The sequence below is a fragment of the Cupressus sempervirens genome, chromosome 3 (genome assembly GCF_028749045.1).
Source record: "Cupressus sempervirens isolate cs-2001-9-10 chromosome 3, ASM2874904v1, whole genome shotgun sequence".
NCBI classification, from domain to species: domain Eukaryota; kingdom Viridiplantae; phylum Streptophyta; class Pinopsida; order Cupressales; family Cupressaceae; genus Cupressus; species Cupressus sempervirens.
The window spans coordinates 466,269,760-466,413,938 of record NC_143120.1 but is presented as its reverse complement, the minus strand read 5'-3'; the positions used below and the strand labels follow the sequence as shown (position 1 = coordinate 466,413,938).

The following is a 144,179-nucleotide window of genomic DNA, read 5'->3' as shown; positions in this document are numbered from 1 at the left end:
AGCAACGACTACACCATGAACAAAAAACATGTATAGGAAACAATTTTTTTTTTGGGTGATGCAAGATTGCTCATTGACCCAAGATGCTCCTACATAAAGGAGACAAAGAATCAAGCCCCCAAGGGATTTGAAAACTTTTCAAACTTCCAAATTATAGTGAGAGAGAGATCACAAACCAAAAAGAAAAGGGTGATTATCTCGCCCAGTAGATCACTGAAAGAGTTGTTGCAAAAGATGGCATTGAAATAGTCTAATAGGGTGGTAACCCGCTAGTCATACCATTGAAAGACCCACCCATAGATCAATGTTCTTTGTTTAAACATGGTAAGGTTTGGCAAGATTGCATTACCCATGTATAGGAATTTAGCAAATTGATGTGTGTAGCCCATAGATAAGATTTAGCATATGTGCATGTGAAGGAAAGAGAGACCCAATGTCAAGGATGTTCACTTGTTGGATTAAATGTGTGCATATAGAATCCATTCTTTAGGATTGTGCATAATAAATAAAAGGATTCATGAAATATGTGTATTGAAAGAGAAGGATGAAGTAGTAATGCATAGATTTGATGCTAATTTAGGAAGCATACTAAGTAATTAAGGCTAAAGTACCCCAAGTTAGACTCAAAATTTGTATTCACTACCCCATAATTGGAATACAAGAAAGAGTAGAGCGTATGCCCCCATGTTAAATTAATGTCTAACAATTTAAAAAGAGCAATGGATTTAATAGAGTATATGTAGAATCATCGATGGATGTATCCATTATGAGATGCCCTTAGCAGTGCAAAAATCAAGGAAAATGAAAACATAACATGCAAGAGCACAAAAGGGATCTACTAACATTGGGGTCAGTATGATCATATGATAATATGTAAGTATTATATTAAGTATGAAATGTCATCATTTCTCAAAGGAAGTATAACTATAACACAATGGAAGATATACATGTAAGAGTTACAGAGAAGAGTCTTTTTGGTCCACCGTCACAGATACCAAAAAGAATTGGTGGTACCATGTCGCAAATCCAAGTAGACAACATAAGGACACAAATATGAATAATAACACATGTACAACACAACATAGATTGATAGAAAGAAGAAGTAAGATATAAATAGAAGAATTTTATGACATAATGATTTCTTTATCACCTTGAGCCAACTGAGAAACAAGGGTCATTCAAATAAATTTGAACATACATTTAGCAAAAAACACACAAAAAGATACTATGCTAGAGCATTCACTTCAAGCATGTTGCCCTCCTCCCCTATCTTGGTCAATAGTAATAAGAGGTGGATAATTTGCAAGAGGAGATATGTCCAACACAATAGGAACAATAGCTAAATCCAAATAAGGACTCTTAGGAGAGTCACTATGTTCAAGTGTAGATGTAAGTTGCATAGAAAACATGATAGGTAAATTAACATCAATATCAATAATATCATGGTCATCATCTAAAGTATCCTCCTTATCTAAATAAATAGAAATAGAATCCAAAATAGAAATATGCACATCATTAACCTCTTCAATGGACATGGGCTGATAAAAATCATTCATATGAGCTTTAGCACGAGCTTGGCGTTTATTTAGATGTTCACCAACATGTCAGTTACACTTAGTTTTAGTAGAAATTTGTTGAGAAGATGAAGTAGGATCAAAAACCATAGGTTTTTTGCCTTTTAATGACACAAGCAGAAGAACAAATGAAGGCTGAGATGTAGAAGGAGGAATCATACTAGGAGGATCCATACTAGAAGAAGGGTCGATACTAGCAGAAGGAACCATACTAGAAGGATCAAGAGATGCAAGAGGTGGTTGATTATTAGAAATAAAATAATCAAAAGATATAGGCATAGAAGTTTTAGGAAAAAGACCACAAGGCATACTTAACTTGTCAATCTTTCAACATTTATATTCGTGATATGAACAGAACATAGAGTATGGACAAGTAGGGGGAGTAATAGGAAGAGAAGGCCAAATGAAGTCAATAGTAGAACAATGACAAGGTCTAGAAGGATGATAAAGACTATGATTGATCTTCTTAATCTCACCATCATAAGGAAATTTAATGAATTAATGAATAGGAGAAGCAATATCTTGCATGGGAATCAACCAAGGTAAACCAAGCTTCACATGGAACTGATCAGAACTAGGAATGACCAAAAAGGTAATATTCACAACTTTATCATAGAGTTCAACAAGAAAAGAAATGGAATCTTGTGGAGGATACAAGAAACTGTTATAAGTTTGAATCCAAGTATCACATGAGTTATAAAAGTCACATTGTTTCCTTTTATTATAAAGATATTCCCAAGAAATGACATTGACCATAGAAGTAGGATCAACAAGACACCCATAAGAAGGATATTTAGGAATCTAAGTAGCAATATAGAGAGGATCATCTGGAGCCTTGAACTTATCAACATCAATGAATGGGATAGTAAGGGCTCTAGTACACTTACATTTTGGTTTAGGTTGATCATTCAATTTAGAGGGAATGTCTTCCTTATGTGGAGGTGGAGATTGAACTAGATGTTCAAAACATTAACAATATCATGATTTTATTGTTGTAAGCTATTATAAGAAACATTCACTTCAAGAGGAATAGAAGAAGGATGTTGAACAATAGTTTTTGTAGTGTGCTAAGGTAAAATATTAGTGTACATTTGAAGATTTTTATTAGGAGGTACCACATATTTATTCCCACTATCTTGACCCTTGATAGATAAAGTATTAGCATCAATTGAATCCTACATATTATGTTTCAAAAAATAACATGCTTCAACATCATATGCAAGCTGGCGATGAAATTGACAAAAATCTTAAGGATTAAAGTGTGGACTTGATGTAGTAGAAGGAAAAACTAGTTTATCAAGAGGAAACATAATCATAGTAGCACTTGTAGAACAAGAATTAGTATGCAAAGAACATTAACAAATAAAGTAAACATTCACAAACCAAAAACTAAATTCACATATATGCTTAGACAAAGAAAGAAAACAAGAAGTGCAAACCTCACAAGAAAAAGCACTCCATGCTTTCTTGATTCTGTAGATGTGTCCTTTTGCTGTGGATGTATGCTCAAGATGCTCAAAAGCTACTTCAATGGAGATGGGTAATGGCAAATTGGTAGCTTTGTGAGCTCTCAATTTGGCATTATAAGGGTATGGTTGATGGCTTTGGTTCTCAAAATAGCATGGTAACTTTAGCTCAAAGATTGTTGATGAAATGGCTTGGGATGGGATTCAATTTATAGGCTAAGGGGTAGAGGGATGGAGGGCTTAGATGCAAGGATGGATGAAGGCTTAAGGAGGGCTAAGATGCACTCAAAGGGGAGCACATGGATTGTGCTTGTTTAGCACCAATGGGAAGGTGACACTTGTCACAAGGAGGATGAGTGTGAGAGGGTAGGGTAAAGGGTTGGTTAAAGACATGATGAGTGGGGTTGAATATGTAAGAGGGATGTAAGAGGAATGAGTGTGGAAGAGGGAAGAGTGTGGAAGATGGGTGTAAGAGTCATGAGTGGGCTTGTAAGAGTCTTTTATGTTTTGTAAGAGCACTCATGACTTAGTGGTTGGGCTTTTTGAGGGGAGACTTTGGTTTGGATTAGGAAAGTCTTAAACTTGTTTAAGGAATGTGACAACATTAGGAGGTGGATTAGGCTTGGGTTTAGGATTAGATTAGGGATGTTAGAGATGTGCAAGTGGATGGCATTAATGAGGGTGGGTGAGTTAGTGGCTAAGCTTGGTTAGTATGGGTGGATGGGGTGGATTAGGCTAAATGGAGGATTAGAGATAGGTTAGGGGTTTTTGAATTTGAGGATTTCATTTATCAAATAGATTTATTTAATAAATGGGGATTTTTGGAATTAGATAGGAGAAAAGGATTTAATTGATAAATAATAGATTATTTGATTTATCAATTAGGACTATAGATGATTAATTAAATTAATCAACTAGGGATGGCAAAGGATTAATTAAATAAGAATTTAATTAATGATGCCTTCAGAGATGGCTAAATTAGATTACCAAAGTAGTGTAATCAAATTTAGGTGTCTACAGCACTAAATAACCTATTCGTAATAGAATGTAGAGACTCAGAGAGAGGAGTAAACTTATGGTTCATACAAAAAAGAGAGGAAAAAGTAGTGGCACTCTGAGAGGCAACAACTACTTGATCATCTACTTTATTTGTGGTTTTTTTAATCTTGACATAATTCATAGGTCTATGGAATATGTTAGGATTAGGTGTGGCATAACTCTTATCAACATGTACATGAGAGATTAGAGTGGTGCTCTCAAAATGACTTGTTGTAATATTCAAATAGGAATAATGCTTCTGAGAGGGGGGGGGTGAATCAGAAGTATTGTATTTTTACCATTAAAACTTTTAACTGAAAGTAGATTGTATGCATATAAACATATCAAACAATTATGAGAAACACATAAGCATCACCACATAACACTTGAGATTTTGGTAACCCAGAAACCCTCCAAGAATAAGAAGGTAAAACTAGGGTGGGGATGATACCCAAAAAAATTATTGCAGCAATAAGGTTTTAACCACTTTTGATGGTCTGCCCTGTTAAAGGCCTGCCCTTTTAAAGGCTTTACACTGTATCAATAGTGACTTGGTTAAAGGATTTACAAACACTTTACATGAAGTGTCACCCTGTTAAAGGATTTAATCACCTAGTTAAAGGATTTAATCACCTAGTTAAAGGATCTACAAAATAGCTGTTAAGCTAACCTATCACCATAGGATTTTCATTCTAATTGCTAGAGAATATTAGATATAATAAACCTAATAGATTACAATTCTTCGATTGCTGAATATAGGCACTTGATTATGCTCTCTCTGATCTTGATCCTCTGTGATTTGATACTCTTTTCTCTGAAATAGTTTTTCCTTTTAACACCCTTGTATATCCACTCACTCCTCCTTCTTTTTTTAATGAAATTTCATCTTCCTTATAAAGACATTCGAGGATTTAGGGTTAGGTATGGATCTACAATCCATATTCAATCTCTATTTTCCGCTCATTGTTTGCACTGATTCTATTGGTTGCATGCCTTCTCCATTTTTCTTATTGGCTACATGTAGATTGCATAGGAAATACAAAATATTCGATCTTATCATTTAATCCTTCGAGATTCATCACATGTCGGCCATGAAAATAGTTTACATATGAATCAATGAAGTTACAAACTCATATGTACATTCTGTGTTACTCGGCACTTGTTGATTTCAGATGCTCAGCATCATTTGTGACTCGGCACTTGAATATCACTCGGCACCTGTATCTTCTCAGCACCTAAAGTCATTTGGTACCTGAAGACTATTCGGCACATGAAGATCACTCAACACCTGAAGTCTTTCTTGACTCGGCTCATGTTGTGGCTCGGCATACATGGTGTACTCGGCTCCAATATAGAAAGTGGTTAAGTGTATTGGCACTCAAGTGTCAAAAACCATTATGAGGTTAACAATCTCCCCCTTTGACATGAGTGACAAAAACACTTAACTGACCTTATGAGTACATTCGCTAATCTTGGTATATGTAGAGTTTAAAGAAAACTTGATCAAAATTTATGACTTACAATATATACCTCAAAATTATTGTAACTCCCCCTGAGTTGGTTGTGCCTTATGCATCTTATAGTATCTCCCCCTTAGTTAATAAGATATTCAAAATTATTGTAACTCCCCCTTTTATTCTTATCTCCCCCTTTTTTGACACTTATGTCAAAGGGTTTTAAGGATTGAGACCATATTTCACAAAAAATGTGTTGTTTACCTCCATAATCATCCTGAGAGCTGCATCCCAATTGTTCAAAGCAATTTCTAGTGACTTGTGCTAGATGGCAGTCTCTGCAGCAAGATGAATAAGTCCATCTGATGCAAAAAGAGTAGGATCTTTCTTGAGAACAGTTTCTGCATAGACTTGTTCCTTATGGAGTAATTCCAAATGTGGGGTAATGGAGGACTGTAGCTATATCAGTTTTGCCTTGATATTGGCCTCATCTCCTGCTAATACAACTATTTCTTTCTAAGTGTGAAGCGATTGAGTAAAATGCTTCTCACTTTGAGCTGGATCATTTGGTAGCTGTATGCTTGAAATGTTTAAATTTATCTCCAAGCTCAGTATCTTTTGGCTTGTCTCTTGTGTGAAGTATGAAAAGTCACACAACTTTTTATACAATGAGAATATATTCTCAAATACCTTTTTCACTTTGTCTATTAATTTTGCCAATTCAACCTGGGAAAGTGCAATTTGACTTGATATTTGCTCATTTACTTTTCCCTAAAATTTTCTTTCAAACCATTCCACAAGTTTTGCATTTGTTTCTTGGTCTTCATTTGTCACCTGGTCAACAATATCTTATAATTGCTCCGTGATATGCTTTGACTCATCTAGTGATTGCAAATTGAAGGCATCCATAAAGATGTCCTTAATCTCATGTAGTGTTTGCTTTTGTTTATACTCCTTCCTAAGTATCTCTTGTCTCTTTCTCCTATTCAGCGCTTCCTGCACCTCATTGATTTGATCAATGGTTATTGTTTTTGAGTCATAGCCTGGTATGACTATCTCCTTATCTAATTCAAGGTCTCCATAGTGAAGTATCTGTGCAACTTTTGTAGTACTAGATCTTGGTACAGATATTTGCAATGGCTTTTGTGAAGGAGTTCCCGAGGTAGGTAAATTTATCAGTGTTTGTATTGCCTCCTACTCTTTAGGGGTTTCCTCTGTTTTCTCCTCCTGTTGTCTACTTCCTTGATCAATTATAGTAATCTTAGGAAGTGCACCTTGTATTTGTGTTGTAGGATCAGATGTAATAGTCTGTCCTATTTGTTCTATTCCTTTTTCTATAGCTACACTCGGCTTCTATATTGAGGTGTCAATTATGCGTGTTGAAATAACTATGGGCATTTGAGGTTGACCATTAGTAGCTGTAGAGATGATGGAAGGTGGTTCTTGTGGATTCACCTTATCTCTAACTGTGCTTTCTACTAGTTTTTGCAGTTCATCCATACTGACCAATACTGGATCTGCACATAATATTGCTTGATGTTTAGATTGGTCAAGGATTCTTTTGAGATCTTCTGCAGTTAATGGATTGATGTTCTGACCAGAAGTGTCAGGAACATCAATAATAGTTACAGTTTTTGCAGGTGTGATGGGTACATGAGGAGGGCTAGAGGGTGGCAATTATGTGTCTTTCACACTCTAGTCTTGTTGTTGCTCTTGCTCAGTTGTTGTCGTTACATCTTGTTTTTGTGTCTCTATCTCCTCTCCATATTTCTTTTCTTCTTCCTTATTCTTTTCTTCTTCTTTCTTTTCTTCTTCTTTCTTTTCTTCGTCTCTCTTTTCTTCTTCTCTCTTTTCTTCTTCTCTCTTCTCTATTGTTGTCTTCTCTTCTCTCCTTTATCTTCTCTCTTCTGGTGGAGTAGCTGCTTCTTCCTTGTATTCTTCTTCAAGAAAATCTTCAATCTTTTTATACAAGTTTTTCCATGATTTCATTGTTCTCTGAACAATTTCTTCCATCTTGTTTTGGAGAATAAAGAATGCCCTGTACTTAGGTGTAAACCTAGTATTATGACTTTAAACTATTTTCTTTATTTGTTCCTTAGTCAAATCAGGCAATACGCTTGCTAGGGTTGATTCTCTCATCTCCTTCTCCATTTTCAAACAAAAATGCCATCTGTCTTCTACAATTTTAGACAGTTCTTTTGGCAATTGTTCATCTAGTTCAAGTGGAGTGTACTTGAATTGTGTCATCATTCCATAATTTATTTTCTCTATCCTATTCTGTTCTTCTTTAGTAAACTTATTGAAATTAACTTTATTTATATTACTTAAATCACCATTTCCAATCTTTTTACATATTACATCAACTGAAGAATGGCTTACCGTTTCAGATTGATCTTCTTCATCAATATCAGGTTGAGCCACATATCTTCTTCTTTTCCTTGGCTCTTCCTGTGTTTCCTTGATTGGTTTCTTCTTTGTGGCTTCCTCTTTATCCTTTTGAGTGGAGGCCCTTGTTGTAGCTCGGGTTGTTGGCTTTTGAGGTGATGGTATGGCAGATTTTTTTGGTTTTTGCTGAGCTGGAGGCTGTTATGTTGCCTTTCTTTTCTTTGACTCAGCTTCAGTTGGTGCTTCCTTGGCTTCTTTGTCTTCTACACCTGCCTCCTTTCTTCACCCAGGCCTTGAGTTAATTCCATTGGGCCTTGTTCTTGTTCATCTTCATCATCATCATTGTCATCTTCTTCTTCTTCTGCTTTAGCCTCAATTTCTTCACCAAATTTTTTCTTAATCTTCTTTAACAATTTGTCTTTCTTCTTTAATGTGGAAGCAGTCTTTAATTCCATATTTATTTTTGATCTTACCACATGATAAGTGCCAAAATGTGGAGCACTTTTATCTGTCTCTTCTGCCAATAATGTAGTTATTGCTATAGATGCCTCATCAACATTGATTTCATATCCAAATGGCCTTAGCCATCTCACTCTTGGAATTGCAGCTAGAATATATGTGAAGTCAATATCAACCAAGAAGCATATATCATTAACATGTTTTTCTACTAAAGAAACTGTTATTCTCACCCTTTGCTTCATGGATTTCTTGAAATCTTCAAAATAACTTGTCATCAAGGTATCAAAATTTTCTCCCATCTATTCTATATATTTATTGATTTGGGCAATGATAGTTCTATCATTCCTCCATGTAACTTTGCCGAAAGGGGGAAACTCATTTTGAACATAAAAGAATATACAAATTAGAATTGCTCCAAATTTTCATTGAGCACCTTTTGTCCTTCTTATGGCAGCTAGGTTTTCAGTAATCTGTTGTAGTTGCAGTTCTGCAAGATCATAAGTATGATCCTTTTTCACCAATTTGTAACCTACATCTACTGCAATACATGGCACACTGTTGATTCTACTGGATTGATAGAACTTATGGGCAATGACTCTAATAGCAAACTCAATTAGAGGATCTTGAATCGTGTGAATTTTCATTACTCTCTTATTCCATTGAGCACCAGTGTTCTTTTCAATAACCTCCTTCAATTCACTTCTCAAGGTTTTGAACCGATCTAGGGTAGGGTACCTAGTTACCCTATGTATGATTTCTTTGGTTAATTTGATGGGAATATCTTCCAACCACAAACTTCCACCATGAATTCTACTTAACACAAGTTTAACCCATTATGTTTTGAATACGGTGGGAAAGCTCAAAACTTGGGTCAAACCCTTTCTTTAAACAATTTTGAACTCATCTTTTAAGACTCCATCTATGCACAATTTCCCATAGGCTTGCCTTATCTCCGTATCTCCTAGGGCTCCTATCTTATAATTGTAGCATCTTCTCACGTCTTGAACCATTACAACTTTTGGGGGTATTTGGGAGAGAGCTCCGACTGGGTCATTTTTGTATGCAACTTCAAGAATGGGATGAAAATCAGGTTGCTTGACCTCATTTGACACTAACTGAACTTCAAATGACTCTTTGTCTTAATTTTCTTGGAACTTGATGCCATTTATGCAAACTAGGGTTTCCTTTTTATGAAATATGAAACTACGTAACTCGACAAAAATGAGAAATACCTCAAGATTGATGGAAACGCATTGAGAGAAGTTGTAATCTGCTTGAAATGCTAGATTCTCTGCTATGAAGTTGCTCTGCTCTCTTTCTCTTCTTTACTTCTTGATCGCGATGAGGAAAATTGATTGGAATCGCGATAATATACCCTATTTCTATCGCATTAAATGCTCAACTGCCAACTCGACTTCTAAAAAATTTTAACCTAACTTAGCTTGCACTATATTTTTACTTTACTTGGCTTCCATTGGAGTTAACCAACTCGGCATCAGTTATCAACTCGGTTGCTTGATAAGAACTCGACATGTGTTGGAGTTTAACTCGACATTCAAAGATAGCTCGGCAACACCATTTAGATTTTGTCTTGACATCTTGTCTTATGTAGATTTTATACTTTGCATTGCTTCTTTGTCTTGGGACTGGTGTTGTGATATAGATTTGTATATCAGTCCCATATACTTCTCATGCTTAGTTTGATGAAGTGTGATCACTTGACCCATTAGGTGAAGTGATCCCTCCACTTGATGTGTTGCATTCATCTTTCTTTTTCCAAATCTTATTCACTTGCCCCCTTATCGTTTCGACATCAATATTTTCTTTGCCCTTATTTTTTTCAATCTTGGGTGCCTTTGACCTTGTAGGATAGTTTCTACTGATATGACCAGTTTTCAGATAATTGAAACATGTGGTTTGATTCAACCATCTTTTATAGTTTCCTTTGAAATGTGTTCTTAGGCAGTTCTGTGGTATATGTCCATATTCCTGACAGTAATGATAGCTATACCTGGTGTTGTAATCCCAATAATAGTGACTTACACTTCCTTTTGATTTTACTAGTTGATTTAATGTCCACATAGGCTTTGATCTACATTCAAATGCTCTATGTCCATACTTCTTGCAATTATCACAGTGTCCATCAAATTTTTGTGTCCTTGTAATTCTGGATTTGCAATCTTGTGTCATATGTCCTTGCATGTTGCATTTGTGACAGTAGCTCTTGCTCTTGGGTGTATTTGGCTGATTGAATCTCCTACTCCTGCAAACATTAGCAGTATGCCCCTTCTTATTACAATAATGACAAGTGGGTTTTGAATTCTTACCTGTGTCATCTTTTTGCTCAACACTCTTTGATGATTCTCCAACCTCAGTGCTGTTGTATCCAAGTCCTGATGTATCATGGGTAGATTTTAGGGATTTCAGCAACTGTTCAAAATACTTGATGGCTTCACATGACTTGTTGAGATTCTCTGCTACCTCTCTTTCTTTGTTCAATTCATTCTGGAGTTGTTCATTTTGCATCTTCAAAGTAGAGGATTCTACATCTTTCATATTGAGCTCATGATGAAGATTCATTATTTGGGCAAGTGTATCCATCTGCATGTTTGAGATCCTTGTTAATTTAGTACATTTTTCTTCAAGTTTGTTTGCAAGATTTCTTTTGTCATTTTCCATCATGACTCTATCCTCAACTGCTCTTTTCTTTTGTTCAGTGATTTCACATAACATTATGGCCTGTGTTTCATGTTCTATCTCGAGAGATCTTATCTCCTCTGCTTGAACTTTGTTTTTCTCCATCAGTTCTGCTATTGTTGCATCAAACTCTTTAATGTCTCCATTGGCACACAGTTTTGTGGTATCAATCTCCTTGTAGTTTATATCATTTTTAGCTATGGCTATATCCTTCCTTCTCTTCAAGGATTTTCTCAATTCTTCCCTTGCTTCTTCTACTTTGTGTAGAGCCAATTACACATCAATCACTTGATTGTCAATAATCTTCCCAAGTTTGAAGACTTCCATCTTTAGATCTTTTTCTTCAAGTTGTTAGACTTCTTTTTGTGAGAAACAATTGCTCTGATACCAATTGTTGGAATATTCAAATAGGAATAATGCTTCTGAGAGAGGGGGGGGGGGGGGGGGGTTGAATCAAAAGTATTGTATTTTTACCATTAAAACTTTTAACTGAAAGTAGATTGTATGCATATAAAAATATCAAACAATTATGAGAAACACATAAGCATCACCACATAACACTTGAGATTTTGGTAACCCAAAAACCCTCCAGGAATAAGAAGGTAAAACTGGAGTGGGGATGATACCCACAAAATTTACTGCAACAATAAAGTTTTAACCACTTCTGATGGTCTGCCCTTTTAAAGGCTTTACACTATATCAATAGTGACCTAGTTAAAGGATTTACAAACACTTTACATTAAGTGTCACCCTGTTAAAGGATTTAATCACCTAGCTAAAGGATCTACAAAATAGTTGTTAAGCTAACCTATCACCATAGGATTTTCATTCTAATTGCTAGAGAATATTAGATATAATAAACCTGATAGATTACAATTCTTTGATTGCTGAATACAGGCACTTGATTCTGCTCTCTCTGATCTTGATCCTCTGTGATCCTCTTTTCTCTGAAATAGTTTTTCCTTTTACACCCTTGTATATCCACTCACTCCTTTTTTTTTTAATGAAATTTCATCTTCCTTATAAAGACATTCGAGGATTTAGGGTTAGGTATGGATCTACGATCCATATTCAATCTCTATTTCTCACTCATTGTTTGCACTGATTCCATTGGTTGCATGCCTTCTCCATTTTTCTTATTGGTTGCATGTAGATTGCATAGGAAATACAAAATATTTGATCTTACCATTTAATCCTTCGAGATTTGTCACATGTCGGCCATGAAAATGGTTTACATATGAATCAATGAAGTTACGAACTCATATGTACATTCTATGTTACCTGGCACTTGCTAATTTCAGATGCTCGGCATCATTTGTGACTCAGCACCTATATCTGCTCGGCACCTAAAGTCATTCGACACCTAAACTTCACTTGGTACTTGAAGACTATTCGGCACATGAAGATCACTCGGCACCTGAAGTCTTTCTTGACTCAGCTCATGTTGTGGCTCAGCATACATGGTGTACTCGGCTCCAATATAGAAAGTGGTTAAGTGTATTGGCACTCAAGTGTCAAAAACCATTATGAGGTTAACATGACTCACTTGTAATTGATAACAATGAAGTGCTTCGCAAAGTTATGAAAAAAAGATAAACTTAGTAAGAAAAATCTTATCTCTAATGTATTTTTGTAAATTTGCAATAAACATATGTTGTATATCAATTCAGGCACATGATAATAAATTTGAGCATACAAATGCTTAAATTTATCAATAAAATTAGTCACTTTCTCCTTACAACCTTGTTTACAAAGCATCAAATCAGTCAAAGAAATAGAAGGACCAATATTATTGTGAAATTTTTGTATGAAGGCATTATCAAGTTTGTGAAGTTAATCAGTAAAATAAGGTGACAAATAGCAATACCATTTCAAATCTATGTCACATAAAGTGTGAGCAAACAACTTAGCTAAAATCCCATGGTCATGAGCATAATCACTACATAGAACTTGGAAAGTCTTAAGATGTGTCACATGATCAACTTTACCATTGTAAGTGGTAAGGTGAGGCATATTGATAGCTTGTAAAGAAGCAACTATATAGATAATTTCAAAAGACAAAAAAACTAACCATATCACATGTAGGAACATTGAACTTAGAAATACTAACAGTGGGGAAACAACAATGGACAACTTCAGAATGCATGCCCATCTAAGGAATTTTATAGCGTGGGTGGACCAACACTAGTCTAAGTAGGGGAAATAATGGTACTCCCATCTATTTGATATTTTTTTCTAGGTCTAGGCATCACCATATTGTTTTAATTAGTCTTTCATGTTTTAAAGACTTATGTCATAATATTTTTCTCAAGTGGCATGCAACCACTAGGACTCTATTTTAATCTTCTTTCTTGAGGGGATCATATTTAGGATCAAAACTATGGACAACAATTTATAATGCCATGCAATATATGTACACACTAGTTATTATATGGATTTTTTTTGGTTAATAGGTAATTGTTTGATGAATGCATATGTTGCATAACTTGTACGTGTATATTGCTTCAAGTTTTTCTTTTAGCACTGATGATGCAGGGAAATGGTTGAAGGAACATATTCAAGGGGAGTACCTAAAGTAGTTACCAAGGGACTATGTCTTGCAACTAAAGGCACTTGCATAAGAATCAACTTGAAGAAAATTATGATAACTGAAATAATAAGTCATAAGGAGTTTTCTTAAGGTTGATAAGATCTAAGATGGAGTGTTACCTAGATTTTAGGGCTTATGATAATTAAAACAGTTTTTTTTATTTTAATGAATGCACCCTTGCCTCTTGTGATGTCTTGTAGAGAAGTTAGTTTTGTAGTTGAGCTTTCCTTTAAATAATACTCTCCTCTCCTATATGAGAAGGATAGAGAATCATATATTAAAACAAATTGCTAGTTTTTACTAGTAAACAATCTTTATGCAACTTGCACCATGTAATGTTTATCTTGAGACCAATAAAATAAATGTTTTGAGCATATCAGTCGATAATTTAAGTTTTCTAGATGCTCACCCAAGGTGGGACACTTGGCGAGAAGTCCTTGCTAACTTAGTTCCTTTCCTAGACAGTAGAGTATATTTTATTTTAGTAGGCATTTGTGCTTCAACACTAGTAGTTGCATGTTCCTGCAGCCAAAGAGGATTGAGTAATTATGGTTTGATTTTAGAAAGAAGGCCATTTATACAATTGTTAGTTACAAACATTTATGTTTTCATTAAGATTCATCCTCTTTGATTTATTCATTTCAGTGTTTAATTTCTACAACCATAGCATAGGTTTTGCTTTCAAGAAATTTCTTCTAGCACGATTGATATTATTTCTTGGTGCATAAATAGTGCTAACCCATTTCAAGTAAACATCCTCAATTTGATGATTTAATGATCTTGATAAAGGAAATATGACCATTTAGTATAGATAAACCATCCTTGAATCAAGTATTATGCCTAGTTATTAATCCAATTATGAGGGCAAACAATTTTTACTATTACAAAAGTACATATTATTAGCAACAAGGCATCACACACAATTGAGGGGGGAGATTAACTAATTGTGTCCCAAAAAAAACACACTAACCATTTCATAATTGCTAGAGCTTACTTTAGAAAGATAAATAATAAGGCACAAAAGATAACAATGCCACAATACATAACACTATAATTTTTTGTGTAATAACTCCAACTTGGTTAAGATAAAAATCATGGTGGGGATCAAAATCAATAGAAGATCTGCTAGCACAATTACCTTGTTAAAGGTACAAAGAGAATGCACATTCATTCATGCACACTTCCTATAGCTTACTGCTCAAAGATACAAAAAAGGGAAACAACCTTGAGATTCCAACAAATGCAACAATCCTAATATGAACTACAATATACTATGGATGATAATCCACTTAATTATGAACTATTTGTTAACATCTTAGCTATGCTAATACAAAGCTAATGAAGTGTAACAACTCTTTATCTCAATAACAAATTCCACTCATACCTCTTCACTTAATCTTTGATACAACATGCTTATTCTCATACATATGCTCTTCCATCCATACTTGTACACTTGCATTGTGTACTCCTCACATAAATGATTTCATATTTATATACAATACATCACCTTGTAGACATAAACAAGGCCAACCTCAAACATAACCTTAATTACACAAATTACATTATAATTAATAGTGTGGTCCAAGACAAGTCAACTAAGTTATAGTTATGACCCAAATAATTGATCTCTAACATGCTACACTATCAATCCTGCTACAATCCATTGCAACACACTATCTCACGAAGTCAACCAAGAAGATATCAAAATGCATTGAATCTGATCACATAACCTAATGTAATCTAATGACAAGAATAAGACATGATCTAAAAACATCAACAAGCAGCAACATGAAATATTACATTATAAATGTTAACACCACTTTTATCATTACATATCACTTTTTTAATAGCATCAAAAGAAACAATAGTTTCAGTATTGTGATTTTATTATAAAATTCAATCATTTATTTTATCAATCTTAATAGCAAGCTTATCAACTTGTTCGGGAGGAACTCTTAAAGCCTTATCCTCATCATGAGATAAGTGGGAAGAGTCATGCTCCATAGAAGGATTATGATCATGAAAAATAATAGGGTCACTAAGGTTTCAAAGAAGAGGAGAAGCGAAATCCAGATAAAATAGAGCCACGAGTCTACAACTTCTCCTATTAGGAATGCTATAAGCAGGACTAAAAGTAGAAAAGCTCATATACCAAACAAGGCAAGAAGATACTAAGATATCTAAACTTATGATATGAAATCCAAACCAATAGAATATAGAGCATGCAAAGATAGATAAAAGATAATGTTGAATGAAAGATATAACACCAAATCAAAAGTGGAAATGTCGTAAGTCAAGTTCACTAATAAATATAGTGTAAGAAATGTGAATCAAGGATATAAAACCTAAGTTCATCACATAACCTCATTAAATGTGCAAGTGTGTGATATAGAAGGGGGGAAGATAAGGAAGATAAATATTTTAATCCCAATTCTAGAGGACTAGGTCCAAAGAGCTTAATGCTAACCAAGCGAACAAGGAGCACTAATGCAAACTAGATTTGGGAAAAATAGAGAAAGATGTCTAATTACTTAAAGACCCTCAATGTGTATGTGTAATCTAGATGTAAGATATAGAGATATGATAAAATGGAAAAGGATGAGAAGGTCCTCACCTTTGAATTTTTTTTTGTGCTTGTTGTTTTGATCAAAATGGGAGGAAGTCTTCATAGTTGGGCCTGAAACTACGAAATATGCGACACCCATAAATCTTTCAATGATCTCTCGGGGGAGAACTAGTGCATCAAGGGTGTAGTATGACCCTAATTCACTATTTTTAACATTGATTCTAATTTTGTAGTTTTAAAGAAAGCCAAAAAGGGTACTTTGATCTACAACTTGTTTGTCGATTTGATATCTGCAACCTACAATAAAAAGGGGTTTTTGTTGTTGATGGAGGTTTGCCTCGGTCAAACCCCAGTTTAGGATTTAACCTTGAATTGAAATAATTAAAATAACATGAATGTAAAGTAACTATACAAATTCACCTTACAAAGCTAGATCTCTTGAATCGAATGCAATTTGCTTACTTCACCAACGCGTTTGGGACCAAGAAGATGAATTTGAATTGTTGTAGAAGATGTGGCAAAGGATCTTGAATATATTAAAGGGTATATTGAAGATAAACTCCTTTAATTGCTTGAGTACTTTAATCCTTGATCTTTAATAGAGTGGTTGAATGAATACTTAAAGACTTGAAACTTGAATGCTTGAAAGCTATAGCTTGTGGATGCAATTACTTGTTAAGATCATGGATGCTTAGATATGATGATATGTGAAATGGAGAAAATGGAATGATTTATATAGAGATCAGAATTAAATTAACTCCCACAGGTTGACTATCCTAGAAGTTAACACCGAATCATCCCAAAATACGGGACCCAAAGAGAGGGGCCAAAATAGGGCTTTGTTAGGGGTACTTTGTGCCCCTGATTGGACCATTAGGGGTGTAGTGGTCCCCTAAAGCATTAGGGCCACATTGCACCCCTGATTTCTAGGTGCACAAACCCCAGGGATAATTTGGGGACCAAAAACAGGTTTTAGAATCCATAAATCATGTCGAGGTTTTGAGGAAACCCTATTTTGGTGCAAGGAGTAGATTACAAGTGGAAAGGTGTATAAAAAGGAAGGACCTAGGGGAAATAGATCCTACCTCAAGCTTAACACCATGAAAATAAGACCTTTAAAGAGGATCAATTAGGTTTTACCCTAATTCCACCTAGGAGAAAGGACAAAAAAGGCAATAAGAAATGAGTGTGTGTGTGTGTGTGTGTGTGTGTGTGTGTGTGTGTGTGTGTGTGTGAGAGAGAGAGAGAGAGAGAGAGAGAGAGAGAGAGAGAGAGAGAGAGAGAGAGGATCTTGATTTAAATAGATGCTCGACCTTCATTAAATGGGAGTGCTTCCAATTTAAGACAATACAACTAGTAACCTACAATTACTCTTATTTTTGTGTTCATATTCTTGGGTACATGATTAAGCATATACATTTACAAGGAATTTGATTGTAAGAAAACAAATAGACAAGGAGAATAAAAACCTCACCAAATATGTCATATAATGTCAGTCAAGGTATATGTGGACATCCAATCATGATGGAGGAACTTATGATGGACACCTAGTTTACATGGAATTTTAGGATCATTGGATGAATCACCACAATTAGAAAACAAAGAAAACATCATGCCCCCAGTCCTTGTGCTCTAGTCTTTTAGACATCCTCAAGTTTCTCAAGGTATATGATATGAAAAAATAAGCAATTATACAAATTAGATTTGAATTTAGTTATATTTCTATACTCCAAAGACATTGTAGAGATAGTGTAAAAGATATAATAAATTAAAACTTCAAGTTGCATTAAATGTTTGCATTGTGATTTCAACATGTCTAGGCTTGTTTATCTGATTGTGAGTGTGTGTATGTAAGTAGTGTTGAGAAATACATCTATATTGAAATCATGTAAAGCAATCAAACCAACATTATACTATTAGATTCTAACTCATTCAAGTGCCTATTGAATACCATGCACTTATCAACACTTACATCATCATACTTTCTTCAAATCCTCTTCATCAATCAAATGATATGACAATCTACTAAATTAACATAATGTCTAGTAGGGTAAAAGCACATATCTGTGTCACAATTTATGATACAAAACCCTATTTTGGTCAAATCTCATTTCTCTATCAAAACTCAATTTTTTTCAAAAACTAAAAAAACCCTTTTATAGATCTCAGATTCAATATCATCATTATATAAATTTTTGAGTGTTTTGATTAGTTATAATATGTTATAATCTCAAAATATCATAAGTCAATATTTCAACATTTCAGAAGATGCTCCCTCAAAAAAGGAAAAAAAAATAGTAAATCATAACAAAAAAATAAAATAATTATATTTATCTCTAGAGGAGAGAATCCTCTTCACGAATATGTAATTTTTTCTCAAGAAGGTATAGATTTGATAGGGAAGTTTTGACAGGAGGAAAAAATTGTTGGATTCTGATAAGGTCGAACTTGAGTACTTATAACAAAGAAAATATACATCAAAAATAATTATTTCTTTTTTTGTTCACTAGCTATACATGTCATTTATAAGATATTTTCAAATCAGAACAAAAAAAGATGATTTGCATATACTTATTTGACGGGAACTACACCCTATATTTTTTACAGTTAAAAAAGGGACTTCAAAATAAAATAAAATGAATAAATTGTTACTCAAAAAAATTATAAAAATTATAGGCATAAAATTCATCCAATTCTACACATTTCATCAATTTACATCATCTTCATATTTTAAACACAGATACCATTTTTTTTGTCATTAATGTTGAACTGTCACATTCTGATATCACATTTCTTTATAAAAGGTGACACAGGTTTGTGCTTTTACCCTCTAACCAATTAAGGCTTGACATCAATGACAACATAACAATTGATATGACTCTTTCACATGCATTATCAGCTGGGGCTAATAGGAGGGAGCACTCGATGAAACTTCTCTAGAGGGTGTGTATAGGAGGGAGTTAAGGAAAGAAAAAGATCTCTTGCACTAGCAAAAAATGAAGGAAAAAGAAGCAGTTGTACAAGAGGATCAATCATTAGATGATTTAGTCACTATTATGGATAGTCTAGCCATCCCAAGGAACCATAAGAGGAAACAATGACACAAGAACCAAATGTACTAGAGGTTTCTATATCACCTCCAAGGGCACACATATTCACACCTCCCTCCTTCTTTCTTAACCTATCATTCTATTTCTTTCGATTACTATAAATATGTTCAATATGAAAAATATGTGGGAAATTTAGAAAAATAATGTGTGGAAATAAATTGAGTACCATAGGTAGGAAATTGTGAGTTTTAAGAAAAAGATGGAAGCATTAACAAAAATAATACTAAAACTGAAGAAATGTAGACCACCTCCTTGGGTGTATACATTATGTTTGAAAGAACAATTTTTACTATTTAAGATAATGAGAATAATGAAGGATTTAAACCCTAGTCTTGAGACACATAGGAAATTTTATGAACTTTTTCAAGCATCTCCAGATTATATGTTAAACCTGTTATGCGAATTCTATTTACATAGTTGTGTAGTTAGCGCAGATACTAATTCAAATCCCTTGTTGTTGATAGGTGATGTTCATTTGAGAGCACTAATGTCTTAGGCACGTAATGAGATTAGCTTTGGAGACTATATTAATACGTTCTCTGAGTTGGAGAGGAATGTTTCTCTTCCTCTAAGACTAGAAACTAGCAAACCATCAGCTATGTACTTCAATTGGTTGCACCTCACCTATGGGTTCAATAACTCGGAGCAAATTTTTTTTTTTAATTAAGAGAAAAAGTCTTCAGGGAGATGGAGTAACTACCTTTTCATGAAGGATAACATGCTTTTGTAGTAGTAGCTCTACGATGGGAAAGACTTCCTACCTCATTAAAGAAAGAAAAGCCTTACAATTTAATTAGTCTCATTAAACTCATACAAAGAGTTCCTCAGTACATATAATTGGGAAGAGACTTTGGGAAGGACCAACAATATTCACATGCCTGGTGTCAGTGACGCCATCTGTTGCAACGTGCTTATTTTTGTTCCAATACCTAGACTTGTCATTGGAATGTGTTTGATTTTGGTTGGCTTCTTTGTAAATCTTGACCACACCATCTTTAATGATTCCTTGCTCAAGGATCATTCCTTTCTCTTTGATAACTTTGTAGGTCTGCAAACAGTTCATGGTCATGTGGTGAGCCAAGCTGGGATGGGCATTATCAATAAACATTTTCACCAAATGGCGCTCTGGCAAGGTGCAAGATATGTGGGTGGTAAGGGTTTGCCATCTTTGCAGATATTCAGGAAGGCTTTCTCCACCTTTTTGCTTAGTATGGACAAGATCAACTACTGATAGCTCTGTTTCAACAAGATGGGCATATTGGGCTACAAATGCCTCAGACAATTCAACAAAGTTTTTAAATGTGCCATATGATATTCTATAAAACCATTCAAGAGCTGGTTCGGCCAAGCTTTTGGAAAAGAGACGCAAGAGGAAGACATCATCGTATGCCACTTCTTGGTAGTGCATGTAAAATTCTTTGATATTTGTGACAGGGTCTCCTTTTCCTCTGAATTTGTCAAACTTGGGTGTCTCAAAGTGTTTGGGAAATGGTGTCATGGTAATGGCTCTGTCAAATGGGTAAGGACACACGTTCTCAAATTTGAAGGTTTTTGGATCATTTCCCTCTTGAATGTTCTTCAAAGCTATCTTCATGGCTTCCCATTCTAAATTAATGGGTGATGGCTGGGGTGCCCCCAATGTAGGAGTGCCCTGAGGTAGGTATGTGCTAGATGGGGCAATGGAATATGGATGGCTTTAAGGTATCGGCTGGTAGGGATTGTACATGGTTTGGGCAACTGAATGGTGGATGATGGGTGGTTGAGGTGGAGATGGCACATATTGCTGCATGTGTTGTGAGGCTTGCTGCTGATATTGGATTTGAGGTTAGGATTGAGGAACATAAGCTGGCTATGGGATAAATGGATTGCTTTGTGGAGGTAAGGTATAAGATGGTTGTGAAGCTTGGGGAAAGGATTGGGGAGCTTGTGGAACTTGACTTTGGATTTAAGGAGTTTGACCAATATATGTGGGTCGTGCCCCCATTTGGGAAGGTATCTACATGGCAAAAGAGGCCAAGTAATTTGTGGTTGGTGGTGGTGGATTTCCTCCTAGAAGTGGCATAGAAAAATAGTTGGTAATAGGAGGTAATGGATTAGTTGGTGGTGGAGGTGGTGGGAATTGAAAGCTTGGAAATGGAACTGATGGGGTTTGATAGCTTGGTGGCTGGATTTGAAAGCTTGGTAGAGTGGTGGCAGGAGCTTGGGTCACTCGGGAGCTTGGCAGAACATTGGTAGTAGCTTGTGGGGTTTGATAGCTTTGTGGAGTGAGGGTAGTAGCTTGTGGATTTGTGGCTGATGGCACTGAGCACCAAGGACCTAGTGGCAATGATGGAATTGTGTTATGAGCTGAGGTAAACAAGCTAGGGGTGATGAAAGGTTGATTACTTGACCCCATGGGTGGCATCCCTGTTGTATATTGTTGAGGTTGGCCAAAGATGCTAGCACTGATTTGGGAGATGGGTGGATTTGGAAGGCTGGGTTGGGGAGCAGTAGCAAAAATAGTGAAGGGAGTTAATGGTGAGGTGTTTTGGGTGAAGGGGGTTTGGGATGGAGTGGTATGGACCAATGGTGGAGTGGTGGTGGCTGGATTAGCTTGCGGAATGGAGATTTCAACTTGGGTGGAGGATGGTATGTTAAGGTCAGTTGGATCATATGGATTGGCTTGAGGCTCTTCTTTTGGCACATATTGAGGATAATTCGAATCATAAGAGCCTATGGGTGGTGGGAGTTGCTCAAACAAGGGGTGAGATGGATCTGATAAGGGGGGAGGTCTTCCAAAGTCAAAGGCTCCGATGTTGTCCCTTCGAAAGTTAGCCATGATTGTTTCTTTGTTCTTGTCTATAATGGCGTTCACCAATACTGCATTTCCTGGTTGGTTCATGAAAGCTTCAATGTCAGTAGGTGATGGTATAGCTTTCTCTGGGTTGAAGGATGGTTGGGTACTCAAGGGGAGCAATGTTGTTTGATCCAAATGATAGGGCTCCATTATTTCCTTCTTCTTTTTGGCTAAACGAGTGACGGGTGGCATGAAAATGCAGAATGTTCCTAGGGATGAGATGCAACAATGCTGATGGATGCAAAGGGGGAAGGCTTTTCTATGCAAATGATTTCCTAGGTTAAGGCAAAGCTGTATGACAAAACCTAAGGAGGATTGGGTTGGGGATTCTAACTTCAAAGATATGTTGCCAAAGCATGAAAGGTTTGCTTTCCTATGTGCAAGCTTGGTGGTGATTGTGTCAACTTAAGGATAGACTAATGATCCTTTAGGAAGGACATGAGATTGACCACTTGTGGATCCCAACCTTTAGCTCAAGGTGATGAGGGATAACAAGTGACAAAAGCTAAATTACCCTAGATAAAGCTCTGTCAAGGGGATAACCTTGGTGAGGTTGGTGGATTTGGAAGATGTTAGGAATGGCAAACTTTTGGCAAAGTGACAACAATTTTGAAGGCTTGGATGTGAAGTTTAGGCTTTTGGGATGTTAGCTAGGTTTGAGGGGATTGGTTTGGTTCTAAGGCAAAGATCTAAATGAGATGGATGAGCTAAAATGCTTAAGGGGATGACTAAAGATGGCTGGCTTTCCTACAAAGATGACTCTAAAGTGAAGCTTATGCAAGAAGATGTGGAGAAACAAGGGGGTCTAATCATAGAAATCATGCCTAGTTGGTAATGCATAAGCAGGGTTAACTCCTGGATGTTGGTTAAGTTGGATAGTGCGATCTAACCAGGCACCTTAAAGGGATTCGTCGGCAACTTTGTCCTCTGCTTTGTGGAGTTTGGCAATTCGAGGGCTTGGTGTTATTTCTTTTCTCTTGGCTAAAAGTTCTTGGTATGCCTGAGATGGCTTGAGTTTGACTTTGTGAAACTTCTGTTTGGGTTTGGGTTGTTCTGACATAAATTCTTGAATCTACTTGGCTTTGAGAGATCTCGATTGTTTTGCTTCAACTTGTTCAACTTCTGGAATAGGCAGTGACTACACTAAGTGTGCCCTAAGCTAGGATTGACCAAGTTTGGCAAACATTCATTCAATAAGTAAAAGATCAAGTAATAGATAGAAACAACCAGATAGAAGTTTTGATTCCCAGAATGTGATACTTGCGCTAAGGAGTGTGTGTGTTTTACAAATGTTTTGATCAGTCACTTCAAACACATTAACACCCTAGATGGTTGTCTGCAAGGCTGACAGTTGGTTTAGCTAGGGAGTCCTCGATATACCCAAGGTACGTGAGGCCCAAATCCGTAGATGAAACCAAAAAGATGTCACACAACCGAGAGGAGCAGTAACCCACTTCTCCTCTTTCACTTCTCAAGGGTATAAAGTTCCTTGAGGCTTAGCCCGAGTGACAAAATCTTGATTCCAAGAGAGGTGTCTTTAGATTCACCTCCCGATCTTTATACTCCGTCGGAACGCTGGAGTTGAGGTCGTCCAAGGGGTGATGAAATCCCCAAGCAGGCCTCCTAAAACTTAAACAAGATTTTGGATCCTAATCTTATGCACCCAAGATGGCCTCGAAAGACGATAAGGGGAGAGAAGACTTGGATGATCTTGGGCTAAAAAATATGTTTGTTCTTTTACCAACTGACTCTTATGTGTGCTGATCTAGACTTTGCAAGCACTCATATTTAAGAGACAATGTTCAATTCCAACTTGAAGCGTTTAACAAAAGTAAAATTGATCGAAGAATGAATACATCAAGAAGATTTAGGGTCAACAAAAGTAAACTCGTGCACCCGGAGGCCCTCCACGTCAAGTGTCGATTAATTTCCTTTAAGGCATTCAAGAGTTGGTGTGATTTTGTTTTAAGCCCAAAAAGAAAGATGTGTAAAACTCGATTTCAAGTGCGCGCCCAGAGGCCCTCCACGTCAAGAGTTGTCCAATTTTAATGCCCAAATGAAGTGTTAGCGAGACTAACTTTTATTCAAGAGATTTTCTAACTTAGAAAAACCACTAAAAACCCAAGTGAGTGGAGTTTGATTTTTGTGGAGCACTTAACACGCTCTTAGGTGGACCCATCCCCATAGATGGCGCTGAGATTGCAACCAATGGTTAAAATGATGGGTGATTAAAGATGGTGAGTCCAACTACAAACTCACTCAAAACATTTTTATTAGTTTTTTTTATAACTTAGAAAATTTCTAAAATGTGGAGTTAGGTTCTTTTTATGCCCAAAAAGTGAAGTGTGAGATATTGGAATGGTTAATTGATCTTTTGCATTCAAGATTGTGTTTGTTTGTTTTAAGCATGCATTCCAAAAAAAACTTTGATTTTAATCCATGACATTCAAGATTGTGTTTGAGCAACATTCATTCAAAGAAAAATGTGTTTAAGCATGCAAGTTCATTTTTCAAGCGCATTAAATCATGTAAGGAGAACCTGCAAGAAACATGGTTAGTGGTTTCATAGATGCTCCAACCTGCAAAGCTACAAAAGCCAATTTGATTAGTCACCCAAAAATCTCAAAATTTGAAGCTTAAATATGGAAAAAATAAAATCAAATTTTTTTGTTTTTTTCCTAGGCGTAAAAATGCTTAGAAAAATCTCTACTCTATGGAACCACCAAAAGTTAAAATTTGATTTATACTCTTTTTTATAAAAAAAAGTGCAGGAACAAAGATGCTAAAATAGAAATGCAACAATAACAGGCGAAGACGACAACTCATCAAGCAGAGATGCCAAACTATGGAGACGCCAATCTACGAAGACAACAGAGAAAGAGGTAGAGACGACAGTTCAGTTTGGCAGCGCAGACAACTGAAAAATAGGCAGAGATGCTGAACTGCGGAGATGACAGTTTAGGTTGGCGGCACAGACAAACGAAAAATAGGCAGAGACGTTGAACTATGGAGATGACAATTTAGGTTGGCGGCGCAAACAAACAAAAAGCAAGCGGAGACGCCAAAATTTAGAGACAACAGTTTGGGTTGTGGAGACGATAGTTTGGTGGCAGTGCAGCCAATAGTAGACCAGGCAGAGACGCCAAACTTCAGAGACGATAGTTGAGATTACGAAGATGACAGTTCACCAGGCACAGACGATAGTTCACCAGGCGCAGACGCCAATTTGCGAAAATGCTGAACTGCAAAGACGACACTGCGTGAACAGAACTGAAATGTGCAGGTTTTTCTATTTTTAAAAAAATTATTTTCAGGTTTTAGAGGGCATGTCTTCTTCCCAAGTGCGCCCTTCAACTTGCAAAAATAAGGAAAACACCCTACAACTCACTCAAACAACAAAAAACGTTAGATGGTTAGTTTACAACAACAAAACATGGATTGAAATGACCCATAACGGGGGTCCCATCGGGCGTGCCAAAATATATATGAGAAATATGTTAGCAAGAAACACTAATCTATTAAAAGACCAAAGCATTAACTAGCATAAAAATCATAACGTATGAGATAGACAAAGTGAAAACCCTCAAATGAGAATATGAGCCATGGAATGGCTCTCCCAGTGAAGATGGTCACTTGATTTAGGGATGAGTCTATTATGTGGATGTGGGATGTATGCTCAAGATACTCAAACTATGCTTCAATGGAGATGAAAAATGGCAAATTGGTAGCTTTGTGAGCTCTCAATTTGGCATTATAAGGTATGGTTAAAGGCTTTGTTTCTCAAACTAGCATTATAACTTTAGCTTAAAGGTTGTGATGAAATGGCTTGGGAGGGGATCCAATTTATAGGCTAAGGGCTTGAGGGTTTGAGAGCTAAGATGCAAGGATGGGGAAAAACTCATGGAGGGCTTAGATTGCATGAGAGGAGAGCACATGGATTGTGCTTCCTTACAGCCAATCAGGGAGTAACACATGTCACAGGGTGAGTGGATGGAGGAAAGGGCAAGGATGAGTCAACAAAGGAGGCTTAAGGCCTTAAAGACCCTCATAAATGGCTTGTAAGAGCATTGAAGGCTTAGTGGTTGGGATATTTTGGAGGGAGTTGAGATTGTTGACTTTGCTTGATTTAGGAAAGTCTTAAGCTTGCTTAGGGAATGTGACAAGGTTAGGGGGGAGATTAGAGGTGATTTAGGATTAGACTAAGCTTGTTAGAGATATGCAAGTGGATGGCATTTAATGAGGGTGGGTGAGTTAGTGGCTAAGCTTGGTTAGTATGGGTGGATGGGGTGGATTAGGCTAAAAAGGGAGTTTAGGGATAGGCTTAGGGTTAGGATAAATAAAGTTTATTTATCTCATAGGTTTGGTTTGAGGAGATATTTATTAAAACATTTTTAATAAATATGAGAATTAATATTTAACCTTAGTTAAATATTTTGAGTTGGGATTAGGGGTAGAAAATGATGGGATTAGCCTTTAATCGAATTTAAAGAAGGATTAGGAGATTTTGGAAGAGGTTAGTGATCTTAAGGAAATTGGCCAAATTTTGGGCAAAAAATAAATAAAGTATTTATTTTGAAATTTTTGGTCAATTTATTAATTAAATAATTAATAAATAAGGAAATAATGTTTAAATAAGATTTAAACATTTTTGGGAGGGATTCTTTAATTAAATATTTTTAATTAAGACAAGGGGATTTAATGGCATAAAAATAAATAAATTAATTAAATAATTAATTAATTAATAAATGATGATGTCATCAGAGACTTTTTCAGAAAATAAGAATACTTTATTTTCTAAGGGATTTTAGGTGTCTAGACTTGCCTCTTGTGATGTAATAATGTATTTGCTTATTCTTGTAGAGAAGTTATTTTGGTAGTTGAGCTTTCCTTTCAATAATACTCTCCTCTCCTACGTGAGAAGGATAGAGAATTAGATATTAAAATAGATTGTTAGTTTTTAGTAGTAAACAATCTTTATGTAACTTGCACCATGTACTATTTATCTCGAGATCAATAAAATAATTTTTTTGAGCATTTAAGTTTTATGGATGCTCACCTAAGGGGGGGCACTTGGTGAATAGTCCTTGCTAGCTTACTTCCTTTCCTAGACTATAGAGTAGATTTTATTTTAGCAGTCATTAGTGCTTCAACACTAGTAGTTGCATGTTCCTGCAACCAAATAGGATTGAGTAATCTTGGTCTGATTCTAGCAAGAATGTCATTTACACCATTGTTAGTTACAAACATTTAACATTTATGTTTGCATTAAGATTCAACGTTTGTTCTGAGTTATTCATGTCACCATTTAATTCCTACAACCATATAATAAATTTTGCTTTCGAGAAGTTTCTTGTAGCATAGTTGATACTAGTTCTTGGTGTATATATAGTGCTAACCCATTTCAAGTAAACATCATCAATTTGATGATTTAATGATCTCTATAAAGGAAATATGGATATTTAGTATAGATAAGCCATCCCCAAATTAAGCATTATGGCTAGTTATTAATCCTATTGCGAGGGCAAACAATTTTCACTATTACAAAAAGTACATATTATCCGAAATAAGGTATCATAGACAATTGAAAAGGGGGTGAGGTAAACTAATTGTGTCCCAAAAATTAATACTTTAATTACTTCCTAACTGCTAGAACTTAGTTTAGAAAGATAAATAATAAAACACAAAAGACAACAATGCAACAATACATAACACTAGAATTTTTTGTGTGAGAACTTGGTTAAGAAAAAAACCACGATGTGGATCAAAATCACAAGAAAATCTACTAGCACACGTACCTTGTTAAAGGTTCAAAGGGAATGCACATTCATTCATGCACACTTCCTAGAGCTCACTACTCAAAGATACAAAAAGGGACACAACCCCAAGATTACAACAAATGCAACAATCCTAATATGGACTACAATCTACTATGGACGATAATCCACTTAATTATGAACTATCTGATAACATCTTAGATATGCCAATACAACTCTAATGAAGTGTAACAACTCTTTATCTCAACAACAAATTCCAATCTTACCTCTTCACTTAATCTCTGATACAACATGCTTGTTGTCATACATATTCTCTTCCATCCATACTTGCACACTTGCATTGTATGCTCCTCACATAAATGATTTCATATTTATATACATCATATCACCTTGTAGACATAAACAAGGCCAACCTCAAACATAAACTTAATTACACTAATTACATTATAATTAATAGTGTGGTCCAAGACATGTCGACTAAGACATTGTTAGGAACCAAATAATTGATCTCTAACATGCCACAATCTATCAATCCAACTACAATCCATTGCAATACACTCTCTCACCAAGTCGGCCAAGAACATATCAACATGCTTCAAGAAATCCACTGAATCTGATGTCATAACCCAATATAATCTAATGACAAGAATAAGACATGATCTAGAAACATCAACAAACAACATGAAATATTACATTAGCAATATAAACAACATTGTCACAAAATCCATAAGTATCTTTGAACTGCTCGTCATTAACATCAACAACAATTTCTATTGTTAAAGAAAAATGACTTTCCACTCTCCAAAGCACAAACTATTTGAGATGAGGACAACTCACCACTAGGTTAGCAACTAAAAATATTGCATAAGCGATCCATACCAATCCAATACTGTCACCTCCAAAATAACCAAAAAAAAATCTTTGATCATCTATCTATAACTCACTCAATTCATCACTCAAATGCCTGTAAGTTCGTGCAGATCAACCAAAAACATCCCTTCAACCATTTGTAATCGTATAGTGAACATATTGATTAAATCTCTTCATCAAACACATTAAGAACACAATAAAAAAAAGAAATATGTTGAGATTAATGACAATATGTCAATGTTAGCACATATAATGCAACAATCCCAACAATATCTTGCAACAATCCCAACACGATTTCTCTCTTCCCACTTCTCTTTTGAGCTTTTTTGATGATAGGTCTCGCGTTGGAACTAATGAGACTTAGTTCTAAGTTGAGCAATATGAATTTTGGCTCTTTATGAATTATTGACCCCTATATATACTTTTTGAAGTTTATTATACATGAGATTGGACTCATTAATATAATATTTTTATCTTTCTTCCTCGCCCAATACCCCAATTACTCTTGTACCTATTCAAATGAATGTTTTGTCTACTTATCCATTTGATATTTTGATGTATCTAATATAATGCTACCATGTTGTTGCTAAAATCAATTTTCTCCTTAAATTTGAAAAGTAGAGTGTTCCTATGCTAAAAAATTTAAAAAGCAAGTGAAAAAAAAAATCTGAAATCTCTTCTTATTTTGTTGGAGCAACTATTTTTTAACAAATGAAAATAAGTTGTGAGGAAAGAGAGGAGGCTTTCAATAAGCAACAACTACTTATTATAATTATAAAAAACCACACAGATTATCATCTCCTTTTTATTTGCTTAGGATTTAATTTTCAAAATGATTTAAAAAACAATTAAAAATTTAATTCAAAAATAATATTAATACTTTAAACAACAAACATTACAATCTCTGACTCCACAAATTGTACTACAACAATATAAGTGCTAAACGGGGAAAAAAGTCCTTCCATTTCAGTTATCATATGAAACTGTTCTTTTTAATGCATTTAAAAAATATTCAAAGATTACAAAACCCTTTCAAAAGCAGATTCTGTTGCTGCTGCTTAATTCTATTGGCCCGGAGGAAATGTGTGCAGTAGCTCGAAGTTTAATTCGTCTTTTTTTAACATTCTTTGTAATTTTAGATTCTTCCCAATCCATGTCATAATTTGTTTCGGCTTTTTCATAATTAGGCGTGGATGCCTGTAGAACTCACAATTAAGCTATGAAACTATAAATATATTTTCAAGCATATTACACATTAGAATTACACCCGGACTCTTCTTCTGCATAGCTGTGTGCACTTGAGCTCAGCAGCCACAGCTAAAACCATAAATAATTGCTTACATGATGCAGCCTCTAGATGCATATTGAATGTTTGATAGACGCTGCTATAGCATGTCCGGTTTCAGACCAAAATTTTAAGAGAAATAAAAAGACAGCCTGAAAATTCTAACCCTCGATGAAAGGTTTTTACAATCTAGCATTGATGGAATGATGAGATAATCCACAACATCCCGGACAGCAGAATTTCTTTCCAATTGGCAGTACATATTTATGAGGAATCATCTCAGTTCTGTCAATGGGGGGAAGGAGAAAGGCATTGGTGTTGGGCGGTACTAATGATGTCGTGAATTCAGTATTGGCTTTCAATAAGCCTACCTCGACAGAAGTTTCATCTTCATTGCGTCTTTCTGCGGGACTTCTGCATCTACACGTTGAGGAAGGTTCAAGCTTGCAGGATTTACTGGTTGAACGGGGAGGAAAGGAAACATCCTTTGATGATGCAGCCATTGTAGGAGTCGCTGCAGCAACATTAAGGGAGCTATCTCTCACTTCGGGTTCATGGGTATGTATCTATCTTTTACTTTTCATGACATCTTTTTGTTTGCTTTATACTATTTTCTGTCTTTTTATGTTTAGATAATATATAGGGTTCTATTAACAAGGATTCAATATACTAATATCATACAATACAATAATTGAGAATTTGCACGAACAACCACTATAGAAGGCATGGAAAAAAGAATACTAGATATAGATATCATTGACAAAATAGTAGAAACAACTACGTGGAGAAGCCACTACTAGATCATCCCAACCAATCTAATACAGCTGCATAAAAACCACATACCCAAGTCCATAACAAAACATTGAAAGATGAATTAGGGCATTTGTGAAATTCCCAACGAGCCTTACTAGTCAAGGGAGGAGATCTATATATATGCTTGATTGTATAGTCCATTTGTAAAGACAACCACCAACTCCGTTGAGGGAAAAATAAGCCCAATTGCATTGTCTAGCCCATTTAAATTTGAGCTATTTTATTATTTCAACCTGTCAAACTATAGAGTCGCATTATATACCTACTATAAGCCCCATTACCCTTTTATGTTGAGAGATTACCATTTGTTTCATGAACATAGAAAGGTCTTGAAAATAAAATTCCAATTTTGACATATCCACCATTAATACGTGCGCTATCTCATCCATTGCCATAATATCTGTTTGAACCACCCACAGGTGCCTTGCCCTTAACCTTTGTAGTTGGAGAACTCACCTGTGTTCTCATCATCTTAATTGCAGAAAGTTATCATGCAAAGGAAGGCAAAGTATCTGATCTAGCGAACTTTCATTTTCTACCATATCATTCATCACCACCTTAATTTTTAAGATATTATTGGCCCCTTGAACAAGCCTTACCATTGACATTTAACCTTCGAGGGCCAAGGATAGCTTTGCCTTTGATGACCTTTAACTTTGCAACATTATTACAACTGAAAATTTTCTTAAGTTTGTGATATATAACTTACACATATCTGAGTAGGTCACAATAGGAGCCACCATGTGTCAATTATTCTGTACCACAACAAAAAAAAAAACTATTTTTCAGAGAAGACAAACTTCAAGACCGGCAAATAGATGACACCACAATAATAAGCTATACAAAATGTAGCTTGCCCATCATTATTCTACATGCTTCATTTTATCTCCCTATATATTGATTGCTTGCTTTGAACAATAACATTTACAACTTGTACATATGAAGAACATACCCACTTGGAGCAATATTGCTAGATTGTTTCATACTTAACCAGATCCAGGAACTTCAATGGGCAATTGGAAATGACCAACATAAGAATACAATATGCTACGGGGGCAATCATAATCAAGAAGACTCGAGAGGTTTGGTTAATCTTCTTCCTCACAACTCCATATATGAAATTTCCTCTTGTTTCACACCTTCATTTAAAAAAATTTTCACTACTCAGTTTTCCAATAAACAACTTGTTCCAACATAGTCTTGGGCTGCCAATCAGGACAGAATCCTTTTCTTCACTGCATTGATCACTATTTGAGAATTCCATTCTTTAATTAGCTTTTTTTCTTGACACTTACCATATTCTGCCACATATGCAGTTTGAAAACCTGCTAGGAGAACTTTAACCGTAGCTTCATTATTGGTTTTGTTTTTACCCCTAAATATTTTGAGCCGACTTGTGCAGTTTTCCTAATCCATCTCCTATCACAAAGTCCGCACCAGGTTCTCCTGGGTTCCCTTTTGATGGGCTGTCAAAGTTAATTTTAACTTCATCCTTAGGCACCGTACACTTTACCTGTCAACCATTAATGTTCTTCACTATTAACCCTTTAACCCTTGAATAGGATAATAGTATTTGATTCATTGCTCTTATTTATAACATATAGCATGCTGAGCTGTATATCGACTTGGAAAAGCTTAGTATTTATTTTGTTTAATGCCCTATAATATTTGCTAAACCCCCTGAGACTGTTAGTAGGGTTGGAAGGTCCCATAGGTGGAAATATCACTTCATTAGGAACCTTACTGAATGCTTATATTCAAACAGCATACGGCTACTAATCTGTGACTCATGGATCTTAAATTTTGGTGACAGTTTATATCACACACGAAGCAGATTTGTGAGTTTCCAAGATGAGAGCGGTGTATTATCCTGTTTGGATGGGTTCCTGAGCCCTTAACATGGCCTTATAAGCACTTTGTAGAGTTGCTATCCTAACTTTTAGACAAATATTGTATTTTATTTGGAATTACAATGCACATTTTGTCCCATTAAAAGCAACATTAAAGTAATCGGAGTCTGCACTTCTTGTAGCAAACAGGATCTAAAATGGTAATTAATCTAATCATCGGGAACATCCTTCATAAGGAAATAGGGGTTAATACATCTTTATTAGGGATACTCTTCATAAGGAAAAATGCTTTTTAATTTACCCGTAAGTACTGCTGTTCCTGTGTCAGTCTGTCTAATTCAGACCATGTCTGCGAATTGCAGCTTAAACAGGCATTTAGTTGGCCTTAGTTAGAGAGAGTATAGTGAATGAGCTTGTTAATTTCTTTTAATATTTGTAAATGGTTTGAATTTCAAAGTATTCAAATCTTTCCAATTATTTCTTGTTTGTCCTACCCTTAGAGTAAGAGTCCTTTTTTTAACTCTCTTACATGCCAAGTTTGGGTTCCATCCAAGTTCGCACTTTAATGTGTGGAAAGTCAAGGTAGCTTTGCAGATCATGAAGTCCTTCATGACACTAGATAAATTACTTTCAAGACAGCAGAACCATTTATATTAGCAGTTTGGCTCCTCTAACATAAAGCAGGTCTAAAGAGTCTTTGATATCTACTTTGTGAGGTTATTTTTGTTCTTTTCCCAGCCAGAATATGTTAGGGGACTTCTGATTGTACTGCTTGAGCCATCCATTTCCTTGCCAGTGTTTCTCTTTAGGTTCTAATGTTACTAATAGATTCTAGCAAGAATCCCCTTTTCTTTGGGCAGAACATGATATCTGAAGCTGTAAAATTTCAAGGAAAATCAAAGGGATTTTTTTCAAGGAGGGTCAATGAAAAACCAAAAGCTAATCATCACTAGCTTCCACATGCTGTTAATGTTTATTTCAACTTGATAATTTTTTTTCCTGCAAAAGTCATCACAAAACATGCCTGGAGGGCTGCACTAAAGACATAGATTTTCTTTGAACTCACCAGGTTTGAGGGTAATGTACTCTGACAAAGCTGTCAAGTACATGCACATGGCTTCATGATTTTTTTGTATTCATGTCATTGGGGCAGGGGATTATGCAGGTGGAATTGAACCCTAGTGGAAAATTGACACCTATTTGATCTTGTTGGCATTATAGCGTCTGGAGTTATTTTTTCCTAGGTGTCTCGTCATTTCATTTTGTAAATCTGAAAGGTCATTCTTTGTTGTAACTGCCCGAACCTTCATTATCAAGATGATGAAAGGTCAAGACAAGCACATCTGTCTTGATGGTATTCACTTTGAGAGCTGATTATTGTTTCAGTTCACTGTTCAGTCTAGCATTTGGCATTACTGTAAATCAAATTTTCTGATCTGTCATTAATATAAGTGATATCTTTGTAGCTGGGTTTTTCTCCCCCAACGGGAGTTTTCCCAGGATAATTTGTTGAGTCCATTGTTGTGTTTTATTTGCTTCTCATCTTCAATTTCTGGTATAAAATTAAAACATTAACATGGTATCAGAGTCAGGTTAGCCTGAAGGGTTACCATTGAAGAAAGCATTTTATCAGTATTGAATTCAGGAACAAATTTTGCAGGAAATAAAGGTATTTGCATCTTTTTTCTTTTTGGCAATGAGATTGTTTATTCTGAAAAAATTTAATCTTGAAGGAAATATATGCATTTGTTTCTGATTAAGGGACAACAGGTTTTGAAGGGACCCTGAAACCCAACACAAAGCAGGTTAACAAAGGGACCTGCATCCCACACCGAAAGATACACAATGAGCTCCACATAGAGAAATGAAACAAAGGCAAAATAGGACAAAGATGAAGAAGGGGGAGCCAAGCAACTCACAACCCCCACAGACACAACCTGGCTGTCAAGAAAAGAAAAGCAATGATACACCAGACCGCCCTTGGAAGAAAAACTAGCAACAAAATTAAGATTTTCCCTTAGATCCATGCGAGTGGGATCTAAGAGTCATGTCAAAGGAAGGGGGGGGCTTCTTTGGATGTTTACCTTTTATAGTGTTCCATCCATCTTCCACCTTGGCCACTGCAGCATGCCAAGCCACCGAATCCGTGGACCTATTAGACTGAGCAAGGATAGGCTTACCCAAGGAAGCAGAACCAGCACCAGATGGGACAACAAGTTTCTAAGGAAGGGTAGAGCCAACACCAACCGATGACACCACAATTTCCACTGTAGCAAGGGCAAAGGGCACTGTAGGAGCACTAACCATTATAAGGGTAATAGGCTCGACAACACTCCCAGATGGCTCAACATTTCCCATTGTAGCTGGAGCAGCAAGCATCTTTGGAGTAGGAGGAGATGAAGAGACGACAACAATAGTAGAATCAAGTGAGTCGCTTAAAGTAGGAGCAACAATCACACCAACAATTGTCGGAGCAACAACAACAACCAAATAGGTATCATTCTTAGTAGAGTCAAAAGGAGCCACACCATCATGGGCCGATAGTTGAGCATTCCCATCCGATTGAGGAGGGTCTTTAAGGACTGTGTAATGAGTATTTGAAACACCCTTCCACCATGAGGAAGACTTTTTTGGTTTACCTTTTGCTATCCCATAGTTAGCTGCAACATGTCCAGTCTTGAAACACCTTTTGTATCTAAAAGGGAAGCCCTCATAATCGAGAGGCTGAATCCAAGAGCCCTTAGGAGACCTCAACATAAGCTCTGCAGGTAAGCCTTTAGAAGCATCAATATCAACAAGAATGCGAGCAAAGGTAGAGTGAAGAATACTAGAGGAGTCCTCATCAACCATCAAAAAGTCATCAAGGGCATCGCCAACTTCTTCCAGGACTGAATCCACCCAGAGATGAAGTGGGAGATAGGGGAGCCGAACCCATATGGGCACCTTGCAAAAGGTTTCCAAAGAAGGGTTGAAATCAACATGCCAAGGCTTCATCATCAAAGTGAATCGATTCTCCCAAGCAAATAAATGCTTGCAAAAATCTATCTATCTGAAGCCTTCTCCAACTTGGCAGTGGAAAAACCTTTAGCCAGAGGGAAAATGTGTACCAAATCTGAAATAAGAGGCTTCCTGTGAGTTGAAATCTACTAGTGAAGTTGACGAAGTGAGGGCCAAAAACCCCTCAATCTACAAATGATAGCCTGTGGTGACAAGTCAGAAGCCATAGTGTTGATTTCCTCCACCATATCCTCTTCTAGATCAACAACAATAGAGCAACAAACAGGGAAAGGATCAGAAACAGATCTGCCATTACAAGTTGTAGCCATCTTTGCATAAGAAGTGTCATTTGATGGGCCACAGGCAATAGCACCGCCCTTAGCAATAGGAGCCACAACTGAAGCAACAGCATCCTGAGTCTTCAAAAGCTCCTTCACCGGAGCCCTAGGCACAAAAGCCACACCAGGAAGACAGGGGCTTCTGAACAGTTTTGGGTAAACCATCCCCAACCACAGCCATAGGGTAAGCAGGAATGAAGCCCTTAACCAGACTCGTTGAAGTTGAAACCGCAGCTGCAAAAACAACAATGGCTGAACGCCCGGACCTAGTAGAACTAGAAGTGGTGGGCAGTGTAGCCGTAGGAGGAATGGAGGTTTGATCTCCCAAACCACCAATGCCATCAATGCAGGGGCTCAAGGAAGACAACGTGTAGGGAGGAGCGTTGAGCGCTAAGTGAGAAGATATTTCAATGTTATTTTGAGGGTGTTTGCTTACATTCTCAGGAAATAAAGAATATTATTTTGGTAAGGATTGTGGGTCCTGATTTCTGTAATCAGATATATATTTATTGGCATGAAGGAATAGGGATTATATTTATGGGTTTCATTGTATTTGTGAAGGGTTTAAATCTTATTCCTACTATATTGACATGCCTATGAATTAATTGAGAAGATTAACATTCTCGTGAATGATAAACTGAGGTGATATTTCATATTTTAAAGTGGTTCTCTAAAGTTGTGTGCGGTAAATAGTATTAAATCCATGACAACTGAGAATAAAGGAACAAAAATGGGGATAGTCGTTTAAGACTTATATTTCAATGGTACTGTAGATTGGTGTAGTACCGTGAATCTTCTGACATTTGGGAGTACTCTGCGATAAATTAAGAAAAAGGAGGAGAATATGTTCATGCGGCAAAGTTATCTGGAAATGGCTATTTGACTGTTGCATGTTATTGGTGAGTCTACTTCTGTTGAAGCATCAATTTGGGCATAGATTAACATTAACAGATTGTGGCATTTCTGGAACAATAGTTGGGTCAAGTTGCTCATGATGTGAAAAGTTTTCTGGTTTGCTGCCAAAGACAATAAAATAGAGGATGCATAGATGCTGAAAAGTATGGTTGTTTGTAAAGCTATAATATTAAACTCTAAGTTGTCATTAAGAGGGTTGGAGATGGAAGCCAATAACACGAATTGGAGCCATCTCTATGGCAAAATCAAGCACATATGGAGTTCGAACATTGCAAGGTACTGGTTGCAACAAGATAGAGTTGGCACTGGTGGGAAGATCAGACACCTTTGTAGATATGGAGACCATGCACAAGGGTGTCTTTAGTTGTGTAAGTGATGTACAATCTTTTGGTTTTCTTGTGCTGGAAAGTGTAATTGGGAGATTGCCTAATAGTGTGGAAACTGGATTGCTAGTTGAATGGGGGAATCAAAAGAAATCTTGTCTCAATTTCAGCATTGGAAGGTTCCAAAATTTCTGTATTGAGACAAGGATCAAGAGGGAGTTCGATGAAGTAGTGGTGTCAGCTAAGTGAATTGCAGTGTTGCAAGTCTAGGTGCTATATGTTAAAGTTGTGCCCAAAAATAAATGATAAACAACAATAAAGAATAAAAATAAGAAAAAAAGATGCAAAACATTTATCCTAAGAAAAACCTTCCACTTGAAGGAGAAAAGCTACACCACGAAATTATCACTTTTATTGATAATGAAAAATTCAAGTACAATTTGCTTTTCGCTTGATACAGTAACAATACATATACAGAATTGAGAGACTTCATTATACAACTAAAGATCTCTACAATTTCCATATATAAAACTCTTCATATTTCCATACACATGCCTATTTGCATGACACCTATCTCTACATATAATATTATCTCAAATATTATCATAAATGTCTTCTTCAACTGAAGATGAACATAACGGTCATATTTCTATTACATAAAATCAGAGAGTAAGATCTCTATCGCAGCTACAGTCTTCAACACTCCCTCTTAGCAAGAGAGAGATATTTAGTATGGCAGGCACACATAGTTACAACCGAAGTTGTCAATGATAAATTCGCATCACAAAAAACATGTTATCTCACTATAACATAATTCACCATAGTTACTTCATAAGCACATATAATTAAAGTCATGGAGTCACACACATGACTTCCACCATGCCTACTTGCAAAGGGTGGAGCAAGGGCTTTCACCTCAAACTTCTCTTGGAGAAGAACGTATTTCCACCATACCTACTCGGAGAGGGTGGTCCATCATACCTACTTGCAAAGGGTGGAACAAAGGCTTTCACCTCAGACTTCTCCTTGAGAAGAATGCATTTCCATCACACCTCATTGTAGAGGGTGGATCCACCATACCTACTCGCAAAGAGTGGAATGAGGGATTTCACCTCGAACTTCTCTCATAAAGAAGAACTCATTAACAAGGGATTGCACCTTGGACTTCTCTCTCAAAGAAGAACTCATTCACATATGTATAGGATGACTAAGTTTCTCTCTCAACAATGACTTCCTTTTAGCAGGAGGGCTTTGATCACCACAATAGGATAGTTGATTCTAAGGGAGCAGTTACATTGCCACATCAGCTTGTAAAGAGTTAGGCATCTCCCTTTGTCATGTAACCTCCCATTGAAGCTGAATATAATTCCTCTGAGTTTTTTGTATCATCAGTTCAATCCCATGATTATATGCAACATCCTCATGTTTACGAATCTGTCATCATTTCATTGGTGTGTCCTCGTGTATTAGTACAGTGGCTCCAAAAGTTACATTCTTGAGATTCTTGCAAGGCCTAATATCACCGTAATAAACAAGCTCCCACCTTGGTAGTGTTGGCACTAATTCATTATTCCTTCTTCCTATAGCTTGCAAGACAAAACCAAATGTTTATCTACAATGAACAACAGGTACATTGTATAAAACCTCTATCCCAATTGTAGACAAAATTTTCTTTAGCCTATTTAGTCCTGTGACATCCAATACAGTTCCATCTTGAAGTCCAAGTCTTGTGCACTCTGCAGTCGACTTTCAATAGAATGTGGAGCTTTCTTGTTTTCTATTTTAAACTAACTAGTTTGCTAACAACTAAATCCTCTTGCTTAGATCCTAAAATTTAACCACATCACCCACCTCATCATCATATATTTGTTCATATATATCAATTGATTCCTTCATTGTTTGTCTATAGTCTAGGAAATGCATGTTTATGTCCTCCAACCTAGAGTATGCATTCAAAATTCTCCTCAATGGCTTTGGTCCAATCACTAGTAAGGATTCATGAGGTCTGTTCTGCAATAAATTTTCATGCATAGATAATATCCTCGCAATTCTAGTGTGATGATCAACATGAATATGTGATATCTAGATACACTTTAAAGATTTGATCACATCATTAACACCATTAAGACAAAATCTCCTTTTTAGTTGAGCCAAAGTTCCCTCCCCACAACCTAAAACTATACCATCCTTACTAAAAGGGTTTGTAAAGATGGAACCGACGTTACAATATTTTGATGAGTGCGAGGACCCTGTACCTAAAAAGACAATCTCCATCTCATCCTTGCTTATACCTTCTAAGCACTTCGGGATTTCTTCATTGTTCATACAACCATCAACTCTATGTGGGTGTTTGAATTGTATTTCCTTTGTCACTTTCAATTTCAATTTTGATATGTCGTTACGTTTTGTTAACCAAGGCTCTTCTACAAAAGTAGGAATTAGCAGTCCATTGTGATTCCAATATTCATTACGGTCTGCTGGCACAGAGTTCTAGAAGTTGGCAATCTATTTGGAAGCAACAACAATCTTAGGGATCTTTGAAATGAGCACACCAGTTACATCAGATGTAGTGGACAAACTAGTAATAGAAGTTAAATCCAAACCAAGTCATGCAGAAGGGCGTAAGTAGAACTTTAGTAGATTATCAACAAGAATGCATCCACAAGACATCATATCTTCATCTTGGCTTGTTTGAGCGAAATCTCCCTCTATGGCATTTGAAACACCGAGAGACTGAAAACTAGGAACGAGGAACAATTGTGGGCAAAGGAAATTAAGTTGTGTTGAAAGTCTTGCATAGGATCTCAATATTGGATTACACATTCTTTTAATTTGTGCTCGCAATTTTCGCTAGCACAACATACATGTTTGTATAATGCCAAGTAATGTAAAAAGAATTGTCGAGAAGAAGAAAATGAAGTGACTCCATGCAAAAATTGATGTCTTTAAAAAAGTTGTTGATATGAAGAAAATATGCCATAGATATGACCAATAAGATTACGATATAGAAAGTGTTGTTTCCTTCTCATTTCATGGAACCTCATGAAGATGGCATTTGGGAATAGAGTAAGGGCCAACAACGACAATCAAGTCGATTAGTTGATCAGTACTATGAGTACCTCAACATATACACATTCTCATAGAATTGCTTGAATTTTTCATCAAAGGGTCATGGTTCGTCAATATTTCATGATAGCCATGACTGATAAAACCTCGAAAACCTTCTCAGAGGCTCTGAGAAAGGCTTACAACATAATGGTAGGATGGACACCCTTAGACAGCTAATTCACGCAATGTTAAAGAATTGATGTTGTATTGTCACCGGCGACAATATCCCAAGATTTTGTAAGCTCTATAAGAGTATCAAAGACTGAATGAGATACCTCTATTTTGTTAATAATGATGGCACCATCGACAGTGATGATCACATTTCCTGGAAGTGTGCAGAGCATTTTGACCATGCCCTTGAGACCCAATGAGGTTTGAACTATATTCGCCACAACCTTCATTGCGATGATGTTGGTAGTCTGTAGCTGCTACACTACCCTACAGGACGAAATAGATCGAATACCATCTTCAGTTGTAGTTTTGAGACTTCGAGTATGTGCACCAGATCAAATCCCTCTTTCTCCAACAAGTTTGTTCTTACTTCTTCCTCTAGTTTGATTAGGACACTTGTTTTCCCTTAATAGATTCGTAAGCAATCTAAACAAATACACGACTTCTTTATTGCATTTATCAAAACCTTGCTCTGATACCATGTTAAAGTTTTGCCTAGAAATAAATGATAAACAACAATAAAGAAGAACATAAATAAGAACAAAAGATGCAAAACATTTATCCTGGGAAAACCCTTGCACTTGAAGGGAAAATCCAAGCCACACCACGAAAATATCACTTTTATTGGTAATGAAAAATTCAAGTACAATGCTTTTCACTTGATGCGATATATATAAGGAATTTAGAGACTCTTCATTATACAACTAAAGATCTCTTCAATTTCCAAATATAGAACTCTTCATATTTCCATACACATGCCTATTCGCATGACACATCTCTACATATAATATTATCTCAAACATTATCATAAATGTCTTCTTTAGCTGAAGATGACCATAATAGTCATATTTCTATTGCATAAAATCAGAGATTAAGATCTCTATCACAGATACAATCTTCAATACTAAAGTCCTTGGAAAACTTCTTATGTTGCAAAGAACAAAATTGCACAGTCAATTTGGATCTGACATTGGTAGCTATGCAAACCTATTCAGAATAGGGTGATCTAGAATGAGGTCGAGGAGGACAGTCCTAGACCCTAAAATATCGGAAGTTCTGAGTATGTGTGTTGGAAACCGTTCTTCTAAGGCAAGCAATGCAAACAATCTTGAACGAGGAGGTCAAAAGGTGGATGCAAGTTCTTGAAGATTTAAAGGGAGCTTGAGTGGCAAACTAAGAGTGCGAAGTCCTTTTAGAGGATTGACAAGCTCAAGAAACAATGTCGCTTTGAAAGCTCCTTGTTAGGTCAAACATTGGAGCCAACTGTAATTTATTGTGATAATCAAAGTTGTGAGAATGGTGTCCTTGTTGGGAGGGAATCTCAACATTCAGTTGCACTTATTATGGGATAAGATGCATATTTCTCTTAGATTGAGAAATGTTATATAGAAGTCCTTGTAATGTATATTTCTTTGAGATGGTGAAATATTAGGTGAAAGCCCTTGTAATGCATATTTCTCTAAGACGAAGAAATGTGAGGTGAAAGCCCTTGTAATGTATATTTCTTTGAGATGGAGAAATGTGAGGTGAAAGCCCCTGTAATGCATATTTCTCTGAGACGACGAAATGTGAGGTGAAAGCCCTTGTAATGCATATTTTTTTGGGATTGAGAAATGTGAGGTGAAAGCCCTTGTAATGCATATTTCTCTAAGGCAGAGAAATATGAGGTGAAAGCCCTTGTAATGCATATTTCTCTAAGGCAGAGAAATATGAGGTGAAAGCCCTTATTTGCCTTTGAGATGGAGGTATTACTGTTTCCACTCTTGGGAATAGTCATATTGGATGTCATGTTGAGAGACTCCATTACAACATCATGCTGAGTGACTCAGTGATGTAAGCTTGTGTTTCTGTTTATTTCACACATGGTAGTAGCCATGGTGAACATCATGTTGAGTGACTCCGTGATCTATCACGTTGAAAGATTCTGTGATAATTTTTTTGGCTTTCTCACAAATGGGTGTAACCATTGTGGGCATGTCATCGATATCTGTAGATACCTCCCTAGCTAAGAGGGAGTGTTGATGTTATAGCGTCTGGAGTTATCTTTTGTGGGTGTCTCTTCATTTCATTTGTAAATCTGAAAGCTCATTCTTTGTTGCAACTGCCCGACCCTTCATTATGAAGACGATGAAGGGTCAAGACAAGCATTTATACGTCTTGATGGTATTTGCATTGAGAGCTGTTTGTTGTTTCAGTTCAGTCTAGTGTTCGGCAATATTTTAGATCAGATTTTCTGATCTTTCATTAATATAAGTGATATATTTGTGGCTAGTTTTTTCTTCATCAAGGAGGCTTTTCCCAGGATAATTTTCTGTGTCCATTGTTGTATGTATTTTGCTGCTTTCCTTCGATTCTGGTCTAAAAACATTAACAGATCTCACATCTGAACCAAGGCCTATTGGCCCTACTCTATCTTATTCAATCTTGAACAATTCTTTTATGTTCTTAACCTCAGTTTCTGCATCTTAACTTGCTCTCAGATACCAGTAGCTATAAGACTCTCCCACAATCCGTGCCCCAAGATCTTGAGGAAAGTCAAAGATTATTTCAATATTTCAATTTTTTCAATTTTTAGTGCTTGTTTTATTAGTTGATAGATTTGCTTTTTCTCCTTTTTGGTCATTTTTGCATTTCTCTCTTGGGAGTATTTTTTGCTCTCTTTTGGGTTTGCTTTTTAGTTCTCCTTTTTGTTTCTTGTCTGGGGTTTTGTTTAATTTAGTATTATTATTATTTTTATTCCTCTCTTTCTCTGCTTTGGGTTGCGTACCTCTTTCTCTCATCTGGTCTTTTTATCTGACCTTTGTTAGGCTAGTCTGCGTATTCATTTTACATCCTTCTCTCATCCTGATGATGGATCACAAAGTGTGACCTGAAACATTGATGTCAAAAAAGCAAACACAGTCAAATCCAGAAGTAAAAATCATTAAAAAATGACTTCTTCTTGTATGTTCTTAGATCATCAAGTTAAGCCATTATGAATTGCTGGACTAACATTTCTAAATTGCAGTAAATATGGTGGCCAGGGTTGTTTGTAGTTTTTTTACTAAAGTTCTAGTTAATGCAATTACTTTCTATGATGGAGCCTTTCTTTCGTTTACTTGCAGGTGATTGTAAAAGATGCTCATACAAACTTAGGAAGACTTGCCAGAGTCCTTGTTTTGGATCCTCCAGATCGAAATTGTGCAGACTATAACCAATCACAGAAATTGCTATTCTCTCATTTACCCTGCAAAAAGCATATGAAAAGCCTTTTGTCTGCTTACTGTTTGCCTGGAGAAAGAAGCTTGGCCATTGAGCCACATATGGCATATCTCTCACCTCAGTTGGCCTTTAATATTGGCCTGCATATAGCATGCCTGAAAGTTCTCATAGGTAGTGGTCAAGATTCGTTTGCTTCTCTGTTTCTTAATTCTTCCTTCGCTGAAAATAAGTATCTTAGGACAACTGCTGTAGTGGATATTATTCCTTATTCTGATCTTCATCAATTGCAATGCTTATTTCCCAAAGAGAGAGTGCCTAGAAACCAAAATTTTGGTTTTGAGTATTGTAAACCCGATATGCCTAGATATGCATCTCACTTGAGGATATCCTTCGTCAAAATACCTTCCAGCAGAATCTTTGATAATTTAAGAAGTGGATATTCACTAGAAGTAGAAGAACGACAAGAAATGATAGATGCCGCTTTACACTGCTATTTCAAAGTTGACAGGCTTCTTGCAAGAGGAGACATTTTCTCCATACAGCTTGATTGGAACTGTAGATCTGAGCTGTGCAGTAATTGTGACAGCAAAACAAAATCACTCTCATCTGACAACGTGATCTACTTTAAGGTATTTTTCATTTTTCATTATTTTGTTTGGAAATGAGGAGCATTAACAATCTTTGGCTGCAAGAAAATTAACTGAACTGGTGATTTCTAGTTTTGTGAATAAAATCCTTTAATTTTTTTCCCCCTTTTTGTATTAGTCATCTTATGTCTGAAATATTTCTGTTGCTGGTCTTACCGTTAGGTCATGGCTATGGAGCCAAATGAAGTGATTCTCCGTGTCAACTGCAATCAAACTGCACTTGTACTTGGTGGCAGTGTGCCTTCCCTCTTACCTCCTGCTTTCCTGGCTACTTGCAGTGTAGGTTGCACACCTTTACAACTGGATATAGCTCAACAGTTAGCATTTTTGCTGGCACCTTGCATGTATCCATCAGCATTTTCTTTCAAATTTAAGACCACAGTACTTTTGGAAGGCCCATCAGGTGACCTTTTTTTCCATGCATTAATTTAATGGTATATCTTCTAGTTTGTGGATTTTTTTCTTTTCTTAAAGCAATTTTTTTAGCAAGCAATGTTAGATCAATTTTCTTTCTTAGTATAACAACAAAATGGTGCAGACAGGAGATAGCTCTAATAAAGGAGTGATACTATACTGGAAGGATTTTTTTGTGACAATACACTTGTGCATTTGGATTTTTAGAACTTTAGTCTTTTATCTAGGCGCTACCATAGTTGCCTATTTTGCTCTGTTGTACTAAGGTCTTTATCCCATTATTTATTAAATAGTCCTTTGGAAGGTTTGTTAATTTGCCCTAATGTTGCCTATTTTGCCTTGCTGTAATTTTCCTAGTTGGGTTTTAGTGATTGGGCTCAGTTTGAGAGGGTTTAAACAATTATGCTTCAGTATATTATTTTGTGCAAGGACTGTTCCTTAGCATATTGTCAAGGCTGAATTTTCTGCCCAACACCTGTATTTTGAGAGTGTCTTCAGACTCACTTGGTTTATAACTTTATACACAAGCTGAGATCCATGGGCAATTCTCCTTTGTCTCATGGGAGATATGCTTTTTTGATGCTATGTTTCTTGGAAGAAACTGCCTCGTCAGGCCACCCTAGGCATCAATCTTTTTGGTTCTTTTAAAAAATCTTATGATCTTTAATGAATTATTAACATATACTGGAATACAGTAGATAATTCTCAATGAAAATATGCCAAGGAAAGCATATTCAATCATGAATTCAGCATCCTTCAAACTTCTTTGAGGTGTACTTGTTCTTTCAATTTATTTGCATTTCTCTTGAACAATTCCCTCTCTTCAAGTTCTCTTTATTTGCTTCTCATTGACTTCTTCCAAGAAAAGACATGCTTAATTGATTCACTAGAGAGGATATTTAGTGTCAGTACACCCAAGTTACTTGGACTCCTGACATCTCTTAGCCCCAAACCAAGTTTTTATGCTAAGCATTTCTTACAGGTTGATGGGGTCACTGTTTGCTAAATGCATTTTAGCATTGTCAGTCGTTGGCTAGTTGCAGGTGTGTTTCAACCAGCTTTTTGTTGAGACGGACCACCATATTTTATAAAGTTTGAGGTTATGCTGCCTTTGTTCCCTTAAAGAGATAGAATTAGAGGAAATTTTTATTTACAAGTTCCAATTCGCTATGATATCCATGGAGTTACTATTGTCTATATCAATATTTTAGTTGATCCCGTTCTTTTTTCTTCTTCTAGTTTGAGAAGAAATGTTTGATCATTTTTTTGGTGAGATCTCTTTGTCTCAGTCCATTACTGCTGTTAGAGGCATTTAATACCGTTTGGGCACTTCTAATTTGTGTATGAATGGGCACAGATTGCTGAGACAATGTTCTTCCTTCCATTCTAGTACAGTTGTGTTAGTGCCAATAAATGCTTCAGTGCAATGAATCAACCCAATTGGCTACTGTGATGGTCAAAATGAAATCAGACCAGCTTAGTTTGGGAATCCCTAAGAACTGATTCTCAGTGCAGAGGGCAGTTTAATTGCTTAAAAATAATGATTTCTATTCCGCATATATCAAACCTACCAGATTCTGGGAACTTTGGATTTACTGCTCTGTCTTATGATTTCAATTTGCCAAAGAGAATAATTGAAAAAGGAAGTACCCCCTTTTGTGAAACGCTTAAAAATGCAATTATATTGTGATTTAAAGGATGAAAGAGTTATAAATGGATTTGATTTGCCCACAAATGAAAGATTTTACGAAGTAACTAAATTACTTAATTGGATATCAATTAGCAAGTGTTATGAATAAAAATTTCGACTATGCAGTCTAAAAAAGGATTAGCAACTTTGTACCGCTTTTAATTGAAATACCTTGCCAATCTAGAATAGAACTGCTCTGAATACTGACAAAATACAATGTTAAAAAGTACTTTAAGGAGAACTAGACAAGTCTACCTACACAAAAAGATCACAGCACTAATAAAGACAAGACAAGTACGATACACTGAGCAAATACACAGTAAACAAGAGTCCTTTAATTAACAATTGAGAGAAAATGTTTGTATTTATAAGTTTGAAATACAAAATGTGATTATAAGGAAAATAAGTTAAATAACCTATTAAATTTAACAAGTCCTTGTTAAAAGTGAGGCCAACAAAATTGTCATGCTATTCCTAATTGAGGTATTATCATTTAAAATAAAAATTCACGATTTGGTCATTATACCCAGTGCAGAGCTCATAAGCAACAATTCACTTATTGAGTAACAGAACCAACTACTCAATGATCTACCCAGTTCCAAGCACTGCTTCATTCCATCTGATGGTGATTGACCTGAAACTTACTCCAGAACTTACAACAAGAAATCAATTCATACATTACATCAAAGCATTATGCAGAGGAAATTTGGAACTATACATTCTATAGTTGATTTTTGGGGCATGCAGAGCAGGAATTGGTTTATATTGATTGTACCCTTGCCCCTTTCAAGTTTGTGCCCTTACACATTTTCTCAGCACAAGAATCATTAGAAAGCAAAGTTCATATCCTGAATCAACATGACTGTAAAACACCCAACAATCATAAGACGGTCAACCTTAATGTAATGATCAAATAATTAGAATGAAATTGAAAAATAATTAATTCCATCCGTAAGTGATGAACGTCTTGCAAGCAAATGCCAAACTCAACATATATTCACATAGAATTATCCAATATGAATTATTTTTGGATTAATAATTTTGTACCTGTTGAGACTCCCTTGTTGTTTATGTGGCTTCAATGGCCTTATTTAAAATCAGGTTAGTTGTACAACTTTTGTCTTTTAAAAACGAGCTAAAGATAAAGAATCAGCTAACATTTTTCAGAAAACTCCCCAAGGACAAAACAATATTTTGTAACTTGAAGCTTTAACTTTCAAATTTAAAACACTTTATGGCCTAGAACAAGACCAAAATACAAACATTAACTTTTCTCAAATATGACCATGGGTAGGAGGGCCTACATTCGCTAAACCACAGTGTAGTGTCCCCTTTTAAATTTTTAAAATTTTTTATTTGTAACTTGTTTTTTAAGTTAGTGAAAAGTTTTTGATTTTTATTATCAACCGGGATTGATCCTGTCATGGACAAGGGTGGCTACATCCAAGGAAATGACCTTCCCAAAGAAAAAGCATCACAAGAAAGACCTATTAACAGGTCAAAAATCAAATGGTCCTGACCCTTAGCCTACGAGCAGATCAACAATCAAGATTTCATACTAGCTCCTCCCTTAGTCTGAGAATGGATGATCATGTCAAAGGAGTCCTTTTCTTTCGTTTCTTTTTACCCTTTCACAGTGTGCCAACCATCTTACATCCTGGCTGTCTCATTCTGCCAGTCCGGAGAGTTAACTTTTGAATCCCTTGCCTTATCAACTGAACAACACTCAACTTGCTGAAACTGGCCGTCCACTAACATAGGAAATTCCCCCTTCTATGTTGAGACTCCACTGGTTTTCTTTTCTCTCTTCAATCCAGCATTATAGCTCCATTATTCAGCTTCAACTCCGTATCATAACCAGCCATAACATCATTAACACCATTCAATATTGGTTGCTCACCTGATTGAGAGCCTCAGATGACTGATGCAACCCTTCTGCAGTCACAGCCTTAGAAAATCTCTTTTGCTTCTCATCTTTCTCCACCATATAATGTTCGTAAGGGACTTCTTTCCACCATGAAGCCATCTTATGCAATCTATTGTTGATAGACTGAGCAGCCATATGCCCTGTTTGAAAACATAATCTACATCTAAAGGGAACCCCCTTCTAGTCCAAGTGATGTAACCCGCAACCCTTTAAGGTTTAAAATGAAATTTCTTCAGGGAACCTTTTAGATACATCCATTTCTATCACTATCCAAGCAAAGGTCAAATACAAGATATTTAAAGATCCTTCATCCACCATCAAAAAGCTACCTAAAGAGTTTTCTGCAACTTCAAAGAAAGAATTGAACCAAAAATGTAAAGGAAGTTTAGAAAGTCTCACCCAAAATGGGACGTTGTTGAAAACTTCGGTGGCACGACAAAACCCTTTAGATACATCCATTTCTATCACTATCCAAGCAAAGGTCAAATACAAGATATTTAAAGATCCTTCATCCCCCATCAAAAAGCTATCTAAAGAGTTTTCTGCAACTTCAAAGAAAGAATTGAACCAAAAATGTAAAGGAAGTTTAGAAAGTCTCACCCAAAATGGGACGTTGTTGAAAACTTCGGTGGCAGGACAAAAGGCTGGATACCAAGGCCGGAATATTTGTCCCCCAAACTCCAATGAAACTCACACAAGATCTTGTACCTATCCTAACCATTTTCAAAAACAACAATGAAATCCCTCTAGTTACTAGATAAATTTGGATGCAATTGTCCAGAATAGGCCAATTATCAGTTATCCACTTATGTGGATCATTCAAACTTGGCCACTGGCCTTTGAATCACCCAATAATATCCAACTCAGAGAAGACTGAAAGATTATGTGCCACCTGCTTCTCCACCTCATCCTCCATATCCATTGATATGGCTGTGGCTGATTTGTATCATATCAATACCTAACAACTGTAATGGCCCTTGTCCGGTGCCATCAGGTTTGGGACTGATTCAATTGCAAGGGACATCTTTCTCTTTAAAATTTGAACACAATTCTTTCATTCCTGTTTAATAAATTGATATTTGATCATGTGTTAAACACTTGACGACCTATTCTTCAATGACAAATGTTATAAATTTATAGCAATGGATTGGTGGATCAACCAATTAATATCATTGATAATATCAAATCTTTTATGATATCAATTTAACAAGAAGGGCTGATAATGTCTTGTATTAGGGAAGCCTCAAATGATAGATGCAATAATTATACACAGCTCCATCTGCTATAACCTCAAGTTGATAACATTCTGGAAATGACAATTTGATTATTTGATATATATTTGATCTGGAGATGCATATGGTATTAATGAAGAAAATATTCATGGAGGTCATACTGATCTATGTGAGAAGAATAAAGTCTTTTCTCTTATACATGGATCTTATTGTTGTTCCTAATTGTTAGCCTTATAAGCCTGCATAGACCGATTATATCTCTGCATGACTTATGTATGGTTCTTATTGCTTTCTCTATCCATTCTCCTTAAACCACGCGAACCACTTACAATTTTTTTCATATATTAGCAAATTGAATGTATTCTTCCATGTTTACAATTCTATTGGTTGATAGAGCTCTGTAGATTAGGGATTCTCAAATTGGAATTCTTATTGTCCCTTCATTCTAACGGCACAAATACTCCCAATCGATCCCTGTTCACAATGGCACAAATGGTCTACTTTAGCAGTAATGCTACTGTTAAACCTGACATTTATTATGATAGCAATATTCAACAGAGTCATGATTCTGATAACTATAAGTTCCTATCTTAGATGAACTGGCAAATGTTACTACTACCCACTTCTCCATTCTACAGCTGTGGTTCCTAACAGATACTTCAAATATCCTGTATACAAAAGTTTGACTGGGTCTCCACAGTGATATAGGTGTTTGGGATGCACATTAATTTTGGTCTCCACTATTGATAGCCATTGAATCGGGATTCAGGAATTCTGCCACTTTTATATTATAATCGTTCTATGGATTGATTTAGAATCTCAGATATATGAGGATCTCTGAATTAAATCAACCCAAATGATATCCCTCCAATTCCTATCAGTCGTACATGCATTTTCTGATTGTATTATCCATTGTTCTCTGCTGATCGGGTCTTTTGGCTATTACTAATGCTGGACACTGACTTGTGTCTTTTCTAATCTTTTGCACTCCCTGTTATTCAGCACCTTTTTGTTCATGATTGGTTCCGTGTTATTTGCCCTCCCCATTTCTTCTTCTCAATATCCCATCAAACTCATATGTGCCGCTTGACTTTCCAATACTAAAGTCATGACTAAGAGTAAAGATCTTTCATCATTATTAATTTTCATCATTTATTAATTATTTATTTTTTATAATGATTATTATTTACTATTTATAGTTTAATATTATTTCTGGGATATTCATTATAATTTGATAATATTAAACTGCCTTTTATTAAATTGATATAAATAAATATATAAATATATAAATATTAAATTCTATATTTATTTACTAAACTATATATTAAAATATTTCTTTTTATAATCTACTTTTATCAGCATAATTATAATTATAATTTATATTTATTGATTAATAATATTTTATAATATTATTCATACTTAAAAAAACTGCACTTACTATTTGCCTCCGAAAATACCCTCTAAGTTTTAAGAAAACAGGAATCAAAGCATACAGCTCAGATAACAGATACTGTCTCAGTTTATCAGAGTTTTATAATACCGTCGTAGATTGGTGTTAAATTTTTAATCAATAATTCGGTGCAGATATTTTTTAATCAACATTAGTGATCCATTATCATTAAACCTGAATCTAATAATTGTAAAACTCATAATCTATTCTCATCAAACTTCAAATCTAATAATTGTAAAACATTTACAACAAGTATCAGTTCCAAAAGGACAATCACTTCTATAATATTTTAGGCAAGAGCCTACAAGACAATGGTAACTTGTGAGCCTTTCATCTGGGAGATCTTGGATTCAACTCTACTTGAGCTTAACACATTATTATAATTATTAATTTCAACAATAATAATAACTAATCTAGGCTTTCGGCCCATTATCTATTAGTTTTTTATTATAATATTATTAATAATATATTTTTCTGTTATTATAATAATGATTTAATTAATTATATTTTATAATGTATTGTTATTTATTTTATTTTATCAATATACTTTAATTATAATTATATATATTTTCTCATTATTTAATTATTTGATTTTTATTATTGTTAAATTCCGCTTTGGAAAGGGGACATTACACCAACCCTCCATCTCGACAATGGAGCCTTAGCACCTGCTTGGTAGAAGATGTTGAAGCACAAGGGGGTCTGCTTGGGCCAGATCCTTTAAGTCCTCCATCATCAACAAACTACACAAAACTCCCTGCACTATGTACGACATCCGAACCCAGTTTGCATTGGACCTGGTTTGAGGGTTCAAGGTGCAAAGCTGGTAACGAAGTTTAAGAGCTTAAGAAAAAAAATGCCTTTAAATGCATGCAAGTTTTTAAATTCGGCAGGGATTTTCTGCCCACAGCGAGCAAAAATAAAGAAAAATGAGAACAAAACTCTTGCCTAAGCTTTAGCTATATTTTTTGAGAAGGCTTCAGAATTCCAAGGCCAACAAATTCATTCATCACCTCTACTACTCCGTCAACAGCAACTAATCAAAGACTTTTGCCAATTCATTACTGAATAAGCTACTTAAATACTACTGGGTGTGAAAATTAAGCTGAGAACACTGCCAACTTATTGTTAAAGCAGTCCATTTCATATGCTGATTTGGATTTAATCCAATATGGCAAGGTGCAGATGTATTATTGGGCAAGTGTCTTTGGGCAGTAAAAACAACATTAGATAGAAAATGATAGTAACACCTCACACATTGTTGACATATATTCTGTTTACTAAATGGGTCGATACTTTCAAACATGAAAAGTGCTGATCTTCATTTAAACCATGGAGCTTGGTGTGTATTTAATCTGTATGCTATCGTATGCAATAAATTTGAGAAGATATTTGAACCACCTCTGGATTTTCTAGACATTCTCCTCTATCTTGCATTACTTCCAAATGTTTGCTTTACTCTCACATTGAATATAGAATTTTCAAATCACGCTTTTCTGTTTCCTTTGAATTTCTACTAGTCACTCATGTCTAATATATGCCATGTCTTGCTTGTCAAAATTGAGCAGAATAGATCCGATATAGAATTACACATTGTAGTACTCCTTAGGAGTTTGAATTATGCCTTTCCCTTGGGATAAGAAACTTATATTTACATGGTTTCAAAAAGATTTCAACATACCCATTCATTGGTGTGTGAATCATTATCATGATATAAAAAATATCCTTGAAATTCTTGGAACAATAAAAATAACCCTAGAGCAATGAATGACACAATGCCAACTTCTTTTAAAGCATTGCTACACAATATTTTGGATGAAACCAAATTCGCACCAATAATTCATTTAACAGAAGTACATTCCCGAACTGAAAAGCTGTTAAAAAGTCACTGGAATTCATATTAAGCCTAACTTGATGTGGAATTCATGAATCCATCTATTTCTGATTCACTACAATCAAGAAAATAGACATCTAATTCCATTTCCAATACAAGCAACTCAAGCAATCCAAGAAGACAACCTTAGAGACCTAAGAACTTGGACAAAGTATGCAATAGAATTGGCCCTTTCCGTGATACAGATCTAGAATTGGAAGGATCAAGAGATGGAACTACTGTAAAAGGAGATTTAACAATTTTGACAATAACAGGCTAGGGCTTCCTGGCGTCTCAATTCTCAACCTAGTGGTTGGGGTTCTGTGTGAACTTGGTGGCAATTGCTTACTTGCACATTTGTTTCATGGTGTAGATCTCATTGGTGAACTCAAATTATGAGCTTTCCACCCTCTTAACTGTAGTTCTTTGCCCATGAATTCTGGGGCCTTCCTCTTTTTATACATTCGATGGTCTTCTCCCTCCACCCTTCTTACTGTTCTTGCTTGGGGTTTTGCCATATTTTTAGGTTAGCCTTCTTTTGTGTTCATTTTCTTCTTTCTCTAAGGCCTTCTTTATTGCCCTAGTCCTTTTCCTATTACTTGATGTACATTCCAGTTCTGTTGATCTATATTGCTTATTTGTGAATGTTAATATATTTTCTCTTTCACAGCTTTAAGATACAGTGAGAAATAATACATATAACATATGTGCGTATATTGGTTAGAAGATATATTTAGAGGAAGTTAGAGTGTAAGAGTAGCAGCTCTGTGACTGGATAGTTTTTGTCTTGGCTGATTGTTGCAGGCTGTGGGAAACGCACCATTGTTAGACAGGTGGCGAAGGCCTTGGGTCTACATGTTGTTGAGTACAATTGCCATGATCTTTTGGGAGCTTCAGACCGAAAGACATCTGCTGCTTTAGGACAAGCTTTTAATACTGCTCAAGGGTAATCTTTAGTATCCTTTATTTTGGAGTGCTGCATTGAAGAAATGTTTGGTTTTGATCTGGGAAACTCTTGCCTTCTGAGGCATCATACATCCGCTTATTATGTCAGAATTTGTTATGTAAAAAATATTAATTTCTATATCCAGCTATAGAGTGAGTTTAGATTCCTTTACAATAACGGTGGTCAATGTAGGTTTATTTTAGTTGATTTAAAAAAATGGAATCTATCTTTAATTAAATAGGTTATAAGTTGAACTTTTATCAGAAGGGAATTTCCATTTTTCACAGTAAATGTTTTTCATGGACATCTTGTTACCATGCTAGCATTTATAATTTACTTAGTGTTGGATCATTTTGACTTTCTAAACATTGCTGGGCCAATAGAATAACAAATGCAATGTCAAACATGTGCACTATTTTTCAAATCTCTTCCAAATCCAAAATTCTGCCATTTCTTTTTTGTTTCAATATTTATATTTACTCTTGTGTGCGCTAAAGCATAAAGTATACATGATTAGGATTTGCATGGAATATGCTTGTGTGTTGCATTTGATATCATATGACTAAGTGAAGTTTGAATAGGTATGCACCTGTCATTCTTCTATTGCGCCATTTTAATCTCTTAGCAACATCTACAAATGGAAATTTGTCATCTGATCAGACTGGATCTGCTTCTCAAATTGCATCTGTTCTTCGTCAATTTACTGAGGCCCATCTGAGCAAGAAAGAATATAATGTTGATCCAGTTGAAATAAAGGATAATCTTGTAAGATTTTTTAATAATTTACAACTGAACTGTTCTTTATTTTTAGTCTCAATTTACTGTTCATAGCTAGGCATTCATTTAATCTAATGTGTACCTTAAATCACTGAACTTGTGATATAATTTAATGCAGAATCTACCTAAAACTTGGGGAATAAAAAAGGGTCTAACATTTTTAGTAGCAGCTTCTGACAGTACAGAAAATATTACACCCTCCGTCAGGCGTTGCTTCAGCCATGAAATCAGTGTAGGTGCTCCTACTGAGGTCCAACGGATCAAATTGCTCTCTCAGTCTATCCATGGTGCAGCAAGTGGTCCTGACAATGTGAGAACAATTAGTAATCATTCCTGTGTTTTCATTTCTTCTGTATATTTTGTGGCTTTTTTCCCAGTAGTTATGACATTATCATAAAATTTGTTGTGTGCAGGATAATGTTGATCTGTTTTTGAAGGACATTGCTGGACAGACGTCAGGGTTCATGCCCAGGGACATTCGAGCTATAATTGCTGATGCAGGAGCGAGCTTGGTTTCCAGAATTGAGCAGAGCAAGAAAAATGATTTGATTGAATTTAGTCAAAGTGTTGACATGCAATTGCCTGAAGCAGAGAGCAGACATAAGTTTTCAAATGTTGAAGAACATTTCTTGTGCAAGCAGGATCTGGAACAAGCATTTGACCGAATCAAAAAGAGAACTGCATCATCTTTGGGGACACCAAAAGTAAGAAGATAACTCAGTTGATTTGTAGATTCTTTCTCTATTTCTCTCATTTTTAATGTGAATAACATGATAGAAAATTACATATTCAAGTTGATCATTGTGTGGATAAAGTGTCTCACTTATAGAATTATTATCTGTATTGTCTGCAAGAACTTTAGTGTTGAGAAATTATCTGCTGAATTTGGGTCATATATGTTGTCACATGCTTGCAATAGCTGATGTGTGCTCATTCTTTTCACAGGTGCCAAATGTAAAGTGGGAAGATGTTGGAGGACTTGAGGATGTGAAGAAGGCAATTCTTGATACAGTTCAGGTATTTGTTCTTTAATCCCTTCAACATTTAATTTATTCATACCCTCTTGATAAGAATGTTGATGCTGGAATCAGAAAGAGGACAAATTTCTCCAAATTACATCTCTTCATATCTGTGCTCAGAAGATATGGTGAAATCAATTCTATAAAAAGAAAAGGACCAAATTATTAAAATTTTGAAGAACTTAAAAATTGAAGTACAGATATGCTCATGATGATTCATTACCTGACAAAAACATGAATTTTGTGCACATTTTTGGCACCATATAGGAAGTGGCATGAGCAGAGCATTTTATTAGCTAGTTGTTAGACTTGGACTTGGCAGGTTAATTTTTGATTGGGACTCAGACTTCACAAACTGAAAAAACTATGAAATACATAGACTTTTTAAGGATTTTAAGCTTTTATCATGCACCCCACACTAAGTCAATTTTAAAGACAAAAAACCGATCATTTAGAAGCATTTGGATCACATTGAGAAGTATACATTGAGCAAATGAGTATAAAGTGAATTTGAACTGAATGAAAAAACATCTTTTGAGTGTATAAATATATTCAAGTGTTTCAGGTTTACAAAATTCACAGACAATGATATCCATAAAACGAAAAATATAAATTAAAAGTATAACTATGGTTGAGTTGAAATTGCACCAGTCAGCTCAGCTCTTGTAGCTCTATGTTGGTTCTATGTTCGTGTCAGATGTAACCATGCTACCTTTGCGTGTGTTGGTGACATCAACATACAAGGGATTTGCTCATGTTGTCTCCTTTTCCATGGTTATGCTTGTGTTTTAGTGTCAACATGATCAATTCAAGATCATCCTCAGTGGAGAAAAAATATTCAGTGTCAGTGATCCAATCTGACTGCTGATTCTTCTCCTAATTTGATGGGGAATAAAGTAGAGCCAAATATTTGCTTGTGATGGAAGTGAAAGTTGTAAGAACATAAGGAAGATCTATTGAGATTGTTAGGAAAAGAGCAAAGAATATTTTTACTTGAAGAAATATATATGCATATAGGTGTTAGTCAAATGCTTAAGTGATGATTCAACCACCTAATAAACAGCAATAATAGTAAATATTATTGCTATTTATAGTCTAATACGATGTAATGTTAAATCATTCTAACAATTTCACTCCCCACACCTCCCCCGTAATAACTCGTTATAATTTCGTCAAACACCAAATTCTTTTCTAATTCAGTTGTTTGACATTTTGTCAAACACTTTGCAAGCAAACTTTGATACCACTGTAATATCCCTTGCAATTCTGATTTTAATTTTCTGATTTCTTAACTTGAGAATTTTGTCAAACACTTTGCACACAAGAGATATATTGCAGATCTAAATTCAAATTGCTTTCTAAATGCCAAACTTTAATAAATATGCTTGCAAAGAACTCCAAACATCTAACAATGAAGATGCAAATGTTTTTTTATCACTGTTTATGAATAAGGAAATATGCATCTGTAACAATAAGACATTAGGGCGATGCCTTCTATGATGTTCAATGATATTCTAATCCCTTCTGACAACTTTTTGATATAAGATTCTGAAATAAATCAGATTACAAAACGTCCACAACTGATTTCTAAATCCCTACAAATGCCCTAAGATATTCAGATCTAACCTTAATGCAATGCAAAATGTAAATGGATAGGAACTTGGAAATTGCTCAAGAAATCTGGATTTTACTGTAGCGAGTCACTATCCAATAGCACTGCAACAAATCATTGTAGCCATATCCAACTTATTCCTTCAATTGTACTCCACAATCTCGCCCTAGCCCACAAATTTGGCACAATGAAAAGACTAAATTGTCTTTTCCAATAGCTGCAACCCCTTGAAGGATTTTCACCAATATGCTTGAATAGAACACTTGTATGATGTCCTTTTAATACCAAATTCACTAGGTATTTCACTAGCTCAAATGGTGGCACACAAAAGAACTCCGTTCTCGAGTGGGAAATGCTGAAACCCTTGGCTCCACAAAACTCATCAAATGCAAATGACAATAATTGGATGATAAGAAAAGAACCTCTCATGCCCCCTTTATTTTTTCCTTGTGGGAGCGAGCTTACTTTTCTACCCAATGTGGGAGAAAAGATATTCTTATATTTTCACTTTATTATAATATAGTAATATGAAATTATATTATTTTCACTTTATTATAATATTATAATATGAAATTATGCCCCATCATAAAGTACCAATCCCCAATAAAACCCTCTAACCACCATATTAGCCTATGAGGATCACATTAATAGGCTAATCCCTGAAATTCTGATGCTGACAAAAATGGGGTATTTCACCAGCTCAAATGGTGGCACACAAAAGAACACCATTCTCGAGTGGCAAATGCTGAAACCCTTGGCTCCACAAAACTCATCAAATGCAAATGTCAATAATCGGATGATAAGAAAAGAACCTCTCATGCCCCCTTTATTTTTTCCTTGTGGGAGCTCACTTACTTTTCTCCCCAATGTGGGATAAAAGATATTATATTTTCACTTTATTATAATATAGTAATATGAAATTATATTATTTTCACTTTATTATAATATTATAATATGAAATTATGCCCCATCATAAAGTGTCAGTCCCCAATAAAACCCTCTAACCACCATATTAGCCTATGAGGATCACAATAATAGACTAATCCTTGAAATTATGATGCTGACAAAAATGGGGACATTACATCCCCCCATCCCCATTGCTTATTATATTCTTTTCTGTAAGAGCACTAGTCAAAACATGTTTGAAAGATACAAACTTCATGGTTGTAAGCAATTTGGTGAAAATGTTAGCACATTGCTTTTGTGTAGAACAAAACTGGACTTGCAAATTTTGTGGTTAAAGGTATTTGTGCATGTAGTGGCATTGAGCCCAAATGTTTTTTTTGTGCTTATGAAAGACTGAATTGGAGATTAGTTTAAACATGACTTGATTTTTATAGAACAAAATTGTAGGTTGTGTTTCGAGCATGCCTGTTCTGATTAGTATGTGTTAACAATATCACCTAGCAAATAACTCCACCCATGTGATTTTTGCTTCTCTCACTCCACTTTGCAAAATGTCCACCTTAGGAATCAATTGACTTTCCATGTCAATAACATTGCTTGTCCTCTTCTCCCGTTCACCAAGCAGTGTTTTGAGCTTATGATTTATTAGACTAATAGATGCTTCAAAACTGCTTGTCGACTGCTTGTTTGGATCAAAACCAGTAACCAATAATTTAAGCTTCTGTTGAGCTCCATGTCTTGTCCTATCAATATCTCTAACAAAGTTTGTATAGTCACTAACAATTGTTGGTATCTTGCAGCTCTCCTTCAATGCATCTTGCATCTATCAAATTATTAACTTTAAGTGTTAATGCTCCTTTATCCATCACAATTCTTTGAGCTAACATATGAGACCTTCTCTTATCATACTTACTTTCAACACTTTGTGTCGCCGCCTCCTCTAAGCTTTACATTTGCTCTGCTGTTGCATTCACCAATTGACCTAATTTTTCAATAGTTGTCATTGTCATTGTCATCAACAGCAACATTATGTACAATATCTGCAAGTATTTCTCTTACAGTCTCAATAATTTATTGCTCCATTCTCCTTTGATATCTTTTGGCCTTAGACTAAATAGTCATTGCTATCTGCATCATTTCTTTAGGACTCATAGAACTCATATCAATAGGCCCTGTTATTTCCAGTAAGTTGTCATCATCATTGCTGCTCCTCAAAGTAGATAATACTTTGACAATTTCTTGTTCCTTACCAACCTCTCTGGTATCCTACTTTGCTTCAACTTCCTCTTGCTTGTCCTTGTTTTCTTCTTCTCTCACTTCCTCTGTTTGAAATCGTACTTCCCCAACTTATGTTGTTTCTCCTTGCTTCTTATCCTTTTTTGTTTCCTCCACTTCATTACTAGTAGCCTCTTGTGTATTTGCATTTTGTTCCCCAGTAACCATGTCAACTATTGCATCAAGTTCCTTCATATCTTGATCAATCCCCTTGTCAGTTCAAGAACTTCTGTGGGTGCTTCATACCTGTTTGGTGTTCTCATCAATAGTAACCTCTACACCTCTAACATCCCAACCAAAATCAACATGCGTAACCTTTGTGGGTTGTTGATCATCTTTATCTTCTTCTTCCTACCCTGGTTGCTCATCCTCAACTTGTATCACATCTTCTTTCTCTACCTTTAGAAATTTCTGAAATATTTCCTCAGTCTCTTCTTCCATAGAGCTAGTGTCACTATAAAGTAGTCTAGTTAACCTCTTCTTCGTTTTGAACTAAGTTACGATTCTGGTTCTGATGCTGATGCGGGTGTGGGGTTTTGATGCGTGGATGCATATTTTTGTTGTTGTTGGAGATTTTGGATGTGTTTATATATATAACGAGAATCGGAATCGACAAGGCTGAATCGAATTGTGAATTGGCCATGAATCGACAAATTAAAAAAAACCCTTTAAATTTAGAAATTTTAACAATTTAAAACTTATTTCATGCACCGTCTATTGAATATAACTTAAACAACACACTTTAAGAAAATCAAATAGAAGTTAACATACATAAACATGGAACATAAATGATAAATCCATCACATACGTAACTATGTTACACATAAAATGTAAATTGTAGGTTGTAGCTGAAGTAAATAGAAATCATATGATCATAATGATTCAAATCATAAAATGTATGTAAGATGAAGATCCATAAGACATCGAATCATAAATGTATGTAAGAATCTAATATGAAGATCCATGAAAGGTATGTCTATCAATATCAGTAAACAAAATGAAAAAACAAGACTTTAGCTCAAGCCTCATCATCATCCTCAAGCTCGGTCGCAACCTCAGCCTCAGCCTTTGAGTATCCATTCTTGTTTCTAGAAAGGTTTCTAAGGTAGGTCCTAGAGGATTGCCAAGCCATAGCCCCCGCATGTAAGAGGGGCTCATGAACAACATCACTACGGCCTGTGTCTGTACGTGCATGTGTGCGTCTACCAGTGCCTGAACGTGCTCTAGCTGCCTTCTCTACCATGACCACAACCTTAGCCTCTCTATCCACATGGTCAACCCACTCATGGTCTTTCTCAGTGAAGACTGGATCCACAGCCTCAATGAGCCACTCTGATTTTGGATCAATCTCCTCCAGAATGATCAAAGAGGAGTCAGCGCCCAAAATTTGTCTGATCCTAAGACGAAGGTTGTAATGAACAAAGACAAGATCATTCAACCTCTGCACAATCAACCTATTTCTTCTCTTTGAGTGGATGTGCTCGAACATGGACCAACTGCGCTCACATCCAGAAGCACTGCTTGGCTGACTCAGAATACAAATGGCAATTTTTTGAAGTTTTGGGGTTGTGGACCCAAACATTTGCCACCATCTATCTGAAATAAGGGAAAACAAAAACAATTAGTCTCATTTTCAACTTTAAAATTACATAATCAACAATTAAAATGCACAATTTATAAGTTATAAACTTAAGATTCATGAATATATTATTTTTACTTGGCTGCATTGTTGTCTGAGCATCTATGGCCATCTTGCTAGAGAAAATTGGCCCTTCTTTATTATTGAACTTGTCTAGCTCAATGGTTGCAGTTGAGCTATACTCGTCACTACTCAACCTTTGGATCATTGTATATAAGCCGATGAGAACCTCCTCATCTGCCTTGAAGTCGGGACAAAAGCGAAATGCTGGATTCAGATAGTAAGCTGCTGCATGGATGGGTCGGTGGAGCTGATTCTGCCATCTCCTATCAGTGATCTCCCAAATAGGGGCATACTTCTCCTGCACTCTTGCATACTAGGCTCTAATGGTCTCCTTGGCCCTATCCATGCCCTCATATATGTAGCCCATAGAGGGCTTCTCCCCATCAATAATTCGTAGGAGAGATACAAGGGGCTCAGTGACCTGCATATAATGTAAAAAAATTTAAAAAAACATTTTAGTCAAAACTTAAAAATAAAATAATATAACTAAAAGTAAAACTAAATCGTTAAACAATTAAATACTAAATGGTAAAATACTAAATTTTAAATTGCAATGAATTTACCTTGAGGATTTCTTTAGCAGGTTTCCAAAAACCATCATCATCAAAGATGTAATTCACCACATCTACCCCTGCAGTGGTCATAGCACAGGAAGATGTAATCCATTCCCGCCCAACAAACATGCTCCTCAAATTGTCCCTTGATGTCAACAAGGACTATAGTGTATGAAATTCGAGGCAAACCTCGTGATGCCTGGATGAGCTAACTCCTTGCCTCCTATTTAGTCCCTCATTGTTCTAAGGACAAATGAATGATTGTAGATAAACTTGCATATACTTTTTTTCCTTTCAACACATGATTTGACCCACTCAAGCTTGCCAATTTCCTTCAGCATGAGGTCAAGACAATGTACTGCACAAGGAGACCAAAATATGGTGGGGTGCCTCTCCATCAAAAGTTTACCTACAACAATTTTAAGTTAATTAGAAATTCAAATACGTTAGAAAACTTAGAATTAGAAAAAGTTTAAAATTCAAATAAATTTATTTTCAAAACTTGAGAAGTTAAAAGTTTACTTGCAGCAAATTATGCTGCATTATCTGTCACCACGTGCACCACATGTTGTTTCCCCACCTTTGCTATGACTTCCTCAATAACCTCACATAAGTATGTGGCATTTTTGATATGAGTGGAAGCATCAATGGATTTGAGGAACATGGTATATCCTATAAAACAATGAATTATCAAGGATCATCAACAAATTAGCAATCAACAAATGAAAATTTGAAATATTTAATCATGATTCACAATTCACAATTCACAATGTATGTAGGAAAGTAGAATGATCAATCACCTCCACAGGAAACAAGAAAATTGAGGAGTTCTATTTCTCCTATCTATCCAACCATCAATCATGATGGTGCAACCCTTTTCAATCCATTGCTTTCGATGGTCCTCAAGCTCAACCTTCATATCCTCTACCATTTTATCCTAGAGGTATCCACTCAACTCAGCCTCAATTGGGGCTTTAAACCCCGGACCACAAATAACAACTGCATCTATCATGTTTTGCCAATAAGGAGCCCTATCACAAATAGATTATGATTAGAAATTTATATGACAAATCATTATGTAAGCTTGTAAAGTGAATCTATGATTGATCAATGAATCATAAAACAAGTAAATATAATTGAAATTTTACTTTAACCTTAAAGAAAACAAAGAAAAAAAAATCAATTACCTGGCTGCAACAAATGGAATGTTGCAATAGTACCAAAATTTGGAAATTTATTTTCTAGAAGCATCTTGAATCTCTTTGTTCAAACCCATGCCCTCAAGCGTGGGTTGTGAGCTAGGAGTAGTGCGGGGCACAAAGAAACTATCCAATTTGTTCTTCTGCACTCTAGGCTGCAATAGGTTGGACTCAATCTCATTATAAGACTGACTAGCACTAGCACTAGCACTAGCACGAGCACTAGAGTTAGGATGAAAAGGGGGCGTGGAAGAACCCTCTCCAACACAACCTACAGATGTGGATGCAATTGCGGCTACAAGAGCATGGGAGCCAATAGCCCTTAACCCTTCAAGTTGCCTTTTCTTATTCAATTTATCTTGTTCATATTTTTCTAATGCCACTAAACAAGTGCGTTTTGCGGCATACATACATACATACATACCATTCCATAATAACATGGCTTGCTGAAATTGACGGTTTGGAAGTTATCTACAATTTTAAGTTGCAACTGCCAATGGCAATTGATTTGTTGAAATTTCCTATGCCATTTTTTTGCATGTGTTAACAGTATGAAATATACTAAAAACGGAAAATAAAACTAGATACGAGCTGGTCGACTAAAAGTTTAACCGTGTATGAAAGAGGAAGATTGCTCTTAAAAAGTGAGAAGAGACAAACTGCAATAATATGGCAGGAGCTGACAGATGGTAAAAGCTGTTAACTGTTACAACAGAGCACTACTGCAGCACCCAAAAGCATCGGCACACCCAGAAGCATCGGAACCCACACTTGGACATTTCTTAGACGCATCAATAACTTAGGTTTTGAACAGTTTTCTTGATTGCTCAATTATCTCCATAATTTCCTTAGGGTGTAACTCTAGTTGAAGTTTCACTAGAACATTTTCTATCAGTTCTCTATCTTGTTTAATTGTGCCTTTCTATCTTACATCCAATTTATCATACAAATAATCTGGTAGTTGACCTTGTATTTCAATTAATACTTTGCTCAAGTTATGTTAGAGTGGGGTTGCCGTTGCACCAAAAGACCGATCTGTCAATGCCCGATACAACCACTCAACTTTTAGTACATAGGAGGGCAACAAAAGACCGATCTGTCAATGCCCGATACAACCACTCAACTTTTAGTACATAGGAGGCGGTTAAGTCCTTGTCATGAATCTTGAGGGGAGCGCTGAACAAATTTCCAACAATCTCCTCCTCAACGTTACTTGAGGGTTTGAGGATTCGAACCTGTGACCAAGCTCTGATACCACTTGTTAGAGTGGGGTTGCTGTTGCACCAAAAGACCGATCTGTCAATGCCTGATACAACCACTCAACTTATAGTACACAAGAAACGGTTGAGCCCTTGTCACGAATCTCGAGGGGAGCGTTGAACACATTTCCAACATGTTCATGCTATAAACTACTGCACTACTGCATCTTCTAATCTTTTGTGATCTTTCTTAAAAGAATTATAATACCTTTTCACATTTACAAGTATTCCCCATTTCTCAACTTGATTAACAGTTTTACCAATAGGGTTGTACTTACTAATTTCTGCTTGAATTTCCTTTATAGTTGCTGCTCCAACTCTCTTAATTGCTCGCCACTAGCTCTCATCTTCTGCTGGTCTCCCTTAGACTCAATGGCTTCTTCTTTATCTGACTTTGCAACTTTTCCGTTTGTGCTTTCACTTTCTTCCTCGGTGTAGTTGCCTTTATTGGCTCTCTTTCCTTTCTCTTTCTTGTAGGCTCAGGCTTATCAGCCTTAGCATCCTTGCCTCTTGTTTTGTATAAACCTTTACTAGTGATGTCTCCTTTTCCTTCCTAAGTGTTTCACTTCTTGTTTGTCTCCCAATATGTGCTTTCTTGGTAGAGACAACTTCTTCCTTCTCAACATTTGTAGTACTGGCCTCCTCAATAGCTTGCTTTGCTCTCGCCTCTACTATTGCTTCATTTGTGAATCCATGCTTTAGAGCAAATTTAGTAACCTCCTTTCTGATTTTCTTCTCCATTGCAGGCTTAGCAAGCATTTCTATGCACTTTTAAGTCTTTTTCCTCAAATGTTCCGAACCTAGGTGTGTTTGGATCTCTTGGTTGCGATGGTATGTAGTCAACACAACTTGATAGCAAATCTCCTACGACTTCATATCCCATGGGCGTCACACATGATGTTCTTGGTTCCACTACTTCCATTTGACAAGTGTTGATGTCCACCATGAAACAAATTGTGTCCTTGTTCTTTTCCACCACAACTGATGGAATCCTTTCTCTCTATTGTATATTCTTCTGAAATTCCTTAATGTAGCCCCAAATAGTACTTGTAAAACTGCTTCCCAACATTTTGATAAAGTTCTTTATCTGTACTAGTACTGGTGTAGTTGCCACCTAAGCAACATTACCAATACCGAGAAAGTAATTCTGAAAGTGGAAGAATAGTCCCTTCAAAATTGGGTGTATTTGAATGGGGTCCCTTTGTTTGTCTTGATCTTCTCCATGCTCATGCACAACTAATCTCTCAATGCTTCATAAAGATCAAAAGCTGCGTCCTTGTTCACCATCTTGTAAGCTGTCAGTACTGCAATTGCTGGGATACTGTTCATCCGACTGGATTGAAATACTTTATATCCAATAACCATTGAAGCAAACTTCACAATAGGGTCTTTGATGTCATTTACAGTCATCACTCTCTCGTCCCACTTCGACTTTGTGAACCGGATAACTTCGTCTTCTCGAGTTGTACTCATTGTAGGCACTTCTAGTAGCACAGTAGCTGGTAACTGCGTGAATGACTTCTTTGGTAATTTTATATGGTTTGTCTAGCCACATAAACTGGTCATGAACTTTTCTTAGCACATACTTGTCTTGTTCTTCCTCAAGCTCTCTTAGAAACCTAATGGTGTGCATCAAACCCTTCTTCTCCAACACTTTGAATTCATCTTTCAACACGAGATTATCTTCACTCAGCTTCTCGTATTACTCAACTATAGATGATGTTCCCAAATTTTTGATCTTATAGTGAATATAAGCTTAAATATCTTTAATGTGTATCACATCGAAGGGTACACTAGATAGGGCACCTATTGGGTCGACATTCATAGACTTTTAAGGATGTTTCTTGAATGTAGGTTGTGGTCTTAGTGATATCAACTACTATTGTAGTTGCCATTATCTCAAATTCAAACTTAAGCTTTAGATTTCCACAAATATCTCTTTTTTGCACGAGACTAGGGTTTCTTCACAAGTTCTCAACACCAAACTCAACTTTCACCAAATTACTCTTAGATCCTTCACCCAACAATATAAATCACTTTGTTTCGCCTTAAAATTCACTATTATCGCTTTGAGTAAGCTCTTTGAACGTGTAAGTGACAAATGAGACATAAATTGCTTTTAATAACCCATCACATATCAACAATAAATGCTTCATCGGTTGAGCTAGCCAATCAATAGTCAGTAAACAAGTTCCCATTCCCGGTAGGGAATAATACATCATTATGCAACAAAATTTCATGTCATACAACTAAATATCATAATACATCTAACTATGCAAATCTTACTTACTGTACATGCATCTAGGGAATTCGTGTATGGATTTGTCAATGAAGCTCCCCCTAACCTTATGATGACTTAGTTGGATGATAGATTCTTTGCACTTGGAGGTGATGCAGATCCTGCTTACTATTCTTCCTTCTTCACGCAAATCTTGTTCATTCGAGTTCTTGTCTCTTCAATTGTTGCAATTTGATTCCCTTTCTTGTCATTGTTTTAATTTACCAGTTGCTTAAAATTGTTTCTTGATTGACACAGTCTAGCAAGGTGTCCAACCTTATGACAAAGAAAACATGTCATCCCAGTGGTTCTCCAAGATCGACTATTTCCTCTATTTGTTCTTAGTCTACAATTGATTGCTATATATCCATAGTTATGACAATGTGAGCAAGTCATATTCCATTGTTTTCATTTTGATATGGATTTGCCCGGTTCACAAATGTTCTAGGACTGTTGTTCAATCTGCTCTTGCACTCATTAGTTCTATGTCCAAACTTATTGCAAATGTAACAATGACCATTAAACATGTTTGGTTTATTCCTACAGACTCTATAAGTATGATCTGACTCTTGACATATTGAGCATCTGGGGGAATAGGTCTAAACTTGCATTCTCTTGCAACATGTCCTACCTTATGACAATTATAACAAACACGTGTTCAAACATTCTTACTAGGACTTGTCTTGTTCACCATTGGTGGAGATTTGCCTTCTTGCTTAGGCTTTTGAGATTCCGATGATACTTCAACTTCATGACTTGTAAATGCGAGACCATTAGTCTTACCATGCCTTCTTTGGTTCCTTAGCCGCTCATCCAATTTTGCAGAAATCTCATTGAATTTCTTTAGTAGCCTGTTTGCAGCATCAAGTTCACCTTGTAGTCTCTCATTTCTCCTTTGCCAAGTCTTCATTACTCATCATTGTAAGATTGAGCTCACTTCTCATGTCCTTTAAATCCTCATTGGTTTGATGTAGATGTTCATGTAGGGTTCCAATCTCTTGTCCATCTTTGAAAAGTTCATCCACTTTTGCTTCTAGGGTTTACTCTGCCATCTTCTTGGCGTCTTCGACAACTTTTCTTCCTTCCATATCCTCACCAATCTTAATAGATAATGCCTCCAATTCCCTTTGCATGTTCTTCATATCCTTTTGTAGTTGTTCATTTTCCAGAGACATGACTTCTAGGGCTTCAACGTCATCAGATTCACTGTTACTAAAGGCTTCCAATTGATCACATCACTCTTTTCTCTTTTCCCTGGAATGCGTCACATGATCCTTTAACCTTTTTGATTACTTCATTTGCCTCGGCAAGTTAGTCTTCAGGACTCTTCACATACCTAGCAATTTCCATGTTTTCTTCAAGGATTCTTTCAAGTTATTAGGCCTTCTTAAGGGAGCCTTGCTCTGATACCAATTTGTGGGGGGGGGGGAGATGAATCAGTGTTGTTGTCATAACTCGAAAACGACATACAAATTAATCTATTTTAATGCATATATAACATGTTAATAATTATAGAGACCTTCTAAAAATTGTATTATATATATATATATATATATATATAAAATTTCAAATATTAAATATCAAAAGATAAATGTAGGATTAGTTATTGCGATTAAGAAGACAACTAGTAGAGGCCCAAAGAACAGATCTTTTCATATATTCCATTTATTCGGTATATATTAAAGAATTACCAATCGAACAATAGGGAAAAATAGCAGAGATCATCGATTGGAATTTCAGAAGAAGAATACAATAGCCAACATGAATCAGAACGTCAGATTGATACAATCAGCAGCAGTGAAAAAAGGCAGATTAACGTTTAGACAACTGGCTCGAACAAAGAAGGAAATAAATCATATTGAATAAGGCTCATCATATCACATTCCATAATATATGCCTATGTAATTCTCTTTATCTGCAGAGCCAACAAAGAGATTAGCGGATATAGTCAGTAAGGAAGATATAAAGAGGCACTGGAGGTGATAGTTTGGAAGCCACAGCCAGTGAACAGGTTAATCCCAATCCTATGTCAGAATTTATAGAAGCCAAGTGATAGGAAGAGATCAAGTGGGACATATCAAATACAAAGAGAAGAAAAGCAGAATACAACAGGGTGATTGCCATGGGAGTAGCATTGGGGACTATACCAGATTCATAACAGAACTACATCACTATAGACAACGAGCAATAAGACTGTCACAAAGGCATGTCAACGAATATAAGCCAAGAACTCATAGGGAAGAATACCGGATCGGTTATGGAAAGGAGTATGTCAATTACATGTTAAACTTTGCATAAGACATGTTGAGAGTACATAACATTGGTTGCATGCAGCATTGAATCTTGTGCATAGAATAAAGGATATCACAGGACAAAGAAAATAGGAAGACAAATAATGATATTCAAACTCAATACAAATGATTACTAATAAGTACCCATGATAAGAAGTAAGGGCACAACGATACGATAAGAACACAATAGCCACACCAACAACGATACAGAACATAGATAGCAATAATTAGCGGACATAGGAAAAGAGGACATTGATAGGACATCTATAACAATTCAATGCTGAGACAATAGTAAGACATCGGATGATTTATCTGAAGCAATAACAAGTTACCTAGCAGTATAAGAGGCCCAAGTTTCTAAGTCAGCGATCTCTAAAGAAATAGCTGTCTTGAATAACATTTGCAGTGAAAACTATATATATACAGATAAGAGGATAAGAATTATAATAAAGATTAACAAAGGGAATACTAAATCAGTGAAGATTATAACAGAGATATAGTATAGAATTATAAAATTCTTAATAAGTGGAGACCATATAGAGTGATACTATTAAGGGGGAATACCAAATTAGAGAACTAGAAGTATGTTTAATCTATTTACTTCTAGTGACAAATGTGAATTATGCAATAGGGAAAATGATCAAGTTTGATAACATTATATGAGATGAGAACTATACAATTCTTATAGAGATTAAGTAAGATCTTGATAGAGGGCATTCATTACAAATGTCGAGTTTCTCTTAAGAGAATTCAAAGACTAGAGGGTGTTCTTAATGGAATGTCGGGATTCCAAATTGAAACCTAGAGAGAGATTTTTAGAGAATCTCTTAGAGACAATATATATTGTAGTGGTTAACCATATGCACATGTCAGAGATAAGAGACTTGGTTAGAGGTGGGATCTCTACCAAGTAGTGTTATAAAGTGCAAACCAGAGATCCCAAGAGACTTGAAGAAGACACTCTTCATTTGAGAATTGCCTAATCGAGATTAATTCTCACTAGAGGGTTAGGTGATTTGAGAAGAGTTTCTTCTGAGGGATTAGGAGGGGTTAGAAAGGGTGGTATTTAGATTAGTACTTAATTATATCAATAACTTTAATATGTTTAATATACATTTTATATTGTTCTAATGATTTTGTTGTAGGTTCCAACATTCATTTCTTAATCCAGAAGTGGGGACATTACAGTGGTATTAGAGCATGATCCTGCCATCCTGTAGGGTAACACTTAAAATAAGGAATCATTTTAGTGAACAAAGAGGAATATTACAAGCGTTACGCATATACATCATGCTTTGTGCCTTCATGCATCATTGTTTATACTTTGTCTCTTCATGTATATGCTTCATATTGGTAAGCCTATACACTAGGGTGATTCTATTTAATCCATCTAGGATAGTAGAATACTGATGAGATATAAAATTGAGACAAGTTAATATGCAACATGGGTTTTTCAAGAATTCAAATGGGCACCATTATAAGATGGTCAAAAAGTGTATCACTAGAAAATGATAGAAAAATTGCCTTGAGTTTAATTGCCCATTTCAACTAAAGGGAGAATATATTGTTGCTGAGGATAAGCAAGTTCGGGAGGGTTGGACTGTCATAACCCAAAAATGACATACAAATTAATCTATTTTAATGCATATATAACATGTTAATAATTATAGAGACCTTATAAGATTTGTATATATATATATATATAAATATTAATACTATTAATTTCAAATATTAAATATCAAAAAATAAATGTAGGATTAGTTACTGCATTTAAGAAGACAACTAATCAAGGCCCAAAGAACACGTCTTTTCATATATTCCGTCCATTCGGTATCTATAAAAGAATTACCAATCGAACAATAGGGAAAAATAGCAGAGATCATCGATTAGAATTTCAGAAGAAGAATACAATAGCCAACATGAATCAGAATGTCAGATTGATACAAGTAGCGGTAGTGAAAAAATGGCAGATTAATGTTTAGACAATTAGCTTGAACAAAGAAGGAAATAAATCATATCGAATAAGACTCAACTTATCATATCACATTCCATAATAAACGCCTATGTAATTCTCTTTATCTGCAGAACTGACAAAGAGATTAGCGGATATAGTTAGTGAGGAAGATATAAAGAGCCACTGGAGGTGATAGTTCAGAAGCCACAGCCAGCGAACAGGTTAATCACAATCCTACATCAGAATTTATAGAAACAAAGTGACATGAAGAGATCAAGTGGGGCATATCAAATGCAAAGAGAAGAAAAGCAGAATACAACAGGGCAATTGCCACGGGAATAGCGTCGGGGACCATACCAGATTCATAACAGAATTACATCACTATGGACAACGAGCAATAAGACTGTCACAAAGGCATGTCAACAAATATAAGCCAAGAACGCATACGAAAGAATATCGGACCAGTTATGGAACGGAGTATGTCAATTACATGTTAAACTTTGCATATGACATGTTGAGAGCATATAACATTGATTACATGCAACATTGAATCCTGCGCATAAAATAAGGGATATAACATAACAAAGAAAATAGGAAGACAAAAATATGATATTCAAACTCAACGCAAAGGATTACTAATAAGTACCCATGATAAGAAGTAAGGGCATAATGATATGATAAGAACACAATAGCTGCATCAGAAGCGATACAAAACATAGATAGCAATAATGAGGGGGCAGAGGAAAAGAGGACATTGATAGCACATTTATAACAGTTCAGTGCTGAGACAATAGTAAGACATTGGATGATTAATCTGAAGCGATAACAAGTTACCTAGTAGTTTAAGAGGCCTAAGTTTATAAGTCAGTGATCTCTAAAGAAATAGCTGTGTCTTGAATAACACATATATTGGAAAATATATATTTACAGATAAGAGGATAAGAATTATAATAAAGATCAACAAAGGGAATACTAATCAGTGAAGATTATAACAGAGATATAGTATAGAATTATAAAATTCTTAATAAGTGGAGGCCATAAATGGAGTGATACTATTAAGGGGGAATACCAGATTAGAGAGCTAGAAGTATGTTTAATTTATTTACATTCTAGTAACAAATGTGAATTATGCAATAGGAAAAATTATCAAGTTTGATAACAATATATGAGATGAGAACTATACAGTTCTTATAGAGATCAAGTACGATCTTGATAGAGGGCATTCATTACAAATGTCGAGTTTCTCTTATGAGAACTCAAAGACTAGAGGGCATTCTTAATGGAATGTCAGGATTCCAAATTGAAACCTAGAGAGAGATTTTTAGAGACACTATATATATTGTAGTGGTTAACCATATGCATATGTCAGAGATAGGAGACTTGGTTAGAGGTGGGATCTCTACCAAGTAGTGTTATAAAGTGCAAACTAGAGATCCCAAGAGACTTGAGGAAGACACTCTTCATTTGAGAATTGCCTAATCACGATTAGTTCTCACTAGAGGGTTAGGTGATTTGAGAAGAGTTTCTTCTGAGGAATTAGGAGGGGTTAGAAAGCGTAGTATTTAGATTAGTACTTAATTATATCAATAACTTTAATATGTTTAATATACTTATTATATTGTACTAACAATTTTGTTGCAGGTTCCAACATCCGTTTCTTAATCTAGAAGTGGGGACATTGCAGTTGTTATAACTTTAAACTATTTCACCACCAATCTGCTTAGTATGAAACAGGCAAATGAATTAACCAAGTAATTCAAACATTGACACATGAAATACTTGACAAAATTATTTTTCTCGTGGAAAACCCTTGGTTATAGGAAAAAACTATGGTGAGAATTGTCACCCACAAATATTCATTATTGTAGTAATCAAGTTGTCTTGGTAGGAGCTTTTTACATCCACTTGGTTAGTGTTTCATTCAGTTAAGAGTGTTAAGCCTTGTTAGAAGCTTTATAATAAAGATCGATTAGATCTACCCAGTTAAGGGATTTAGAACTCCTTCTAAGAGTCGCCTAGGTTAGAGGATTTCCTTATTCACACATGTTAGGATCTTGCACATCCCTGTTAAGATCGATCTTGTTAAAGGATTTTACTTGTCAACCTATTAAAATCAACAAGTGTAGTTTGATCTGATTGTTGCACCTATTGCATGACATATCATCTATTGCTCATGAATAATTCTATGCTCTACACACATTGTACTTGCATAAACTTTGCATTATAACACCTCATCTCTCATCGCACATTGATCTAACATTTTTTTATATATTGTTCTTTGAGGTGTTGGAAAAACCCTAAATGTGTTTCCATAGGTCGGCATCAAATCCAATTCAAAATCTTAAGAGCAAGAATCAATACCTTGAATTTTGTGCCTTAATGCTTGTCACACATATCCACTCACTGTACCAATCTCGATCACAAACTGTATCGGTTCATTGAATCTTTTCAAGTTAACTCTACTAATTAACTGTTCTTCATCTTGTTAACTATAATCCTTAAGAAATCGTTACTTCGTGTACATACTCGGTAGATTCTTCTTCACAATCATCTTCAAACATGTGTTACAAACATATCCTGTAAACCATTACTCATAATTCACAAAATCATTCATCGTGCATCCAAAACATTCTAACTGTTTGTCTTTACCCGATTCATCCAATACTTAATTGTTTGAATTTTCTGATCAATCCTATTACTAGTATAGCTGATCTGATGCTTGTAGATCGCTTGGTTGCCAGCAATGACAACACACAGATGATGATATGAAAACTTCTATCAAACCTTACCACACATCATCATCATGCCAACAATAACATTCCAAGATCGTTTCAAATCCTGAAGTAAGTTCATTTTACACTTCACAATAAGATTATCATTACCAGTTAGAAACAATCATCAACATAAAGCACAAGACTCAGTACTTTGGAATCATTTACTTTGAAGTTCAAATTTGGATCTGCATCATTCTTTTGAAATCCCAAACTAAGAAGATAACTATCAATCCTTGCATACCAAGCACGAGGGTCTTGCTTAAGACCATATAATGCCTTTTTCAACTTACACAAATGAGTCTCTCTATCATGGATTACAACCCTTCCATCTGCTCAATGAAAACTTCCTCTTAAATTACTCCATTTAAGAATGTTGTTTTTACATCTATTTGGTGAAGTTTCCTACCCTTCATAGCTACGTTAGAAATGATTGTCTTAATGGAAGTATAACGTGCTACAGGTGCAAAGGTTTCTTCATAATTTATACTTGCTTTGTGAAAAACCTCTAGCAACAAATCCAGCTCTATATTTCTCTATACTACCATCAACAGCATGTTTAATTTTAAATAACCATTTAGAAGAAACCACAAATTTACCTTTTTGCCTTGGAACAACATCCCAAACATCGTTTTTAAGAATAGATTGATACTCTTCCATGATTGCATCCTTCCATACTTGTTGTTTTTTAGCATCTTCAACACTAGAAAGTTCTGAAGCAATTTATGTGACCTCATTAATGAAATGTAACCAACAAACTGTTGAGGTCTCTTACTTTCTCTAAATCTACCACGAGGGGCTGCATAGTTTTCAACTTCCTCCATAATGTTTCTAGCCCATAAAGGTCTTTTCTTATTAGGTGGATAAGACGGATCAACATGAAAATCTGAATCTTCAATCTCCTTCTGAATCTATAAAGGAGGATCAGGATCAGCCATAGAAAAATCTAGAGATTTCTCAAAATTTTCTTCATCATTTTCAGTGTTAGATTCTTTGGATGATTTGCATGTTGTATCTTCATCAAATGTGACATCCCTGCTGATTTCAATTTGTTTTTGACCTAGGACATAAATTCTATATGCTTTTGAATAATCATTGTAACCAACAAATACCATTTTCTTTCCTGAAGGTTCCACCCTTGTTCTTTTCTCTTTAGGAATGTGAATGTAAGATGGACAACTAAAAATTCTGAAATAACTAATATCTGGTTTGATACCAGAGATTGCTTCTTCTGGAGTTATGTTGTCAAGAAACTGATGAGGACTATGATTTTAAATATGCACTGCTGTCTTGCAAGCTTCGGCCCATAGAAAAGTGGGAAGACTTTGATCATGAATCATTGTCTTCGCTGCCTCAACAACAGTCCCATTCTTCCTTTCAGCCACACCATTTTGTTTAGGATCATAGGGAATACAAGAACCCCTTCTTAATCCCAGCTTCAACACAAAAATTATGAAAATTTCTGGACGCATACTCTCCACCATTATCAGATCTTAGAATCTTCTTTTGTTGGATAGATTTTCAATCAATGCTTTGAATTCTTTGAAATGAGACATCACTCTATCAGATTCCTTAGACTTGAGAAAATAGATCCAACACTAATGAGAAAAATCATCATTGAAAGTAATATAATATCAATAACCACTAAGAGATATAACAATCATGGGACCATATAAATCTGAATGAATTAAATCTATGATTTCTTTAACTCTAGATTCACTACTACGAAAGTGTTCTTAATATTCTTACCTAGAGCACAGCCCTCGCATACTCCGTGATTCTGATTCAGCTTAGGAAGACCAATAACATCTTTTTCCATAGAGGCCAAAGTTCTGAAATTTAGGTGCTTAAACCTCTTTTGCTATAATTCATTTGAATTTGATGTATTATGAGCAAGTGCATGAAGAGGACAAGCTGAAAGTTTGTAGAGGTTGTCATGACGTACTCTAATTTTACGAGCTGATTTAAGATCAGAATTCTTTTTCCATGCAAGAACTTTACCATCAGCAGAAGCCAAATGATATACTTCATTTTTTAAGGCTGATATGGAAATCCGATTTCTTTTTATACCCAAAACAAATAACACATCGCTTAAATGAAGAGGAATACCATAATCTAGTTTGAAGGAAGTAGAGACAACACCTTTTACCAAATAACTAGCATCATCACCAACGATTACTTGTAGATGAAAGCCCTTTTCCTTCAAATCAGATAAGTGATCTTTGTATCCAGTAATGTGACGAGATGCACCACTTTCAATCAACCATGTTTCACTATTTGTGGAAACATTACTGGAAAGTGCAGAAATAAAGAGAAAGCCTTAAGAATTATTGCTAGACTCCTTTTGAGAAGAAGAATTCTCCACATCTGCAGTAGAAACAACATGATGAGATTTTGACCTCATATTGCAATCTCTGGCAAAATGGCCAAATTTATCACACTTGAAGCATTGAACACAAGATAGATCTCTTTTCTTTTTCTTGAAATTAGGAGCTGATTCAAAACTAAATCTCTAAATCTTTTAAAATTTCCTTTCTTTCTTTTTCCTTTAGAAGTATGAGCTGCAAGAAAGTAATCATGTTGATTGACTTCTTTGACCACTTCCTCTTGCTTCCAATTTGCATTCCTTTTGAATGCAATCTACCCTTAAACGATTAAAATTTGGAAGTTCAGCTGTCCACTAATACCTTGAAAGAATGACTCCCAGGAATGAGTAAGACCATTCATTGCAAGCATAAGATCCTTATCAACTAAGATTCATCAATAGCACCAAGCTGGTCTTTTAATTCTGTAATTTTCAGGAAATAAGAGACCATTGATTCTTCTCTAGACATCTTTATGTACAGCAATTGATGCCTTAGCACAAGAACTCTACTGGTATTATTAAATTCATACAAATCCTTCAGACTCTTAAACATCTCCTTAGCTGATTCCAATTTAGAAATCAGTGGAATCAAATGATCTTTGACAAAGTCTATTGTGATCTTTAATCTAAAAGATCATTTTCCTTTAAGAGCAATCAGAACTCTTGGTTTCCTAGAAGCAAAATTTGATGACCCTTCTAGCCCATCCTCAACTTTCAGACCAATCATCATCTTCACACACTGATGATAAAATAAGCAAGAGCAAACACAGATTGAGAAAACTTCTGGTTTAAGATTGAAATCCCTTAACATGGCTCTGACACCATGTTAAAATTAAAACCAAAAGTATACAAAAATTAACTGAGACTGAGACAAACAAAACAATAACACAACGAACAACAAAATACCCTGGAAAAAACCCTCCTCAACGAGGGAAACAACCCAGCCCACCAAAAATAATCCTTTATTACGATTTTGAAATTCTATTACAAAATATCTGTCTCTGTAGATAAACCTTTTAATGCTCAATTATCTAAAATGATTAGAGATATAAATATATAGCAATACTTCCACACCCACTGAATAATATCCTCATAATAATATAATATGCTTTAATAGAATCACATAGACTCAATAATAATCTGCACTCCTATATTTATCATAGAAAACATATAGACCCGATAATAATCTGCACACTTCTGAAATATTTGCTTCCTCCAACCTGCAGTCATGATACTATCTGAAAGAAAAACACAAAAGGAAATCATCATCTCTCTGTAGATGTTTGTTCCAAGATATATTGCCGACAGACTTGAATAAAATAATATGAGTAGACCTGATAAGTGAAGGAAGATACACTGGACGAAATTCAAACTGGCAACCGTTAAGAAATGAATTTGATGCCATATTTCATTAAAACAACACTTACAGAACAAGATAATTCCTTTAGAAATTGAACCGACTCGCATATCAAAGGAAGAAGGACGAGCTGGGAATGATTACTCCATTACACAAGAGCATGGATGACATAAAAACTCAAAACCCTTGACGAAGGAAAAGCATGCTTTCGAACCATACAAAGCAATCAATATTGATGACGTATAATTATAAGTTATTACTTCCAGTCAGCAATACACGTCCCATGAGATTAACTACTCAACAGAAAACATATGAACCACGATGACTAGGAATAAAGGACTTAGTCATCAAACCATCAAACAATAGAATTAGCAGAAGAATAAAAGCAAGGCTGAAAACCTGTTTCGAAGCTACAACTACAACAATCTTTATGGACTCATTCCTGAGGTAGAGACACAATGTAAGAAATTTGTTTGCAGTAATAAGAATGATCATACTGTAAGATTGATTGGTTGTAGTTTCAATTCAAGCATTATTAAAGAACCCTATAATCAAAATTTAGGAATCAGGGGCCTATGCATAGTTCAGATCAAGATTTGTGAGATTTTTGTCAAAACACATAATCTTTCATTCCTAGAAGATCCTGCAGCAGATTGCCTCATTCCACTTGATTATGTTGATGATACTTTGGAGGAGTCTGAATATAGTGCAGAACTTGAGCATCTTGAAGTCGAGAGACTTCTCCCGCAGCTCCTACTTCTTTGATTGAGATCACACATTCATCTTCTATTGTTGAGTCATTGATGTTTCCAGTGATTCATTGCAACAGGTATGTGATTGCCTTCCTGATTGGGATTCCTATCTATCAGAAACTACTTTACCGAGGTGGACACTCCAATAAGAAGAAAGCTGAATTTCATTCCAAGCACAATCTACTAATATGATGGCACATGCCTCTGCAAGAACTCAAAATGTCGACTTAAGTGAAAAATGTTGTGTCTAGGCGAAGAGAAATGATGTTTCAAAAAAAGTCAAAATTACACTAAGAGGCATAGGTCTACATAAGGAAATATTTTGTTTCACTTCTTGTTCAAACAATATTCTCAAGTGCATTCTTTAACAAAGGATTTTGATTTTAAGCTAGAAAAAACATTTTTCACCTTGTCAAGGGTGTGCTTAAACAAGGGGATTTGAGTTGACTGATTTCGAAATGAATTTCTTTTGGGGAGTGCACACTTAGCAATCAATATACCATAATGATTTGTCTTACAGGGAAGAATGTTGGTTACCATAAATCGTAGCTCCATGACTTGAACTTGGCTATGACTCGGCAAAATGAAAAAACTCTTGAAATTTAGAGATTTTTAACAACTTAAAACTTGTTTGATGCACCCACTATTGAATAAGGCTTAAAGATACTATAACACCATCAAATAGAAGTTAAGTTGATCACATACATAAACATACATCCATCACATAAGTACAAATGTAAATTGTAGCTGAAAGAAATAGAAAATGTAGATATACAGAATTATAAATATTGTCAAATGCACATAAAATCCATGACATTAAATCTTCCCAAACATATGTGTAAACAAAAACAAGTCTATAGTCCAGGCTCTATCTCAGCCTGAGCCTAAATAAGCGTGTCTGCCTCCTACAAAGGCATCTAAGGTAGGGCTTGGATGACTGACAAGCCATAGTCTCTGCCTATGAGGTGCTACTCTGCTCAACATCAGCTGTGCGGAGGCATGATCGTGCTCTATCTTCCTCCTCTCTTCTTCTCATAGCAAGCAAATAAGACACCTTTTAGGGAAACAATGAAAATATGTGGAAAAAATTAGGGAAAAAGAAAGTCATTTAATTTAATTTTAACTTGGCAGATGACTGTTGCTGCACACAGGTTGTAGGCCATGGACCCAGCGGGTCATGGCATGACCCACTGGCTTAGGCAAGTCATGAGGGTCATGGTCCATGACTTGGTGGGTCATATAAACTCGCCAGGCACTCCCCGGCTCGTGACTTGCCTGAATCACATGACTTGTCACGAGTTATGGAACACTGCCATAGATACAACTTCAATTGCTGCCATAAACAGGCTGCTCAGCAGAAAGCAAAAAGAAGTTTTGTCCTTTTGGAAAGAGAATTATAGTCTATTTCCTTCAAATTCTCCCCTTTCTCTTTTGATTTATCATCAAATAGAACTGATTAAACTGGGGTTTTCAACAAAATTTCAGTGAACATTCAGATTGTTTTGTATTGTCAATCAATGGGAGCTAGTGCGGAATAATTTCTTTATAAAGGTCTGTTCTTTCAATAAGGTTTTAATTGGACAATTCAAGCAAAGTCTATTTGTGTTGCCCCAACCTGCGCCTCCTTCCTGAAAAGAGAAGCAAAATAGAAATTTAAAGTGGTGTTCTTCAATTTAATGAGCTGATTTGTTAGGGTTTTGGATACCTAACCATCATCATATCCTAGTTGACATTTTGTTATCAAAACCAAGTGTTTTTTTATTCAAAGCATCAAAATTGAATTGCTAAAGTTTTAGAGTATTTCTACAATATCTGTCATGATCATAACTATAACATAGTAAAAGTTTCACTAGAATCTCCAAAGACGCCTATCCAAATTTGTTATTCTGAGTTGATCTTTTTGTAGCTAATGTTATTTTTAACTGGTGCTGTTTTCAAGGAGAAGATCATATTCTGAGATTTGCTATTTTTAGCCATAGCTTTTCTAGATTGTGCTATTTTTAGCGGTCTTTAGTTTTTTAGTGTGAGGTGCTTTTTGGCGAGAATCAATTTTTAGACCTCTTATCGTGCAAGACCTCTTATCGTGCAAAAGGTGTGATTCGTTTGTCGTGATATTTGTCAGCAATTTAGTTGAAGATTGCTTGAGCTCAGATTTGAATTTACTGAATAAAATTTTGAGATAAACTGGTCTATTTTCAGTATAGAACTAAAATCTTTTTACTTATATTCATGGAATGTTTTATAAACCTCAATACTCCTAATAATTTCAATTCTTGTTGCTAAAATTGCTAATGAAGTATTCTTTGTTTAATATGATTCTATGAGCCAAATGCTACTTACTAATTATATGGATTAGGTAGATTGAACTATTTTTTGAACATTTGAGTCTTTGTATTGCAAAGTTGAGAGAAGTGTAATTAGTGTAGCTTTGTGTGCATTATTTTCTTTTCATTTGCCAAGTTGTATTGTGCAGAGCAATTTCAGCCTTGTGTACTTGCATAATTCATGCACTTTAGCTGAACAATGTAAGAAGAGTTACAAGGGGATGCATTTCCTGTCCCCAAGGGACTTGTCCCCATCTCCGAAAATGTTTTTGGGACAGTGGGATGAAAAGGAAATGTCCCTCAACTGTCCCCAATTTCGAAAAACTGCAGGGAACATTCCCTGTCCCTGAGATGCCTATGGGACACCCAAAGCGTCCTCTGCTCCTACAAGTACACACTCATGATTTTTGGCACTAAAAACAATAAATAAACACTTTTTTTTTAAAGATTCTTTTTTGCTGAAGTGGCAATGTGGAGGGCCCACAAGGTTTAAATTTGAGTCCACATATGATAAACTCAAATGAAGTTCACCATGGGAAAAATTTCGACATTAGAATTTGCGATTAAATATGTTTAAAAGTTTAATTTAAATAAAAATAGATCTATCAAATTTTATATATTAAATAATAAATATTAAAATTCTAAATCTTATGTGCCTGTTTGAACGGAGGAACATTGTATTTTTACTTTATTTTCATCTATATAATAAAAAGGCCTCGGCTGTTTACCGGTCAAAAAAAAAAAAATTCTAAATCTTATATTTAATTTGAACTTTTTGATGCTCATCATAATAAACCGTACATATTATTTCTTATGTATGAAATAACAATACATTAATTAAATAAATATATTATAATTATAAATTTAATTTAACATATTTTAAATATTTAAATTTTAGATATTCAGTAAAAAAAAATTCAGGTTGATATTGTTTATATATATATTGAAAACAGAAAAATAAAATAAAATAAAAATCTAAATTGTTAATATTAAAAAATATTAAATCTTATATTGATATGGATATTCATATTTGATAGACCATGGTTTTGATGTTTGAGACTATTGTTATTATACTGATTTATTTGCCCATTGTCTTCTTGTTATCGATTATTGATCTCTCCTCTCTTTATTTATAATATATATATATATATATAGTATATTGCCATCCCCTATTTTTGGCCCTTTAGGAAACATCCCAGAAACGCATCCCTTGTTGTCCCCTTGTTTCCATCCTCGAAATGTCGTGGAACATATGTAGATATTAATTGTGGCATTTTCTTTAAAAAATAAAACAATTTGAAAAACTTTGTTGCCTTGAAAACCATATTAACTTTTATCTCTATGTGAGTTCAAAATGTCTAAAAGACATACTTTTATTTTTATTCAACATGGGTACGAGACATCCCAAAAAAACACTCTACATGTACTAACATGTATGTATTGTTATTCCCTAATAAAAGTAAAAAACATTTATTGTTATTAAAAAAATGTATGTATATTAGTTACTTTTGATTACAAGGAGCTTCATTTTCTAAACCGAGGAAGGATTATAGTAGAGTTCTATTTTGTGCCATAGTGGAAGGTGTGAATAAAAATGCTATCACTTCCATCACCATTGTATTTTATCTTGAACACCCATTTACATCCATTTGCTTTCTTTCATAATAGAAGATCAACAAGTTATCATGTATATTTTTCATCAATGCCTAGTATCCATAATCCATGACATCTTACAGTGATTTTAATTATGAGTTACTTTCATTCTTTCTCATTCTAAATTGTTAAATTTTGTAGCTTCGTATGAAATACGATGCTACTATGTTAACTCATATGAATATCTTGTTTTCATATTCATTAAAATTATTTATTTTGGATAAATACACTTTATCTCTAACTGTGTTACTGGTGAAGAACTATTGGTTTCAGCTCAATTGTACGTTGTCAGGTGCAAGTATGAGGGCCGCTGTTTGAAGTAATTGTTAATATTGCTACATTGGCATCATCTTTCAACATGTTCTTTATTTTCATATTTAGCGCAATGCTTAAAAGATCACTGGGTAATTGCTGTCGGGTTTTTGATCACCATAATGTGTTGCATATTGGATAGATGCTTAATGGGCCCATGATGATGATTCATCACCCTTATGTGGTGTGTTGATCATTTTTTGGAATGACAACTAATGTGCCAACTTTAGTTACAAAACAAAAGGAATGGTTGCACGGGGAAGCTCTTTAGGAGTAATAACGATTTCTCCAACACATTCTATTCTTCTTCGCGGCCAAGGATTATAGCGACATTTTTCCATTCACATGCGTGTTGTTCAGCAAAGACTCATCAACCTTCAGTTTTACTATTCACATGAATTATTTCAAGAAGATTTCTTTAGACGATTCGTCGTCTCTTCTCATAGTCAAAATTAAAGGAGATTCATGTTGAATACATGACTAGTTATGATGTTGATGGAAGAGTCTTGGTGCCCTCTGTGTTTTCTGTAGCGTGTCCTAATAAAGGATGTTCACTGCATATGCATCTTGCAGTAATAGCGTATGCAACTTGTAGTAATAGATTTGATCTTTGAAAAGTAGATTGTAGTTGTTGACTTCTTTGTAATTAGCTCGATTGGATTGGATATTCAATTGATTTCTTTGCATTGGTTTTAGTCAATTCTTTAAGCTCTGTAATATTCTTTAAATCGATAAAGTCTGTAAATTTTTGTGGGTTGGGTTCTTTCCCTCTGCTAAGAGGGTTTTTTCCCAGGGTAATTGTCTGTTCAGATTTCTCATTTGCTTTTTTTGGTTCAAAATTAAACATGGTATCAGAGCCAGGTTTGTGAATTCAAACTTGAACCAGATCTTTTCTATTTGCAATCAATCAATCTTCATCATGGCGCTTGGTTTGAAGGTTGAAGATAGGTTGGAAGGAGCCTCAGACTTCATATTCTGGAAGTCTAGAATCTTATTGGTTCTTCAAGAAACTGATCTTCTTGAATACGTGGACTTTGAAGTTTCAGAACCAGTTGACAATCTTTGCAAAAAGGATCATCGTTGATTCCATGAAAGATCATCTAGTTCCTGCAATCTGTAAGCTGAAGTCTGTTAAGGAGATGTATGATTATCTTCACAGCATGCATTAGATCAATAACACGAGCATATTCTCAGCACTTCATATGCAACTTCTTCATATCAAAATGAGTAAAGGTGACTCTATAGTATCATTCTTCTTGAAAATTTCTGAGTTAAAGGATGAGTTAAGTGCTATTGGAGAGTTTGTTAATGACAAAGAACTTGTCATGCTTGTCATGAATGGCCTCCCACACTCTTGGGAATCATTCATAGAAGGCATTAGTGGGAGAAACGAGCTACCAAACTTTGACAGATTGAGATCAGATTGCATTCAAGAGGAATGTAGGCTGGAAGCTAGAGGAAGTTCTTGTAAATCTTATTATGTGGAGGACCAAGTTCTTGCTACTCACACTTCCAGTAAAAGAGGGAGGAAAAGGAACTTTAAAAGATTTGGTAATAAGAATCTTTCCACCTCACCTTTTGATTTCAAAAGGAAAAGAGATGATCTTTCAAGGATAAAATGCTTCAGATGCGAAAAGTTTGATCACTTAGCTAGAAATTGTACAATGAAGCTTAACCATCATGTGGCTGTTACAGATGTGATAGATTCTTCTCCATCCAAGGATTCTAAAGTTCAACTAGAAGGGTTCCTATTCATTTTAGTATTATCTAGTAATGTTCCAGCTGATTGCAATACTTGGTTGATAGATAGTGGTGCTTCTTGTCACATTTCAGGATATAAGCAACACCTCTCAAATCTGGTTGAAAAGGATTCCCACCTTCAAGTTATCAATGGTGATCTTAGTTACCCAACTCTCATCCCAGCCCTTCGAACCAGGCGAATTTCAAACCAGTAGTTGGTTTTGGTCTCGGTTCCCTTTTGGGTTCCACTTGGGTTCTAACCTAGGCAAGCTAGTTCCTTTAGGCTGATCCTAGGTAGAACCAAGGAAGACCGAGGCAGATTGAGTGCAAACCAGGTCTAGTTCCATTGAAATACATTGTATAATTTAGCACAGAAAATGATTATTACATAATTTGAATAAAGATGTTTAACAATAAAAAACAAAATTTGCTTAGGTGTAGATATTTATTTCATCAAATTAAACAAGCACTCAATATCTTGTAGTGAAATTTTTATATCCAATTGCTAATAATGACCCCTGTTAGATTTATTGGAAGCTTTGTATCGTGAGAAATGATATTTTAAACATTAAACAACATCTTCAATAGGTGAAGGGAGTTGCAAGCTACTTATATAACATTTTTCAAGTAGGATGTTTATTACAAACTAACAAGCTCTCCATACAATGAAAAAGTAATAAGGATTCGACAACTTAGAAAGCAGAAAGTCATTAGTGCAACTGTTCCCACTGACATTGGCACTATTTGTGAATCAACTCTATTGTCTTTGATGACGAGAAGAAGATGAAGATTTAGATAATCCATTAGAGGATTAAAACTTAGTATAAAGTTCTAATTGTTGAAAGTCAAAACAATGATACTTCGATTTGATATTATTTTAATATTTCGGTGTTGATAATAGATATGACGGTATGATTACATGTTTATATTGTTTTTGTTATTTTTATGATACTATATGGTATTCTAATCTTAATTCATTCTTCTTGGCTGCATACATGTATATGTACGTATATATGTATAATTTTTACATGTTTTTGTCCTAAAGAACCCAAATGAACCCAAATGACATTTGAAGATTTTGTCGTACCAGCAAACCAGTTCTTCGAACTTGAACTTGAACTCGAACTGGTAACTTAGTTGGTGGTGATGCATCTTATTCTATAAAAGGGGCTAGTAACACTTCTTTCAAATAAAACTTTGGTATTGCTCTTCACCTTAGTAATGTTTTATTTGTTCCTAGAATCAAGAGGAATTTAATTTCCATTTCAGCCTTAGAAGATAAAGGTTTTAATGCTGCTTTCACTAATGGAAAAATGGTTGCTTGGAAGAAAAATTCTGATTTCAGTTCTGCTCAAGTGATTGGAGTGTGTCATTTGTTGTCTTGCATTTTGTCACCACAAAATGTAGGTAACAGTACGAAACTTTTCCAACTTAGTTTCACATGTCTCTAAGTTAGTTTGTTATTTAATTGGATAGCATTGCTTAGTCAATCGACCCCCATTGACATAAGAAATCTTTTTACTAAAGGCTTTCATCAAGTCTTTTTAGTTTTTCTATTTGTTGAGCTTCTGCTTGATTTTTGAAGCCTTCAATGTCCTTTTTCTTGTTTTTGAGTGTGTGTTTGTTAGCTTTTGGTCTTTTGGTTTTGCTCAAATCATTGCTTTTGGTTTCCCCTTCGATTCGATATATCTTAGGGCTTAATCGGAGTTGACAATTAAAAGATATGACCATTTTAGTGCTCAAAAAGTGGACTCTCCAGGTGCAACTGCATGATTTAAAAAATTATGCTATATTTTGATGTTGACATTCACTTTTTTAAAAGTATAACTTAAAATCACTTTATGTTATGTTTTTAAGTTACTTTATCACTTAAGTGACTGTAGTGCACTTTATGTTATATTTTCATATTGAGTTGCTTTTAAAAAATTTCACATTAAGTGACTTTATTAACTATACAGTTTGATTAAATTTTTGAGTTACTTTATGTTTTAATTTAACACATCTAAGTAAATATTGCTTTTTGAATGATATTTGCACATAGTAATTAAAATATATTGCATAAATATTATTTTTGACCAAATTAAGTGATATTTCCTCAAAAATCAATTAAACATGTGCTTAATTGATCACTTAAGTTGTGCAAAACATGTCTTTCAACATAATTGCACGTAAATATGTAAATGCCTTTAAAGACCACGTTTTTGGACTAAAAAAGCATATTTAAAACACTTATACATGTAAATACATGTATTTAAAAATGTGCAATGGGTTTTCTAGAGTGAGACTTGCATATTGGAATGTTTTTAAAATATGCAATGACCTCTAGAGAGTGCATTCTGCACTAAAAGGTTTATTTTAACATGTTTTCAAAATATGCATTGCCTGTCCTAGAATGTGTTTTGTGTCTAGAAATATGCATGTTTTTAAAATATGCCAAAGCACTCCTAAAATGTGTTTTCCATGTAGAGGACATAAGCATGTTTTTAAAATATGCAAAGGCACTCTAAGAGTGTGTTTTAGACAAATTCTCATGTTTTTAAAACATGCAAACTCCCCATGAGAGTGTGTTTTGCATAAAGAACACAAATACATGGTTTTAAAATATGAAAACTCCCCTCCAGAGTGCGTTTGGCATCTCTTTCATGCATTGGCAAAGATAGAACCCGAATTTGAAGATTCAAGGGCAAAAAACTTCATGTTTTCCCTCTTCAAGAACATTTTTTCCACTAAAAATGCCTAGATCTGCCCATGTAATGGCTTGAAATCTCCAAGATCAAGGTTTCTTTTGCCTCCTTGGGCATTTCCATGCATTAAACATTGGAATCCATGCAAAAATCGCTGCTTTTTGTGATGTCCTAGAGCCAAGCTTTAGCAAAATACGCCTAGAAAATTAGGTTTTTCATCCACGTTTTTACATTTTTCATCCATGCTTTTGCGTTTCGATCCATGTCATATCATTGGGGAAGTCATTTTTGCATTCCCAAGTAAAAAATGATCAATATATATGGATGCATTTGTGAGCCACGTTTTTGCAAAAATGACCCAGATTTTTGCATGAAAAGGGCATTTTTTGTTAAAAACACCCAAGAAATGGCATTCCCAGCCCATACGTTTGGATCAATAGGGGTCGTTTTTGAGTTTTAATGCATGCTATTGCCTTTGGAGATCACATTTTTGCATTCCCATGCTAAAAATGTTTCATGTTCTGGCATCTTCAGACCATGTTTTTGATAAAAATGGGTTTTACTTAGAGTTTTTGACAAAAACGATTTGCTTTCAAGTGATTTTTGACCACATTTTTGACATTTTCATTTGCAAGACGTCCATTAATGCTCATCAACGTTCATTAGTACAAGATTGAAAGAGTCAAAATAAGTTGTTTGTGGATTTGAATTTGGAGGAGAATTTGTCTTCAAACCTATTAATCCTCCATATTTGGCTCATTAATCTCCAAGTAAGTAGACAAGTTCAACCTTGTTATTAATTCAGGCTTATCTTGCTATTTTGTTGCATATTTTAGCTTGATGTTGTACACTTGTTCAAATATATGCCATGAAAAGTGCATTTTGCCTTTAAAAATGATGAGAACTTTCAGTTTCACATATTGGGATTTTCCCCAAACTCCAAATTCGAATTTGTACTTGAAAGCAACTTACTTGTTGACATGTTTGCATCTAAGACCAAAGGTATGTGTTTGTTTTGTGCTTGTTTTTGTTGTTTGTTTGCTTGCTTTGTTTTCCTTCTTTTGAAAGAAGTTGCAAGTTCTTTCCCAAGAACTTAAATGCATTTCACTTCACTCCACTTTTCACTTTTTCATGCAAGTGCATCATTTCATTCCATGTTCACCATTACATGCCATAGCACATAGCACCTCATTCTCCACATGTGATTACATGTAATCTCACCCTCCATCCACACTTAAATGTAATCTCATTCTTCATTCCCACTTATGCGCATTTCCATCCTTCGAACCCAATTGCATATCACAATTACATGTAAATCACTTTACATGTAATCACATCCCTAGATTTACATGTAATCACATCCCTATGTGCCTAGTTTGCATTCTTGGCCATTTACATGAAAACCCATTTTTGCCCACATGCAGTCCACAATTGAGTGTCTGATTTTGGCCCATTCCATCCAAATACATATGCTTTCCGGTTCATTTTCAACCATCATACGTGTTCCATAAGTGTCTAATCCATACTTCGAATACCACCCCTCATGGATTCATCCTTGTAACTCAAATCCAAAGGTTTTCATGGATCTAATCTAATTGGAAGATGTTTTCATCTTCATGTTGTGGCTCACTATTCAAGATATGTCAGAACTTCTTCAAAGAACAGAGCTATCCTGTCGAGAAGACATGCTTTGATTCCCAAGAAACAGTAATTCATGTGGTCTTCATTTTCCCAATGGTTGTTCAAGAACCTGAGTTTGTGTGGGAATGGGCCAAGCACTTTGCTTCAAAAAAGAAAAAGGAAAAAAAGTAATTGCAGATGCTGATGGGAAAATTTGTTCTAATTCTACATCCAGACATCATTAGGAAGGTTTTCAAAGTGTCAGAGACTCCAGTTTGTGCTAATCTACAAAGGAGTATTCACGACAACTTGAACGAGAAAAAAGCTTGATCTCATCAAGTTTTCAAATGACAACGGACAATTCATCAAAGACAGTCAGAGGCTATTAAAAGATGCAAGACTATGATTATCAAGGTGAATGCAATGGCACAAATACAAGAACTCCCAATTCTGTTATCATTGAGGATTGCATCATCAAGTACAAGTCCTTTGCCGACAATCTACATGACTGATTCATTTAGAATCAACAGTTTTAACTTTCTTCTTCTTTCATGTTTGTAGATTGGAGAGGATGTATTGCATGAAACTATGTAATTACATGTAATTTGATTTACATGTTCTTTTGACATGTAATCTAATAAATTCTCTCGTTTAGCTAGAAAAGGTCAAAGTTGGTTGAGTTGCTCCCACTTTTTCCTCGATCTTTTTCTCAACTCCTTTGCCTATATAAAGGAGTGCTCTCTCATTGTAAAAATCATTTTTTGTTGTATGTGTAAGCATAACTTTGATTGTGTAGTACGAATTTGGGAGAAAAGTGAATAAAAGAAGCAGTTGGATTCGAAGCTTTGACTAGAAGAAATTGTGATAGAGCAAATTAGAAGCTTTGACTGTAGTTTGTGCCTATTGTCTTTGATTCATGTTATTATTGTGTGTTCTATAATAGAGCATAGTGAGTTAAGAAGCAATTAGAGTCGAAGCTTTGACTAGGGTCGGTTGTGGTAATACATAGACTAGAAGCTTTGACTATAGCTTGTGTTACCATCTCAAATTCATAAAATAGGTAGAATTTCCCTACTTCTGGAAGTATTTGTGCCCCAATGGTAGAGGTTTTCCTTATAGAATAGATTAAAACCAAAAATAAGTTATAGAATAGAGATTGTCTACTTCTGGAAGTCTTTGCGCCCCAATGGTAGTGATTTTTCTTATAAATTAGACAAACAAGACTTAGAGCCAAATCAGTATGCTTTCAATCAGCCTTTGAGCTAGTGTTGGTTTATCGGTATCACCGTTTCCAGCTACTAGATAGAAGTGTAGTTATAGATTTCATTTTGCTCATTACTCGCTCTGTGGGTAAGTGGATTCTTTCCTGAAAGTTAAGGGGAAAGAATATTGGTAACACCCCTTACGAATCTTGCAGCTTCTTGCTTACCTTGAGTTGATCCAAGGAACGGTGAGAAGCGGGAGCCTTCCCTTTAATGTAGGAGAGATTTGGTCTCATACGCTATGGCTGGCATACCTATTTTGTGACTAGATTTTCACAAAACTGTTGGTTGCAAAATATCTACCCAACATCATGAAAGCCATTATAAGCTATCAGCAAATCAAGTTCAAGTTTTAAATCATGATGCTTTCGATAATAACTTGTTATGGCAAAAAAGGTTTGGCCACCTCAACTTCAAATCTTTGTCTTCTATGGACAAGTTGATTATTGGTATTCCTAAACTCAGTGCTGCTCGTGATGGTATTTGCAAAAGTTGTGCCTTGGAAATTTTTTCTAAGAGTCCTTTTTATTCTAGTGAAAGCAAGTCTAAGCATGTGTTAGAGCTGATTCATTCTAATTTGTGTGGACCTATGTCCTCAACTTTTGTAAGTGATTTTTGGTATTATGTCACATTTATTGATGATTTTTCTTGCAAGACATGGATTTACTTTCTTAAGTCCAAAGAATCAGATGAAGTTTTATCTAAGCTCATGGAGTTTAAAGCCTTAGCTGAAAACATTTCAGAGAAGAAGATTGACTCTCAAATTTGATAATGGAGGTGGGTTCATTTCAAGTATATTTCAGCTATTTTGTGTGGAGGCAGGAATTAAGAGGGAGTTTTGCATCCCCTACAATTCTCAGCAGAATGGTGTGGCTGAAAGGAAAAACAAGGCTATAGTTGAGGCTACAAAAGCCATGCTACATGATCAAGGTTTGCAAATTTTTCTTTGGCCAAAGACTTCTAGAACAACAATGTATGTTCAAACATAAGTCCTTAGAAAATTGTAGATAATATGACCCCGAAAGGAGTTTTGTCTAGTTCCTTACTTGATGTAAGTCATCTTAAAGTCTTTGGTTCCTCAGTTTATATTCATGTTCCTAAAGATAAAAGGTTGAAATTATAACCTTCAAGTAAGAAGGGAATTTTTGCTGGGTATAGTGAATGATTGAAAGCTTATAGGATTTACATTCCAAGTCAAAAGATGATTGAGCATAGTAGAGATGTTTCCTTTGAAGAAAATATTGAATGTAGAAGATCTGCTGATCCCCCTCTAGATATTGAATTGGAAGCTCTAGCAATCTCTCAAGATCTTCCACTTGTTGCTCCATATTCTTCTAGCCTCTCTAAGAGGGAGGATTCTCCTATGTTTCCTTCTTCTCCTGAAAATCAGTATGATTCAAGTGCAGGTCCGAGTGTTCAAATGAATATTAAGAAAAGACCCTTGTGGGCAAAGAACACTATACAAGATGCTGAAAATTATTCAGCTCCCCGGGGAACTTTTCGGGAAAGTAAAAGACCTCAAAGATTTGATGGTTATGTTGCATTGATGTGTAATATTATTGACTTTGAACCTTCTTGTTTTGAAGCAGCAATAGAACAATAGGCTTGGAAAGATACTATGTTGGAGGAATATGAATCTATCATGAAAAATGATGTTTGAGAAATCATTCCTTGTCCAAAAGGTAAATCAGTCATCTCTTCTAAGTGGTTATACAAGATAAAAAATGCTGCTGATGGGAGTGGAGAAATTCAAAGCTAGGTTTGTGGCAAGAGGGTTTAGTCAAAGACTCAAAAAGAAGGTATAGATTATGATGAAACATTCGCTCCTGTAGCTAGATACACTTCTATAAGAACCATCATTGCAATAGCTGTTGTTAAAAGATGGAAGTTATGTCCAATGGTGTTATTGATGAAGTTTATGTAGAGCAGCCTGATGCATTCATCATTCATGACAAAGAAACTCATATGTGTAAGCTGAAAAAGGCATTGTATTGCCTTAAACAAGCTCCGTGAGTATGGAATGATTGTATTGATGGTTATCTTTTGAACTTGGGTTTTGTGAAAAATGAAGCTGATCCAAATCTTTATCTCAAAAGGTATAATGATCTTATGCTGATGTAGATCCTAGATTTTTATGTTTATCTTTTTAGTACGGGTGATGATGAGTTGATTTGCAAATGCAAGAAAGACTTGACCTTTGCATTTGATATGAAAGATCTTGGTTTAATGCATTACTATATTGGATTGGAAATATGGGAAAAGTCTAATGAGATTATTCTTAGCCAAGGTAAGTATGCACTAGACATTCTTAAGAAGTTTGGTATGCTTGATTGTAAACCAAATGTAGCTCCTATGTAGACCAACCTGAAGAAACTTCAAGAAGTTGCTGCTGATTTAGAATTGATTGATTGTATTCCTTATAGGCAGCTGATAACACAAGGCCTGACATATGTTATGCTGTTAACACCTTGAGTCAATTTATGAGTGTGTCAAGGAAATTTCATCTCATTGCAGCCAAATATATTCTGAGATATGTCATGGGCACCTTGCAGTTTGGATTGAAGGTTCTCTTGTTCTGATGATCTTCAACTTCATGGTTTCACAAATCCTGATTGGGCTGGATGCATTGTGGACAGGAAGAGCACCTTAGGTTTTTGTTTCAACCTTGGATTTGTTATGATTTCTTGATGCAAGAGACAGAAAAATGTGTAGCTCAAAGAACAACTAAGGCTGAATATATGGCAGCCTGTACAGCAACCTGAGAAGCTGTTCGGCTTCGAAAACTTCTTAATGGATTATTTGAAGCATCTTCTTAACCTACAATAGCTTTTTGTCATAATCAAAGCTGCATAAAGATTTCTATAAATCTTGTCTTCCATGACAAGTCCAAGCATATAGAAATTAAGTATCATTACTTAAGGGACATGGTATTGCAAAAGGCTGTGGAGCTGAAATATATCAGCACTGATGAACAAACTGCTGATATTCTCACTAAGCCTTTATCAAAGGTGAAGTTCTCTTACCTTAGAGATAAACTAGGTATGGTCAATTTTGAGGCTTAAATGAAACTAAGTCCTATTTTTGTTCTCGTGTGAAAAAGTAAGATTGTAAGAATCAGCTATGGTAACTCTTTCACTTTGGGAAGTGAACATCATGTTGAGAGAGTCCTTGATGACATCACATGAGAGATTCCGTAGTTGGATGTCATGTTGAAAGATTCCATGACAGTTCACGTTGAGAGAGTCCGTGATTTAAGGCTTAGCAATGATTCTTACAAGGCTATCATGTTGAGTGATTCCATGATTATTAGTTGTGAATTAACTATTCTATTCATCATGTTGAGTGATTCCATGATATTAAACTACATGTAAAATCTGCTTGGTTGATTTCATATTTGCTAAGAGGGAGTGTTAAGTTTTGTAGCTTCATATGAAATGCGATGCTACTGTGTTAATTCACATGAGTATGTTGTTTACTATTCACAAAAAATATTTATTTTGGATAAATAAACTTATCTCTAACTGTTTTACTGGTGAAGAACTATTGGTTTCAGCTCAATTGTGTGTTGCCAGGTATAATATGAGGGCCACTGTTTGAAGTAACTGTCAATATTTGCATAGTATAGCGCAATGTTTAAAAGTTCACTTGGTAAATGCTGTCGGGTTTTTGATCACCATAACGTGTTGCATATCAGATGGATGCTTAACGGGCCCATGATGTTGATGATTCATCACCCTTATGAGTTGTGTTAATCATTTTCTGGAATGACAACTCATGTGGCGACATTAGTTACAAAACAGAAGGAATGATTGCACGAGGAAGTTCTATAGGAGTAATAACAGTTTCTTTAACTCATTCTATTCTTCTTCGCGGGCAAGGAATATAGTGACATTCCATTCGCATACGTGTCGTTCAGAAAATACTCATCAACCTTCAGTTTTACTGATCACGTGAGTTTTTTAAGAAGATTTCTTAAGATGATTCATCGTCTCTTCTCACAGGCAGAGTCAAAGGAGATCCATGTTGAACAGCTGACTCCAATTTTGATGTTCACGGCAGAATCTTGGTGCCCTCTGTGTTTTCCATAGCGTGTCCTGATAAAGGATGTTCACTGCATATGCATCCTGCAGTAATAGCGTATGCAACCTGCTGTAATAGATTTGATCTTTGAAAAGTAAATTGTATTTGTTGACTTCTTTGTAATTACATCGATTGCATTGGATATTCAATTGATTTCTCTGCACTGGTTTCAGTCAATTCTTTAAGCTCTGTAATATTTCTTTAAATCAATAAAGTCTGTGAAGTTTTGTGGGCTGGGTTGCTTCCCTCTCCTAAGAGGGTTTTTTCCCAGGGTAACTGCCTGTTCAGATTTCTCATTTGCTTTTTCTGGTTCAAAATTAAACATGAATCACTATGCAAATTAGAGCCAAACAACTTCCCCATGGATCTTGTCGTTTGTCTTTGGCATTGAAGTTAACATATCTAAAATTGATTCATCTTTGCATCCTTCATGTTGTTGAAATGACACATGAATATTTTGTGCACAATAGGCGAGGATGAGGATGGACATTTTGTTTGGAACAGATTTCAACCATGTCATGGCTACTAAAAGCAAGAGGATAACCAATAGTGAAATTTGAGATGACCAAATTGTTGTGAATGAATATGTTATTTTAAAGTCCTCCTCAAAGAACTTTTCTGACTTTTTACCTTGTGTATAACATCAAGAGGCACTTGTGTGTCAAAAAACATCTTGCCAATGTAGGAGGTGAAATTTGAAGTGATTAATGCTTCTGCTAATTTTCAGTTTGTGATAATTGCAGGCCAACACCTCTTTCTCCCCCTTGGGGTGCTATGCTTTCAACTGCTGTCTTTTGAAATTGGGACTTAAAATTTACAAATTTGCACTATGTACTGGGACTAACAATTTACAAATGTTAAGTACTCTGCGAAAGAAAATGAAGGAAAAACTAAATATTTAATAATGGTTTGTTGATAAAAAGAAATTAAAAAATAAGAAAAAAGTTTGATTAAATAAAAAGAAAAAAATTCAGATAAAATCTATTATGAAACAAGTAAAAAGATTAGAATATATTTTTACCCATTTTGTTTCTCATTTCATGAATTGAAAACAAAACAAAACAGTAGATGTAAAAGACATACCAAACAAGAAAAGAAAAGAAAAATAAAAGATTTAAATTACCAATTGTAGATGTAATGGATGATGCTAGGCTCATCCATATGCACTATAGGCTCCCTTAGATGCACTGTGGGCTGCTAGATACCTTCTCAAATTCAATTTTATCAATGTTTGCTGGCAATATGCACGCTAGATTTTGCTTCAACAGATTCCATTGCTCTTTTTTCTCCTTGATCATGCTGCAAATGAAATGAATGGCATGTTGTAGTTGCCTGCTATTCTTTTAGGTTTTAGTTTGTAAAACGTGTTTTTGTGTTTTACTTTCCTTGTTTTCTCATTATACATTGCTGGCTGAGTCTTACCAGTGCCATTAGACAAGTCCAATGAGTCTACCAGACTTGCTAGGCTTCAGGTATCCTCTTTCAGATAAGCTTGCCAGAAGACCCAGTGAGTTTGCCAAGTAACCAACAAGCCTTGTATCATTGTTATTAATAATTCAAATCTTCTGTCATCTATGTTAGTAACATTTTTTACATCAAACCTGTTCTTAATTTTACAATCACATTTCACTGATGTAGAATTATAAACACAAGCTTTTTTAATTTTATAGTCTATGAATAGGAGAGGAGAAAGATGGGCTGTTTGCAGATTAGGCACAATAAGAAGACCATATGATGGTTGAATTTTCAATATAAACAATTAAACATCCAGCATAAATCATAATAAAGATTTTGTTGTTTCATTCATCCTTGAGAAGTGACGTGCTAGGGAGGGGCATGACCATGCAACAAGAATTCAACTTTTAATTGATTTAGCTAGTGATGCAGATATAAAATATCATGAGAACAATTTTTCTGTTGTTGATGGTTATTTTCTGGGATGGTTTAATTCTAAGTTACCCTTGTTGTTGCCCCTTCCCTCCCCCACCCAAACCAGTCTGGGTACAAATTGGCACTTGGCTGGGTATAGTTTGCAGTCTGGTCTGGCCAGGGTTCGTTTTTGTGAAACCCAGTTCAAACTGCAGGCAAGGACGGACAGACACAGGCGAACTGGTCTAGCCCAGATCAAACCGCAGTCAAACTTGGGTGAATTGGGCCCCTCGGACGGCTAAAAAGTTTGTGTTTTACAAATTCAATAAAAAAAGTTTTTTTTTTAAACAAATTTAATAATTTTTTCCAATCCTTAACTCTATAAATTGTAAGTGAAAGGCTTATGTTGGCTTCTAACTCTCATTTGTGGTGTGCAAGTAGGTTATTTTGTCTTGAGCAAGAGCAAATAGGTGGTTGACCAAGAGTTTGGTTGTTCAAGAGTTTTAAAGGTTATGGTGTTTAAATCATATGATTTTATGATACTATGTGACATTTTAATTTTAACTCATGCTTCTAGGCTTCATAAATATGTATATATACAATTTTTTTTAATGTTTACATTTATTTGTAGTATTGTACAAACGAACGCAAACCCCTTTCCAAAATTTTTCCCTACTGGCGAACTGGTTCTGCAAACTTGAACTTCTAACCTAAGTCGAACTAGTAACTTAGGTTTACTTGATTTAGCTAGTGATATAGATAGAAAATATTATGACTGCAAACTTTCTGTAATCGATGGTTAGTTTCTGGGATGGAACTATATGATGGTTTTTAGTCCCAATTTTTTGGTTATAACTTATTTGACTACAATCATGTCAAAAAACTTGCTGAACAACGAATGAGCCCCAATTAAAAACTCATAACTTATTAAATAATGAAATTCTTGTGTCTTGCAGATTTTCAGGGGTTAATGAATTATCACTGTTACTTATTGGAAGTAGTAGGTGCAATACATTTGAGTTCTTTGGATTATAGTCCAGAGGAAAAGCTTTAATTAATGACATTGCTCTGTTTTCCGATTTGAGGAACTAATATTTCTCTTTCTTTTGTATCTGTAGTTACCTCTTGTGCATAGGGAGCTTTTTTCATCTGGGATACGTCAACGTTCAGGTGTGCTTCTGTATGGGCCTCCTGGTACAGGCAAGGTAAAGGGTGGATGGAGTTGATTATGCACCAAGTCATAGAATCAAGATGTTTTGCAATGGGTTGAGTTTTTTTCCTTTTGGGTGCACCAGACATTATTGGCAAAAGCAGTGGCAACGGAATGTTCCCTGAATTTCCTAAGTGTGAAAGGACCTGAGCTGATTAACATGTATATAGGAGAATCAGAAAAGAATGTTCGAGATATTTTCCAAAAGGTAGAGCAATAAATAATTATCTTCCATCCTGAAAGTGAACAAAATTGCTGTGCTTTAAGCTTCAGGCATTGGGCTGGATCAGGAACTAATATGGAGCATTTTAATATATTTATGACCAGGCAAGAGCTGCAAGGCCATGCATAATCTTCTTTGATGAACTTGACGCTCTTGCTCCTGCTCGGGGGGCATCTGGGGACTCAGGTGGAGTCATGGACAGAGTAGTATCTCAGGTATGGATAGTACACAATATCTTTCATATATGGCCTCTAGATCTCGAATTTTATTTAGGCACATTCTACAAATATATAAATTAGTACAATTTTGATCAATTACAGGGTTTTAAACTTGTATAAATATATATGATTGTAATGCTTCTGATTGTGTTATGAACTATATGATTTTCTTCTGCAGATGCTTGCTGAAATAGATGGTCTAAACGAAACAACCCAGGTATCATTTGGAAAACTCTATTTAATGGTCATATTACCAAAACTAGTATTTGGTGGTGTGTGCTTATAGTCCATACAGTTTATTTCTGCAAGTGAAGATCCATTAACTGTCTATCATTTTTCAGGACTTGTTTATTATAGGGGCTAGTAATCGTCCTGATCTTATTGATCCTGCGCTTTTACGGCCTGGTAGGTTTGACAAATTACTGTATGTGGGTATCAGCTCAGACTCATCTTATAGAGAACGGTAAGTTTAAAGGTATCTTTTCTCCCATTATTGATATTTAGAAATATTGAAAACATGTTTTGATCATTGAAAATGCTTTTATCCTTAGGGTGCTTGAAGCATTGACCCGAAAGTTCAAACTTCATGAGAATGTATCAATGTCAGCAATATCCAAAAGGTGTCCTCCAAATTTTACTGGTGCTGATATGTATGCTTTATGTGCGGATGCCTGGCTGCAAGCTGTGAAGCGCAATGTATGTCTTCCATTAACATCTTCTTATTTTTTAAGGACCTTTTACATTATTTTATAGAAGCAGTGACAATTTTGAAATAATTTACATACCAAAATAGTAAACATCAAATTTTAACTATTAGACTTATGGAGAGGAAGCTTCGGTTCATGCCGTGGCAGGCTGTAACTTACTTATCAAAATAGAAACATATCAGATTTTAATTATTTGGCGTATAGAGAGGAAGCACTGGTTCATTCTTTCATTTTATGCCATGGCAGGTTGCAAGTAAAATGCCAAACACCGGAGATGTTGGTGAAAAACATGATTCAGTTATTGTGGAGCACGCAGATTTCATGAAGGTCTGAATTCTTTCATTTACTTATATTTTGTTATCTTTATGATATGATTATATCCAGCTATCATGTGTGTACCACCAAAAGTGATTTCAGAGGTTACAATATATATATATATATATATATATATATTTTTTTAATGTTTAGACATGTGAGTTACTTGTCTTTAAACTAATGTTTGTTTGGCATATTTAAAATAATAGCACTCTCAAATAATATGTTTTGATTCTATCACCCAACCTTTGTAATGTATTCTTTTTGAAAAGGAACATGGAATTATTTATGCTTGAAAATGGCCTTGCTAGCCTAGAAATACTCAAGGAAGATTATCTTTGAAGAGATCAACTTGAATAGTTTGTTTCACAAGCAGTATGGTTCCTTCATTTTTTAGTGGTTGCAAGCAAAACCAAGGCAACTTCTTTGATGCCAAGCCATCAATATCCTCCACATGCCATACATAAATAAGTATAGTCGCTGTTTTAACTGCTGTAATGTTTCTTTAGCAATTTTTAATTTTGCCAGATTATAGCAACTTTGGGCTCTTCACTTTAGTTGAGCTTCATCCATTCCTTGTCTGATACACAAATCTAATGGATATATGTGGACATGTTCTGGGGACTTTTCCAGTCATCCCTGTCATTGTGACATTTCAGGGAGGCCTTGGAAACATCCCCAGGGACATTCTTGATCCTCTGACTGGACCAGGTATGTCATTGAAATGACACACATAAATACCTAGAAACATAAAACAATAGAAAGGGTGGACCCACAAGGTCCTCACACCCTTTACGAAACTGTAAATTAAAGAAAACACACATACTATGATAAGCATTAGAGTACACTCATTTACCATTACACGAGAAGAGAACAATAGTGAGAACAGTGGAAAGGAAAAGAGAAGAGACTAATCAAATCGACTTTGTCATTTAAGGTAAGTTTAGCATCCACTTGTTTTTTTGTTCAATTCTTTTTCTTTTATTTGTTTCATTTTGAAGCTGTTTTTTTAAAGACAAAGTAGCAGTAAGGGATATTATAGTGAACAGAGGTTGGCATTGAATAATTAAACCAAAGAGTTAGGGTTTTTTTGAAGGTGTGGGAGTGTTGTAGGTGAAGTGGCACACCGACCATTTTTTAAATTCTGCTGCTATCATAGAACCCTAAGCAAAGGGACCATTAAATGCCACTAACCCCTTTTGCAATTTGTTTAGAATGAGAAAAAAATAATTTGGCTAGACTGCCTGGACATAGGGTTAGGATGTCTGAAAAAATATTTTTTCAGAAGGATGAGGTTTCTATGTTGCTTATAGAGGATGAGACAAGATCTAATGGAATGCTTGTAGAAACTATATAATCATTATGTCATCCATGGATGTTGAGACTTAGAGAGGAAAGGGTTCTACCGAAGGAAAGAGACAAGCTAGTGATAAAGCCATAGTTGCAAGGATATTGAACTCATAGTTACGGGACTGCGAGTCCGAGGCAGAGTCAGCCTTTTTGAGGCAAATGGTCTCTGGACTCGGACTTGGCCGAGTCTTGGCAGAGTTCGTGTAGACTTACTGAGTCCCGAACTTAGGACTCTCGCTGGCAGGTGCAGCAAAAAAGAGGAAAGAACAATAAAAAATAAAAGAGCAAGACCCCCGAAATCATGGGAACGGGCAAAAAGTGATTTATGTTTATGGCACATTGTCAATGTGAGCGAAAAAGCTCTTAGGAAATGCTATAAAAGAGACGGAAATGCTCTCTTTCAGCAATGCTTGGTTATGCTTGGAGATTGGATGAAATTGTGAAACTTTGGAGAATATGTCTCTTGGGCTTGGAGGACGCAAACCCTCTATGCTGTCAATCTTGGTGCCATTGAAACACATGGTCTTGGATCTAGTTCAGAGCTACAAGGTAAAATCTGTGTTTGTGTTAATTGATTTAACTTGCCCAGGGTTCAACTTTTAGAATATGAGGAGTTGTGAGGCATCAGCAAATAGAAGTCTTGAGCTTTCTATCAGTCTTCATTAGAGCCGTATTTACATGGATGTGGTGTTTTTATGCTGGCCGAGTATTAGTTGCTGACTGGCACTAAGAATGAGAGACAACTAAGCTGGGATTTACCCAGTGCTGTCATATGAACTCACAGTTTTCTCATAAAACACAAACATCTGCATTTCAGGGTACTGTACTTGTAGAAGAACAGCTAAGTGAATTTATATAGTGACCAAACAAGCATTGTGGCCATTTGGTGCTGGATGTGAATCTAGAAAGAAGCTACAAGCAACAATAAACATCTGGGTATGCAGATCGAAATTGGAAACAATGATATATTTTCTCTTAATTGGGACCCATAGCTCAGGCCTGGAACTTTTGATACCATGGATTTCGTAATCGATGAATATTGTAGACATTTGACACTGCAGTGACACTATGTTTATTACTTTATATTGTGTTATTCAGTTTTTTTCCTTCAGAAATTCACTTTTATACTTATGTGATCTATGCAAAATTGTGTGTGTATTAAATAGCTTCTATTTAGCTCAACTATTGTGTATTTGATGTTAATTGACTAAAAGATGCATGAAAAAATCTTAAAATCCTTAAAAATGTATGAATTTCATAGGTTTTTCAAATTTTCGAGTCCTTGCTGAGGCCGATTGCTGAGTCCGAGTCTGAGTCGGATTTTGACTTTTCGCGTTAGAGGCGAGTCCGAGTCCCATAACACTAGTTGAATTTGCAATAACAAGATATAATTAATTTCCTTTCTTTTGTAATCGATTTAAAACACTTGGCATTTTGAATGGGCAAATAATCTTTTAAGTTATGGAAGCCAAGAAGTCACGGCTTGCTTCTTTATATGGAAGCCGAGAGAGGAGTTGGATGTTTTTTACCAATCCTTATGTTCTCCATATTTCCGAAATCCTTCTACAATGCTGTTTCCAAACTTCTTTAAACCCGACTTCATCTAAGTATTTCAGTATTCTACATCTGTCGAATCCCTACAAATATCGACTAGTAACTTGAACAAATCAATGATATCTTCCCTTTGTCGTGCAAGTAATCAGGTTAAGAATCAGAGACTGTATGCAATGAAGGTGACGTCTCAAGCAAATGGAGGGAACCAATCAGATTCCAATATCATCAAAGCATTACCAAATTCTTATCAGGTCGTGAGTTACCATTCCAACCTGTTTATTTTCTATAGCAGCCAGCTAGGTGCAAGAACCTCTTATCTTTTGTTTATGATCACGTTTTTAACTCAATGAATAATCAAAGCATTGTTGACTTCTTAATAGATCACGAGGTTATCACTACAATATATCCATTTCTATAGCAGCCGGCTAGGCACGGAAATCTCTCCTCTTTTGCTTGTGATCATGCTATTTCCTTTACTAGCTGAGTAATCCCTGTAAATTATGACGAACTTTCTTCTTAACTCTCATGGCTTCCAGAATCAAAATAAAGAGTGTTGAATAGTATCTCTTAAAGAAGGGTTTCCTAAGTGTAATAAAACTTGAATGAAATATTCTGTTTGGAAATCAAAATTTGTTAATATTTTCAGCTGGTTTCAAGAACATATTCTTCTAAGTCACAGCTTGTGATAAGATTTACTAATCAATAGATCCTTTTAGAACTCATGCAAAGAGCAAGTTGCTCAGAATTTCCAAACACCTGGGATTCACCGGTTGATAGCCATGAAATGGTGAAGAGGTGGAATGAATCTGCAAGAACGCATAAGAGAAATTATATATGATTAAATTAATTAATTAAACAATAAATTCTGCAATCTTAAAAAATATCTTTTTCAAATCACAGATTGTGATAAGCTAGAACATATATGTTATTCATGGATTTGTTGTGAATCAATAGACAGAGCCGATTGCTCTGAGATCCAAACACCAAGGATTCACCGGTTGTATAGCCATGGAAAAGGGTGAAGAGGTGAGATGGAGTTTGCAATGACTTAGAAAATAAAAGTTAGATATGATACATTAAATCTAGAATAATATCATTTAATAGCTCAATGATCTTGTTATTGTAATTGCTGCTGTCAAGTCCAGTGGTGTGGTTGGATACCAGGATGTTCAGTAGATGACAGATGTTCCAAGTCCAATTTCGGGTAGGGAGGGCCTTTCTCATTGGAGATTCTGTGGGGAATAAGTTAAGGTCCGAGGTTGGGTGGTTAAGCCCCTGACAATGTTTCGCCTTTCCTCAAGTTGTCGAATGTACAACAGACAAAGATAAGCTATACATTCATCTTTTTGTCGGAAACAGGTATTTTACTTTTATGATGTATATGCAAGAAGGTAATACTAATTGAGTTATTTCATCGTTACAGTTATTTTACACCTAGATGCAAGAGATAGATTTATGGATTATTTTTCGTTTATATGAATATCGAATATGAGCATAGCTTTTAATCTTGAGTTATTGCTATAGTTAAGCAATCGGAAGAAAAAAAATGATATAGTGGTATCTGAAACCCTAATTGATTCAGTGGTATCTGAAGCCCTAATTGATACAATGGTATCTGATGCCCTAAATGATCCAGTGGTAATTGAAACCCTAAGTGATATAGTGGTATTTGAAGCTCTAAATGATCCAATGGTAATCGATGCCCTAATTGATACAGTGGTTTGTGATGCCCTAATTTTATATAGTGATATTTAATAGTAATCGTCATTTGATTTTGATATAGTGGTATTGAATGGTAGTCGTTAAATGATTTTGTTATAGTGGTATTTGTGGACTAATCTGAGTGATTGCAGAAGCCTTCTTACAATGATTTATCGGTCCAAATTTCACGGTATGTGGATTTTAATTTCTATGGTAAATGCATTAATAGTGTTTTAAGTTCTTAGTTAAGAAATATTGTTTAACTATTTTTAACTGTCAATCTCATTCACATGAGCATGACTGATATAACTGTCTTCCTATGAAAATAAAGTAATAACTGTATTTCTTGGATATGTTAGTTGGTAATTAAGACTCAGGAAAAGTGGTTGTTACAACATGTTTGGATAAGGTTTCCATATTGTATCCAAGAGAATCATATCCAATATGTAGATATGTGTGTCCAGATAAGAGAGAAGTATGTATGTCATACTAGGTGTATCATATCCTTATCCATATCAAATATCCAATATGCAGATGTGTATCCAAATAAGAGAGAAGTTTCCATGTCATATCCAAGAGTATTACATCCACATCCATATCAATTATCCAATATGCAGATATATGAATCCAGATAAGAGAAAAGAGCCCAACAACTTTACATAGAAGAGTTTGAGGCAACAAATGTTGTTTAAGTGGAGATCAATTTGGCCCATGTTTGTAAATTAGTTGGCATGATGGTAAAGGATATTTGTGAGTCAATGTGTTCATGCCTTGAACAATACATTGTAAGGTGTATGGAAGATAGAATGAGTAAAGACTAGGGTGGAAAAAGTAAAACATATTCATATGTTCATTTGCAATCACCACAACTTGCTCTCTTGTTGAATGATTTGTCTTAAACCCCTTGGAGACTAGATTTGTTAGTTACATTATGTTTCTAGAAAAGATAATTGAGGTGCATGAGCTAATATTGATGATGATTAATATAGAGTGGGATAGGTGGATAGTGGCTAATATAGGTGAAGAAAAGAGTTTGAAGTAGATTATACTTGATGATTGGTGGCCTATTTGAAATAAGAAATTGATATTCTTAATGTGTGTAATTTACAATTTATTTTATTTTTTTAAAATTATATTTTTGGCATTTTTGGCATTTATTGTCATGAATCTTATTCTGTTTTGAAACTTCGCTTTGTATATACTTTTCTTTTTTATCTCACTATTGTGTCATGTGTGCTTGATGACGTATGCTGATTTAGATTCTCTTAGTCTTGGGTAAGAATATGGGACATTTGTTACTATGCTTGGTTGTAGAAAATGAAAAGTTCATAACAGGGACCAGCGATACAACACTTTGTGAATGTTGGCAAGATTCGGCGAGTCTCGAGCCAAGTCTAGGTTCCAAAGTTTGTTTGCCTTTGGACTCGGACTCATCGAGTCCATCTGAGTCCGAGCTTACTCACCGAGTCAACCAAGCTCAATTGACTCACCAAGTCCCTATAGGCAGGACTTTGCCACGGCTATCAACGACAAAAAGGAAAAAAAAACATTTTAAAATAGATTTATGTGACCTTTTCCTCTTAATTACCTTCTCTAAGGCCTAAAAAGGTCATTCCTTCATTTGCAAACACACAGAAGAGATTAAAAAGGTATGAGAAGAATTTTGGGGGTTTCAAAAAATAGATCAGCGGTTCGATTGGCTCTCGTATATTGATTGATAATTGTTTGTATAAGTCTGTAGCTTGCATTTACATATTGAGAGGAGCTAAAAGAAGCATTTGGAGGAGTTTCTCTACAAATTTGAAAAGGTGAGTTACATTTTTTGAATTTTTTTATATACATATTTCCATTTTGTTTACATTTGTTTTAGTTTTGTTCCATTATATGTTCATGAAAAAATTGTAAATTAAGAAGCCCTAGTATTTGATTTTTTATTATTATTGATGCTTATTTATTTATTTATGATATATTGTAGTAGCAACCTAATGTCTCAACCTGGGAATAGTTCATCTAGGTCTCCATTTAACCCAATGCAGACCCTATTAGCATAGGAAGGATAAGGCTTGGAAACATGTCATCCCTGGACCAAGAAAAGTAGTTATATGTTGGCATTGTGGTGTTACATATAGTGAGGGAGGTGTTAACCCATTGAAATATCACCTTGCACATATATTAGGACATGATGCTAAATCATGCAAAAGAGCACCCCAAGATGTTATACGTGAAATGCAAGCTTATTTATAGGAAGATGAAGAGAAAAAAGAATGAAAAGGTAGAAATGACAAACTTTGGTGGAGAGGCCTCTTCAAATCCTCATTCTCCACTACCTCAATCTAGTAGTGGTACCACGAGTGTGACCATTAGGCCTCGGATTCGTAAGAAGAGATCCACACTAGATTCTATTTTTGCTCCACGCCTGACTCCGAGTGCCCAACCATTAGTTGAGAGCATGGATTGGAATGAGAAGCATGAGGCTGCGAAAATGACACTTGGAGATTTTTGATTCTACAACAACCTTCCATTTAATGCAACAAGGTACTTATTATTTTACTTTCTATGCCTTGATTTTCTTGCTTTCGAGACTCAAGAATATGCTTGATTATATTACTTTTTAAAGTTGAAAGTAAAACTTAATAGTATACTTATTGTGTTTATTTAATTTTTTTAGGTCTCCTTATTGACAAATTGCAATATATGTGGTTACTATTTGTGGTTCAGGGTTTAAAGCCCCTAATGATAAGGAGCTAAAGGGTCCTATTTTGACCAAAAAGGTGGCTGATGTAAAAGTCACAATTGGTAGCATTGTGAGGTATGGAGTTGGAAGGGTTGCACCATCATGGTTGATGGTTGGACTAACAAAAGAAGCATAGCACTACTCAATTTTCTTGTCTCCTCAACAGGTAATTGTAGAACTTATACTTACTAGTAATAAACTATTGATTTATTGATTAAGTTTCTAAATTGTGGTTGTACTAAACTGCTTTTCTTTTCCCTCAAGTGCCATAATGCTTTTTAAGTTAATGGACGCTTTAGGGAAAACCAAAAATGTTGAGTATCTTTGTGAGGTATTGGAGGAAGTATTAAAGGAGGTGGATGAGGAGAATGTGGTACAAATAAACTATTGATTAAGTTTCTAAATTATGATTGTACTAAATTGCTTTTTTTCCCTCAAGTGACATAATGCTTTTTAAGTTAATGGATGCTTTAGGGAAAACCAAAAATGTTGAGCATCTTTGTGAGGTATTGGAGGAAGTGTTAAAGGAGGTGGGTGAGGAGAATGTGGTAGAAATAGTCACAGATAATGTAGCAAACTATGTTGCTGTAGGTAAACATCTTATGGAGAGGCACTCCCACTTGTTTTGGACCCCTTGTATTACTCATTTCATTGACCTCATGTTGGAAGATTTTGGTAAACTTCCCCAGATAAAAGCACACGTAGATCACGAAATGAGTATTTGTAAATTCCTATATAATCATACTTGGGTACTCAACCTTATGAGGAATTTCACAAATAAAAAGAGTTGCCTCATCCATGAGTCACTCGATTTGCAACAAATTTTATCATGTTGCAATCCTTGCTTCAGTTCAAGGCCTGTTTGAAACACGTTTGTAAGTGAGGAGTGGACCACATCTTCATATGTGAAGAGTAATGCAAGGATTGAGACAACAAATCAAGTTTTTGATTAGAGTGGCTTTTGGCAGCTGGCCAAGGAGATTGTGCAGGTAATCTTCCTTTTTGTCCTCATTTCCATTTCATTTCATTATGTTTGTTCACACTTGTTTATGTTCCTTGTTTCATTTTTGAAATTAAGACTTAAACCTTAATGCTTAATGTTTCAACTTTCACTATGATTGCAGTTCATAGAGCCTCTTGTTGTTCTCCTATGAATTGTTGATGGAGAAAAACCTGCAATGGGATACATATATGAGGGAATGGACAGGGTGAAAGAGGCCATTAAATCTTTTTAATGTAGGGAATCAGGCTAAATATGGTCCTATATGGGATGTCATTGATCGACAATTGCACAATCTACTTCATAGGAATGCACATGTAGTTGCCCACTACGTTAATCTGACATTTTAATTCAGCCTAGGTTTTCAAGGCTAATGATGAGGTGTAGAGTAGGCTCTATAATGTCGTAAAGAGGATGTCACCTAATAAAATAGTTGGAACAAATGCAATCTGTAGATAGAAATGTATAGGAATGCACAAGAAGACTTATTCTCACGAGACATGCCAAAAAATCGAGCACTATTGATGTCAGGTAAAATTATATGATTCTAATTTCTAATTTTATTACCATTTTACATTGATAAAATCAAAGCAATAGAATTGACTTTTTAGATTTTCCTGTTTCAGATGCATGGTGAAAGATGTTTGGTACCAAATCTACAGAGGATTGCAATTCATATCTTGAGCCAACCATGTAGTGCTTCAGGTTGTGAATGCAACTAGAGTATGTTCGAGCATATATACTCGAGGAAACGCAACAAGTTGGTAGTGAAAAGGATGAATGATCTTGTGTTTGTTCATTACAACCTTCACCTCCGTTACAAGCAGATCTTGGGTATTGACATATCTCCTATCATTTTAAAGGATGTTGATCCACAAGCAGAGTAGAACATTGTAATTGTTGATCCTATCTTCAGTGATGAAGACATGGAATGAGTTGATAAGGTGGATTGAGAGGCAATGGCAGTAGTGTAATGGTCACCCTTGGATGTCCCAAAAAAAAACTAAACCAAATTGCTGAAAGGAATTATGTCAAACAGTTTGCATTCAACTTCTTAAAACCCCTTATAACTCCGGAAATCAAACGTTTTTATGGAATTGGTATCATACAACATAAACAAGAAAGAAACTATAATAATATGCGAAGTGGAAATGAATTGCTGCTAATAAAATGTTATTTTCAGAATTCATAAAACCAAATACATGGCAGATTTATCAACTCACTAATTACTTCAGCAATATTGTCATAATACTCCAGCCCATGCTTACGAACTTGCTGCTACAATACTTTGTCCTCCAATCAGTCCACTACCTTCATAATACCATTCCCTCCAAGTGGCATAAGCGACGGACAAGTAGTGAAGAAGATATGAGCAAAATATCAAATCTGCCTGGAGCCGGAAATGCAACTAAACTGCCTGATAATGAAGCCAATAAGAAAGAATTTCAAAGGCCAAACCCCAAGGGAATGACGTCTAGAATGTTACAAGAGAGGATAGACGTCCTCAAATGCCAAGAACAAAGCTGCAACTCACACACCAATTTCTTCTCGTATTCAACCTGTCTAATGAAGCTACAAATGCTTCCTTTTATTCTATTCCCACGGGTCCGCTCAACTCATATGGGCAATGTGGGATAAAGATGTGTAATATAAAACATATATTAAAATACCCCTTGTGTCTCCCTTGGGTACACATCACCATAAAATAAATATTAAAGTAACACTTTAATATTTTACAATTAAACTAGACGTTACTTTAATAAAACTTCAGGCATTAAAATGTATTAGCAATCGGACTCCGAATAATGCGAGTGATAGCTCATCGGAAAGCTCTCACCGAGGAGTATCGAATCCAATCACCAAAATTGACCTGCACTGTGTCCTGCCGACTTACTAAATATAGTAAGTATGCTTGAAACTGAGTAAATCAACTTCGTTTTGGCCCAAACTGGAAATGACTGGGCCAAAACACTCCAAGATCCCATTAAACCCTTCGTTAGCCCTCGGGACCATGTAGAACAAGGCTAACGCACACACACTTGGTCAACTGCTAAAATGGGGACATTACAGTCCGCCCCCCTTGAAATTGCTTGTCCTCAAGCAATCTCAGTCTAGCCTACTGAATAACCTGCTCACTCTCCCATGTAGAATCTTCCTCCGGCAGATCTTTCCATCTGACCAAATACTCCTTCACTATCCTATTTCTAAGCTTCCTCTCTTTGGTATCCAGAATAGCCTCAGGTACGAACACAAGCTTCCCCTCCTCATCCAAAGGGGGTAAATTTGCAGAAGGCACTACACTCTGACCAATGGCTTTCTTAAGCCTAGACACATGAAACACATTGTGCACTCGATTGCCCTCTGGAAGCTCAAGCTCATAGGCGACTTTGCCCACTTTGCGAATCACCCTGTAGGGACCATAAAATCTAGGTTTCAACTTTTCAGATCCGCTCTTCTTGAGCGATGACTGTCTATATGGTTGTAGCCTCAAGTAAACCATATCCCCTACCTCGAAACTGCGCTCTATTCGGTGCTGATCAGCATACAATTTCTGTTGATTCTGGGCCTGTTGTATATTCTCTTTGAGCACTTTCAGGATGTCCTGACTATCCTGCAATAAGTTTTTGGCTTTGGGCACTCTACTGTCCCCCAAAACTAAATCCATGAAGCTAGGTGCTTCATAACCATAGAGTGCCATGAAAGGAGTCATCTTGATGGACATATGATAAGTGGTGTTATAACAATACTCTCCCATATGCAACCATCTGATCCAAGCCTTTTGTTGTATAGTTACATAGTTTCTCAAATATCCTTTCGCCCATTTATTCACAATCTCTGTTTGCCCATCTGTTTGCGGATGATAACTAGTGCTAGGTGTAAGATCTGTACCACACAACCTAAACAACTCTTGCCAAAAAACACTCATAAACTTACTATCCCGGTCGTTGACAATGAATCTGGGCAACCCATGTAACCTGAATATCTCTTTAAAGAAAAGATCTACCACCTGTGCTGCTGTGTAAGTGGACGGAATAGCAATGAAGTGAGCAAACTTCGTCAAGCGATCCACCACCACATAGATGCAATCCCTTCCCTGCACTCGTGGTAAACCAGTGATGAAGTCCATCGAAATACTTTCCCATTTCCTATCAGGAATGGGCAAGGGCTGTAATAAACCTGTAGGAAATGTGTGTTCTCCCTTATTCTGTTGACAAACCACACACTCCCTGACATACCTCTGAACATCATCCTTGAGGCCTTTCCATGAAAACCGCTCTCGGATCTGCCTGTAGGTCTTGAAGACCCCCGGATGTCCAGCTGTGGGTGCATCATGAAATGCCTTCAGTATCGCCTCTCTCAAATGTGATGACGGAATCAAATAAACCCTGTCCTGAACTCTGATCAATCCATCTATCACCTCATAGCGATCATCCTGTATAGTACCTGAAATCAATCCAGAAGCCCAAGCATCTCCGACATACTCTGCTATAATCCGATCTCTCCAATCTCCTGAAATTTCTGCCAGAGCACATAAGTGAGGTCTCCGAGATAAGGCATCAGCCACCACATTTTTCTTACCTTTGACAAACTCTATGTCAAAGTCATAAGCCTGCAATTTAGTCACCCATTTTTGTTGCCGGTCATTAAGATCACGCTGGCTCATGAAGTATTTAATACTGTTGTGATCAGTCTTGATCACAAAACGCCCTCCTACCAAATATGATCGAAATTTGGCCAATGCATGCATTATGGCCAACATCTCCCGGTCATAGACAGAATAACTTTTCTCAACTCCTCGGAGCTTCCTACTCTCGAATGCAATGGGATGCTTCTCCTGCATCAATACTACTCCAATCCCATCACCTGATGCATCACAATGAAGCTCAAAAGGCTTTGTGAAATCCGGTAGAGCTAGAACTGGACATGAAGACATTACCTGCTTGAAATGCTCAAAACACCTCTGTGCTGCCCCTATCCACACGAAGGCTCCTTTTCCTGGTAAGATCTGTCAAGGGTGTAGCAATCTGTGAGAATCCCTTAACAAACCTCCTATAAAAACCACATAAACCAAAGAATCCCTTAAGCTGTGTAAGGTTTGTGGGAGTAGGCCATTCTACAATAGCTCTAATCTTTTCGGGATCAACCCGAACGCCATCTGCACTAATGATATGCCCCAAGTAAAGGAGCTCAGTCATGCCAAACTCACATTTAGATTTCTTGGCATACAATGACTCTCTCTCCAGAATAGATAACACCTCCTCTAGATGATGTAAGTGCTCCTCCCAGGTCTTACTGAAGACCAAGATGTCATCAAAGAAGATCAAGACAAATCTCCTCAGCTGCTTCCTGAATACCTGGTTCATACAACTTTGAAATGTAGCAGGTGCATTGGTTAGACCAAATGGCATAACCATGAACTCAAAGTGGCCATAGTGACATCAAAAGGCTGTTTTCTCAATGTCCTTTGCTCTCATCCTGATCTGATGGTATCCGGATCGCAAATCAATTTTGGTGAAGAAGCATGCCCCATGCAACTCATCAATCAGCTCATCAATCCTAGGAATGGGATAGCTATTTTTAATTGTTTTCTTATTCAGTGCCCTGTAATCGATGCACATGCGCATCGTCCCATCCTTCTTCTTTACCAATACTATTGCTGAAGCAAAAGGGCTCTTACTGGGCCTGATATGCCCCATCTCCAACAAATCCTTAATCGCCTTCTCTATCTCATCCTTGTGTTTCTTAGGATGACGATAGGGAGTAATCATAACTGGTTTGGCTCCCTCCTCGAGCTCAATAACATGTTCCATCCCTCTGTCAGGATGAACCCCATGAGGAATATCACTAAATACTTTAGCGTGTCTATCAAGTATCTTCTGGACATCTAGTGGATGACTCTTTTCTTGTGGCTCTGGTGAAGTTGGCATAATGTGGCACTCTGCCGCCCACTCTATGTCATCATGACGAAAAAGTCTCTGCATTCTCCTCAAGGACACTACTCTGCAACCTCCATCTGAAAGCCCTCTAAGTACCACAGTTCTGCCCTCATGCTGGAATCTCATCTCCAATTTTGTTAGATTGAGTGTGAACTCAACTAGTGAAGCCATCCATGTCACGCCGAGGATGACATCATAATCTCCCATGTCCACAACATAGAACTCATCCTCCAACTCGTAGCCATCTCCAAACTTGATGCGAAGATTAGATATCTTCTGAGTGCATAATAACTTATCACCGTTAGCCACCATGACTCTAAACCCATCATGCTCCTCTGTCTGTAACCCTCTCCTGGCTACCAACTGTGCATCTATGAAGTTATGTGTAGCCCCAGTGTCAATAAGAGATATCACTTTCTGCCCCTGGATAGTACCCCTGACCTTAAATGTGATTGCCTTTTGGGCCCCTGTCAAGCGTGCCAATGATCTATCATCCTTAGGAATGTTGCTCTCCTCTATAGTGTTACCCTCATCTGAATCGGAGTGCTGATCCTCCCCTTCTGACTCTGACTCTTCTGCTGAAAAATACTCCATTTGATTTGCCTTAGCCTTGAGAGAACATTTATGAGATAAGTCCCAAGGCTCTCTACAATGGAAGCACAGCTTCTTCTTTCGAAGTTCATTCAAGGTTTCATTGTCTAGTCCTTTTGATCCTTCTTTGGGTTTGCTATACTCTTTCTGAAATGATTTTTTGTCTTTGTCCTTGCGGTAGGAAGAATCTGTTGAATGGTTTTTTCCTTTGTATACCGAAGGGGCTAAATCTCGTGCCTTTTTAGTTGCTTCAGCTAACGTGAGTGGATCATGTCCCTTCACCCAACCTCATAATGGATCAGCAAGACCATCACAAAATAACACCACCAATCTCCTAGGAGAGATATCAGTAACAAGTACAGACAAGCGCTGAAACTCGGCAATGTAAGCATCCACAGAACCTGACTGTTTTAACTGTGCTAGCTCCTTGAAATGTAACTCGAGATCCTTAGTGTCAAATCTCCCAATCAATGTTTCGGTGAATTCCTCATAGGATGTAATCTGATTATGCCCCAAAGTCACCATGCCATGATGCCACCATTCATGTGCAACGCCATCCAAGTGCATAGCCGCATACTTGATAGCCTCCTCCTCAGGCATAGGATTTAGCTGCAAGTATGTATCTACCTTCTGCACCCAAGCTCGTGCAATCATCTTCCCTGAAGCATCATAATAAGGTAAAGAAAGTTTTCCAACTTTCTTCCTCAGCTCAAATTTTTGATTCCTCCCTCCTGCTTTAGGCATGTGTCTCATCCTCAAGTCCATATAACCTCTAAGAGAAATATCCGCCTGAAACTCTGGTCCACTAGCCTCCCAGTCCCTCCTGAACTGATCCTGTAACTCGGTAATCTGCGGTTCGTTTACTGGTTGAACCGGATCTCTGGGTGGAAAAGTGGGTAGAAGAGGTCTCGAGCTCGCAGTCCGTGCTGAGCGTGCAACATGTCTAAAGTTATCAGCCTCATTCCCATTGTTGCCGTGTCCATTATTACCATTAATGTTATTCTCAGGACCATTGTTGTTGCCTTGGCCTTCATGGTTATTGTTTCCCCCGTTGTTATTGTTTCTCTCGTTGTTATTGTTTATGTTGTTGGCATCACCTGGATTAATATTGACACCCATCTGTCTAGCCATGAGCTGCAACATCATGTCCATTCGCCTATTCTACTCCTGCTGCATACGCTGCCCCTGCTCTAATGTATCCAGTAACTGTCGGAACAGTACTTCCCCCTGATCTGGACCAGCATTTTTGCCTCCGCCTAATCCTGTATTCCTGTCATCTCGATCACCCATATTATTGTCCTGATCACAGAATATCTCCTCTGTGTCTGTATGGTTGAATTCAATGTCCCCCTGCACGGATGTACTAGACTGTTTGCTTTGCAAGTCTGAAATCCTATTTTGTCTTGCTCTGGTATCGCGGAAATTATAAGACCCCTGTTGCATGCTCAAACATAAATGCTTAGCCTGTGTTTTTTACTTACTTTTTCCCTCTATCCGGCTATTCCAAATTCCCTATAAGACCTCCACAGGATGGCAGAACTTATAGCTCTGATACCATTGTAATGGTCACCCTTGGATGTCCCAAAAAAAAACTAAACCAAATTGCTGAAAGGAATTATGTCAAACAGTTTGCATTCAACTTCTTAAAACCCCTTATAACTCCGGAAATCAAACGTTTTTATGGAATTGGTATCATACAACATAAACAAGAAAGAAACTATAATAATATGCGAAGTGGAAATGAATTGCTGCTAATAAAATGTTATTTTCAGAATTCATAAAACCAAATACATGGCAGATTTATCAACTCACTAATTACTTCAGCAATATTGTCATAATACTCCAGCCCATGCTTACGAACTTGCTGTTACAATACTTTGTTCTCCAATCAGTCCACTACCTTCATAATACCATTCCCTCCAAGCGGCATAAGTGACGGACAAGTAGTGAAAAAGATATGAGCAAAATATCAAATCTGCCTGTAGCCGGAAATGCAACTAAACTGCCTGATAATGAAGCCAATAAGAAAGAATTCCAAAGGCCAAACCCCAAGGGAATGACGTCTAGAATGTTACAAGAGAGGATAGACGTCCTCAAATGCCAAGAACAAAGCTGCAACTCACACACCAATTTCTTCTCGTATTCAACCTGTCTAATGAAGCTACAAATGCTTCCTTTTATTCTATTCCCACGGGTCCGCTCAACTCATATGGGCAATGTGGGATAAAGATGTGTAATATAAAACATATATTAAAATACCCCTTATGTCTCCCTTGGGTACACATCACCATAAAATAAATATTAAAGTAACACTTTAATATTTTACAATTAAATTAGACGTTACTTTAATAAAACTTCAGGCATTAAAATGTATTAGCAATCGGACTCCGAATAATGCGAGTGATAGCTCATCGGAAAGCTCTCACCGAGGAGTATTGAATCCAATCACCAAAATTGACCTGCACTGTGTCCTGCCGACTTACTAAATATAGTAAGTATGCCTGAAACTGAGTAAATCAACTTCGTTTTGGCCCAAACTGGAAATGACTAGGCCAAAACACTCCAAGATCCCATTAAACCCTTCGTTAGCCCTCGGGACCATGTAGAACAAGGCTAACGCACACACACTTGGTCAACTGCTAAAATGGGGACATTACAAGTAGCCATGGTAGAGGAGGCCAAAGCACAAGGAGACTCAATGGAGGACCCTGAGGATGAGAGCGAGGGATCTAGGGATGATGAGGATGAGGATGCTACTAACATTGAGCCTTAGACATAGGGAAAGAAAATGACTATAGAACCTTCCATGACTTATCTTAGCTGTACATGTAGGAAGGTTGCGAGTTCGAATGGTCCTTGATATAGGCTACTATGAGCCTTAGTCTTCTAGGCTCTAGCTTTTATTTTGATATATGTTTTGAACTTCTGATTCCGTGGGTTTCATATTCCATAAATATTTTAGACATTTGACAATGACACTATTTATATTTCTAATGTGTTATTTAGTTTAACTTATTTCCTTTAGAAATTCACATTTATACTTACGTGATCAATGTAAACTTGTGTATGTGTGCAAAGTAGCTTTTATTTGTCACAATTATTGTTTTCTTGATGGTAATTGACTAAATGATGCATGAAAAAAGTTTTAAATCCTTAAAAATCTTTAAATTTCTTGGGTTTTTTCAATTTGCTGAGTCCTTGCTGAGTTTTTGTCAATTTTGAACATCGAGTCCAAATCTGAGTCAAAAATCAATTTGGTGAGTTTGAGGTGAGTCCAAGTCTTGTAACTAGGATAGGGACATCGATATGGAATTATGAGAGGGATATATGGAACTCATTGTAACATTTATGAACATCTTTCTTCATATGTTAATCTTTGTTTTAAATCCTAAATGACATGCACCAAGGGCTGGGAGATTGCTTCCTTTGAAATATGGAAGGATGAAGGGTTTTCAAAGGCCCTTTCGAAGATGTACAACACTAAAGAGGTAGCTAGAGTTTGACAAAAATGAATTGCTTTTCAATCTTTGAGGTCTCCAATATTCAACAAACTGAACATTAGGATAGATGGGGCTACCTTGTCTCAAAATTGACCCTATGGGATAATGAATTTGGCATGGTAATAATTCCATAGTGTGGAGGATGCTTTTTGTTTGGCTCCTTTCACTGATTTCTACCTCCTCTATTGCAAAGTGAAATCGGTCGACATAAAAATTCATTTAGTTAGTCAAAAGTAGGATTGGTTTGCAGCATGCAAGAAATTGGTGGTCAACATAGTGCTTTGTGGCATTAGGATCAGTAGACTTTTGAGTATTGTCAAGAATCCAACTTTGCCTTGGGAAATTGATCCTTAACAGTTTTGCATAGATTGTTGAGGAGGCACATGAGGGATTGGTTGGATTACCATTAAATTACCTCATCTTTCATTGGGAGTGGCATAGATTTAAACACTGATTTTGATGAAGATGAAGATGAAGATGAGGTGCAGCAGCAATAGATTTAGCTTCTAGTTCTATATTCATTTTAAATACTTCGCTATTTAATAATTTTAGCCTCTAAGCTTTTTGATGTACTTGTGCATATTGACAATGAAGAAAATGGAAATTTGTTAATTTGTATGTTGTCTTTCATGTGACATCTTGATTTATAGCCCTAGTGTTATCCATTAGGCAGTGTTTTTTGTAGTGTGCTAAATGATCTATTTTTTTGTTAGGTTTAATTGTATAGTTTGAGTCACACTCATTGACCCATATGTCATGATTCAAAGTGGTTAGTGAGAACCCATCTCTTATTAGTAAATACTATAAATGGCCCAAATACCTCTCATCACATCCATGTAATGCTTACAAAGGTGTAGCATTGGGTTTCTGGGGAGGCCACCCATCCTCGTACTGCTTTGATTCAAGTGCTAAGCATGAAATTTCCCCCAAGATCAAGGCCATCTAACATGGAGTTTCTTATAGGATTATAACTTATATAATGAATGTGGTGAGTGTTTTATGATTATCATATGAATAATTAATTTCCAAATTTTTAAACTTTCCCTATTTTTTAATTGCCTTGCCCCAAATTGGCTTCCCTACCATCTCCAAAATGCATTCTTGTGTTTTCTACTATCCCTGTGTCTTTCCCTTCCCTGGTACATGTTTATTCAAAAACCAAGTGTGATACTTGTAACAATGTGAAATACTTAGAGAAAAAAAATGGGTAAAAGAAAGAATAGAAACATGCATCAGAATTTTTTCCCACATTGCATGGAAACTTATTAAACTAAAACTTTGACTTTTGAGTCATTAAGGTTCCTAATTGCTTTTAATAAAATTTCTCACTAAAACCAAGTGTTTGGCAAATATAGTCTAGATTTTGTGTAGATGATGATGCTGTTTCATATTACATTTTTGGGACACTTCGTTATTTGAGGTGTTTAGGTTGTAATCATTTTACTTGATGTATATAACACTTCTCTTAAATTTACCAGAATCATGTCCTATTATAGAGACATCTGTCAATTCAGGGTCCTTCAAATGCCCATCTTTCTCAATTGTAATTCTTAGTCACCTGATTCATTTCCATTTTTGAATTTTGTGCAACAGGGAACAATTCCTCCTACATTGTAATGCAATTCCTATTATGTTGTTTCAGTCTTTGGTTGATGGTTGGAATCATTCTCATGTTTATATTTATAATTTCACATGTTGGGTCTTCTGTTTGATAATAGGCACTTGGAGAGTTGTCACCGTCACTCTCTCTGGCAGAGCTCAGTAGGTATGAAAGGTTACGTGAGCAGTTTGAAGGCCGGCCAAAATAATAACTACATGTATAAAGCATTTGGAGACTTGTTTGTGTTCTACTCAGTGTGGGAGTTTACCAAATATTCATGGTGGTGAAATTTTCTAAATCGCATTTGGAATGACAAGACCCTTTCCAAGAAAAGTGAATTCATGGGACTCTATTATGTTGAGCGAGGCCTTCAATCATTGAAGCACTCTGATGTGCAGTTGAGTTTTTGATGGGCATTCATATGTTGAGCTCATTGTTCTTGTATCCCAAAACCATTTAATGTATGGCTGGATCTATGATATTGAAGGAGGCCTGGGCCAGAAATCATCATGATCAGTATCATTATTGACTAGCAGGGTAAAAAATTGAAAGCTTCTGTACCTCTGTGTAAGGGGGAAATGAATCAATCTAATGGTGATATTGGTGTGACAGGAAAACATTCGAAACCTGAGAGACATTCAACAACTAAAATTTGCATTCCATCATTCCTATATGTTCAACTTTATAGAAACTTCAGTAGGACAGCATTCATTCTTTTCCACCCTTTGAGTGAAATTCTTAATTGATCATGGATACAACACTTCATGCCATGCTGAAGCTCTTAAATTTCAGAATGGCACTTTGCGAGGAAGTGGTTATAAGAAAATAAGGTAAATAATTTGAATATATAAACACATTGATCACTTGACAATACTATTAAAGTATTCATGGAAAAATATTCAGAAAGAGCACAGTTGTACATAACAATAAGTCAATGAATTAAAATAATGTCACTTTAAAACGCTAGAAATCATTACATTTCAGACTTCCAGGATTACTTTGGGAGAATTTTAAAACCCAGTTTCTTTAAGGAATTCCAGCTGCTCGCTGCTTTATAATTTTATGAAGTTGTAAAATTATTATGTTAATCATTATAGTTTTGAACCATTTTGGTAAGGAATTAACTCTGTATGCTTGCTACTGTATAACATTACGAAGTTCTACAATAATTTTTTAGTGGGAATTTCCAAATAAAATTGAAACGGTGACAAAATACTCATAAAGCTTTGAGTAGTCATACACTGCCGTGGAGTAGCTTTCTCTTACACAATAGATATTTTAAAGATGAAAACTAACAATTATATTGTTGGCTTGATTTGTCATTGATGTCAAACATAATGGCAGAAACAACAATAACATTTGTACAAAGAAATCATACAAGGTGTGTACAAAGGAAGTCAACTTAATGATGTTTGTAGACATTGGTTTTGGAACAAACGCAAGTATAGTTCTAAAGTAGACACGGATTCTGAAACTTTTATACCTTTAAAAGTAAACGTTTTTTATCTATGCATTTGAAGTTGGGTCTGAGCGTATGTGACTGCACATTGTATTGTATGCCAAATGATTGTGATTTTTTATCACATGATTGCCTCAGCATGAACTCTTTGTAATCTCATTAAAACATTCTGTGTTGTGACTGATTATATTTGTCTAAGTCTGCAAACTTCGTGCATAAAAAAAATGTTTCAGAAAATAATGAATAAATAAGTTTTAGAAAGAAGAGAAGAAAATTAAATCAGACCTAAATTTTACCGCTTTCGGTCCTTTTATCTAATTGTATATCCTTGTTTGAAACTTACAACTAAAGATTAGTCTGAATAATATCAACAGAGGCTACTACCTCAAGCATACAAGAGAACATTCTAAGAAGACAGAGGGTATGGATTACAAAGAGATTGATGAACTAAGGACCTCTGCTGCCAACATGAACATCCTAGCTGATCAGGTTGTTGAATTACCATTGTCACAAAAGCTTGCACCTTTGTCCAAAATTTTTACTTAAGGACAACCTTGTGAAATATGGAAACAACCTCCAAACTGTGGGACTTGAACTATGAGGTTGAGTCTCCAGAGAAAGCCAACTTCATTTGCTATCAGGGTGCACCTAACTACACTTGGAAAGGAAAAGGGAGAAGGAATGCATAGAAGAAAAATACCTAATCTATCCTAAGGGGGTGATACACCAAAATAGAGTGTTTGATTTTATCTCTGCCCATAAATGCATAGTTAACCAATTATAATCTCAAATGATATAGATTCAGACCTTGCTTAATATAACAACCACATGTAGATCAAACAACACAAGAATGCTATAGGAAGAAACTTCACCCAATATCATTTAAATGCTAAAATAGATACAATTATATAGTTGCAGAATATAGACAAGAACATTAACCATAGGCAAATAAGTCTTGCATAGTGTGTTAATGGTTGAAAGAGACAAAACAGAGAATTACAATGGCTCAGAGGCACAAGAAATTATAGTAGCATGCATGGGAAACAATACTAAAGAATCATAGAAAGATCAACCCTTGGAAAAGGTACAAAACTTGCTTTTATAGAGAAACGTCTACTAAAAGCCAGGAAATCAACCACTATCATCAAGTTGTAGAGAGACATCAATGTTGATATAGAAGGATTTGGTCAGGTGCATGTCATATGCAAAAATCTACTCCCCATATGTATATTCAACCTTGGAAGGGAAAGAAGTGACGACCATCAATGCAGAATGGAGAAAAATGAGAAACTAGATGGTCAGATAGAAAGCCTTTAGCCATAACTGTGCACGGGGAGAACCACATAGTGGTTGTTATTGGTCCAAAGATCAGATTTCGCCATTACTTTTCCCTTTTCCAACCCTTTTGACGCATCAAAACTTGAAAAATCAACAAATCAATGAAGAAATTCATAGAATCCACTACGTGGCCCAATAGTTTTATTTCCTTTTTCCACCCTATAAAATCTTCACGAGTTTGACTGTCTTATACAATCACGGCTTTGCCACCTTTTCTTTCAACCAACATTGAATGCTTGTGATTGTGCAAACAAACTGTTGCCACCGCTTCGTGACTTGTCCTTGATATTTCTCACTAACCATCATAACCTTGCGAAAACTAGGATCCTTGACTACACTCACAATGTCACTGGCTAAACTCAAGGTTACTTTTAACTTGGGGTGACTGAGCGATACAATGGAATCACACCTTTGAAACTCTAACCTAGGTCAATCAAAAAAATCATGTGATCGAGCAATGAAGGCAAGGCATAAACCTGGCCCACTTGACAACTGAGCATCCACCTCCTTAGACACGTAGACCCTCAGCGAATCAGCATAAAGCAATTGGCACAAAGTCCATATCAACATTACTTGGCACCGTTTGGAACAACAGACCCCACATAGCCATGCATCAAAAAGTGACTTCCTTATATTCCTTAAAAATATTGCAGCTTCATAAAGCGGGGAAGCGCCCACCATCGATCTCCACAAGATTAGCGGTCGACAAGATCTTCATTGTGACTTGGCCCAGTCATCAACTTCACCCAATGAAATGCCCTTCATACACCAACACAACCTAACATGTCTCTGAGTTTCTCTAACAAGCCTAACTTTGCAGTCCACAAGACATCACAAAATTCACGTGTCAAGACCTCACTTCCCCACATTCTCTAAAGTTTGAGCAGTTTCATAAAGCAGTGAAGCAAGGATCGTTGATCCTCTTACATTTGATGGTCCAAAAATATGCAGTTCACATAATTACCATATAAGTACCTCAGCCAATCAAGGCCTGCCTGTATGCCAATTCATCTAACAACCCTATACCTTGTCTATGACCCACAAGAAAATAGGACCCACATGACACATGACACAATATTGCTTTCTTGCATTGCTTAAAGTTAGAGCAATGTCAAAATGCACGAAAGCAACCACCATAGATCTTTGCAAGATCTGATGGTAAAGAAAGTTGCAAGGGTCGGGAAATAAACTTAGGCTTATACAAAAATACAATAAGGTTTTTATTTAATTTATTTCATATTCCCATTCAACATTTGAATATTTAAATTTGGAATGTAACTATTGGGTGTGCTGCGACATTTGAATTCAAATATTTGGCAGGACGTCAAATAGGGTTAACATTTCTGGCAACTCAAGGGGGATGCAAGCTTTCTATGCATTAACCAATGACCATTACGCATCCATTGGGCTACAAAATCATAAAACCATGGGACTACCTAGCAAAACCCTAAAATCATAGAAAAACATGCCCAGTAAAACCTTAAAATTGCTCTCTACAATCCTAAAATAGGAAAACACACCTCTGCAACCTCCATGTGCTCGTGCACTTCTTGGAAAACATGAAAAAATAGAAAGAAGACTAACCTACTATGTACATGAAACACTCATTTTTATCAAAAATGGGGTTTTGAGGTATATTCCATTGACTGGAATAGGCAAGATTTCACCATAAGGCATTTTCCTGCTTGCAACTGATAATCACATAGGGACTACTCCATAGTGCATCAAATTTTGAGTGGCTCCCTGATTTTTCCATGTCTACATCCCACTTCAGTATAAGATCACCTTCTCTGAAAATCTTGAATTTAGCCTTCCTATCAAAGGACTTCATCTGTTGTTGGTGTGCTTCCAAGGTTTGCATGGTTTGGTGTCTTTTCTCCTCTAGCTCCATCAACTTTGCTATTCTTACAGACATAACATTATTTTCAATTAGTTCTAATTGATGGGATAATTCTAAGGATGGAAACTACAATGAGATAGGAAGCCTTACTTCCTTGCCATACACCAACATGAAAGGTGAATTTCCAATAGCCCTTTTAGGTGTTATGCTTTCAGCCCAAAAGGTTGTTCTTAACTTGTGATGCAAACACCTTCGGTTATCTTCTATAGTTCTTTTTATGATTCTGATCAAATTTTTATTGGAGGACTCAACCAAGCCATTTCCCCAGGGACAATAGTTTGAGGATGTACTCAAATATATTCCATGATCAACTATCCAAGAACAAATATGTGTTCCTAAAAAAGACTTGGCATTATTTGAAATTATAGTTGAAGGAGTGCCAAACCTGGTTATAATCCCATCAAAGAATTCAACAACTAAAGTTTTTGTTGCATCCCTCAAGGCTACTGCTTATGTCCACCTTGTAAAGTAATCTATTGCAACTAAGATCTATTTATGACCAGAACTAGAAGGAGGATTAATAGGACCTATAAAATCTAATCCCCATTGAGAATAAGGCTAATCTACTTGAATAGGATAAAGTGGAAGGGTTGTAAGTCTTTGCTTACCTAAAAAGAATGCACATTTTTCACATTTTCTAACATACTTATGGCAATCATTGAACAAGGATGGTCAGTAATATCCTACCCTCATTATCTTCATGGCAGTGGTTCTTGCTAAAAAGTGGCCACCATTAGGTGCGTCATGAAGCTCCTTAATCATTCTATAATCTTGATCTGCACCAATGCACCTTATCAAAGCTCCATTGAAGTCCTTCCTAAATAGGATACCATCAACTATGGCATAAGGAATGGACTGCAATCTGAATTTTCTTCTTTTTGCCCTATCCAATCCTTGAGGATATCCATTGCCTAACAAGAAGGTCATCATGTCATCTATCCAATTCTTTAGATTCTCATTTCCTACTTGTTGTTCTGTCAATACCATAGCAACTTCTTCATCTGCTTCCTAAAATGAGACCATCTTCTTACACAATCCTTTCCCTCTTATCAACTTAGTAATCTAAATGTCCACATCATACTCCATCACCTTAGTGATCCAACCTACTCTTTTCTCACTAATATCCTTGCTTAAAAATAAATCCTTCACACTGGCATGAGGGACCAATAAATGGATCTTGTTGTGTGATAGGAGGTGCTTGAACTTCTTCAAAGTCCTTGTAACTGCATGGGCTTGCTTCTCCACATAGCTATTTTTGTCTTCATACTCTTTGAGCCCTTCACTGAAGAAGACAATAGGATGTTCTTCATTCTCATCATTCAATTGAGTCAAAACAACATAAATACTTGACTCACCTCCCAAGGTATAAAGAATGAAGTCCTTATCAAAGTTTGGATTAATGAAAGTTGGGGCTGAGGCTATGGCTGCTTTGATCTCTTCAAAACGGGATCTTCCCTTCTTTGTCCAGGTGAAAACCGTGTTCTTCTTTAGCATGGCTATGATAGGCTTAACCATGGTAGTGAGATTAGGAATAAACCTTCTCACAAAATTGATTCTATTAAGGAAGCTCTGCAACCCTTTCTTATGACTAGGAAGAGAAAGAACAAGGATTGCCCTTGTTCTTTCTGGATCAATGGTCAAACCATCTTTGGACACAATATGTACCAATAATTTCCCTTGATTAGTGGCAAACACACACTTGCTTGGGTTTAGGGGAACACCATGCTCTCTACATCTTATGAATACTTGTCTGAGATGGCCCAAATGATCTATTACATTCTTTGAATACACTGTGATATCGTCAAGGTATACCAACACAAACCTTTCAATCATGTTCTTGAAGGCCATCTCCATTTCCTTTTGAAATGTGGCACCTGCACTGGTTAGCCCAAATGACATCTTACTGTAAGCATAGGTGCCCCACTTTGTGGTGAAAGCATCCTTGTATATATAGCCTCTTGAACCAAAACTTGGTTGTAACCAAAAAACCCATATAAGAAAGAGAATCTTTCTAAACCACTGACTTTGGATAATATCTATTCCATCGAAGGGAGAGGATGGTGATCTTTAAGAGAGGCCATATTCATATCTTTGAAATCTACACATAATCTAATCTCCCCACTCTTCTTCCTAATAGGGACAAGGTTAGCTACCCAAGAGGAATGCTTAATAGGAAAAATAACGTTGGCCTCTATAAGCTTGGATAACTCTTTTCTCATTAATGGTTCAATTTTAGGGTTGACTAGCCTCTATTTTTGTCTAATAGGTTTAGCATTATCATTTAAATATATAGTATGTTGAAACAAACTTGGGTCAAAACCTTTTAAATCATCATATGTCCATGCAAATACGTCATTCAACTCTTGACATAGATGAACAAAAGTTTCTTGTTCAGTTTCAAAACATACATTTCCCATGTTTAAGGTCCTTCCATCAACAACCATGACTAGTATATGATCATCCTTGCTTGCAGCAAGTTTTATGCCTCTATCTCTTGCTTGATCATCATGAGTGAAAGCACTCTCTAAGGTAATCATACCCTTAGGTAACATTTTAAAATTGAGATTAATGATCTGATCACCATACTAGCCTTGTAATCTTGATTGATTCCTCTCTGAAAACTCTGTCTCATTCTGCAGGAAATTAACAATTTGCAAATCAGAGTCAAACACTTGCCAATTGGTGTTGTTGTTTGGAATTGCAGGTCTTACAACCACTCTAATTTGCTACTCCTTTTCATCCACAACATGCTCTGGTACACCATAAGAAGCACCGATGGTTGCAAACCTATCAGCATGTTTATTTTCTTTTTTAGGGATGCTATGGATGTTAAGTGCTTGAAATCCTTCAAGAAAATCCCATACCCTATGCTCGTATGATTTGAGGTCATTCTTGGTGATATTCTAATTTCTCACTTGATGAACAACCAAATCACTGTCCCCATATACCTTTAGAATTTTGATTTCCCCTCCTTTATGCTAGTTGAAGACCTTGGATCAATGCCTCATACTCCTATACATTATTTGTGCAACTGAATTGGAGTCTATAAGAGAAATAATACTTCTCCAATTCATGGGAAATGAGCATGACACCAATCCTGGAGCCAATTTTATTCCTTGAATCATCAAAGAACAAACTCCACAATCCACATGTATATTTTCTCTTGCCTTTATGAGCTTGGGAAAAGGGGCCTCCTGTAGAAGTTGAGAAATCCAACTTCACAAACCCTCAAGAACACCTGCATGCAAATATCTTGCAATGAAGAGAAGCCAGAAAACGAAAAAAGCAGAGCTTAGAAGTTCTCAGAAATGTGAGAGCAAAAAATGTATTAAAAGTTATTAATACAAAATACAAAAGTTCAACCTTTTAAGGTGAACAAAACCCTAAAGGAAAGAAAGCTAGGTTTGCACAATATAATTAAAATAAAATATTAATTATATGCACCTAAGAGAGCTAAAGCACCTAGAGTAATAAATAATTTACTCTAACACCCCCCCTTAAGCGAAGCTTAGGAGGAAGCTAACCTAACAAAGCTATGAAATCAGAAAAATGGGTCCCAGCAACAAGGCCTGATCAGGTACTCAATACAAGGAAATCTCTGTGAACTAGAGACAAAGGAGAAAACCCAATGGGAAAAAACCCTCTCCAAAAAGAGATAGAAAACATGCTGAAAAAAATGAAGGAAGGCCTCAAGAAGACCCCCCAAGGACAACTTCTATAATCTCAAGCATAGACCGCAGCTGAAGATAGCGAGGCGATGCAAATGACTTGGTGAAGATATCAACAACCTGTGTATCAGTGGAAATGTACTCCAATGAGAGAACATCATCCTGTATCAAATGATGAATGAAATGCATATGAAGCTCAATGTGTTTAGTGCATTGATGCTCCACCGGGTTGCGAGAAATGTGAATAGCACTCTGATTATCGCACCACAGAATAGTGGGACGATCGAGAGGAAAACCAAACTCAATCATCAACTGCCGAAGCCATCAAATCTCCTGACTAGCAAGCACTGGGGCTCGATACTCAGCCTCTGTAGATGAAAGTGTGTGAGCCTGCTGCTTCTTGCACGACCATGTGATAGGACCAAAGACAAGACAGAAAACAAAGCCAAAAGTAGACTTTCGATCATTGACATCACCAGCCCAATCCGAATTAGTGTAGCCAACAATGTGAGGAGTCCCTACTATGTAATGAATGTCATACATCAAGGTGCCTTGAATGTATCTCAAAATACCAATGACTCTCATGAGGCTCATGGGAGAACCGAGAGACAAGACCCACTGCAAAGGAGAGATCAGGACAAGTGTGTGTCAGGTATAACAAGCTGCCAACCAACTGTCGGTACAAAGTGGGATCCACTGAAGGCGAAGTGCAAGAGGTAGACAAAGTAACACCCGATTGAAAAGGTGTAGGAGTAGGGTTGCAATCAAGCATGTCAAAGCATCGAAGCATGTCAAGAGCATACTTCTGCTGGTAAACAAAGATTCCAAGAGGGGACTGAACAATCTGGAGACCAAGAAAATAGTGTAGCAGGCCAAGATCAGTCATCTCAAACTGGTCCATCAATGCTCTCTGAACATCCTTAATCATAGAAGACGAGCTACCTGTGAGAAGAAGATCATCAACATATAGCACAAGGATCAAAACCTTAGCCTCAAGACGCTGAATCTAGACTGTAGGATCGAAATGGCAACGGGTGAAGCCTGTAGAAAGCAGAAAAGGGTCCAGCTTCTCATACCAAGCCCAAGGGGCCTATTTGAGACCATACAATGAGCGGCGAAGTCTGCAAACCAAGGTGGAATCCTGCACAAAGCCCTGAGGCTGCTCCATGTAAATCTCCTTAGTAAGATCACCATGCAAGAATGCACTCTTTACATCCATCTAAAAAATGGGCCATCCCTGTGAAGCTGTGAGGGATAAGACAAGGCGAATAGAGTTCATCTTGGCGACAGGGGCAAATGTCTTAGTGTAATCAATACCCTCAACCTGTGAAAAAACCTTCGCAACAAGACTGCCCTTGCGCTTATCAATGGAACCATCAGCAACAAACTTAGTACGATACAACCATTTGCATCGCACAACCTTTCTTCCCTTAGGCCCCGTTTGGTTATGGGAAGAACGGGCACGGAATAGGGTTTTTAGAGCCAAAACCAAGTTATGGAGGAAAAAACATGGCATTTGGTTCACCAAATGCAGAACCCAATTTCGGTTTTCGTCTGCCAATTTTGCTCAAAATTTGGAAGAAATAACTTCCAGGAAATAGGTGAAAGTTGAAATGAAAACCAAGTTTTGGGTTTTTATGAATGAGTTTGAATAAATCGTTGGGTCTGTGGAATCCGCCTTAGGTTTTTGGAATAACAAATTGGGATGTTGTGTTGTTTTTGGAAGACGACGAATTTTCGTGCTCTGTTGTGTGAAGGTGAGGGTTTCTGATTTGCTGGGTTTCTTGGGCTGTGGCCGTGGCATTTGTTGGGTTGTGACCATTTGCTGGGTTTGTTGGGTTCCCTGTGGCCGTTGCGTTTTCTATGATTTCTTCGCTTTGAACGGCGCAACGGTTTTAAACGGTTCTCTTCTCCCACCCACCTTTGCATATTGGATGTTTTTGGGGTTTTTGTTGTTCATTCAAACGTAACAGTTTGTTGCAAGTCTGGTTAGAAAAATAGCTTAAATATATGCTCAGGAATGAGTTCCAGTATGTTTAACTCTGATTACTTGTATATATCATAGTTAAAGTTTTAATTTTTTGTACTCATAGCAATGAAATTTACAAGTATATCAATAGCTTTTATCTATACATAGCTGACCTATACATAGTTTATCATGGTTTTATTTCTATCTACTATTTGCTTAGCAATTTAGTCAATATATGTGGTAATTGTTTATTTCAAATCTATTTTTAAAATAGTCAATATGTGCTCACTAATAAATTTGAGTATAGTGCTGTGAGAGATCAATACCAGTGAAATGAACAATTAAACTTTGTAATAGTTTCTGGCTGTTTGTTTCAAATCTATTTAGCAAAATAGTCAATATGTGCTCACTAATAAATTCCACTATAGTGCTGTGAGAGATCAATACCAGTGAAATGAACAACCAAACTTTGTAACAGTTTCTTGCCAGTAATGAGTTCTAGTATACTGTTGTGAGAGATGAATGCAATACCATTAAATAGAGCCAAGTCATAAACTTGTGCTCACTAATAAATTCCAGTATAGTGCTGTGAGAGATCAATACCAGTTAAATTAATAACTAAACTTTCTAACTATTTCTTGCCAGTAATGAGTTCTAGTATACTGTTGTGAGAGATGAATGCAATACCATTAAATAGAGCCAAGTCATAAACTATGTATGGATCAACTATGTATAAATCAATGGAAATCATGGCTTTTATCTATACATAGTTTATCATGGTTCAAATCTGTTTAGCAAAACAATCCAATATATACTGTAACAGTTTGTTTAGAATCTGTTTAACAAAATAGTCAATATATGCTCACTAATGACTTCCAGTATAGTGTTGTGAGAGATCAATACTAGTGAAATGAACAACTAAACTTTGTAACAGTTTCTTGCCAGTAATGAGTTCTAGTATACTGCTGTGAGAGATGAATGCAATACCATTAAATAGAGCCAAGTCATAAACTATGTATGGATCAACTATGTATAGATCAATGGCAATCATGGCTTTTATCTATACATAATCAATATGTGCTCAATATGTGCTCAATAATGAATTCCAGTATGTGATCATGTGATTACCTATATATATTATAGTGCCAATCATAATAGCAAAACATGGCAATCATGCTTTTATCTATACATAGTTGACCTATACATAGTTTATCATGGTTCAAATCTGTTTAGCAAAACAGTCCAATGAGTTCCAGTATAGTGCTGTGAGAGATCAATGCAATACCATTAATCAAAGTGAATCATGCCAATGAAATGAACAACTAAACTATGGATATATCAAGTATGTATTGATCCATGCAAAATCATTCAACATACTTATGAGGTCATAAACTATGTATAAATAAAATCCATGATTTCAAACTATGTATAAATAAAATCCACGATTTCAAACTATGTATAGATCAATGCAGAAAGAAACTCTATTCCCACTGCCAATAATGCTACTTTTCATCTTCTAAAAGATGAGCCTCAATTTCAGCGGACCCGATGGTTTATTAAAACACATTCATAAAAGCCCAAATTCAGGTTATAATTTGTACATGTGTATGTGTACATACATACATGTGTCTGTAAATTTATACATGTGTGTACATGCATACATACATACATACATACATGTGTGTGTACGTACGTACACACATACATACATGTCTGTATACGTACATACATGCATACATACATGTGTGTGTGTACGTACATACATGCATACATACATACATACATACATGTGTGTGTACGTACGTACACACATACATGCATGTGTGTGTACGTAGGTACATGCATACATACATGTGTGTGTACGTATGTACATGCATACATACATGTGTGTGTGTGTATGTACATACATGCATACATGTGTGTGCACATACATATACACATACATGTGTGTATACATATAGACAAATGGAATTAGTATTATGCTTTCATTGGTATAGATAGATTACATGGAGTAGAATGACACATTATTGTAATTTTTTCATTATGGGCTTATGATCCTCAGTAGTTGGTACTCCTTGTTGTATTTGAATAAATAATTGACTTCTTAATGCAATGAGGCTAGCAAATAATCATGTTGTATCTCGATAGGTGATAGTTGATATCTTATAACTGATAGTGTTTAAATTGTCCACATTTCAGGTCACTGATGGATCTTATGGAGAGTATAGAGGTCCAAGGAAGCATAGTTAGGAAGACCACATACACCCGCATTCTCACAATTCTTTCTGCTTTTGTTGGCATAGCCAAAGTACTAGCAGCCCGAGAAGGCAGTCAAATGGGTAAACAAATAAGAAAAGGAAATTCCTTTTGTAGAGACATTATTCATTCGAATGAGGTGGATTGTCATGATCAGATTCAGATGAGTAGGGCAGCCTTCTTTTCTCTAGCTCATATTTTGAGGCTGAAAGGAAGCTTGAGAGATACGATCCACTTGAAGTTAGAGGAACAACTAGTGATGTTCCTCCACACCCTTGGGCACAATCTAAGGAACCACAAGATTGTCCATAACTTTGGGCACTCAAGAGAGACAGTCAATCGGTACTTCCACAAGGTTTTGATGGCTGTCTTAGCCCTTCAAAGAGATTACTTCATACCACCTGGTCCAGGTACTCCTCCTGAAATTAGTGGGAAGGATCATTTTGAACCATTCTTCAAGGTAAATCACACATTGTTACAAGTTTATTGTCTAGAATGTTGTCCTTATCTTATTATTACTTGAGCATACATTTGATCAGTGTATCATATCCCACAGGATTGCATTGGAGCTATCGAAGGAACCCATATTCCAGTGCGAGTCGATGTCGACATACATGGTAAATATCGTGATAGAAAAGGGAACCTATCGCAAAATGTTATGGGTGTCTGCTCCTTTGATTGTAAGTTTCAGTATTGCCTTGCTGGTTGGGAAGGCTCTGCTGCAGATAGCCATGTTCTAGCCTCAGCTCTATCCAGATCAAATCCACTTGTAGTTCCCCCTGGTAAGCCAAATCACATTTTAATATACTCAAGGTTATGCTAAATGGTTCAAGTATTGACAATATACTTTCTTTATGTAGGAAAATATTATCTCGTGGATGCTGGATATCCAAATGCACTTGGATTTCTCGCTCCTTATCGGTGTACACGCTACCACTTGAAAGAGTGGTCAAGAGAAAACCCAATAAACTCTGCACATGAGTTGTTCAACCATCGACACTCCTCTCTTAGAAATGCAATAGAATGTACATTTGGTATTTTGAAGCAGTGTTTTCCAATCTTAAGATATGCAACGTCTTATGATATCATGACACAATCCTATATTGTTTTAGCATGTTGCATACTTCACAATTTCATTACGATAGAGGATGGCCTTCCATCGGAAGAAGCTATTGAAGAGGAAGATGATCGTGATGGGATAGAGGTACCACTGCTTGAGACATATGGGTTGTCTCAGGAGGATAGAAATGAGTAGGCACAATTTCGAGAAGATATAGCAAATAGGATGTGGGAAGATTATAGATCTTGAGAATAAATGATTTATTAGAAGGCAATGTGCTTTATATGATTAATTGATGTATGCATATACAATGATGGTGTGTGATTTCGTTATTATGATATCAATCCTTGCTAAATTCTAATTAAATAAAAAGAACATTAACTTTCAATTTCGCACCTACATTATGTACAAAAATTGTTGATCATATCTGCAATACACAATCCAACTTGAAATATAGATTACATTGTTTTAAATGCAAGAAAGCACAATTATTATACATCTTTGCATTGAAAAAGTACAATAACATGCTTCATAATGGGGCTCATGACTATTTACTTACCATTAATATCACCATTTTGTCTTGCTGGTAGTTTTTTTGATGTTGATGTGTTATCATCAATTATTGCTTAAAATGTGTATCATCTTCAGTTAAATGCTTTCAAGTTTATTAAATGTTAGCCTCATTGCATTAGGATGTATTAAAAAATGATATTTAAAGTTTATTGTCTTCAATTTTAAATGAAATAAAACAAGGAGTACCAAATGATGAAGATCATAAGCCCACTAGTAAGAAGATAACAACAAATTCGTTGAAAATCATATTTTTCTGATGTTACTACTTGCTGCATTCCATTTAAATTTAAAGAGCAATAACTTTCAATTTCAGTTGTATGATTACTTTAAATCGTAATACGTTTACCTATTCAATATGTTAGCCTCGTTCCATTATGACGTATTAAAAATTGATAGTTAAAGATTTTCACCTTCAAATTTAAATGAAATACAAGGAGTACACAATGGCATATACCGAGCTCATGATGAGCATGGACGGATCTGATCATGTGAACCAGATGTGTTCTCCCATTACTTTGAGTGATATAGATGGATCCCTCTCTATGAGCAACAAATCTTCTTCCTCAAAGAAGAAAATGTGGACAATATCGATGGAACGCAAGTTTCTAGACTTGCTCCTTGAACAAGTCCATCTCGGACGGAAAGGTGAAGGTGGGTTTAAAAAAGAGGCATGGACTGCGATAGAGAGGACATCCAATGCAGTGATGAACTTGAATCTGTCATGAGATCATTTTAAGAATAAGTTGAAAACATGGAAAGTAGGATATAAAGTAATGAAGGACTTGAAAAATACAAGTGGGTTAGCTTGGAATGAAGAAACTCAAACTGTGGATGCTGAGGATTTAGTGTGGGACGACCTTTTGAAGGTAGGATGATCTTTGTACTCTTTTCATTGAAGAAATTTTCCCTTCTTATTTTAATAATGAAAAACTTACAACCTAATCCATCTATTAATGCTTGCATGTAGAGGAGAGAATTCAAAAATGCAAAAATGTATAAGAGGTCACCTTTCCAATATTTCAATGAGTTGGCTGTAATTGTCGGTAATGACATTGCTGAAGGGTTCGCATCTACAACACCCCTTGATGCTGAAGAAGGGCACCCTATGAATGATGCATTTAATGTGCTTGATGAGGATAATACCAATTGTGGTACACCTCTTGATAGCCAACCAACTATTGATGAAGAGTTATATCATTCCAATCAGTCAAGTGCAAGTGCTAGAGGGACTCCTCCACCATCATCATCAAGGAGGGGAAAGAGGAAGAAGACATCTTTGGCTACATCATTGGATGTGATATGCGAAACTATGAAGGAACTGAAAGATGGCCTCGGTAAGCCTCAGATTGTAAAAGTGGATAAATCTAAAGATGATAATATTTTTATTGCTGCATATACTGCTCTCAAAGTTGTCCCTTAACTGAGTCGAGCAATTTTCGTGAAAGCACATGATACCTTCGTGCTTCAACATGAAAGAGCCAAAGGGTTCTTGATGATGGACGAGGCGGAGAGAGTGGAGTGGATTGCAATAACATTTGGTACCATTTAGCTATTTCAGCTACTGACTGGATTGCAATGACTTATGCTGCATGATTACTTTATTCAATGGTTTTGCATTAATCTCTAATAGCACTAAACTGAAACTATATTGATCTCACATCACTATATTGGAACTCATTATTGAGCACATTTTGACTATTTAATTGGTGATCTCTCACAACACTATACTGGAAGTCATTAGTGAGCATATATTTACTATTTTGTTAAACAGATTCTAAACAAACTGTTACATCATGTATTGGACTGTTTTGCTAAACAGATTTGAACCATGATAAATTATGTATATGTCAACTATGTATAGATAAAAGTCATGATTGTCATTGATCTTTCATGTATCCATACATAGTTTATGAGTTGGCTACATTTAATGTTATCACATTGATTTGTACATATTTTATGACCTCATAAGTATGTTGAATGATTTTGCATGGATCTATACATACTTGATATATCCATAGTTTAGTTGTTCATTTCATTGGCATGGTTCACTTTGATTAATAGTATTGTATTGATCTCTCACAACACTATACTGGAAGTCATTAGTGAGCATATATTTACTATTTTGTTAAATAGATTCTAAACAAACTGTTACAGCATGTGTTGGACTGTTTTGCTAAACAGATTTGAACCATGATAAATTATGTATATGTCAACTATGTATAGATAAAAGCCATGATTGTCATTGATCTTCCATGTATCCATACATAGTTTATGAGTTGGCTGCGTTTAATGGTATTGCATTGATCTATACATAGTTTATGACCTCATAAGTATGTTAAATGATTTTGCATGTATCTATACATACTTGATATATCCATAGTTTAGTTGTTCATTTCATTGGCATGATTCACTTTGATTAATGGTATTGCATTGATCTCTCACAACACTATATTGGAAGTCATTAGTGAGCATATATTTACTATTTTGTTAAACAGATTCTAAACAAACTGTTACAGCATGTATTGGACTGTTTTGCTAAAAAAATTTGAACCATGATAAACTATGTATATGTCAACTATGTATAGATAAAAGCCATGATTGTCATTGATCTTCCATGTATCCATACATAGTTTATGAGTTGGCTGCATTTAATGGTATTGCATTGATCTGTACATAGTTTATGACGTCATAAGTATGTTGAATGATTTTGCATGGATCTATACATACTTGATATATCCATAATTTAGTTGTTCATTTCATTGGCATGATTCACTTTGATTAATGGTATTGTATTGATCTCTCACAACACTATAATGGAAGTAATTAGTGAGCATATATTTACTATTTTGTTAAACAGATTCTAAACAAATTATTACAGCATATATTGGACTATTTTGCTAAACAGATTTGAACCATGATAAACTATGTATAGGTCAACTATGTATAGATAAAAGCATCATTGCCATGTTTTGCTATTATGATTGGCACTATGATATATACAGGTAATCACATGAACACATATTGGAATTCATTATTGAGCACATATTGACTATTTTGCTAAACAGATTTGATACAAATAGCCGGACATTCTTACAAAGTTTAGTTGTTCATTTCAGTGGTATTGATCTCTCACAGCACCATACTGGAATTTATTAGTGAGCACATATTGACTATTTTACTAAATAGATTTGAAACAAATAGTTACCACATCTATTGACTATGCTAAGCAGATAGCAGATAGAAATAGAACCATGATAAACTATGTATAGGTCAGCTATGTATAGATAAAAGCTAGTGATATACTTGTAAATTTCATTATTGAGAACATATTGAGCACATATTGATTATGTCTAGATAAAAGCCATGATTGCCATTGATTTATACATAGTTTATGACTTGGCTCTATTTATATGGTATTGCATTCATCTCTCACAGCACTATACTAGAACTCATTACTGGCAAGAAACTATTACAAAGTTTAGTTGTCCATTTCATTGGTATTGATCTGTCACAACACTATACTGGAATTCATTAGTGAGCACATATTGACTATTTTGCTAAATAGATTTGAAACAAACATTATGTATGTACACACATGTATGTACATATGTATGTTCGTATGTATGTACACACATGTATGTACACATGTATACATACTTGATCTATGCATTGCATTGATCTCTCACAACACTATACTAGAACTCATTATTGAGCACATTTTTACTATTTTGCTAAGCATGTATGTATGTATGTGCGTATGAATGTATGTATGTATGTATGTGCATATGTATATACACACATTTATGTAGGTATGTATACAAACTTGATTTATGCATAGTTTAGTCATCCATTTTATTGACATGATTGGCATTGGTCAATATGCAGGATAGTTGTTCATTTCATTGGCATTCACACGATTGGCATGTGAAGTAATTCCAAATGGTTAATTGGCTGTGTAATGGTATTGCATTCATCTGTCACAATACTATATTGGAAATCATTACTGAGCACATTTTTACTATTTTGCTAAGCATGTATGTATGTATGTGTGTATGTATGTATGTATGTGTGTGTGTATGTATGTACGTGCGTATGTATGTACACATGTATGTACGTATGTATGTTTGTGCATATGTCTGTACATATGTATACATACTTGATCTATGCATAGTTTAGTCATTCATTTCATTGACATGATTGGCATTGGTCAATACATAGTTTAGTTGTTCATTTCATTGGCATTCACACGATTGGCATGTGAAATAATTTCAGATGGTTAGTTGGCTTTGTTTAATGGTATTGCATTGATCTCTCACAACACGTAGTTTATGATCTCGTAAACGTTTGGTATAGTTGTTCATTGCATTGTTAATTAGAGTTATATTTGAACCATACACACGTGGAATACACAAGGAGTGGCAAATGATGAATGCTCAATTGTATAACTTGAAAACATATAGAAATGTGATTTTCTAGATGATTGTATAGTTCATGATTCTGTCCCATGTTATATCTATAGTCCTAATTTGCTTGCATATGTTTTTATTTTTTGTCTTTTTGTCCCTATTTGATTTCCTATGTATGTTCTTGTTGACAAGATTATCAAAAGTATTGAGGATTTCTGGTAGATGATTGTACAGTCATGATTCTATCCCATGTTATATGTATATTCCTAATTTGCTTGGATATTTTTTAAATTTTTTTTTTTTTTCCACAATTTGGTTTCCTATGTACGTGCTTCTTAACAAGATTGTCAACGGTATTGATAAAGTGTCTTTCTCTTGTATTTTTTTATTGCTCTTGATTTGCTAATATTGCAAGACCACACATGCTGATAAAAAATGAGCTATCTGATGATTGTTTACTGTGTTTGTAAATGGTCAATATTTCTAATGCCACTCCTTGGTGTATTCCATTAAAAAAATAATGAGGGGCATAAGGGCATACATCGTGGATTTCTCAGTGTTTTCGTATTTAACAGTGTGCCATCGAATGTGGGGCATAAGGGCATACATCATGGATTTCTTAGTGTTTTCGTATTTAATTGTGTGTTTTCACACCACCATTCAAATCATGGATATTGCTCTATCAAGTTAACAAGTTTTCATATTGTTCATGGATATGTCATCTAGTTAGCAAGTTTTGCTATTGTAGTAATTATGTGAAATTCATTATCAGAATTTCATGATGTTAAAATATGATTTATATGATTAATGATTTTCATGATCTTTTTTTTAAAAATTGCATGTAAAATCTATGTAGCCTAAATTCCACATTTTTTAAGAGCAATTATTGACAAAGCATCATTTTTCTTGTTAAAGTTATCATCAAATGTTTAATGTATGTGAATGTAAAATGGTATATTTTTTCCTATATAATATTTCACGTAAAATTTTAGTTGCATATTTTGTTGAATAATTAACTAACTTAATAAATTTATTAAAAGGGAGAGATACATAGAGGGGCAGAGAGTGCGGGATAGGAAGGGGGGAGGGAGGGACGAAAGGAGAGAGAGAGAGAGGAGCTTGTGTGTTCTTGCATCTGTAGAAAGGTGTCTGTTGATGTGTGTTTTATGACTCACCAAATAGTAGAACAAAATACTGAAATATCTTATCCTCTCTTGAATATATATCTGTCTATGACCTCATGAAGATCTTCAAATGTCTCCTCCCCAATTGAAAGCATTTTCCAAGTCGAAGATAGCTAGCAAAATCCTTTTGGTCTTTTCCTCCCTCCACAATATCCTTGTGTGCATAAACTCCATTGAAAATGTTCAGTGTTAGAATCAAGTGAGTAGGCCCTTTCAAGCTTGGATGGATAATACTCTCCCCTGGCTCTTTATCTGCTAGGAACTTAATGGTTTCATTCTCTTGTTCACTTCATGAAAAGGAATCCTCTTCCACAAAATATGGATCCTTAACCTCTTTATCCTTATCCTGTTTACCCTAATAGTTATCATTCTTTAGTGAACTCTCTTTGCAAGTTAACTCAACTAGGTACTTCACTTTTGTCATAGTTTTCTCCCAATAGGTAAGGATGCTGCCTTCTGCAATTTTTTTTGCAGGATCTATATCTAGATCATCAGAAAGCTCCTCTTTCAGTATTATTCCTGGCAAGCTTGATTCCAGATCACAAATCATACGATGATTTTGGACTCTGGAGGCTGTTGCTTGGACAATTTTTCCCACTGACAAGGTCTCTTCATTTTCTCCAGTCAATAGATAAAATTCCTCATCCTGGGATGGCTCTTTATATGACGATCTCAAATCCTTAAATCCATGTAACAATTCACTCTTTATGTCAGCAAGGGTTTCCTGCTTTTTATTGGATGTCTGTTGCTCCACACTTGTAGCATATTCATCAATATCAAGGGCATTTAACAGATCGGGATATTTTTTCACATGCTCAACAACCATTTCTTGTGTTTCCTCATCCATATCATCCATATCATGTCCACCTTCTTCACAATATATGTCCTTAGCCATTTTCTTGGAAAGTTCATATGACTTTGGATGAATTCTAGTATCATCCAATGGATCCATAACATGGTTTACGGATGCTGCTTGTCCATTCCCTCTAACCCTTAAAAAAACCAATAGCATTTATAAAGACAAGTTGCTTCATAGCCTCTAAAGTTGGTTGCTGTAACCATTACCTGCTCAACAGCTTCATACTTTTCATCTGGAGTAAGGAAATGTTCTAGTGAATGAAGCTTCAATGATAATATTTCTTTGCCAAGACTACATAATGTTGCAACCATGGCCAATGGATTCTGAAGATACTGACCAAGAGCCACAACACGCCTCACAATCCCTCTCTGTGTCAGTAACTGGTCCTAAGAGATGCGAGAATTCTCATATAGTGTAGGCAATAATTCATTTGCATAAACAACATTTATTGCATCCAATCCTTTTGCCAAATCATGTGGATGAACACAAACACAGGGAGGGACAGAGGGAGGACACAAACACACACATATTTAGCGGCTAAGTCACAAGGTTTGAGTTTGAGTTTGAGTTCGACAATTATGAAGTTTGGATGAACTTGATAATAAATTCAATTCAACGATAAATTTGTCTTACATAATTTTTCAAAAATATATAATATATATGATCACAATTTCCAAAAATGGGACAAAAAATAACTTTGTACAAATGATTGCAAGTATGATTATTTTTTACTTTTCTTTGCTAATAAATAGAATTAAAATAAAAAATAATAATCATTTTATTTATTCTTGACTAACAAAATAAAACTGTGAGTATTCAAGAATAAAAAATAATAATAATGTAGTCTAATTATAAATAAATTAAATCATAAATATTAATACTTTACTCATTATAATCCTTCTGTTTCACTAATAAAATAAGATTAAAAAAATTTACATCAAATTCCAATTCCAATTCGAAAATGAACAACCAAATGCAAGAAAAAGATATTCTCAGTCATATTTTGTTCCAATTCTAATTTCTAAATTGGCAACCAAACGCAGAATATGGATTTGAAAATTCATCTTCCGTGTCAAACAAACGGTCCAACTATCTTCCTAAAATACATAACCAAGTTTTCGAAAACCTGGTTATGAGATAACCTAGTTATGAGAGAAATTCATCTTCCCCAACCAAACGGGGCCTTAGGAAGAGAACAAAGATCCCAAGTATGATTCTTCATCAAAGAAGAATACTCCTCCTCCATTGCACTATCCCACTCAGGATGTCCTGTCACTGTTGCAAAAGTCTAAGGATCATCACAAATAGCATGACTGAGAAGACTAGAACCTACAATATGTGAACGGGTGCGATGGGAAGTGGTAGGGTCACCAGCTAGCAATCCTGCAGCTTTAACTATAGCTCAAGCCCATTTAGGCATCTCGGGAGGATCCTGTGGTGGAGCTAAATGGAGATCAACATGATCATCATCCTCATCATCTAAAAAAGAGACTGAAAGAGATGAGGGAGTGGTGGTAAGTGAAGTAGACTTTGGATGCGGGGTATCTACTATAGGAAGGCGCTCATCATACTGGACATCCCGTCGAAATAGGACCTTGAATCAAGATCAAACAATCTGTAGGCCTTAACATCCTTATAGTAGCCAACAAAAATGAGGTGTCGGCTCTTCCGTTCCATTGCTCTCCTCTGAGCATCAAGTATAAATGCCCATGCTTCACTACCAAAAACTCAGAATAAAGATACATCAGGCTTGACATGAGACCAAGCCTCCTCAGGAGTCATATTTTGAACTACCTTGTGAGGTGTCCGATTATGAATGTAATTGGCACAATTTATAGCCTCTGCCCAAAAACACGAATCCATGGACCTAGACTAAATCATACAATTAGCCATCTCCCGAAGGGTTCTGTTCTTCCTCTTAGCCACACCATTTTGCTGAGGGGTGTAGGGCACTAAAAACTGATGCTGAAGACCATGTTCAGAGCAAAAATCCCTGAAAGGTTGGTTCACATACTCCCCCCCATTATCTGTGTGTATCCGTTGAATAGAAAGACCAGATTGCTTCTCAACAAATGTCTTTAAGACTTGAAATGAATCGAAGACATTAGACTTGTACTTTAAAAAGTACACCCATGCACGTCTGGAGGAGTCATCAATGAAAGTAAGCACATATCTGGCACCTGAAAAAGGAGTGGGAAATGACATGAGGTCACTATGAATCAACCCCAGTGGTGCCAAAGCACGAGTGACTCGTCCATGTGGAAAAGGATACCTATGTTGTTTGCCAAGAGCATAACCCTGAGAAACACCATCTGTATAGGAAATATGGGGAAGCCCAAGAACAAGTGCCTATGTGCTCATCTGCTAAAGATATCTATAATTGACATGGTCAAAATGCTCATGCCAAAGTCTGCTTACTAAATCTGCATGTGCAACAAGACATGAACTTGTGTCATCAAAAGACTCAAATCCATCAAATCTATAGAGGTGAGATGTAGAATCAACACTCCCAGTAGCCACAATCATCTCAGAATCACATAAGTCCCAGATAACCACATCATATGGTGAGAACTCAATTGTCTTACTAGAGCCAGAGTGAAAATCTGATAAATAGGCAATAGGTTCGTCAAAATGTCAGGGACAAGAAGAAAATCCTGAAGAGAGCCCCCAACTAATGCAACAGAACCAGAACCCATGACAAAAAGACGTGATGAGTTCCCAATAGCAATCTGGGTAGTGGGAGAAGGGGCAAGTGAGGTGACCAACTGCTGAGTGTTTGTCATATGGTGAGAGGCACCAGAATCAAGAATCTAAGTAGGCCCAAAAGTCATAGCTTGTGTAGTAAGAGCATGACCTTTCCCTATAGGGGGGGATGTAGACTTAGGAGCTGAAATGTGATGCTCCTGCATGGCTTCCTCTAAAGCCTCCAAATGTTTCCAACACCTAGAAACGAGATGTCCATCCTTTCCACAAAAATTGCAAGTCTCAGTTGATTTCTTCTTAGTCTTGGAGGTAGACTCAGTAGACTTCGAAGTAGATTTACCCTTGGAAGGGTTAGCTGGAGGTTTGGCATCAATTTTTGGTGCATCTTTCTTTGGTTTGGCTTTCTGTTTTGGTTTCCCCTGAGAAGTCTGAGCAACCAATGCTTGGCTGGAAGAGCCAGAGGCATCCACCTATTGGATCTTAGCCTATTCCCGTGTCAACCAATCACAAAATGTCTCAAATGAGGACAGCTGATGTTTGTTACCCAAGGCATCCATGGTGGAGTAGAACGTGGAAGAAAAGATCTGATACTATCCTCACAACTTTGAGAGTATCAAAAAAATACACTCATCATCAGTTTTTTTTTTACCACATCCCTGCAAGACTGTACATAGAGATTTGAACTTCATCAAGAAGTCTTCAATAGTGGGAAAGCTGGTTGGTGTTAAAGAATTCAACTCTGCATCAAGCTGTAGTACCCAGAACTCATTCACTGTGCCAAACAATGTGTGGAATTTGGTCCAAATAGCCTGTGGAGTGGTCAAACCATCCAAATGAAATAGTAGACTATCAGAGATGTTCAGTGCAATCAGTCTCATGGCTTCATCCATTTTGTTTCTGTGCTAAAGAACCTCATAAGTGCATGTAAGAGCTGGCTAGTTCGCATTGAGGTAGGACCCTAAGCCTCTTGACATGAGAAGCCTGGTCATCTATGTCTTCCAAGTGTGATAGTTATGCGGCGTGAGCCGAATCACAGAAGGATCTGACATTGAGAGAAAGAAAAGACAGAAGTAGAAGGGTCTGATTCTGAAGCAAATTATAGAATAGAAAATGCTCCCCCCCATAATGAATAAAAATATCCCCCAAAACCAAAGCAACAACTATGGAAAAACACAAAAATTGAGAAAAGAACTTGGAATTCGGATGCAGAGAAGAGGAAAACAAAAGCCTCTACTTCAACGCCAAATTTGAAAGCTCAAATGAACTCAAAATCACATGAAACTAGAACCATTGTCTTCGTCTCTGAGTCAGCTTTCCGACACTTCTTTCAAATCGCAAAAATACATTCGTATGCTCAAGTTATAAGCAAAAAATTGACTACCAGTCTAGAAGAAGAGCTCTTTGGAAAATTACAGAGACAGGCCTAAATTTGATGCCCGTATGGCCGTCACCAAGTTGTCGCCAAAAAATTTCCCAGTGGTCGTAAAAGTGACATCATCTGTCGAATAGTGATGTCATCACATCAAAATGTGATGTCATTGGATGCCAAAAAAGCCACCGGTAAGTGATGTCAGCGATCAGTTTCTTGACGTCAGCCGGCGGAGGCAATTGTAGTGGCACCGCTGGCGCCCGAGAGGAGAACCTAGTGGTGCCCTCCGGTGGAGGTGAAGACAGAGTAGCTAGTAGGTGGCGACGGGGCCCTGGCAGCGCTGCTGGCTGCGGCTGAGCGCGAGTGGTGTGAGAGCGGGGCCACGGCGAAGCGGCGGTGGCCTCTGGGCGGCCTTGCATTTTTTTAAATTTTTTGCAGTAAATGCAAAATCTTGTCCGTACGGCCTCTCGGAGGGGTAATTTTTTTTTCCAAATGCTCGAAGGCCAAAAATAACAAGTTTTTTATGTATTTTGACTGCAAACGGCTTTCCAGATCCAATGGCAGTGTCCGTTTGAGCCCAAAGTGCCCCAAAAATTTGCCTTTCACCCTTTTGAATAAAAAACTCTGAAAAAGTTGGGGTTTCTAACTGAAAATCATGGCTTCGAGAATCTTCAGATGAGGAAGCAGTAGGGAGGCTTTGATACCATGTGGAAGTTGAGAAATCCAACTTCACAGACCCTCAAGAACACCTGCATGCAAATATCCTACAATGAAGAGAAGCCAGAAAATGGAAAAAGCAGAGCTTAGAAGTTCTCAGAAATGTGAGAGCAAAAAATGTATTCTAAGTTATTAAAACAAAATACAAAAGTTCAACCTTTTAAGGTGAACGAAACCCTAAAGGAAAGAAAGCTAGGTTTTCATAATATAATTAATATAAAATATTAATTATATGCACCTGAGAGAGCTAAAGCACCTAGAGTAATAAATAATTTACTCTAACACCTCCTCCTCAAGTATGAAATAGGTTCCAAGACCTGTCTCCCTAGCTTCTTGCATTGGGTCAAATTGGTAAGCAGTGGCCCACTCATCCAAGAGATGGTTAGGCACTTCTGTCAAAGAAGTAGTAGGATATTGTGCCATGTCTCCATCATCTATCTCATGGATAGTACAATTCTTATTTATGGGACTAGGAGTATAGGTCTCTATATGATTGAGGGCTAGAGGCTCAACTTATGGAAGCTCTTGTTTCATACCTTATTCTAAAAAATATGTAAAACTAGTCATATGAAATATAACCACCTATTTGTATAGTAAAGTCTCTATAAAGATAGATGGAAAAGTGTGGCTTGACCTTAACTACTGATATGTCTTGTGTGAGAGTACAACTAGGGCAAGCATGCAATGTCATTTCTACATTTCTTAAGATTCTTATTGTCTTGAAAAAGCTACCATCTAACTGGAGCACATCTCTAACCATTGGCTTGTATTCAATACCCATGAGGTCATCTACACACCTAGGCATTATAGAACTACTAGCCCCTGAATCAATCATACAATTATGGACTAGTTTATCTCCTATAATTAAAGAGACATAGAAAGGAGGAGGTCTACTTTTATTACTTGATTCTCCCTCTTTTCTTGGTTGTACTAGACTTGTAGCATTCCTTGGAGTAGTTGATTGACTATCCACTCCTATTGTTTCTAGCTCCTGCTGCAACAGCACCCTTTGTAATGGCATAATAGTAACAACATCCCACATAGGGACACTAGCATTGGTCCTCTTCATTTGATCCACAAATTTTAGAGGAGTACCCACTACTTGGGCTGAATCTTTGGGGGATGCAGGTGTTGATGATTGAACATAAGTTGTCTGGGATTCACAAGGCTTCCTTCTATTTATGTCTTGCTGGTGTTGGGTAGCTACACTTGGCTATGTATTCATTATTTCAATATGAGGAGCAACCCCTAAAGTTGAAGCTTGATTTAGTGGAGGGGGAATAGCATCCTCAATAGCTCCTCTTTTACTTCTGGTGTTGTGAGCTATGACATCTCAATTTGTATGTCAATGTTCTCGTGGTTGATGATTCATGAAAGAGCAATCACCCTATCGCTGCAAATGGGTAGCATTAGTAGATTGAGGGGCATTATATTGTTGTCCAGTAGATGAATCTTGTGTGGTCA

General features: G+C 36.0%; 1 protein-coding gene across 1 annotated transcript; it reads left to right on the top strand.

The window, feature by feature from the left end:
* The first annotated feature begins 29,883 nt into the window (after positions 1–29,883).
* On the top strand, positions 29,884–118,215 carry PEX6 (peroxin 6). Its single transcript, XM_089820344.1, has 16 exons — positions 29,884–30,662; positions 43,724–44,449; positions 44,630–44,870; positions 53,858–53,999; positions 54,581–54,764; positions 54,895–55,086; positions 55,190–55,480; positions 55,722–55,793; positions 96,733–96,819; positions 96,910–97,032; positions 97,152–97,262; positions 97,444–97,482; positions 97,607–97,728; positions 97,817–97,961; positions 98,219–98,299; positions 117,373–118,215. The coding sequence occupies exons 1-16, from the start codon at positions 30,396–30,398 to the stop codon at positions 117,460–117,462; spliced, it is 2,913 nt and encodes a 970-aa protein (XP_089676470.1). The 5' UTR covers positions 29,884–30,395; the 3' UTR covers positions 117,463–118,215.
* The last annotated feature ends 25,964 nt before the right edge of the window (positions 118,216–144,179 follow it).

Coding starts and splice junctions, on each gene's coding strand:
- PEX6 (XM_089820344.1), top strand. CDS start 30,396: ATGGGGGGAAGGAGAAAGGCATTGGTGTTGGGCGGTACTAATGATGTC. Junction 30,663..43,723: donor CTCTCACTTCGGGTTCATGG/GTATGTATCTAT, acceptor GTTTACTTGCAG/GTGATTGTAAAAGATGCTCA. Junction 54,000..54,580: donor GCTTTTAATACTGCTCAAGG/GTAATCTTTAGT, acceptor AAGTTTGAATAG/GTATGCACCTGTCATTCTTC.